This window comes from Sciurus carolinensis, chromosome 7 (genome assembly GCF_902686445.1).
Source record: "Sciurus carolinensis chromosome 7, mSciCar1.2, whole genome shotgun sequence".
Lineage (NCBI taxonomy): Eukaryota > Metazoa > Chordata > Mammalia > Rodentia > Sciuridae > Sciurus > Sciurus carolinensis.
The window spans coordinates 50327662-50471840 of record NC_062219.1 but is presented as its reverse complement, the minus strand read 5'-3'; the positions used below and the strand labels follow the sequence as shown (position 1 = coordinate 50471840).

General features: G+C 36.6%; 1 pseudogene; it reads left to right on the top strand.

The window, feature by feature from the left end:
* Positions 1-79761: 79761 nt before the first annotated feature.
* On the top strand, positions 79762-128454 carry LOC124989211 (proteasome subunit alpha type-7-like; annotated as a pseudogene).
* Positions 128455-144179: the final 15725 nt, after the last annotated feature.

The window sequence follows — 144179 nt, the reverse complement described above, 5'->3', positions numbered from 1 at the left end:
CATGACCTGGGGTGAGTCACCTTTCCTCTCTGTGCCTCAGTTTTATCAGTGGTAAAATTAATCTAACCTATAGTCTGATCATGAAGATTAGATAAGAGAATCTTTAGATAATACTATACAGAGAACAAGGCCCTCTGAGTGGTCAAATAATTGCATCTCCTACAGGTCAGGGCTATTGATCATCTTCCTCCTCCCTATCTTAATGCAAATTTTTAGCAATTTATATGATCAACTGTGGCAGGGGACATTTCAAGAGATGGTTACCTTTCTAGCACTCATGAACTCTGCCCAGTACTCAATGGAATATGAGAATGGGAGTTCAATATGGAGATAAAAAATTATTCCATACATATACATATATATATATATATGTGTATGTATATATATATATATACACACACACACACACACATATATAATATAAAACTTTCTGGAAAACTTGAAATATTTTAAGGACCATATTTCGTTTGTTCTCATACAATTTGTGTCAAGTAGGTAGTCCCAATAGGCACATTTAGCAAACTAAAATTGCCCCGTATGCTAATAGCAATACTTAGAAGAGAAAAACGTTACCAAGGCATTGTGATTAATAGTAGTCCGAGCCTCAGAGTTGGACAAATGTGTTTAAAGCTGTACAAATTGTTCAACTTCTTTGTTTTGCATCTGTAAAGCTTAGTTAATAAGAGTAACTACTTCATAAGTTTGTGAGTGGCAAATTGCAAAATACTTGTAGTTAATAGAGTGCCTGGTACACAGTGAGTGTTCACTATGTCTTAATTTTTATCATTATTACTACCAGGTAACATCATAAGTTATCAGCAGCCATCATCCTAAGACAACCTGGACTTTGAAATTTTAATTAGCCTTTTCTAGAGCCATGTAATTATAGCCTTAGTCATAGGAAAGTTAAAATTGAGTTCAAGCATGCACAAGCATGCACACACACATACACACACACACACACACACACAAAAGCTGTTTAGGAAATGGAATTTATTTATCCTAGCTATCACTATATATGCTTTTATGATCCATCATGTTTCATCAATGATAAATTGGTTAAAACTATAGCATGCTATCCTTCAGTGGGGGAATGGTATCATTCTAGCTTGGTAGACTAGCCAAATATGTATTTACACTGTAGTTTGGGCAATTGACAGGAGTTTGTTCTGTGACTTCAGCTTCCAGGATAAGATCTGATCTTTTCTGTGGTTGATGGGTGCTACATCTCTGCTTTTCTAGTGATTACCAAACTGCAGTGGCTTGTTCCCTTCTCAGGTATTTGTAGAAATGAAGCATTCTCTGTTATAGGCCTTCAAACCCAGAAGGCTTTCCCCTAAACTCCAGTGCAAAATGCAAGTTTCCCTCTCTGTGTGCATCTGCCCGTTAGGCTCTCAGCCAACAGTAATTCATTGGGGGCTTCAGTCTAGAGGGTTCTAAGTGGATTTTAACTTTAATCCTGGGACAATTATCACCATATAATGCTTCTTTAATTTCTGTGATTTGGCAGTATAATGAAAATGTGTCATTTATTAGCCCTCCCATTTTCAGCAGAGGTCAAGACTAGCTCCGTAACACTTGTGAAGTTGAGAAATCTATCTAAAATCCTCTCTCTTTTCCTCCATTCTAGCACATATTGCTGAAAGCCATGAGCAGGCCCTGCCTCTCAAATGTCTACTCCACCTGAGACATTTAGACTCAGAAACTATCTTCCCAAGCCAACACATCACCAGTTTCTCTCAAAATAACCTTCAATGTTTAACAATATTTCTATGTTTTATATGGTTTTAAGCTTTATATAAGTGAGTCTACACTGTACCTATTTTCTTCCACTTTGCTTTTTCTTCCAAAAAATATAAGATTTATCTATACTGATACTTGTAGATATCATTTATCTTCATGAATATAGCAAAATTTATTTATATACTGTTCAGTAAAGGGCTATTCAGCAAGTCTGGATTATACGCACACAGCACATTCCAAAGAAATTTTTACTCCTTACTTGGTTCCTGAGAGGTACCTTCTAGCCTTTGTAGCATCCTGCTTGATAAGAGCATCCTTATTTTGCTGGGGGCCTTAGATGATGCCTGGTAGTCTCTGCTAACAATGGGATTTATGATGAAGGTGGAGGACTTGGGCCATGCATTATCAACATGACCTCTGGAAAAACTAGAGACTAAGGTCAGCCTAAATCAGTCACTTGAGCAATCAGTCATGCTGAGGTGAACAACCTCCTGTACAAATCTTAGGCACTAAGGCTCAGGTAAGCTTCCCTACTTGACAGTACTTTTTTTTGTGTACATTTTCACACAGTATTGCTGGGAGAAGCAACTCACACTGAAAGAAGATGAGTGAAAGCTCACACATAGTATCTAGATTCTGACTTTTGTGCCCATCTCTGTTAATTATTTTAAACTGTATCCTTTTATTGTAACAAATCATAACCATGAGGATGATTTCCTGAGTTCTGTGAGTACTTCTAGTAAATCAGTGAACATGGGAGTGGCTTGAGAATTCCAAACACCAACATTCTCCTATTGTTTTACTATGCTTTTTCACCATCATGACCAAAAGAACAATTTCAGAAGAAAAGTTTATTAGGAGCTCATGCTTCCAAGGTCTCAGTCCATAGATGGCCAACTCCATTGCTCTGGGCCTGAGATAAGGCAGAACACCTTGCCTTAAGAGTATGGTGGAGGAAAGTGACTCAGGAAATGGAACCAGGAAGAGACAGACTTTGCTCACCATGGACAAAATATATAACCCAAAGGAAAGCCCACCCCATGACCAGCTTTCTCTAGCCACAACCTACCTGCTTATAGTTAGCACACAATCAATCCCTATCCATTATCCCTATGCTCATAACCCAATCATTTCACTTCTAAACTTTCTTGCATTGACTCACATAAGAGCTTTTGGGAGCATGTCATAGCTAAACCATAATACCTACTGATGGACATTGTTTCCAAAGGTTTGCTAAATCTCTGCTATTGTACACAATGTTTATTAAGAACACACTGAGCATTTTGTACATGTGCACATGAAATTCCTCAGTTATAGGAACAGTGTCCTAAAATTCTGAATTGGTCTTAAAGTAGTTGTACCTTTTTACTGTTCCACAGATCTTATCTCAGAGTTTCATCCTGTCTTCACTAACACTGGGTACTGCCAAACATTTTTTGGCAGAGGGAGTACTGGAGATTGAACTCAGTGATGCTTTACGTCTGAACCACATTCCCAGTATTTGTATTTTTTTGTTTTGTTTTGTTTTGAGACAGGGTCTCAGTGAGTTGCTGAAGCTGGGCTTGAACTTGAAATTCTTCTTCTTCTAGTCTCCTGGGCCTCTGGGATTACAGGCATATGCTACCATGGCCAGACTTCTTTTGAAAATTTTAATATTGTAAGAATATACTTCATTTTCCCAAAATTTTCATTCTTTTGGTAATCTGTGTGTCTGAGCACCTTCCTGTGATTTGGAAATTTTCTTTCCTGTGAAATACTTATTCACATTATTTGTATTTTTCTGTTGTGAATTTAAACATTATTGTTAGTAGCCATTTATGTATTTATAATTTTTAAAGACTTACAGTTATAGCAAATACATGCTTTTATGGCTGTCCTTTTACTCTCTTAACCTAAATTATAGTTTTAAAAAACTCAAGGATTCAAAGTTGTAAACAGTATCATTCTTCTTCCTTTATGATTAATGCTTTTGAATCTTGCCTGAGTGTTTTCTTCTCTATTTCGTTATAAAGATGGTCTCTTTATAATGTTTAAATTTTTTGCTTTTCACATTTAAATACTTTATCTCTCACAAATTTATTTTTGTGCATGAAAAATTTTTCTTTCCCACTGAGATAATCAATTTTCCCCAGAGTATGTTTTTATATAAGCAATCTATTGTTGTCCTTCTCCCATTTTTAATATTTTCTAAATTATAACATTTCCATAATCCATCTTCTCTATTTCTTGCTTGTCTGTTCTTATTCATTAATCTATATTATATTTCTCCAATGGCAAACCTCCTAATTACTAAAATCTTGGGTATCTAGAAATGTGTGTTCTAACCCTCTTATTCTTCCACAAAATAATTTTAAAGTCAATTTGTTTAATCCTCACAAAACACTGTGGAAATTTATTGAAATTGTATTGGTTTTACACAAATAATGACAGAATACATATTAACAATGCTTAATCTTCTTTATGATCTGATTCCCTATGTTTTATGACCTCATCTTTCATTTTTTCACCTTTACTATCTTTTAGTAAAACTTTATTCCTTTCTCTGTAAAGTTTTGCATATATTTTGTTCCTTTTATTTTAGGTACCATATATATTTTAGTTGCTATTGTAAATGGGATTTAAAATACTTTTAATTGCTGCTGGTGTGGGAAAATGCAACCAATTTCTAAATTTTTTAAAAATTTCTTTTGTAGTTGTACATGGACAGAATGCCTTTATTTCATTTATTTTCATGTGGTGCTAAGGATCGAACCCAGTGCCTCACACATGCTAAGCAAGTGCTCTGCCACTGAGCCCTCTCAATATTAATCATAAATCTTGCTAAGCATTCATTGTTTCTAATAATTTTCTTAGACATTTTAATGTTCGTTTTTAATTTTAGCTTTATACATAATTCCTTTATTTACTTTAAAAATATATCTTTGGGGAATTAAAAATTAAAACAATAAAGAGAGCACTACACATTTATTAAAATGACTAAAATCTTAAAACTGTCAACGTCAAATGTTGGCAGTGCAGTGGAGCTACAGGAACTCTCATTCACTTGCTGATAGGAGTATAAAATGATAACCCCATTTTGGAAAGCAGTTATATCTTTTCTTATAAACATACTTACCCTGGAATCTAACAATCACACTCCTAGATATTTTCACAAATAAAATAAACACACACATATATATATACACAAAAGCTGCATGAGTAGTTATTAAAGTTACTCATAATTTTCAAAAACTGGAAGTAACCATTATGTCTTTTGCAAGATGAATGAACAAAGCAAGGTGTAACTATAAAAGTTAAGTTGTTTGGTGATAAGAGTAAATGAGCCACAAAAATACATGGAGGAAACTTGAAAGCATATTGCTAAGTGAAACAAATGAATCTGAAAAGCCTACATTTCGAATGATTCCAACAACATGGCATTCTAGAAAAGGCAAAACATTACAGAGGTGGAGGAGGGGTCAAGGTGGTGGAGTAGAGAAGGTTATTTTCTGAATTACTCTATAGTGTGGGACCAGGAAACAGGACAGAGAGTTTCTCTTTGAGGTCAGTTAAATAAAAAAATAAAAAAGAAGTCCTACTTGGATTTAATACTAGACTCTTCAAATGGCCTTAGGGACACAAAAGTTTTGGTAGAATAAATTTTTAAAAATAAAAGAAAGAAAAACCCCACCTCTGGCTGCTGATGTGGATACATCATAGGCAGGTCAAAGAGAGACACTAAGAGAGCCTGCATTTCAGGTGGCACCAAGGCATGTCTTGAAGTGGAGAGGATGGAGACATAGGGGACATTGGAGACATTGTCAAGCTGATCCAGTGGGTGAGCTGCATTTTGTTTTTGTGTGAGAGGGATGCTGCACATCTCCCAGTGAAAAGATCAGCAGCCATCTTTTTCTACTGTGCTACAGTGGCTGGTGGGTGTGGATCCAAACACAAGTGTCCAGACCTAGGTAATTCTAACTGGGTCTAAAAACCTGACATGGAAGAGGTCTGCCACAAGACCCAGAGTGTGACTAGAAAACCAGGTGAAATTCTGGTGTGGAGAGTATTGTACCCAGGGGAATTCAAGACACTCAAACCGAAAGATCCTGGGTGACTCTCACACTTTGAGACTTACAGTTTGCAGGACCAGCTGGGGACAACCAGGAACTCGATCAGGTGGGAGGGGAGCAGTGAATGTGTACTTTTGGGAACCAAGCCCAGGTGACGAGATACAGGAGCCAGGAGATCACAGGGCAGGCAAAGGACTGACTCTTCTGCCACTTGAGCAGAACCCAGGAGAGATTCAAGCAGTGCAGATGCCCAGTAGCAGACCAAAAGCAGTTGGGCTCTAGAGGTGTGCTGATTTAAAAGCTTCATCAAACACTAGGAATCTAGCTAGACCCAAATCCTGCCTCTAGGAGCTCTGCCTCTGGAAACCCCTTTCACAGAACCCTTTTCACATAGGGTAGAAAACACCTTTCAACTTGCCCCAACTTGTACTGCTAAGAAGGGAAGCTGAGAACAAGCAACAATGAAGAACTCCAATAAAAGAAGGAACTGACAGCTCCCAACAACTACTCTTGTTCTCAATACATACATCAAGAGAAAATGGAAAGACAATCAAAACCTGAAAACCAACATATATTATAAACATTTTTTTGATAATCACAACAGAAACTATCCCTTAATCTCCCATCAAGAACCATTTGTGTTTGTTTGTATTAGTTTTGTGTGCTGAATGGTCCATGAGCATTTAAACATAAACATATTTGTCTCACTTTTCTTATTTCAAGAATTTCTTGAAGGTCATTATTTTCTTGGCTCTGTCTTTTGAGGACTAGGGATTTTGATTAGTATACCATGATTTTGTTTTATACTATTTTTTTCTTTGTTTTATATTGTTTTTATCCTATTTCCCTTGATTCTCTTCCTCTCATTTCTTTCACTAACAGCTAAATTCTGTTGTTATTTCACTCTTCCTTTAACCCTCTTTTACTACTCTTTCTCATCTTCCCTCTCAATTATTTCACCCTACATCTTCTCTGCATTCTCTTTCTTCACCTTTTTGAAATATAAAACCCTTCTGTTTTGAAATATAAAACCCTACTGTTGGCAATTTCCTACCATACCATTTCTATTTATAGTGCCAATTAACATTGTATATGCCAAAATAGGAACTAAGTACTAAGTTTAATGCTGAGCTTGATCCAAGATGGCGGACTAGAGGGAGGCTGCGTTCCTTATCACTCCATAATGCCGGTTTCAAGCAAAGGATATCTGTTTCTCAGTGAGGCAGTTTTTGCTGCTTATCGATCCCCTGGTGTTTACCCATTTGTCTGCTGTGATGACCTGCAGTCTGCCAGCATATCAACACCTTTTTTGAGAGCAGAATGCTCACTGTCAGGCGTCTATCATCCGCCATTTGCCTACCTCTCTCCTGTCCATCGCCTGCCTTACTCCTATCCATCACCCAACGCTCGAGGTTCACCTCCTGATCCTCCGACAACAGTCAGCAAACTGGTTGCCAACTGCCAGTGGAGCACCAGCTGCCTGCTGCTGCCTGGAAGTCCACTGTTACAGTACCTGCAGGTTTGATTACACGGGCTGCCGCCATTTTGATACAACAGCCAGGCCCCATAAGACCCCTGGCCAGACTGACTAAGACCCGTCTCCAGGAGCCCTCAGCCCGACCGATCACTCCCTGCCTCTGGGGCCCTCACATCAACTGACTGCTCCCTGCCGCCAGGACCCCCAGACCAACTGACTGCGCCCTATCACCGGGACCTCAGACTGACTGATCACACCCGGCCTCCAGGATCCCACAACAACACCAAACACACTGGACCTCCAGGACCCCTGCTGGACCAACCGCATCCCGTCTCCAGGACCTCCAGCTGACCATGTCCACCCCTGAACTGCAGCTCCCCATTTGCCAACACATTTCGAAGCCAGAGCGGCCATCTTGGATAATCCTGGAAGCCGTAGCTCCGATCTTTGGGTGGGGCAAATCCCATCCTGCGATGCTTTCTGGAGGCTTGAAGCTCATTGTCAGGTACCTCTCATGCATCAGGCTACTGAACACTGGGAGGTTTCATTAGCATATGACTGTTATACAGTAGATTTTCTTTTTTCTCATTTTTAAAAAAAATTAAGTTTTTATTTCTTTACTTTTCTTGCTCTCTTTTCCTTTTGTTTACCTGTTCCCTTAGAGTCTCTTTCTCCCTTTTTTGCATGCTAACATCCGATTTCTTTTGATTACACTCTCACCCTTTCTATTTTCTAGAACTTCTGTATATTCTTTTCTTATCCCATTAACAGCCACATTCTACATCCCTCTGCATCCTCTTTGTCCTCCATTAGAAACTGCAGACCTTATTGCAAACATGTTTGTTTTACCGAAGATAATATTTGAACTCATTTTGTTTACTATGACAATTTTGTTATTGTCCCCATAGGGGCTATTTGGTCTAGGATTGCACAGTGTCTGAATTGGACACTGCTAATATTGATCTCCCCTTAAAGAAAGGATTTTGGAAACCTATAGGACCACTATAAGCCTATAGAGGGAAATCTGCAATACCCCAGATCTGCACTGCTAGAGGGGAAGATACATGAACTACATGAAAAAACAAGGGAAGAAAATGATCCAAACAAATCTAGATTCTATAGTAATAGAATCCAATGACAGTATGTTAGAAGAAATATCAGAAAAGGACTTCAGATTATACATGATTCAGATGATTTGCGAAGCAAAGGATGAGATAAGAGAGCAAATGCAGGCAATGAATGATAATACCAATAAGCTGAAAGAGCACTTGCAGGAAGCAAAAGATCATTTCAACAAAGAGATAGAGATTCTCAAAAACAAAACAAAACAAAAAAAAAACAAACAAAAACAAATGGAAATCCTTGAAATGAAGGAGACAATAAACCAAATAAAAATTAACTCAATGGAAAGCATCACCAAAAGACTAGACCACTTGGAAGACAGAACCTCAGACAATGAAGACAAAATATTTAATCTTGAAAATAAAGTCACCCAAACAGAGAAGATGGTAAGAAATCATGAACAGAATCTCCAAGAACTATGAGACATCATGAAAAGACCAAATTTAAGAATTATTGGGATTGAGGAAGGTACAGAGATACAAACCAAAGGAATGAACAACCTATTCAATGAAATAATATCAGAAAATTTCCCAAACCTGAAGAATGAAATGGAAAATCAAATACAAGAGGCTTACAGAACACCAAATGCACAGAATCACAACAGATCCACACCAAGGCACATTATAATGAAAATGCCTAACATTCAAAATAAAGATAGGATTTTGAAGGCTGCGAGAGAAAAGCATCAGATTACATATAGGGGGACACCAATACGGATAGCAGCCGACTTCTCAACCCAGACTCTAAAAGCTAGAAGGGCCTGGGACAACACATTTCAAGCTCTGAAAGAACATGGTTGCCAACCAAGAATCCTATACCCAGCAAAACTAACCTTCAGATTTGAAGATGAAATAAAATCCTTCCATGATAAACAAAAGTGAAAAGTGTCGGGGTTCCCGGGACCCCCAGCCTTGGGCATGGTCATCATGGCGCCTGGCACTGAGCCAAAAGCGGCCAGCTATACAGTAAACAACCAGCGAATTCCAATGATTGGCTAGTTAACGATGTGATTAGAGCATGCCCCCCTCGTGTACCTATTCTATGCCTGCAGCTGTCCACGCGTTTACCTCGTGTGCTCTCCCCTGATTGGTCGAAGTGTATATAAGCTTGATGGGTGGGGGAGTAGAGAAGCTGAAGCTGGGAGTAAGGCGCGGAAGCTGGGAGTAAGAAGAAGCTGAGAGAAGAAGAAGCTGAGAGTAGGAGAAGAAGCGAGGAAGAAAAGTGCGAGCGAGGACGTGAGCCGAGCGGGAGAAGTGGAGCGGCCGAAGTAGGCGTGAGCTGAGCGGGAGAAGTGGAGCGGCCGAAGCAGGTGTGAGCCGAGCGGGAGGAGCGGAGCGACCGGAGCAGGCGAGAGTTAAGCAGAGGGAAAGAGAGCGAGAGAAAGAAAAGAGAGAAGGGGATAGAAAAGAGGGAAAGAAAGGAAGACTGTGCACAATAAACTTCCAAAGCTTCAGACGTTTGTCGTGTCTCTCTCTGCGGCCAGAGGGAATGCGATAAAAAGAATTTACAAATAGAAAGCCTGTGCTACAGAATGTTCTCAACAAAATATTCCATGAGGAGGAAATGAAAAACAACATGTAGGTCAGCAAAGGGAGGAACTACCTTAGAGAAAAACCACTCAAAGGAGAAACCAAGCCAACTTAAAAACCAAAAGTAAGCCAAATGACTGGGAATACAAATCATATCTCAATAAGTTTAATGCTGAATATTGATTGACTTGTTATTATTTGTCTCCTCCTAAAATATGAAGTACTAGAAATCTTCAGGAACACTATAAATTCATAGGGCAGAAGCTCTGCCACCTCAGATACTTACTGATATAGGGGGAGACATACAAACAACATGAAAAAGTCAGAGAACAAACCATTCCAAACAAATCAAAATACCTCATTAACAGAATCCAATGATATTACAGTGGAGGAAATGTCAAAGATGGAATTTAGAAAGCTTACAGTTAAACTGACCTGTGAGGTAAAAAGAGGATTTGAGGAGTTAAATCAGAGAGAAAATCCAATACATGAAAGATCACTTCAATAATAAGATAGAAATCTTGAAGAAGAAACAATCAGAAATTCTCAAAATAAAGGAATTGATAAAGCAAATTAAAAACTCAATGGAAAATATCACCAACAGACTAGACAACTTGGAAGACAGAGTGGCAACAAAAACAAAATATATAATCTAGAAAATAATGTTGACCATGGGGAAAAACATTTAAAAAACATGAATAGAAGCTTCAAGAAATAAGGGATAACATGAAAAGACCAAATTTAAGATTTATCTTGATAGATGAAGGTTTGGAGTTACAAACCAAAGTAATGAACAATATTTCCAAAGAATTAATATTTGAACATTTCTCAAAACCTTAAGAACAAGATGTAAAATCAAATATAGGAGCTTACAGGATGCCAAATATACAAAATTGCAACAGACATACACCAAGGTATATCATTATGAAAATGCCCAACTACAGAGTAAGTATAAATTTTAAAGAGTGATAGAGAAAAATGACAGGTCACATTTAGAGAGAAACCAATCCAGATCTCAGCTGATTTTTTTAACCTAGGTCCTAAAGCAAGGAACTCTTGGAATAATGTATAGCGAGTCCTGAAAGAAAATGAATGCCAATCAAGAATACTATATCTGGCAAAATTAAGCTTCAGATTCGGTGATGAAATAAAAACCTTCCATAATAAGCAAAAGTTAAAAGAATTCACAACTAGAAAGCTTACATTACAAAATATTTCATGAAAAAGAAATAAAAAGTAAAATTGAAAACCAACAAAAGGAAGAACTATACTAAAAGAATAGTTAACCAAAGGAGAACAAATTCAAATTAAAACCAGAAATAAATGACAGGGAATAAAAATTATTTCTCACTAATAACATTGTAAATGGCATAAACTTATCAAACAAAAGACACAAACTGGCAGATTGGATTAAAAAAACAAGACCCAACAATATGCTGTCTCCAAGAGATTCACCTTCTAGGCAAAGACATCCACTGACTAAAGGTAAAAGGATGGGAAAAAACATATTCACATGAATCTCATAAAGTAGCAGGGGTTTATATCATCATATCAGATAAAGTGGACTTCAAACCAAAGTTAATCTGAAGAGTCCAGAAGAATCCAAGAAGGTCATTTCATTCCACTTAAGGGAATGATACATGAACAAGCTATAACAATTGTAAATATTTATGCCCCAAACAATGGAACACCTATGTACATCAAACAAATCCTTCTCAATTTCAAGAACCAAACAGATTGGAACACAATAATACTGGGTTACTTTAACTGCCTCTTTCACAAATGGATAGATCATCCAAACAAAAACTTAACAAAGAAGTTATTAAACTAAGAAATATAATTAATAACTAAGACTTAACAGACATGTATGGCATATGTCATCCATCAATGACCAAATATACTTTCTTCTCAGCAGCACATGTATCATTTTCTAAAAGAGACCACATCTTAGGCCAAAAAGCATCCCTTAGCAAATACAAAAAATAGAAATAATACCTGACATTCTATCAGGTCTTAATAGTATGAAATTAGAAATCAATGATACAATAAAAAAATAGTAGCTACACTAACACCTGGAGAATAAATAATATAGTACTGAATCATCATTGGATATTAGAAAAAATCAGAGATGAACTAAAAAATTATTTAGAGGTGAATGAGAATAGTGACACAACATGTCAAATCTCTGGAACACTAGGAAGGCAGTTCTGAGAGGCAATTTTATAGCACTGAGTTCATTCATTAAAATAATAGAAAGTCACCAAATAAATAACCTATATTACATCTCAAGACCCAGGAAAAAGATGAACAAACCAACATGAAAAGTAGTAGAAGATAGGAAATAATTAAAATCAGAAATAAAATCAGTGAAATTGAAACAAAATTTCAAAAAATCAATAAAATAAAAAGTTGGTTCTTTGAAAAAATGAATAAAATTGATAAACCCTTAATCATGCTAACAAAGAAAAAAAATGAAAAACTCAAATTTCTAAAATTCATGACGCAAAAGGAAATATCACAATGTATACTGCTGAAATAGAGGCAATAATCAGGAACTATTGTAAAAACTTATACTCTAATAAAATAGAAAATCTTGAAGACATTGATAGATTTCTAGATATATATACCCTACCCAAATGAATCAGAAGCACATAGAATATTTAAACAGTTCAATTTCAAGCAATGAAATTAAAAATATCATCAAAAGCCTACCAACAAAGAAAAATCCAAGACCAGATGGATTATCAGCCAAGTTCTACCAGTATCTTTAAGGAGAACTAACAACAATTCTCCTCAAACTATTCCATGAGATAGAAAAGGAAGGAACTCTTCCAAACTCACCTATGAAGCTAGTGTCACCATGATTCTAAAACCATATATGCAAAAATACTTAATAAAATACTGACAAATTGCATATTAAAAAGATAATTCACCATGATCAAGTGGTAGGATACAAAGTTGGTTCAATATACACAAATCAATAAACATAATCCATTGTATCAATAGACTTAAAGATAAGAATCATATAATAATCTTAATAGATGGAGAAAAAGCATTTCACAAAACACAATGTGTGTTCATTTTTAAAACACTAGAAAAATTAATGATAGTAGGAACTTACCTCAACATTGTAAAAACAATATATGCTAGACCCAAGATCAACATCTTTCTAAATGGAGAAAAATTGAAAGCATTCCCTTTAAAAACTGGAACAAGACAAGGATGTCTTCTTTCATCACTTCTATTCAAAATAGTCTTTGATACTCTAGTGAGAGTAATTAAACAGCAGAAAGAAGTTAAAGGAATATAAATAGAAAAAGAACTCAAATTATCCCTATTTTCTGACGACATAATTCTATATTTAGAAGATGAAAAAAAAAAATGCCAGCCAAAAATTTTTAGAACTCACAAATGAATACAGCAAAGTAGCAGGATATAAAATTAACACCCATAAATCAAATGCATTCCTGATGAATCCACTGGAAGAGAAATTAGGAAAACTACCCCATTCACTATAGACTCAAAAAAAAAAAAATTGAGGAATCAATCTAACCTAAGAGGTGAAAGAACTCTACAATAAAAACTTCAGAACATAAAGAAAGAAATTGAATAGGATCTTGGAAGATGGGAAGACCTCTCATGTTCTTTGATAGGCAGAATTAATATTGTCAAAATGGCCATACTACCAAAAGTGTCATATAGATTCAATGCAATTAAAATTCTAAAGATATTCTTCATAGAAATAGAAAAGCAGTCATGAAATTCATTTGGAAAAATAAGAGACTGAGAATAACCAAAGCAATTCTTAGCTAGAAAAGTGAAGCAGGAGCTATCACAATAGCAGATCTTAAATTACACTATAGCGCTATAGTAACAAAAATGGCATGGTATTGGCACCAAAACAAACAAGAAGACCAACAGCATAGAATAGAAGACACAGAATACAGGTGCCATAATCACACAGTGAAGAAAAGGTAACCTCTTCAACAAATGGTGCAGGAAAACTGGAAATCCGTAGCAGCAGAATGAAACTTAAACCCTATCTCTCACCCTGCACAAAATTCAACTCAAAGTAGATCAAACACCTAGACATTAGACAAAAATCCTACATCAACTAGAAGAAAAGATAGGCCCAACACTCCATCGTGTCAGCTTAGGAACTGACTTCTTCAACAAGATTCCTGAAGCACAAGAGCTATAATCAAGAATCAATACATGGGATGGCATCAAACTGAAAAGCTTCTTCATTGCAAAGGAAACAATAAAGGTCACAAAGAGAGAGCCTATAGAATGAAAAGAAAATCTTTACCACTTGCACCTCAGGCAGAGCATTATTAATTTCCAGAATATACAATGAACTCAAAAAACTTATCACCAAAATAACCCCAAATACCCCAATTAATAACTGAGCAAAGGAACTGAACAGATACCTCACAGAAGAAGAAATATGAATGATCAAGAAATAACTGAAAAATAGTTCAACATCTCTGGCAATTAGAGAAATGCAAATTAAAACTACACTGAGATTTTATCTCACTCCAAAGAGAATGGCAAAAATCAAGAATACAAGTAATAATAAATGTTACCGAGGATGTAGGGAAAAGCATACACTCATATATTGCTGGTGGGATGGTTAATTAGTGAAACCACTCTAGAAAAGTAGGATAGAGATTCCTCAGAAAACTTGAAATGGAAACACCATTTGACCCAATTATCTCACTCCTCTGTCCAAAGACTTAAAATCAGCATATTATAGTGATTAAGTCACACTAATTTTTATAGCAGTTCAATTCTCAATAGCTAAGTTATGGAACCCTCCTAGGTGCCCCTTAATGCCTTCAACAGAGGATTAGATAAAGAAATTATGGCATATAGTCACAATGGAATATTACTCAATATAGTAATAAAAAGAATGACTTTATGACATTTGCCAGAAAATGAGTGAATCTGGAGACTATTATGCTGAGTGAAATAAGCCAATTCCCCCCAAAATCAAAGATCAAATATTCTCTCTGATATGTGGATGCTCACACACAACAATGTGGGGAGGGGAAGCATAGGTGTTTAGTAGATTAGACAATGGGGAATGAAGGGAAGGGAGGGGTGAAAGAATAGGAAAGACAGTAGACTTATTCTAACATAACTTTCCTGTGTATGTATATGAATATACCACAGTGAATCTCTATATCATGTATAATCACAAGACTGGGATCTTAATCTGAATAGGATGTACTCCATGTTTGTATAAAAAAATCAAATTATACTCTACTGTCATGTACAACTAAAAAGAATAAAAATTTAAAATTTAATTTAAAAACATTATAGACAATAAAAAATAATCAACGGTTGCCAAGGAATTAGAGAGGAGAGAAAGGATGAAGAGGTTAAAAATATATATATATATATAATATATAAATCATATATATATATATATGATTTTTAAAGCAGTAAAACTAATCTGTATGATACTGCCATAAATACACGAAAGCACATTTGGCAAAGTTTATAAAATAGAACAACAGGAAGAGTAAATCTTAATAAATAGCAAATGGTATTATTTCAGTATTGTCCCATTCTTTATAACAAATGTAATGAAAGATGTTAATAGCAGAAAAATTATGCATGGGATTGGTGGAAAAGATGTGTTTAGCAACTCTATTATCTGCTCCATCAGCAAACCTAAAACTATTCTAAAAAATGAGGTCTGTTAATTTTTAAAAGCACATATAATTAATAATAATAATAATGAACTGAGAATAGCTGCATCCAAATCAATGAATACTTCCAACTAATTATCTTATGCACATTCCGTTATTCTGCACAAAACACACACAAACACATACACACAGTACTCTATACATCACAAATGGCCTTGAGATAAAAGCTCCACGAAGACAAGATCTCTATGGTTGGATTTCTGTGACTGACAGAGCCCGGGTAACTTGTATTTCCCAAATGAAAGCCACAGGTAGAGTCTTCATAATCATAATAAATGAACAAACTAATAAATTAATATAAATATGGAATAGTAAAGGGGATTTGGATAGTGATTGGAAAGAACCCCTAGAAAATCTAGAAATTAATTTGCAGTAAATCAAAAGTATCAGCATAAAATAAAGAAACAAGTAAAAGAGAGAGAGAAGAAACCACACTGGGAAGATCCACCGGTAAGCCAGTTGCCTGTGATCTGTAATAACACTAGGGTAATTTGGCTTCCTGGAAAAAATCAAGAGGAGGTACTTTATCTGCTTAGTCAGGTTTGAGTGCCAGAACACCAGTTTGGCCTTTTTCACCATAGATAATTGCATTCCCAAGTGAATTTACTGTGCCAATGTTCAGGATGGGTTTGATCTTTAAATGTAAACTTGAAATATTCCTGTGATAAGTTTGTCCCATATTTTGCATGTGGGGAGTGCTAAAAGGGGCAGAGGGAGACTGGGAACAATTTAACCTGGAAAATTGCAGGGGATTTTTGTGACTTTACTGACATTGCTCTCCCTAAATATAATATTTTCCTTTAAGATGCTCAAACCCCAGCTCAGAATGGTTAAACATGAAGTGTTCCTGCTTCATGTAAACTAAAAGAAAATACATGAGAATTTTTCAATAAACAAAGTACAGGAGCCATAAAGTAAAAATAAATGACCTGTTCACCACAGAAAAACTTAAATGCTTTCTTGACTAAAGATGGCATAAAAACACAAAACAGAGTCAAAATTATTTTGAATTTAAATATCAGGCAGATAGTTACTACTTGATGATAAACAAGAGAAAAAAAGATAATTCTCAGCAGAAGAAAATAAGTCAAATATATACTCAAAATTTTCAATAACTTTAGTAATGAAACAATTCCAGTTACAGATGGGTAAGTTGAATTGAGTCATAAAAGACTGAAAAGAAAAAAGAACAAATTAACTATGATACTATATTTGAAGCAGAGAATAAATGATTCTGGTTGTAGTGGAAGCTAAGAAGTAAGGCTGAGCCCAGGAGACACCACAATACCAGATCTGAAAGTACACTACAGAGATATAGTAACAAAAACAGCTTGGTATTAGCATCAAAATAGACATGAAGACGCGCTTAGAGGTCAGATCCAGAGAGACTGGATGAGCAAAGAAAGCCTGCCAGCAGAGGGCAGCACCAGAAGACTTGGGCACCACAGTGTGCATCGACTATGTTCTAATTACACTGGAATTGACTGGATGACCATTATCCAGAAAGCTCACTGTTCAAGTCAGACTAACTAGCAGTTCTTTAACTTGGTTGTTTTGTACAACTGGTGCAAGATAGATATTTTTAGATCACTATTTTTAGGTCAGGAATATTTATATGGTTAAGTTACATATGGGTTATTGGGGATCCCCAACAAAGCCCAGAAATACCTTACAGTATAAATCCTAGGTGCAAGGAATATTGTTTGGAAAAAAAAAAATTGTTTCAACTTCTCTGTGGACCTCATCAATAGCCATCTGAATATTTCTTTGTGAAACCTGACTGTGTAAAATGTAGCAATGAATTTGACCTGCTTTTGCTAGGATAGTGCCATAAAGGTGGTGTTTTGAAATATATCACTTTCTCATGAAACATAATAGAAAATCCTGAACCTTTGCTCCAAAATTTAACCAAAATCACCCATGAAGTTGGATTTTAGTTATTATTTTGCTTTCAAGTTCTAGACCAAATGGTGAAAAAAAATACTAGATAGTAATTACCTTGTGTTTGTTTTTTTTATCTCAAATCAGGGCTCTACCACAAAGTATGTATAAAACTAGTCTCAAAGATATGTAATCAAACTGATCTTAATTACAAAATGCAAAGTAATTAGGCTTTTCTGTTCAGTTTTGTCACTAAATGTAGCTTCTAATTTGCTAACTGATTTTCAAAAAGGGCAATAAGGACAAAGGGAATACTATTAATACATGCCTAATAAATAAAGCCCAAGAGCTAAAACCAAAGTAATTCAAACTAAAACACTAGAATTTTACTTAGAGTCAAGTATTATTCCCAATGTAAAATGCATTACAAAGTAGAAAAATTAACTACCTGTTGTTGTCAAAAGCTAGTATCTATATTTTATTACTCAAAGTTTAAATCAGAAAGTTGATCCTCTGGGAAATAAGGGAGTTTTTAGAAAACTACATCACCTCCTTCTGAATCATGATTTGCTGTGTTACTTTACTCCAGCACTAACCTAACAGCAGTGACTAGTTCTTATGTCACAGATTCTCAGACTCAATTCAGGACAGTTGGTAAAGGGTGGTAATGATTGTTGAATAGGGACAGAAAATGCAGACCAGTGGATATGCAAGATGGACAAATAGCATTTACAGATGAACAACACAGTTCCCCGCTATTAATTCCAAGGACTGAATCACAGCCTGGTAAAGGACTTTGGCAACCGAGGGCCGAGTCATTTTTAACTGTCCTGTTGCCATGGGATTCTATTGTCCTGGAGACCCTTCTTTTGGAGCCTGCACACCAGCAATCAGCATCATTCACACTGGGGACTCTTCCAGGGTAGGAGTGAAGGTGGCCCTCTCTGTGAACTCTCTCAAATCAGAAAGTGTCACTTCCACATTGGTTAAATGAGTTTTCTCTTTGCCATGAGTAAGTTATTTAGTTCACTCATTTTTACTTTTGATGTAATGACGTTACTCTCCATATGTGTAGGAGTCAGTGTGTGTGTGTGTTTGTATGTGTGTACGTATAATCACAAAAAATGAATTACTGAATTGATCCACCTCTTCTCTAAACACAGAATATTAAGATTAAAAGACTTTGCTATTTTGTCCTTCTCAGAAAAACCTTTAAAAAAAAGTAATTACAATAAAAAATTTATCCCAAACACTAAAAAATTAAATATTCAGCATGAGAGTCACCAATTAATACTGAAAACACGTATTTTGAATGCCTGAAAAGTGTGTATTTTATGTTTAAGGTTGAGAGTGAATATATCTATGCAGAAAAAACCTTTAGGGAGATAGTGTTCAGTTGCTTATATTTTATGATTACTCAGAGCCAGGCTGAAATTTAGGTTTTAGTTTTTTAAAAAGAGGATTTTTCTTAGCCAATTAATCTCATAACACCAGGAGTTAATGTTTAAATTTCTTCAACATAGATAACTTTTCAAACTTGCTAGAACAATTTGGAAGAATTGATCTAGACAATATTTGTTTATATACATATAATTTTTATTCATGATAAAATTGTATTTATTGTTCACAAGGAAGATTTTTCTATAATAATCCTTTAGCTGAATTTGAAAAACTCTTGGTACCTCAACATTCAACAGCATTTCCGTTGAATTCATATTCTACACTAATTTACACATAAAATAGGCAAAATGGGATACAAAGATCAATAGTTGGCTTTTTTACATCTATGATAAAGGGGTAATTTTACGAAATTTTAAAAATTTTTATCCAGCTATTTATGGGATGTCTATTATGTGTAAAAGGACGTAAATTTTTGTTGGAAGATGGCCTATCCAATATTCAGTTTTTTCTTCTTCCTGAAAAGAATCCTGCTTTCAGTCGAAAGTGGGAATGGCTCTGTACCAAGGTGAAGAACTGCATCTCCTTTCTGATAAAGAAGGCCATGTGACTAAGGTCTGATTAGTTTGACATGGCAGGAGTCATGGGGTGAGTTCACTTGGCTGGATGTTAGTTAGTCTTTCCATCTTCTTTGGCTTGTTGCCTAGAACACAAAAGTAAGGACTGGAACTCTAGGTTAGAAGCCAACACTTTAAAGGCCAAAGCGGATCAATTGGTGGAACACTGATGATTGTACTAATCAGGGTTCTCCAGAGAAACAGGACCAATATCATGTATCAGCTAACTACCTATTTGTGTATATGTGTATATATATATAATCTGTGTATTTATATTATATATCATGAAAATACACATTATGGATAGATTATACTTGCTTCATATTTCTAAGATACATATATATGTGTATATATATATATATATATATATATATTTATATATATGTATAGAGAGAGTTGTGGCAGGGGAGGCAAAGGGAGAAAGAAAAATGACGTTAACTCGCTCATGAGATTATGGAGGTTAGAGTGAGCAAGCTGGAGACCCAGGAGAACCCATGGTGTATTTATAGTCTGAATCTTGACAGTCTAGGGAACAAAGATAGAAGTCTCAAGTCTCTGCCTGGAAGCAGTCAGGCAGCAGAAATTTCTCTCTTAGCCTTTTCATTCTCTTCAGACTTTCAACTGATTGGATGAGGTTCAGAAGCATTAAGGAGGGCAGTCTTACTTATTCAGTCTATCACTTTAAACGTTAATCTCACTCACAAACACCCTCATAGGCACGCCCAGAATAATGTTTGACCAAATATCTGGGCTTCCCCATGGTCCAGTCAAGTGGACATATAAAATTAGCCATCACTGTGACATTTGGCTATGCCATAGCAGATCAGCATGTTTCCAGACTTCTTTTATGTGAATGAAGAACAAACCTCTGCCTTGATTAAACCACTGTTTTACCAGGTGTCTTGCAGTTAAATGCAACTTCCAGCTGATATAGTAACTATCACATTTGAAAACACAGATTTCCTAAAAATATTTTACATTTTCAAACATCATTTTCACATGATAAATCTTGGCAAATTTACTCAATATTTACATCTAAGTAGAAAAGTTAACTACCCTGAGCTGATCACTACATTATCTTCTATTATTTTGATTACTGAGTTATCCCATGAGCTCTCAGAGGATTGGATTTATGTTTATTGAAGTTTATTTTCTTATAAGTATTTTAGACCTCATGTGAGGAGTGCTGAGTTCAACCTGCTTCTGAGTTCATTATCACCCTTGGTTCCTGCAAGACCATCTACCATCTAGTTTCACCAATTTATTTACTCATCAGTTAATCCTTTTAAATTCTATATAACACTTCACTTCCTCTCTGCTATCCGATAGGCAACTTTTGTAATGTGGTAAGGCACATACTCTAGTATATGTTCTTACAAGTTGTTTCCTGTTTTATATGTGTATATGTTTTAACAAGTTTTATAAGTGGTATTTTGTTATAGTCTGTATTTAAATTTAATTAAACTTTCCCTGTGTTCTGATTTGTCTACTAAACACTTTATTTCAAGATCCATTCATGGTGCTATGTGTATATTTAATAAATGATGTTTACCTGGTGCATAATGTTCTTTAGAATGCAACTATTTGTTCTCTCAAAGATATTTACTGGTTGCTTCCAAATTCTTACCACCACAATAATGAAGCAACAAGCATGTATTTTCAAGTTTTCTTTAGAGCTTGTGTGTATATATATTATATAGAGTATACATTTGTGTATAATATATGTTTGTATGCATACATAAATATGCCTGTGTGTGTGTGTACAAGCATAAATATTTTCTATGAGATGCATTGCTGGGTCACAGAAAATTCACATGTGTAATTTGTCTAAGTAGTGCTAAAATGTTCTTTACAAATTAGCTGAACCTGTGACTCTCCTGCCAACATCATATAGAAAATGTCAACACACCCAGGCTCTCTCCAAACTCGATATTATTTACTTCTCAATTTTCACTATGTATACCTCTGATAACTAATCATTTTATGTACTTCCTATCCTTTGGAGATTCTTCTTCTCTACATCACTACACTTATATGTTGAGACGACTATTTTTTTTAAGATTTTCAAGAGTTCTTTGTTGTGTATCCTGTCATTCTGACTTAGACACTTGAAATATATTCTCCCTTTTCACCACATGTCCTCTGTGTTGTCCATCAAATCTCTTACTAAACAGAAATGCTTAATTTTGATGTAACAGAATCAAAATATTACCTTATGGTCTATACTTTTTTAATTTGTTCTTTTTAGTTATATATAAGAGTACAGTATATTTTGACATATTTGTACAAACATGAATATGTCTTACTAATTAGGATCCTAGTCTTGTGGATGTACATGATGTGGAGATTCACCTGATGTGTTATATTCATTCATCCATGTACATAGGAAAGTTGTGTTGGGTCATTCTGTTGTCTTTCTTATTCCTATCCCCCTTCCTTCATTCCCCTTTGTCCAATCCACTGAACTTCTTTACTTTCCCTTCCCTCCCCCTTGTTTTATATTAGCATTCACATATTAGAGTGAACATTTGACGTTTGGGATTGGCTTATTTTAACTAGCATACAGGCTCCAGAACCATCCATCTACCAGCAAATGTCATAAAGTCATTCTTTTCATGACTGACTAATATTCTATTGTGTATATATACCATATTTTCTTTATCCATTCATCTGTTGAAGGTCACAGACATGGTCTATATTTTTTGAAGTTTTAAGAAGTCCCTCCCCACACCATCTTTTAATCACAAAGATAATCTCTTACATTTTCTTTTATTAACATTCCATGTTTACCTTTCATATGTATGTATTTAATGGATCTGGTTTCTACCATTATATGTGGCAGTAGGTAGGATACACTTTTCTTTTTTCTCTGCAAAATGAGTCAGTATTTTCAATATCATCTACTAAGAAAATAGTATTCCTCTATTGTTTATGGTACTCTAGTTATCATACATGCATACATGGGTCTGTCTCTGACCTTTTATTTTACTCTATTATACATATTTTTATCTGTTCTTAGCATATTGATCTCTATATCCTAGGGGATAAATAGAATTGTAGATGTTTTTTGTTCAACAAGTGAAGAAGATGTGTTTATATGAAAGTCTTTTATACCAATGTCCGTTTAATATATGTCAGATAAATCAGAGCCCTCTTTCCTCTTAAACATAGCCTGATGCTCCTCATCTCTGAACATTTATAGCTGAAATCCCTGTTTGTGCATGTATGCTAATAAGAATTAGGTATATTAAGCCTGGCGCAGTGAGCACACCTATAATCCCAGCTAGTTGAGAAGCTGAAGCAGGAGGATCACAAGTTTGAAGCTAGTCTTAGAAACTTAGTAATACCTTATCTCAAAAACAAAACCAAGAAAAAAATTAAAGCGGGCTGGGGAGTAACTCACTGGGAGAGCATTTGCTTAGCACACATAGGCCCTGGGTAAGATCCCCAGCACTGCAAATATGTAAATAAATAAGGCATTTTAGTTCCCAAACTGTTTATGCTTACTGTACTCATTATAACTATACAATTTAAATAGTACATAGATTATTGAAATGTGAGCACAAAGAGAGTTATTTCAGTAAAACCTGTTTTGAAGTATTATGACAAATAGAATCATTAACATCACTGAAAAATAGATGTGGGCCAGAGACAATGGAGTGAACAATCGAGATCAAAGGAGGGAAATAATAAAGATGCTCAAGAATGTTCCACTCTGATGGCTTTGAGTTTTTGTCATTTTAGTAGAAAACTCTGATGATGCCTTATGGAGATGATCTATACAAGGCAACTGAATTAGAATTCTAACAGGATACCTACACTCAAAAAAAGAAAAGAGAGAGAGAGAGCCCCTAAATTGTCACAAGAATGTACATGTATATAAAGTTATATTGAAATAAAATGTGTACACATATCATTTCTATGATTCACTGTTTTAACCAATATATTTTTATTTTTACAGACTGCATTTTGATTCATTTACACAAATGGGGTATAACTTTTCGTTTCTATGGTTGTGCACGATGTAGATTCATACCATTCGTGGAATTATACATGTACATAGGTAATGATGCCTGTCGCATTCCATTATCTTTCATATCCCCACCCTTCCCTCTCTCATTTTAACCAATATTTTCAATTTACTCACCAATCATGAGATCCAATAGGAGAATTCTCACAAGGCAACCATGTAAAGGGGGTTGCAGATTTCAAATAAACTGCAAGTTCAAAATTTTTTAACACATTTGGAAAAACTATTTCTCCAAAATTGATTTAAATCATTAAATGTTTTCCATTCAATTATTAAAAGTAGAGTTACTAAGGAAAAGATTACAGCTAGATGATGACTGAGTTCATAAATCCATCTTTCCCACTACTTAGATGTATTTCAGGAAACAAACCTACACCAGCAGTGACACACAGAAAGAATGCTATCAACTCCTGGGAAATTTTGAGGAATTTTTTCAAGATAGAAAGCAGATGAAGTCAGAATGTCAGAGAAACAAAACCAGAGAAAACAACAGCCCAAAACAAAGATAAGGAAATTACTGTTAGAAGCAATTTCACATAAAAATCAACGCTCAGGGTCAACCAACAAGAAGACCATAGGACATGACCAGTGTAGTTAACGTACCATATTCTGATTTATTACTTCCATTTGACCCCTCTTATGTCACTTATATAAGTGTCCAACAGCAGATATGGTTCCCTCAAATATCCTTTCTTTAACTCCCTCCAAAGAAAGTCTGGATCCATATTAAGTGAGTGACCTTGAAGAACAGGATCTTTACACTAGTGATAGAGAAAAACTAAAGAAACTTCATAGCAAACCAGGGAAAAACATAACAAGGAGAGCAACCTATTTCAGCTTGCCCATACTAAAACAGTAAATACACAACTTTTGGAAGTGTGTGTGTCTTTGTCATAGATTCCCAGAATATATGTAAATAAATTCCCCAAAGCATCAAGGTATCTCAACTAGTTTAAGAGCACAGAATTAAGAGGGACCACTAAAACTGTGAGGAAATCCTCACAATCTAGCAACCACATCCTATCCTCCCATGGAACTCCCAGGAGTCTACTTTAACCAGAACACACGTTTACAAACAATCAAGCACTGATTATCATACACAAATGTACATAATCAAGAAATGTCAAATTTTCCACATTTGATAAAAATGAAACACTTATAGATTCGAATCAGTTCAACAAACTCAAGGACAGGAAACTTGAAGAAAATCACAAGGAGGTCTAACACAATTTAATTGCTTGTAATCTAAATAAAACTCGAATCTTAAAAGCATCCAGGCCAAAAACAAAACAAACTTTTTTTTTGTTGCATACAAAGGAACAAAGATCAGGATCACTTTAGAGTTCTCATCGGAAACAATGCAAGCTTGGAAGATAGTGTGCTACATCTTCAAGCAATTGAAGGAACAAAAAATGATGAGAAAGAGAAATTAAAACCCAAAATAAATGCCCTGAAAATAATATGAGTATAATAATTCTCTGTTACATAAGTAAATAGGTAGATCTTTCTTTTTCCAATAGATGTCTGGTTTGAGAAGTATAACTAACTGTGTTTTTACAAATAAAAAGATAAAATAAAAGCTGGTAATAAATTATAAGTGTGAGTATGATCTATCATTATATACTTTAGCAATACTGCTTTGATATATAAGAGAGACCTTTAAAACACATTAAGTTGTAACCCAAGAGGGAAAAAGGAAAAAAAGTGATGGATTGAAGCAAGGAAAAATAACTTTCTTTTAAACCCTCCTCCAAAATAAGGGGTGGTTAATGTCAAGGGAAAATCCCCATGTACACTCTGGCATTTAGCTAAATCCAGTCATGCTCTACCTACAGCTGGGTGAATTTCCTTTCATTTCCTCCTTTCTTCATCCTCCTCACTGGGCCAATCCTCCCATAAAAGTCACCAGAAAGCAGATGAATGTCCTTGGAAGCCAATCTCCAGAGGGTTCCAAAGTCTCCAGAGTTGTTGTTAACCTCTCTCAGAGCACAGATGGCAGGGTGCAAAATCTCACAAGCAACCCAGAGGCCCAGCAGTAGAGTTCAAGCACTTATGAATAAATCATGCTTCTCCTCTCAGTATTCTGGCCCTGAGTACTGGGCAGCATTTGTCATTCACCTGGGCCCTGAGCATCTCATTACAGGGCCGAAGAAATTCTGATGATATATTCTTTACGAACAGCCTATATACAACACTTGGGACTTCTTGGGCATATGTACATCTGTGCAAAGAATTCTCAACTTGCTCTGGGTATAATGGCCTTGACAGTGACAGAGCCTCCCACCTGCCCCTCAATGAAAGGATGCATTTGGCTCAATAATAATTAGCATCAATTACGGGAGAGCTCTTTTCGAGGCCTGAGTAAGGCCCTCCCGGGGTGCAGGTGCAGAATTATCCCCGTGACCTTTTGCTCTAGGATCGGTCATGGAGGAGAGGAGTGGGAGCCGTCAGGAGGGAATCGCAGGCTGTTTATCTTCCCTAAGAATCATTGTCTGGCCTCTGCTATTCATGTCAGCGCTGGCATTTTCCTCTTGGGAAACCTACAAGAGAGGCTGGGATGCCTCATCTGCTTGCTTGCTGGAGCTTTGCAAATGGGCACCTGGCTTTATTTTCTGGGTATCTTTATGCTCATTCTTAAGGAAAGAAAAACCACTTTATTACAAGGAACAAAAACATAATGGAAAGAACACAGGTGGCTAGAGACTGACTGACAGGCAAGGACATAAGGAAAAAGACTCCAGACAAGGCTCCTGTGTTTCCCAACAGCAGTTTCTGGCTGCCAGTGTGCGTGTGGAGCCTGCCCTGTGTGAAGGAAGACTCACCAAAAGCAGCCAAGACACAGACCTCTCTTCAATCACAGACTACCAATAATGCAGGTGGACAAGATGCTCTGAGGACACTGGTCTTTTCCTCATTTGCTTTAGGTTCTCGCTTCATATCATAAGAACAGAAAGAAAAAGAAATCAAAAAGCAGCTGTGACCAGCTATTCCTCTGAAGAATTTTTTTTTTTTAAGAATCATGTAGATTGAACAATTTTCTGGCTCTTTGACCTTTAGGGTAATAAACAAATCTCGTGCTGAAGCACGTCTCAGATAGCATTGACCTCTCATGCGGCTTTAGTGATCATCTGGTACCTCAGATTACAATGACCTGTGCTCTATCTCCCCCAGTATAAGCTCCTCAATGGTGGAGTGAGCATTTGACCATGTTCACTGACCACAGACCTTCCTACTGTTCCTGGAGGTGGTTGGTGGCTACAGTAGATGAGGAAGGACCTCAGGGGATAGAAGGGCTGGTACCAGTCAATTGAAGTATGCTAAGCTTCAGAGTCCTACTGCAAAAATTGAGGTCAACATCTAAATTTCTGATAATCAAATCTCAGTGATTTTCACAAGCAGAAATTTCAACTCCCCTACAATTTCATATTACTACTTCATTTTTTATCCTTAGCGTTTATAACCGACTATAATGGAAGGGATTTCTGCCTGTTTTGTTTACTGCTTTCTTCACAGTGGCTAAGTAGTGTTTAGAATTTAGCATACCCTTAATAAAATCTGTTTAATCAATCAATTAAGCAACAGAGACATGTAAATGTTTTGTATCACTTTGGTGCTTAAAAATTTTTTACTTAAAGGTGATTGTGTTGGGTGAATAAGTCATATTCCAACCAAATGCCTTTGTTTTACTCAACCAAAATATCTTTATGAAAGTCTTTTTATAATTTGCATTTTTAACAATATCACAATTTGTCTGTTAGGGTTTTGCCTTTTTTTAAAAAAAAAAAGGTATTATTAACACATTCTTTCACTAGTTCAAAGATACTCAGAGTGTCATTTATATCTCTAATGATATTAATGGAAATTAAAATCAAGACAAAAATTACAAATTATAAATCTTACACATCGATTTGTTTGCAAACAGTGATAAAAGATGCACAGGTAAATACAAGAACTCACAAATTATTCCAATAGTTTATCTATAAGGTTACAACTTCCACTAATATTTAGATCTGATTATTTCAAGTGATCCACTCTGACCTGTTTTAATTGCATTTGCTATCATTAGACTAATACTCCATATTACCAAGTCTCAAACATATTGATGGAGTATGTTTTTCAAAGTCCCTTCATGATTTGAGAAATCTGTAATAGACAGAATACTGCTCTCTTTACCCACCCCAAAAACATCCTTGTCCTAATCTTCAAAACCTGTGAATATCACTTTACATGGAAAATAAAGTATAAAAATGGGATTTAGTTAAGGACTTTGCAGTGGGGAGATTATCCAGGTGGGTCCAATCTAATCTCATAAAAAGTAGAGGAAACCTTTCCTGTGCTGTCATGCTACCTATTCTGACCTCACTGTTCACCATGTCTCTCTATGCATTCTGTTCTAATAGCTATACTGTTCACTAAAAATGGAGCCCAGAATCAAGAACAGAAACTTCCATATGTCTATTCTTACTGTTCTCTCCATAGGGTTTCATGTTCCTACCTTTAAAACTATCAACCACCATTCAAAGTCCAGTTGGAATCATCCCCACCTCTCAAGCCAAATACAATCATTCTCTCACTTCTTTTTCATTGAGTACTACACAATCAAGTAGAAATGTTTTCACTTTGCCTTTGCATTACATTTTTTTGTCCCTACAATAGTCAGCTTCTTGCAGTTTTGGCAAAATATCTAAGAAAAATCAGATGAAAGAGTAGAGGTTTATTTTGGCTCCTGTACAGAGGTTTCAGTCCATAGTCGACTGGCTCCATTGCTGTGGGCCTGTGGTGGGGCAGAATATCATGGCAGAAGGGAATGGAAGAGGAAAGTTGTTTACTTCATAAAAACTAGGAGCAAGAGAGAGAGAGAGAGTGAAGAAGAGGCCCAGGGACAAGAGATACTCTTCCAGAGCTCATCCCCAGTGACCTACCACTCCAACTGGGACCTATCTTCTATAATTTCCACCTCCCAATAATGCCATTTGCTGTGAATTCCAGAATGGATTAATCTATTGATGAAGTCAGAGCACTTAAATCCAATCACTTCCCTTGCCTCTGAAAGTAGCTGCATCAGATACCAAGACTTCAAAACATGAGCCATTGGGGAACATGTCATATTCAAATCATAACAGTTCCCCTCTACCCATCATAGTTTCCAAAGTGCAGGACCCTGTGTTTTTCATTTTTGAATCTCTAGCTTGGAATCAGATGCATAATGCCCATTTTATATTTTTCCAGTGAGTAAAATATATTTCCCACATCTCTGGAAAGGTTTGCAGGGAATAGTTTTATTCAGTTGTCTTCTGAGTTTGGGAGAGAAACAGTCTTGGATACACATTAAAAGACAGATGATAAATATCTATTTCCAGGTGTCAGGAAGTAAATCCAATATGAGATCTCACAAGTGGATGGAAATGCTTATAGAAAACAGCCTAAATGATTCTAAATTTGCTATTAAAAAGAAAAATACATAATGTAATCAAAGACAAAAAAATGAATAAGTAATAACACAGGTGGCTGTGTAACACAAATCAAAGAGAAAGGGCTAGTTCCTGAGAGTAAAAACAAATGTACAAAATCAGGAGATGTTGTTACCAATGAGAATGATAAAGATACTAAAAAATAAATAGACCCAAGAGGAGGAAAAGATGAGAATACAGCTAAGTCACAAAATGGCAGGTGTCTTAATTGCTCACCAGGCTCAGAAAACTCACTAGGAAAATAGAGTATTTAACTTATTCTTTCACTCAGCAGGTATTATTTGTGTACTTGATATTTGCAATATATTTTGTGATCATTTCTGGGGATATAAAATTAAAAGAACACACTCCTTGCTCTAAAGTTGACCACAGAATAGTAAAGGTAGAAGGTGTCATACACAGAGTAGTTAGGATGATGAAAAACCAAATAGTCATTATTCATTGGAATAATTGTTAGAATATCTATCAGTTATTGGTTCTTATGGGTATCAGGATTATTTTGATTATGAGCAATGGCAAACCTAACTTAAAATAGGCTGAGGAAACAAACATTATTGACATTTACGATTGAAAATTCTCATGGGTGGAGTTAGTTTCACGCATAGCTGGGTTTGGGGCTCAAATGATATCAAAAGATATCTTGGTCTTTTCATCTCTGGTTCCACTCTCTTCTAGTAGGTAGCTTTGTTATGAGACTCCACATAATGGAAAAATGGATCCATTTTCTATTAGTTTTATTTCCAATGTAACAAAGTGTATTCTTCAAGAACTTCCAGTAAAACGTTATTGCATTGCATTGGTTGTGTTTGGATCATTTGCTCATCTTTAAACAAACTGTCATGTCCAGGAGAAGGTGATGCTCTGACCAAACAGTAGACAATTTTCCATTTTGATTCCGGGAAGCAAGAGTACAAGAATTGAGAGAAAAAGAAAATGAGGTACACAGATGAAATTCAGTGCGCCATTACCAGCAGAAGGGAGAATAAAGATTGAGCAGCATAGTTAAAAAAAAATGGATGTCCACTAAGTGGTGGAAACAAAGAGGAAGAATAACTACGGAAATTCAAAGGAAATACTAGGACATACAATGTCAAGAAAAATTCAGTTGTCAAATAATTATGAAGATGAATTTTGAATAATAAGTGGTAATAGGTTAGATGAATTGTTCCCTTCTTCACCACAGTGCTGACAATAGGTGAAAACTACTAGGTAAGGTCACCAAGATTAACATGTTACAGTTCTGTTTCTAGGTGAGTTTTGCTCTTAGAGTAGATCAAGGATTTCACCCAGAAGTATCATGGATGTTACTTACTTTAAAATACAACTATTAGGCATCATTTTACGCCACCTGAACTTTGAATTGTGGGTGCTGGAGCCTAGAATCTGTACTTTAACAAAACTAAATTAGTCCAAAGTCTCCTTATGTACATAGAAGTTAAAGAACCACAGTTGTCTATTCAAACAATTTATAAAATTTCATAGGAGAGTACAGGTACAATATGCATTCATTCAAGGAACAGATATTTATTGAGCATCTAATAGATGCCAAGAATCTTTTAGGCATGGTGAATATGGCAGGGAAAAATAGTTCCTGCCAACAGGACACTTTTTATAAGTGCCAGACAAAAATGTTGAGCCCTCTTGTTTAGAAATTTAAAATTGTAAGACAGAGCACATGCCCACGAAGTTCACCTTGCCTGCTTCTATAATAGCTCTAATCTAGTTGAGGTAGAAAATGTATGCCCTTAAAAAAGAATTATTTCTCATGCTGGCCCAGGAATATCCAGTGTAAAAGAAACTGACCACCATAAGCAGAAATTTCTGTGAGACCAAAGAAAGAGGCAGACAGATCCAGGATTGCAGGGTATAATTTATTGGAAACTTACTGACAAAAGCATGGTTAAGGGTAACAGCAAGACCAGTGGGTCCCTGTGATTTGAATTAGATGAAGTGGGCTTATTTAACCATCAGGAAAAATGTGACTCTCATTCAAGGTGGAATGGACTTCATTTGTCTCAAAATTCCTAGCACTAGGGTTCAGGTGTTAACATTCCACCTAGTACTCTAATGGTTTCACTTATTTATTGTATTCTGGGAAACTATGTGGGAAAAACAGAATAGGGTTACTGAAGGGCAACCACAGTGGTTGACTATGGTTGACAGTCAAGGCAAACTGGATCCCTCACATGCTTAGAGGTAATCTCTCTCTCTCTCTCTCTCTCTCTCACACACACACACACACACACAAAAAAAAAAAAAAAAAAAAAAAAAAAAAAAAAAAAAAACCCATGATCTTTTTGGTTCAGTTCCTTTTATAAAACTAGATATTTTGAAAAAAATTAACTCAGGCTCTATTTCTTCAAGCCATTGATGTTTTACAGGACAGGAATTAGCTTTGAATTTGATATAAAGTGATAGGAAGAGTTTTTCCACTTTATTGCTCCAATGGTTCTCTAAATCCATTGCTTATTTAATAAAAAGACTAATGAGACAAAAATAGAAAGTCCTAAAATTGACCCAAATACAAATGATAAATACAAAGTATAATAAAAAGGTAAAACAATTCAGCAAATGATGTTGGGATTGATTTATCCTTATGGTTGCATATTGATTTAATTCTTAATAAACCAGAGTTTGAATTTGGAAAACATTAAGGCACAAGCCTACTAGAAGAAAACATAGGGAAATGCCTTCATAACCCTATAGAGGTAAATATCCTTAGGATTTACTTTAAATAATACATAAATTACAAAATGAATCTTTATACATTTTATTTATAAGTATGATACTGCACAGTATAAACTTATTCTATGGCAAAAAAGCATTCAAAAGACAGCACATGCTAGGCAGCAATACATATAAATAAAAAATGAAATAAAGGTCTATCAACATCTAAAAAAATTTACAAAAAAAGACAAGTAACAAACAAAAACCTGCTTGCTATTCTATCATAGACTATGTGCTAATCTCACAAATTTGTGAAGAACTATTAGAAAAGAAAAACACCAATAACATAGTAGAAAATGGTCAGAGCAGAGTTCACAGAGAAGAAAATACAATGACTTAAACATATGAAAAGGTGCTCAGCTTTGGTTGCAATATGAGAAATGCATTTTAACCTATCAAAATGGAGAACATTTGGAATTTTGATTAGCACTTTGGGAGATGCTATCAGCAAATAAACATCCTCATACACTATTGGAGGATGTGTCCTGCAGAGAACAAGTAGGACTTAATTATTCACATTACAAATGCATGTACTCTTAGATACATCAATATCATTTTCAAGAGAGATATTTGCATATGTGCAGATGATAGGCATAGAAAGTGATTCATTACAGCATTGTCTGAACTAACCTAAGTTCAGTTACCACCCAAATGACCATCCTTCACACACAGATTACATAAATTAGGTTGCTTCTAATCACTTGCAGCTATAAAATAGAAATCATTACACTCCTATCATGTGATGGATTTTAAATGAAAATTGAAAGCCATAGAACAATGGATATTATGTGCAACCTATCATGTAAAATATGAAGCATATGATCATTTTAAAATGGAAAGCATTATATTTTGCTTAATTTACCTTTTTTGCTTATATAGTTTATATATGAACGCATTTTAGAAATGTTATTTCTTAAAACAGTACCTGCAATGTTTTTTAAACATCTTTTTACTCCAAACCATTAAATAATTGTGTGCTTATTAAGAGCACACACTAGGGAAAAAAAAATAACAGAATGAATCAAACAACATTGCCCTATGTAAATTTACGATTACACAAATGGTATGCCTTGACTCCAAGTACAAATAGAAAAACAACATGTATCCCATTTGTTTACAATAAAAAAAAAAGAGCATGCACTGGCAATAACTAGTTGTAAAGTGACCTATTGTGTACATTTTCCAATTTACATCATAGAGTACCTAGTTGAAGACTACATATCAAAGATAATATCAATAATATGAATACCAATTAAACTGATAGTTAAAAGTTATCAAGTGCCTGCTATTCTTAACATTATACATTTTTTAAAATGTAAACTTTAATTAATTCTCAAAACAATCTTGTAAATTAGATCACAAAGGGTGGGGAAGTAACAAAGACATTGAAGTGAAGGAACTGTGTGGAATGGTTAGCCACCCCAATGCATGTTTCCCCCCATCCCCTTTCTGCACACCTTTTCAAAGCACTCAATTAATATTTATTGATTAAGTAACAATAGATAAGAATTGGCATTGCAAGGGGAAAATTTAAAATGGTGTCAATTAACAGTGCCCCCAGTCCTAGGGAACCATAAAAATATAAACCATTGAAATGCAACCTTTCCTGAGATTACTGTGGTTTAGATCTTGAGTGTCCTCCCAAGGTCCATATGTTAAAAGTCTGATCCCAGCTTGCTACTACTGGGAGGTGGTGGAAACTTTGAGAGGTGGGGCCTAATGAGAGGTATTTAGGTCTTTGGGGTGTTCTCTCAAAGAAAATTGTGACCCCAGTCTCTTTCTCACTCTCATATTCTCATCATGAGATGAAGAGTTTTGCTCTGCTATGGATTCACTGCCATTGAAACCCAGCTTCCCAGTGAAAGACCTAAAAGCAATGGGCCCATATGATCATGAACTGGGACTACTAAAACTATGTGCCCAAACGAAACTTTTCCTTTAATAAGTTGATTATCTCAGCTATTCGTTATAGTGATTTAAAGTCAACTAACAGAGCATATCAGTTGGAAGTCCTATATTTGAGAGTAATGTGATTTAAGAACTGAAGGGAAATATGGATTCATATGATTCAAAAAGTCCAAGAAGGTATGTTAGACATGACTAGGTCCAAGGTCACAAATGAAGTTATCATGGCTAGATTCACCTGGCTACCACAAGTTGTCATCATTTTTCATTCTATTTCCATGTCTCAACTCTGCTTTCCTCTAGGTTGATTATCTATCTAATTTGACTGTACCTAAGAGAACAGAAGCTACTCTATAATATCTAACATATCTTTACTTTTTTCACAATTTGGAACTGAATCAGACTTTCTTGTGATTTTATATTGCATTTTATCTTTATATCTTAGTACCACATGTTTGCAGAAGGAGGATAATACTGAATATCTACAGCATGGAGCCAGGGAAAAATGATAAAACAACAACAAAAGCTTAAACTCCATTTAAGGAACAGAATACTTTAAAGTAATACAAATTTTCACTCAAACAGTGAGGGAAGAAGAGGTCATTTTAAAAACAAAATCCATTTCTTTCAAGCAAATTTGCCAAAGTCTTAAGTTTTAAATGCCATGCCAACAGTTTCACCTTTTTATCTGTTCAGGACACAAGCAAAGTAAATTGAAATATGCCAGCTACCATTGCAGGCAAAGTGGAGAAGTTGGGTGGTATGAGCTTTGGTTGCCAGTTGAAAAGTTCCTTGTTCTTTCTCTGTTATTTGTTTTCCTTGTCATGCCAAGAAGGGAAAAAAGAAGATTAGTAGTTTGAAAACCAAATTGGAATAAGTGCTGGGGGATAATTTCCTACATTATCTTAATTTAAAATCAAGTGAGAAACTGTTTATGTATAAAGACCTGATTGTGAAGAGTGGATAGTTCCTCTGCTGGGACTATTTATGGTGAATCTTCTCTCCCAAGATGAAACTTCCATTCCCCTGAACATATTTATCAGGAATCCATTTGGATAAAATATATGTGCTTTCTTTCTCTTGTGTATACCTAAGATACTACCTCATTGTAATTCTTTTCCCTAAAGAGATCAGGTAAACATGCAGTCAGTTAGAAGGAACCAAATCTGTCTTGCAAGGACAAACACTCACAAGGCGATCATCTTTATGCCTGGAATGTTCCCATTTTTTTTTGCTTTGAAATTGTAGGCATGGTGTCACAAAAACCTTCTTAGTTCCTAGCGAATCATTCTCTGTTAATTGTGTTTGGTGTGAGATTCAGGACAAAGATAAGAAATGGGTCACATAACTCTGTATTAATACTTAATGATTATTTAGCTAGACTGGAGGAGTTTCTGCTGCAGTTTGCACATTAATTTATAAGGCCAAATTTTACATTAGGACTTGAGAGTTTCGAAGAGACAATTTCCAAAAAAGAGCCCAACATGAGTAAATGTTAAATACTCCAATAAAGTACTTTTTAATGTTGCCAATTAAGGAGCAAAAATGTACATAAAAATACACAAAGAAGGAAGGTACACTATAGAAATTGAGTGGTTATTGGCTAAAATATTAAAATACAGTGATAGGTTTCTCAATATTCTGCTAGAGTTCCCTGATTTAAAATGCCAGGGAGCAAACATAATGAGAAAGAAATCTGACAGCATTTTTTTAGAAAATGCTCTACAAGTGAAGCAACTCAACTACACTGACTATTCTCTGTCAACTCAACTTCAAATTGTATTGTCTAAATCTTGCCATTAGGAGAAAGAATAGATATATTCTTAATGAGTCACGCTTCATTTCTTCTGGTGTGTTTGGCAGACAGAAATCTACTTTGATTAGAGAGCAGAGTAAGAATGGGTGGAATAAAAGAAAGCTTTTGTTGGCTACAGGGAACATGGAGGAGGCTGTCCCTGGCACCGACCATCCATGTGGGGCTCCCCTACATTTCCCAGTCTCCCTGCAGTTAGGTTGTGGCTAGGTGGATGAAGTCTCACTAAGGAAAGTATGAATGGAAGTCTGATCTTAGGTAGCTATGAATAGATGTGCAGTCTCCACTAACTCCTTGGATGGAAAGAACTCTGATGCAGAGTCATTATAAAATGGAAGCAGCTGAATTCCAGAAATGTCACTGGAGGATCACTAAGCCACTAACACCTGACTTGCATCGATATCCTGTGAGCAAGAAGAGAAGCTTGTCCACTCAGTTGTGTTGGATTAAGTCACCAAGATTCTGGGGTCTGTATCACTGACCTGTAAAATTACTTGTTGAAAAATAATGAAAACCTGAGGGTCACCATCTAAGTTCCTCTACAATTTCCTCTTAGAAAGATCTTGACTCTATGTTATGAAGTATCAGATAAGTAACCCATAGTATAATCAACTCAAGAAAGAGTACAGTCAGCTCTTTTTATCTTTAGTAAGATTCTTAATTGGAAAACTGTGCTCACATGGTGTGACTGTATCACCCAGTATCAAGAACCAGCACATTACAAGGGCTGGGATTGTGGCTCAGTAGTAGAGTGCTTGCTTACCACGCATGAGGCATGTGATTCAATTCTCAGCAGTACATATAAATAAATAAATAAATAAATAAATAAATAAATAAATAAATGTCCATCAATAACTGAAAATATTAAGAAAATAAAAAGAATGAGGTAGCCAGTCTGGATTGGCGGTTGTTTTGTCCCCAACTCCTCTTGACTTCTATTCTAGCCTTTATTTTTCTATTCAACATTATAGCCCATCATGCTACCTGTATGGATGTGTTGGTTATTCATTCAAATGGATGTAGCAGTGATAAAATGGACAAACAGCAGGGCTTCAGTGGAGCATTTTCCCTTGACCTAAGCCTTTCCCTGGGCGATCCCTCAGTGACGCTGCAGCTGTGCTGTTGAGAGGCACAGAACCCCACAGGGTAGCCATGTTTGTGCTCTGTGACTTTCTAGCTATGCAATCTTAGGAAAGTTAGTTAATTACTTTAAATTTTAGATTTTTTTTTCAATCTGTAGAAGGGGAATAATGATATCTAACAGTTGCTTAAGCAATTTAAACAATTATAATGCTTATAGAAGTGGGTGTAGCATTACCTAGCACAAAAAGGATGGTAAGTAAATCTGTGCTGAATATTTGTGAATTCCCATAAAAGAAGTGAAATCTGCACATTGTTTTTAAGAATCATACACAGTGATGTACTGGTAAATATCAACAAACGTGAAGTCATTGCAAGTGGAGCTGTGAAGTCGTGTGCAGTAGAACACCATCATATGCTTTTTTGCTATGGAGACACACAGACATGAATACTTGAGTTCACAGGTCATGGTAAAGTGCAAAAAAACAACTAAGAAATCACCAGTTTTGATTTTTATTATCTTTGTATCATATAATTTATTACATTTTAAGTTTACAGAATTTAATATTTTAAATGTCTCTTTGTAACAACAGGCACTTCAGAATTTAACTAGCAACTCCCATGAGCTGGTGTAAGCTGACTCCATCAGATCATGTGATTGTCCTCTTAAATTCTCTTGGATTAAGTGTTAGTGAACTGCACATGCTTTATTCTACTATGTGACTCCCAGGAAGGGTTGCATGCTACAGTAGGAAAAATGAGCTGAATCCTAGCTCTGAGATGCATGAGCTCTGGGAACCTCAGGCAAATGACTTAACCTTCCCAAATCTCATTTTCTTCACCTTGACAATTGAGGATTAAGTACTAAAATTAATAACTCAAAAAACTTTCATAGATTGAGATAGTTCATGTAAAAGAACCTGATAACATATCATTGAAATGCTCTCTCTCACAAAGCATGATATTTGTTTAGAAAGAAAAAAAAGAAATTCTTTCCTTAGATTGCTTTCTTTAAAACTATTTTCTGTGGTAGTCATTAATAAATATATCGAAATAATGGATTCCCATAAAAAAAAAAAAACCTGATAAAATGCTTAACACAACATAAGAATTCAGCGTTGTTATTACCATCCTTTTCTCCCAGTTCTTTCTGGTCTTCAAAATGTCTAGAAGAAAAACAAACTAACCAAAGAATCAAACAATATCCCTTGGCGCCTGATAAAGAAAAGTCCTTGAACCAAATAACCTCACCCAGATTGTGTCTTTGTGTGTTTTTATGTTTCTTTGTTATCCTGCCAAAAGCAAATAATCAGAATTGATGCCATACAGGAGCAATTACTATTTACAAGAAGCAGCCCTTCTATCAGGGTGCAGATAAAAAACAACCTTCCCTGAATCTTTTGAAAGGATGAGGTTTTAAATCTGGGTCAAATAGGATGTTATGTCTGTGTTGTAGGTGTGTACAAGAAAAAAAAATCTTGAAAATGCTAACATGAAAAGAGAATCCAGAACCTGCCCTGAAGATACCATTCACAATTCCAGTCTTGATTTTTGCTAATTTCAAGGATGAGATAAATAGTTGACATATAAAAATTCCTATGTGTAAATTTATACATAAAATCATGATTAATTAATTATTAGACTTGATTTTCACTTAAAACTTGTTTTTAGTCCTTAAAAATAATATAAAGTTATGAGGTTCAGACAGTGGCATCTACCACACCAGTTGCTCAAATATTATTAAGAATTTCTATTTAAAGAAACCTCAAATGGGTCAATTTTAGCCTTAGCCACAGAAATGTGTTTAAAGAATGAAAATGTTCTTTACAGATGACAATTTTATCTTTGTGTTTCGTGTAGCCAACTGAATGTCATCAACATGTCCCATCACGGAGCTCCCAGGAAGCAAGTTGCAACCCATTTAATCCTATTTCTCCTTGAGAACATGTGACCCAATGCTGCCAGCTCCCAAGCCCAAAACCTAAAAACAGATTTAACTTTACATAAAAAAATAATTGCCACTGTAATACAGAAATGGTGACTAAAGTTTAATAACAACTCAGGATTTTAAGAATATTTATGGTATTTTTTCAATGGCCCTCATTTCCTGTTTTCCTATTTGACAATGGATTATTTTGCTGTTCATTGGTCAGCACCAGAATTTGAACTTAGGAAATTAGGAAAAAATAAAACCCAAAAAAGTAAATATTTTGACCATCAATATTACTGTTCAAAAGATTTGTTTTTAAACGTGGTGCATAATATTATCTGAGTGTTGGACTACTTAGTTTCTTTCTAGCCAGAGTTACGCAGGGTTGATTGAAGTAGATGTACTTTATAACAAGTGGCCTCTCTCTGTGCCTGTGCACATGGCAGAGTGTGTCCATGACCTGTCCTTGTACGTGTCCTCCTGTAGGGTATGGAGAACACAGGGTGAGTCTGCACCATCCACTCTGAGGGTGGGGTATGTCCTGCAGACTCAAGGGGCAAGAGACAACGATCAACCGGGACTCACCTTGGGTGTCACAGGGAAAGAAACAGTGGTTTCAATGAAAACGAAACATTTGTGGAATTCCTATTATCAGCCAGTCCTGCATCTGGGTTCTGAATCCTGTGTTATGACAATGAATAAAGCACAAAATCTGTATTTTGGGGGTCTATAACCTACCAAAGAAACAAACACATAAATATGTAATATATTTCTAACATGATCTACTATTCCATCTAGTAAGAGAAATAAATGAGCATGCTTCTGTGTGCTGGCATGTACTGAAGAAATTTTGGAGCCCTGTTGTTTGTAGGGGACACCTGTCTACTAAATAAGTTAACAATTCCATCTCAACTAATTGATTTAAGAACAAAAATAACTTGTACTGTTAATATGGCAGAGCAAAGGAGCACAGAAAACTCAGGAAATGCATTTCCCTGTGCATTAGTAGTTGAATTCCAGTGCCGTTCAAACACACACACACACACACACACACACACACACACACACTGCTCACCCCAGACACGAGCAGATGGAAGGGACAAAGAACAGAGGAAGAACTACCCCAAAGGGCTTCCCAAAGGAGTTTCCAGTTGTCTTGTGTTGTCAAAGTGTGGTAAGATGTCAACAAGTAAAAACAAGGTAAAGATGGTGAAGTGCGTACATGAGAGAGGTACATGGGCCCCGGTAAAAGTAATGGAAGTGCAGAGTCTTCAGAGAACAGTGACCAGCAGCACTTACAGCAATGCATGGAGGCCACAAGGGAAGGGAAGGCTGGGAGAATAAGGTTTGGGAAATGGTACAGCCTGATCTGCACTCAGGTTCCACAAGACCACAGTGTAGAGGATGCAACAAGGCAAGAAACTGCAGATAAGGACGGGAGGTGGGGAGTCCTTTGGAACCCAAAGTGAGGCAATAACTGTGGGATTATACAAAAGGGACAGATTTGAGAAATTCCATGTCAAAACTGACAGGTGTTGGAGGCCTATCGGCTGCGGATATGTGAAGAAAGCCCAAGTTAGCGATGGAACCAAAATTTTGCAAAGGCCTCTGACTCAGAAGGGTACTGTTGACATTAGTGCAGATGAGGAGCTGGCAGAAGCAGGTGCATGGAGAAAAGACCTTAGTTTTCAGGATAAGTAGTTTAAACACAACAGCACCCACAAGTTGGAGAAATACACTTAAGACCACAGTGTACAATGTGGCAGCAATAACACACTAAGCATTCATAGGGGCCACCTCTGGTGTCGAGGTATGTGTAAGTGTGAAATACACACCAGATTTCAATGATGTGATACAGACCAAAGAATGTAAAATAACTCCATGTTTTTGTTGTTGATGTTGTTTTTACTAATAACACAACACTATCTATAGGGTAAAGTTTAAAGTAGTTTATTTTGGCTCACAGTTCCAGAGGTCTGAAGTTGAGGTCCACATCTTGTGATGACTTCTTGACAGAGTCCCAAGTGCTACAGGGCTCCCATGGTAGGAGATAGGAGTGCGTGTGGGTGCATATGTCTGTCTTCTAGTTTCTCTCTTCTTATAAAGACAAGGGTATAACATTGGGGTACAATCTTGATGACATCATCTAATCTTCATCCACGGTCCAAAGGCTCCACTCTATTTGGATCATTTTACATAGACATTAAACACCAACATGATTTTCAAAAGGGACAGGCCATATTCCAACCATAGAAATTTCATTAATTTTTTTATGATATTATATAGATATTATGAGTTAAGTAAAATATATTACTAAAATTAAGCTCACCTGTTTCTTTTTACTTTTTAAAAATGTGTACCAGAAATTATCAAATGTACATGACTCATTTTCTATTGGACCGTACTGATGCAAGAAATTTTTCTTAAATAATATATTGAGCTAAACAAAATCCTCCTGTATTAACATAAGATCACTATTATAGTACTAGGTCATGATATATCTATGAAGTTGAGTATTTCCTTATGTTTTGTCTTTGAAAGTAAGTCTGTACTTCACATTCATGTTAAATAACATAATGTTTCTGTGTGGAAGGACTCTAATAGCTAAAATGACAACATTTTCAAGGAAGGACTAATATCAAATGGAACAAGAGACATCTAGAAAACAGGTGGGGGGAACCACAGTATATTCAGAGGTAGACCTCTGGGGTTCTACCACCTGTCCTCAGAGTAATCCCTGTAACATTGGTAAGCAATACCCTGCTCCGGTCTCATTATCTTTAGTGACAAAATATGAGCCAGACTGGCCCCATCCAATCCCTATAACTTAATGGCAGAATGTTGAGGTGCAAAGAACTTTATCAAGTTAATGAGTAGAAAAAACAGACGAAATTCCATATGGGAGGAGAGGAATGTTTACTGTAAGGAAAAATTATATCAAGCATCAGGAAGGAGATGTTTGGAAGAAAAGTTTGGAAAAGTTTGAGGATTTCCAATGCCAGACTAAGGAAACAACTTACCCTCTGTTTATCTACCCTCCCCACTTCCACTCCTCACCCCAGAAAGCATTTGGCAGTTTCTGGAGACATAGTTTTGGTTCTCATGATTAGGCAAGAATTGTCTGCTACTGGCAGTTAGGGGGCAGGGGGCAGAGATGCTGCTAAATAAACATCATACATTACCAGATCCAAAGCAAAGAATTTTCTGACTCAAAGTATGAATAATGGCATAGCTGGGAAACTGGCTCTAAGTGATAAAGAGCTAGTCCAGGTTGATGACTCAGTCAGTGGATTGTCCTTCTTTCCATTCTCAACTATGTGAGATATCTATGCACCTTAATCACAACAACTGAACAATTAACACTCTGTCCCTCCTCAATCTTGCATTGTTCATGATTACAAATCTGCCTCTTTTTAAAAAAATAACTATTCAGTGCTAATAAATGTGCACAACTGATTTTTTTAGGTGGATACTCTGCAGAATTTTATTAAGCCTTGGAAAGAATACAATTACTGGGATAGACCAACCTGTTCTGATAAATAGAATAATTATAAGTGACCTGAGAGTGAACTCTTATGAAAGTCAGGAATGTGTTTGCACTAATTTGAGATTTTATTTTCAGTTTCTTTCTGATCTAAGAGATGTTGAAATAGTCAGCCAGAAACTGTCCTCATTGAATTTCCATCTGGAAGAAAAAAAAACGATAGAAATATTGGAGTACCTCCATCTGGATTTTGCAAACTCAGGAACAGAGCTGTGGAATGAACCACTGTTTTCAAAATCCCTGAAACACAGTAGATTATAAATAAATGTAATTTCTCCTCCTCTTTTGTTTACCCATTCTGAGAATATCTTAACCTCCAGAAACAGATCCACATCTGGCAGAATTTTTGATTTTCAAAATTAGGTACAATATGTGATGTTTAAGTTCTCAAATTCTCCCTTTTCCACTTATTTCAAGCTAAAAGTAGGATCAAGGTAATGACTCAAATAACCATCAAGAAATACGCAAGGATCCTATTGTACCCCATAACATAAAGTTCTATTTGTCCAGCAAATACAAAAGACAGTTGGACACTCACTGACAAGATAAACTGAAGCAATAAAGCTGTAGAATGTCTCTTGGTGGTTTTGTGCTGTCTCATGTCATTGAAACTCACCTGTATGCTGATTTTTATCTCTAGCCCAGAGCTGCTTCTTGAATTCCAGGCTTCTATACTCACCTGCCTCCTCAACCCATCTATTTTGATGGCTATAAGACATCTCAAATTTCCAAACCAAACTATACAAACCGAAACTGCTGTTATGTGCAAACCAAACTACTCATTTCCATCACCAAACCTGCTTGTCTAGCAACCATTTCATTTTACATGGTAGAAATCCCATCTCTCCAGTTGTTCACACAAAAGTTCTTCATTATTTGTTTTAAAAATGTATCCAGAAACCAACCTTGTTCTTACCTCCTCACCACTCTAGGATGATCCTCCCTTCTCCACATCACAGCAGTCCCTGTGAACTGGTCCCTCTGTTTTTGTTCTTGCCCTTGATCTATCTTCATCCTGGTCACCAGAATAATCCCTTAAAAACATAAATAAAGTTACTCTGCAAAACTTCCATTGGCATCCCATGCTACCCAAGGTAACAGTCAATGTCCTTGAGCTGGCCTTCGATGGCAAACATCTGGAGACTCAAATTCTTTTAAAAAAAGAACCAAAGAGTAAATGTTTTTGGTGTTTCAGGCTAGATACTCTGTGTCTCAGCTATTTAACTCAAAGTAACTTATGAGAAAATGTAAATCAATGATCATGGCTGTGTTCCCATAAAACTTTACTCACAAAACCAGGCTGTGGGCCAGATTTGGTCAGCAGGCCATAGTGTTTGGATCCCCTGTCCAATATACCTCTTTCCTGCTTTACTTTTCTCCATAACACTTAACATAATCTCACACACTGCTAATTTGCTTGTTAGTTTGTCTCCCACAATTAGGATATAAGATACATGAAGGGAGACACGTTATTTCTTTTCTTTAGGCAGTACTTCCAAGATGTAGAACAATGCCTAGTATATAGAAGGCACTTAACATTTGTTGAATGAATTAATGGTGACTGAATGAATGAAGATGAAGATGCAACTATGCAGGAGATCATTGGTCTGCTTGGCTGATGTATTACTACAGATGGATATGGAGCACTAAAATATACTGTCTCCTGTATCTACTGCCATGCATCCACTCCGCTACATCAGGAAACATTCCCCAACACACCACGTAGCTTTCCTGTCATGAGGATACATATGGATAACTATAAATTAGCATAATGGAAAAGAATTTCTTATGCTTCTACAGCATTCTTTTTTCTTTCTTTTTAATCTTAAATTTTATTATTTTTCCTCTCTTTTTTATTGGTGCATTACAATTCTACCTACTATGGAATTTGTTTTTACATACTCATACCTACACACTCTCAATAACTATTATTCCAATTTGTCCTGATAACATATCTAGAAGGAGTCAGATAGTATTTTATTCATATTTACTAACTATAAAAGACAAGACAAAAAGGTTAAGTCACTTCACAAGGGTCACAGAGTTATCAAGTGTTTCCCAGAATGAGCACTGGAGCTTAGGTGTAAGGACACCTCCACTGAGCAGTCACTTTCCCATGAGGGATTTTTCTCTATGGTACCTTCAATTCCCAGTAGTTAAGTTTTTGTTTCACAATAAAAGGGGAATATATCCAGAGGAAAAAAATGAGAAGAACTTGGCAAAGTTGCAGGAGAGAGCACAGTAGTTAAATTTACCCATTCTGAAAATAATAACTCTCTAGGCTTTAATAAGAGAATTACTGGGTGCTAAATGACAATTTGCTAGTAAGAATGAAGAATTAGGGCGTTGTTTACTGGGGAGGTAGAAAAACTTTTAAAATAATCAAACTTTTAAACTTCTGTGGCCTCTGTTTCTCTAGAGACTCTTTCCCTGGGTTTTGGCAAGGTTCACTCACAGTCTTGAAAATTCTTCTGCAAGTTCTTCCAGTTTCCTTTTTAATCATGGGTTCGGGGTATGGGTATCTGTTTTCTTAGTGGCAAGGAGACAGGCGGGGAGCTTTCTGAGTTTCTGTATCTGAGGTCAACTGTATCCTAAGGGAGACATGGAAATGTGAAACGATGCTTTTTCAACATGACATTCTGATTTATGACATCTGGTATGTCATGGCTTTGTTTCTTTTGGAGATAGAATCAATGAAAACTCAATACAAATTTTCTTTAAAATCTTTCAAACTAACAGCTGAAACATGTAGTCTCTTAATACCTGAAATGTAATTTATATGTAAAAGTAAATTTCAACAGGTTCTGGCATCCACCTTAGGCACACTCCCTTCAATTCATTATGTACAACTACACAACCAGAAAAATCTTTATAACCAACAATCCACCAGCAAAATCTTTTAACAGAATCCTAGAGAATGAACTCCCAATTGCAAATGGCTCATTTAGCAATGAACTGGGAAGGAATGCAAAGTTTCCTCTGGGCTCAGCAGAAACAAGAGAGGTGACAGGGTTGAAGAATCGGAAGAGACACAATGCCATAGGTTTGTCATTTGGAGGGCTCTGTCCTATATTCCTATATTCTCAACCTTCTCTCTCACCATTCTCTTTCAGCTGGGGTTCCCCCATGTGTCCAAATCATTTTCTAGAAGTTTGCTCATTTTACTCTTCTCCTAAGTTGCTATCCCTCCAGTGCTCCTGGGTCTTCCCTGAGTTCACCCCTCTTCCTGATCACTCCAGTCTCTCCTGCCTTCAAACTTCATTGCACACATTGGTCTTCACCATTCAACTTAGTACCTCCACTCACTTTCTAATAATTATTTCACATAGGATTATCTCATTTCTCAACTCCAGGTCACATTTTAGGATTTGTATTTACTGAATCCTTCAGTAGCAGATTTCACATAGTGAAGGATTGAAAATACTTGTTGCACAAAACAAATGATTAACTTTAACATCCTCATGTCTTCATATCCTCTGAGTTCTTTGCAGCTGCCCTTGAAATAAAATCCAAACTTCGCATCACGACGGGCAAAATCCTTTCTGGTCTGGAGCCAGCCTACTCCTACAGCCTCATTCTGTACTGTTCTCAATGCTGCTTCCTCCCCTACTCAGGTTCTCATCTCACAAGCACACACATGCATGCATCCTCAGGTCAGAACCATGCTGAACCCCTAGACATTCCTCATTTGCCTTGTTCTGCTTTATATGTTTTGGACATCTACTAATGTTTTTCATTGGTATGCATTTCTACTTCCTCCCTAACCTATGTGAACCATTCCTTCCCTTGTCCTTGGAAATTCAACTCAATGACTGCAATGAAGTCTATTTGATCTGCACCCCATCCCCACCCAATAGGGGAGCTACCACTGTGTCTTATACATTTTTCCATAGCAATGCTTATAACACTGCATAATAAATGGTAATTGTCTATATGTCTTTCTTGCCTACTGGGTGATGAGATGCTTGATGTCCATGTTGTTTATTCACCATTGTCAATCAGAATCATTCAATAAAACTGGAGTACTAGATAAAATCCTGAAAGGAATTTTTAACAAAACAAAAAATGCAGAAGTACGGGCTCGGCACTCCAAGAATGTAAACGTTAGGTGAGTTAGGCATGCGTACACTAAAAAGACTTAAACGTAACTATATCAGTCAAGATCCTGTCAGAAGACAAAAATCATATTAGCACTTTGAACAGGAAAAAATGTAATACAAAGAATTGTTAATTAGTAAAAGACGGTTAATAACTACAAGGGCCAAAAGAGAACTCTAAGCAGTCCAGAATTTGCAGGTGCAAAAATGCAATTGCTACCATTAGGCTGAAGGAAAGAGGGTAATAAAGGTACCAGAGACTTAAAAGAGGACCTTTCCAAGATTGGTATTCAGATCTCTTTAGAAAGGAGGGGCCTGAAGGTAGAATCAAGGTTATTACCATAGACTTGGCACACTCCAGCTAATCAGAACCTACCTCTGGTTAGGGCCAACATGACCTGAGGATGTTGGCCTCTTTCTAAAGCCAAGCTGCCTCTAGTAGCTGGAGTCCTGCCTCTAGTAGTCCTCCCACATGAAACTGAAAGGTAGGAAGCCAGAATCAATACCTTCCTGTTATTATCACATTCCAGTGTCCCACTAGTCCCTTTATTGACAAAAGCTAACCCCAGGGCAGCCGGCAAAGAAGAAACGTTTACAGGTTTGGCGACAGTTTCACAAAACAGGGCAAGGAAGGGTGTATTTGTAACTGAAAGATAATAAATTGAAAACTGGTTCAAAGTCAAAGCAAAATTAAATAAGGAGATAAACTAATATGTTGTATATGTAAGACATTAAAATGAATAAGCAGGAATTTCTATGGGCAAAGTTAATCCATTATATTTTATTATTGAAATAAAATTATAAATGTCTTCTATTTTCTATAGGCCAACAAAAATTTTAATATAAAATAATGCAAACATAATTTTTCTTGGGTTATGCTGATTGCATATTTAGAAATACAGAGGAAAACACATTCTTTTTTCTAAGTTCTAGTATCAAACAAAAAGTTAGGTTTATGTAAGAAAAAATGATGAGTTTGGGGTAATTGAAATATTATCAAAATGCTGTAAACTATCTTAACCAGAATCCACAATGGAAAATATTTTTTCATAGAATAATTTATTCTTTTCTCTGCATTAGAATAGTAAGAAAACATGGAAGACTAAAGAATAACAAAGGGAAGAAGAAAAACATCAACCTGCTAATTTTGTCCAGCTAAGCAATGATATGCCATTTAATAGAATGAAGGTATAAAATAATTTTTAAGAGACCAATCAAACTTACCTATTAGACACTGGGTACAGGATAGAGAGTACTAGGACCACAGAGTCACAAGTTGGGTTCATTACCCTGAAACCTGCTCAGTATAAAATGTATCTATCCAATTTCTGTGACTTCTCCCTTAATTCTCCATTACAAATATGGATTTAGATATTGTGAGTACAGTTCTGCATATTGTGTATATCCTTTTCAAGATGTATAATCTAGAATCATGACATCAATGATGAGAACAAGCATTGCATTCTCAAGTTCAGAAGATGTGAAGATTACAGAGACATCTGTGAAAAGTGGAATTGACTGAAAAAGTTTTCTAAATACAACACATATTGTGTATTACAATTTCCTAAATGCAGGCTGAAAATACTCTCAGACTGGTTTGTGCTTCCAGCTGACATGAAAAAGTTTAAAACTGAACAGGCTGCAGATATTAGAATATTAGCATAAAGGATAAAAAATTCAACTAGTATTTTTCTGTACCTGCTTTTATAGCAAGAGCCACAACTGATTGTGACATTGCTCAGCCTGATTAGGTTTCCCTTCAGTTTTAAATCAACACCATACATCCTCAGTATGCTCTTTCTTCCTTATCTCTTCAACATCAGAAGACAGAAGACTTTTTTTTTTCTTTCTTTTTTTTTTTTTTTTTTTTAATTTGCCTTGGATGACCTCCCGACACAGGCCACTGGTTTTCACTAAGGAATAGAACAGAGCCCATTAGAAATGCTTATTTTTTCTAGCAAAACAGCACCCACAATGCATTGCCTTTTCTCAGAGAGCTAAATAATCTTAGCACATATGTCTTAGGAGTCATTTTGAAAGGGACAAGTCACTGAAAGAAAGTTGTTCTTTTTCTTTGGGGAGCATCTGGGAGTAATATTCCCACGTGTCAAATCTGTTAGCTCCTGTCTCACCCACACCAAGACACCTGGTTGCCAGATACACACTCTGGCTTGTCTACTTACCAGCAGCACGGAGGGTTCTTGGATTAGGGTGGCCCTAAGATGGAGTGCTCACCAGAGAAAACATAACATTCTATACTTTTTTCACTAAACAATATTATCGGAGGGAGTTGATCAGTCAATCCTCATTATTTTTCTTAGCGTCTGGTAAATGCTTATCTGACCCCTTACTCACTTTGTTGAGCATTAATGGAAAACTGAACTCAGATCATATTTCTGAAGTACTCATCAGACATTCATTGGCACCCATATGTGTTTTTCTCAAGGTAAACCTAGACAACCTCTATTGAGCCTTGCATATCTTGCTGTTTTTTATAAGATTCATTACATGTCCTAGGAAGAATTGTTTATATGCTCAGATTTTTTAATGAGGCTCAGGTATTTCAGTTGTTTCCCAAGAAAGCACTGTGGATTAAATTCAAACCAGACAGAATTCATCAACACATGTTCTCTGATGAATTATTATTTGTGTGAACTGACAAAGCAATGTGATTTTTCCATCAGTCATTTAGTCTACCCTTTCACAATTGGCAATAAATGTTTATTCTCTTCAATAAAAATGATATAAATACACTTGCAAACTACTGTTTGTTATGATTTGGAAGGTGAGAGCAACTCCTTTAGAAAAAAATCCCATTCAAACATTATGTAGATCTTCATTGGGTTCAAAACTAGGAAAGTCACCTTTCTGAAAATTTACTTCTATGATAAATACTCGCCAGGTACTTAATAATGTTCGAAGACTTTATCTCAACAGCTACTCAAGGCTCAAATGCCCTAAAGGAAATTAAAGAAGATAAGCAAATAGAATATCTCTGCCAATGATGGAAACAAGATGTAATATATCACCTCTCAATAAACTTGATTATATGGTGTACCTGTGGAGTAATCAGTCAGATATGTCAAACAATTGCTTCAAGTAATAAGAAATTGCTATTTTCTGAAACAGTAGAAATTTAAAGTCTATGTCTTTTTTCTCTTTCATGTCCCAATGACCTATCATTGCATATATCTTAAATTAATAGCTTTGTATTTTGTTGCATTTTGGAGCTATTGAAAACTATAAAGATCACAGATTATTTAAAATTTGTCTTCTAAAGTGAATAAATATAGAATAGAGTTTCTCAGGCTCAGCATTATTGACATTTGGGCCAGATAATTCTTTGTTGTGTAAGACAGACTTCTTCACTGGAGGGCGCTTGGCATCATCCCTGGTAGTGACACCCACCAAATGCAGGTAGAGCTCCTGACCCCAAGTTGTAACCAACAAAAATATCTCCAGGAATTGCCATATATTCCCTGGGGACAAAAAAAAAAAAAATCACTCTACAATCCCCGATCTAGAATAAGTTCCCCATTCTATATCAAATGGAAAAAAATTTATGTATAAAACATTCAGAGAAAGGCATTTCACCCCCCCGGGAAGCCAACCCTGACACAGATGGGAAAATGGAAATGCAAATGGTTTCTTTGCGAGAGGATCTCAGGAGGTGTCCATAAGGAAATAGAGGTGAAACAGTGACCAGAGGGTGTTGGGACTAATGACACGTTAACTAACTCAGGTTGACTCCTTACTCCCTGGTGAGTGAACAAGATCAAGGCCTCAAAGGCGGTTTCAATAGTTAATGACGATAAACCGGACCACCGTCAGGGATTGGTTAACAACAGTTCCGCGAACGTGACCAGCTCGTGCTTGCCATATAGTCCAATGGGACTCTCGCCTCTGTGAACCCCCGTGCCTTGCTGACCTTTAAGCTGACTGGTTCCCTCCTAGCCCCCACCCTACATAAAAGTTGTGTAATTTCCTCAATAAACGAGTTCCTGCTGTGACTGGTCTCCCTGACGCGTCTGATTGTACTCCGCCCATAGGGCTGGGAGCGGGCGGTCAGTCAGCCCTACCTATCCCGGTCTGACCTTGTTGGGGAGTGTCCCCTTCCCTTGCCGCTGGTCGAGAAGAGCAAGGGGGCTTAAGGCCCTGACAAGTGGGAAACCAGGGAAGGTTGTCAAGGTAAGTACCTCTAGACTGACCGGGCTCAGTTTTGCTTGGAATACAGTACTGAACACTCAGGGTTCACAAACTCTCATTGTTCCTCTGTTAAAGTTGCTTCTCTACTAACTTAAAGGAATAAACCCACTGGCCTAACATCCAAAGCTCTCTTCTCTCACCACAACCTATTTTAATAGCCTTCTTTTTCAGTCATACCTTATAACTGTCTGATTTTAAAAAATTAACCTCATCATTTCTCAACCAGATTCCCAATTTCCTGTCTCTATGACTGTTTACATTGTGCCCTCCATCTGAGAGCACCACTTACCTTATATTCCCTCTTTCACGCCTCTCTCCAAATTTCATAATCTTTCAAGGCCCAGTTCAAATGCCACTTACTTCTTCCAGATTCCCATGCCTTTGCTCTAAGAGGCTCCGCTGCCACACCTTTGAACTTCTTACCAACTGCTAGTGCCTAACCCACATTCTAGCTGTACATGAAGTTACTTGCATTCCTGGAGAAAAAGGGTTGCGTCTTATCCAACACCATGCCCCCAAAATGGTCTACCAAATGAAAGAAGAAACATTTTCATCTTTCATCTTCTTTTTTCCTTAAAGAAAATATATTGTAATTTTTTTATAGTTTGATCCTTGGGTCAACATGGGGATAAGTTTGAGTCCTTCCCTGACCTTTTGCTTCTTCAGAAGTGGTAACAACCACAAGCTCTCAGCCCGATAAGACTGTACGGATCCCACTCTAGGCATCATCCCAAAAAGGTCCTTTTTAATCAATACTAATTACCCATTATATTATTATTATATTACGTGAAGTAATATACAGATGATCCTGTCTCTCCTTAAAGTTACAAAGGATTGTCCCCACCCTTTTGGTTATCCAAGTGTTTTCTATTTTTTCCAGTGTCAGTGTAGTTTGTGTTAAGTCCCAGAAGACCAATATCTTAGCACATACAAATTGGCTTCTGAATGCATGGATGCTGGTGATGAGTTCTTGAGTTCCATTGGGTGGAGATATTTCCCAGTAGAGTTTTGTTGGATGAGTATATCAGGGAAACTTCAGCACCAAATGAACAGTGTATCCTGCATTCTGAATCAGTGCTGGTTAAGTTGGTCAATGATTCAGAATAAATAGTTCTTTATCCTGTCTAAAGAGTCCAAAACTTAGGTGAGTGAATAACATATTTAAAAAGATGTAAAAAATTACACAGGTTGTAGATGGCAAAGCTCGAATATGAACATATGCTCTGTTTTAGAGATGGACAACAGTTCATGCTTCCCACTTGTAACATCCTACTTACATCTTCACCATCCTACCACTAGTTTACTCAAAAAAACATCCATTGTAGGTCACGTGTAGAAATATATATTCTGTCAGCAGGGAAAATACAAAGAATGCAGATGGGCCCCAAGTTTCTAAGGATAGTCATCAGCCCTGAGAATTCTCTCAATGACTATGATGACTTCTCCTCACCATAAGAAACAAAATAAATGTAATGTTCTTCATTGATACTGCTGTGTTAATCCAAGTTGTCAAACAATGGAAAGAGATTTTCAGTAAAGTGGATTGAGTATCATCCTTTGTTTCTGGACCTGTGTTCATTGGTCCTCAGTGGTCTGAATACCTTAAAAAATAGAACACAAACATGGAGATCTTCAGTCATAATGTTTTGTTCTTATTTTTAATTATATTCATTTTCAAATGACTGAATGCAACTACAATTATTTCCAAAGTTCTTTGCATCCTCAATGTAACTTATCTCAGTTGCAATTATTTATTGCATCCATGAAACTATTTCCAAAATTAATCTTATTAAAATATAAAAGTAACATGATGCAAATTTGCTTATCTACTCCATTTGTTGTGCATTTTTATGTCTTGACTGATGTCTTCCAGGAAAAAGAGGAAGAATTGAGGAAGTTGGTAAGTCCCAAAGAAACTGCCTTTGTTCTTCATTGTTGGAAAAAAATTCCTTCCCCAATTTCCTGTGATGGGGGAACAAAAGTATCAAACCTGTGATTTTTTGTTTTTGTTAACAATAGTAGGTCATCAGCCCTTCCCCGTTTCACAGATTCATTCTTGGGAAAGGATATGAGGAATTACCTATTCTGAATACCTTTTTTAGGAAATTCCTAGAAATAACCAGAAACTTGAGACTCTGGGAACTGGAAGCAGCAAGAGGAAGTGAACATTTATGTGTATGGGTCATAATAAATCTATCCCATTTCATGTCTAATTGGCAACAAAACAAGGAGGGTAAGTATTTATAACTAGGTAGATACAGTTTTATTTACTTACTTTGGGCAGAACATATCATAATCATCTGGCTAAATATTTTGAATCTTTGGTTATCTAGAATTGAAACCAGAATGTAGACATTCAGAGGATTAGTTCCCTCCCAGCTCTTACCAGTAATAACTGATTACCTGGAAAGACTGCAAAAATCCATGTAGAACTCAACATATAATCTTCTTTTACTATGTAAGTACACATAGGTACATACATTTGATACATTTGATATATACACACACATACACATGTTATATATTTTATATATATGTATTATATATAACATGTGATATATAACATGTATAATCCATACCCAATGGGAAAGATAATTCTCAGTTAAATATTTAAACTACTCCATTTACTGACCACTCTAAAGAACAGAATTTGACTTCTAATAATTTTCTTCAAACTTAAAATATGTTTTACTATGAAATTTGTGGTATCTCTTATTTCATGAGTAGAAAAATTGTGTAAGTGGGGAATTTTGATTTTACTCAATAGAACATGGAATACTCCCACATACAGAACAGAAGTGCTGGGAAAAAAAATGGCTGTTTGCTTGTCTATTCACTTGTTGGGTTCTTTGCCTCACTCTGTTCCCAGAGGATTTGAGAGGACTTAGCAACAGCAATAATAAAGGTTAAAGCACAAATGAGGTCATAGTTCTAGAAACATCATTAAGAATAGACAGTTAAGATCAAATTGGAATTGTCACAAATAAGAGGGCTCTAAGGCCCTATGCAGTCCTATGGTCAAACCTTAATTCCTTGTAGTTTTTTATTTTATGTTTGTTTTTGACAGTACAATCAACAAGAGTTAAGTTCCATAATCCTTTTCATCATAAGGAAGAAAATACAGATATATACTTTCCCAATCCCCCAATTTTGAAAGAAACTTGGTCTTTGAATGTCAAATTAATAATAACCATATTAGTCAGTGTGATCTGTCAGCTATGAGAGAGAAGAACTTTGGAATCTGAGGCAGGTGAAGTATAAACTCAGACCAGCCTTGGCAACTTAATGAGATCCTTACCAACTTAGCAAAACCCTATCTGAAATTTTAAATTTTTAAAAAAGCATTGGGGATATATCTCAGTGATAAAGCAACCCTGGGCTCAATCCCCAATCAATCTAAAAAAATTAAACACACACACACACACACACACACACACACACACACATACACACTTCAGTTAAGGTGGACTGAATTTTATTATAATGAGGCAATCTACGATGTCATTGGGACATTAATATGAATATGTATTAGTTTACTTTCTGTTATTACAATGAAATACTTAAGGTTAGGTACTTACATTAAAAAACAAATATTTTTGGAGGCTGAAAGCCCAAACAGTATAGTCTTGACTTTGTTGAGAGCCTCACCCCTGCTGTGTGAGCCATGGTATGAAGTCAAATGAAAGGAGTGTGTATGAGAAGAGAGCACATGGTTAACCCTCAAGATCTAATGAGAACCAACCAGTTCCTTCTTAGAACATGCCCCAATGACCTATTGACCACCCACTAGGACAGACCTCTTCAAGATCCCACCACCTCTTAACATAACCACACTGAGGACCAAGCTTCCAAAACTTGAAACTTTGTAGGTCATGTTTACACCATATTCAATCCATTGCAAATTCTAAAAGCAATTATATTCATCCTGGGAACTACTATATTATCGGAAAGGAAATGGTCTTCCATTGTCCCACATCAAGCTAAGGAAAGGATAAAGCCACAGAAGCCAGCACAATTTTTTCTGGTACCATCTTGGAAAAAGAGAAATTACATTTTGGGTAAAAAGAAATGCATATTTTCTGCCTTGAATTATTCACTGGATCCTATGCTAATAAGGCATTTCTTTTAAAATTATCCATATCTCTTAAATACACTCATTTTATGTTTCATAAACAAAATTCAAGATAGCAGGAAAACAGATCCCAGATGGAGGAGATTGACATTCCAGGCTATGAATCAGAATTTTCTAAATGTGATAAGAATGAGCCAACCTCCTTGTGTCTGGTCAACTCTGGAACAATGGTAACCCTGTGAAAAAAATTAATGGAAAGACTTTTTACATATCTATATGGTTCACCAACCTCATCCTAACACCACACACATATTTTTATCATCAGGGAAAAAGAAACAATTTTTTTTTCATAGTGCTAATTCTAGAAGAAATTTCTCAGGGAAGATTTTGCATTGTATACTCTGTTCCAAGTAGTAGATGACACCTGTAAACAGCTTGTTATGGTTTGGATGTGAGTTGTTCCCTAAAAGCTCACATGTGAGACAATATAGGAAGGTTCAGAGGAGAAATGATTGGGTTGTAAGAGTCTTAACCCAATCAGTGAATCAATCCCAGATGGGATTAATTGAAGTAGTAGGGTATGGCTGAAGGAGGTGGGAATTGGGGCGTGGCTATGGAGTATATATTTTGTCTCTAGAGTGTGGAGTCTCTCTCTCTCTCTCTCTCTGCCTCCTGATGTTGCAAGCTGCTTCCCTCTGCCATGCTCTTCTGTCATGATGTTCTGCCTCATCTCTAACCCCGAGGAATGGAGCTGACCTTCTATGGACTAAGATCTCTTTAACCATGAGCCCTCCAATAAACCGTTCCTCCTTTATAATTGTGCTGGTCAGATCATTTAGTCACAGCAGTAAAATAGCTAACTAAGACACAGTCATAAGTAGTTTTTATAGTGTTCCTTGATAAAAACTGAGGTGTGCTGGGGGGAGAAGCAATTCTGAATGGGTCAAAGATAAAATGATCCAAATGGTAGCAATTTTTGATTCCTGACCTGATACACAAATGAACCTTTGAGTATTCAGAGGATTCAAATGGTTATTTCATCAATAGGGATTTGGGAAAATGAGCTAGAAGCAAGTCAAAATTGTGTTATCTGTTTGAGTCCAGAGTCTGTAGGAAGAAGTTAAAATTGAAAAAGAAAATCTGACATCCTTCTTCTGAGTTGTTGGTTGAGGGAGCATTCTATACTTGGGATATTGGGGAAGTGAGTAATTATAGAGTTTCACATCCCTTGGAAATAATCCTAATCAAAAAAATGGTCTCAAAGAATTGACAGATTTCTACAGTGTGACTAAAAAGATAATTGATAGAAAAATAAGAATATTTTTCTCAAGAAGCTGTCTTTAGTCTCTTCTAGCAGATAAAGCAATTGGTTAATGTAGTCCCTGAAAATTACAAGATGAGTTTTGCCTGGAAGATTGTGTTAGGTCGCTTCCTCTCACTATCACAAAATACCTGAGAAAATCAACTTAGAAGGAAGAAATCTTTATCTTGGGTCATGGATTCAAAGGTTTCAGTCCATAGTCATGTGGTCCTGCTGCCTTTGAACTATGGAAAGGCAGTACATTAAGGCAAGAGTGCATAGTGGAAGAAGTCACTCACCTCATGGCATCCAAGAAGCAAAAAGGGGAGAAGGGGCTACATCCCCATATCCTATTTCAGAACATTCCCCCAATAAGTAGACTTCCTCCCACCGGGCTCCACCTCCTAAATGTTCCTCCTACTGCTACAGACTGGCAACCAAGGCCTTAACACAGGGGCCTTTAGGACACACTTATCCAAACTATATCAAAGATTTTCAAGGCAAAATTTACCTCAGTTCACTGTGCCTATGGAGACACAGCCAGGAAATGTGGCTATGGGGTATCAGTGTATACTTTAGATGAATGAAAGCTATTTAGCTGAATTAATATTCTGAATCACTTTGCATGGAAATTACTCTTGGTTAGGATTGTATTTTATTCACTGACTTTATCAAGCTATCTCACCAGTTATTATGAATAAGTCATTTTTTATTATTAGGAAAGTGGACATTGTAAATTGATATCAATTTCTTTCAAGTCACTTGCTCATGGCCTTTATTTGGTGCCCTTCATTCAGTAGCAATGTGGTTGTTCCTGGATTCAGCAATTTGATAATGGATTTCTTAGAAGTGTGAAAATAATTTTAAATTATTATTCATTTTATCTGATTAAGGCATGCTTATTATAAATATGTATAAAATGCAGGTAAGAATAAAATTTCAAATCACCCATGATTATGACATCCAAATATTTTAGTGTATAATGTTATCCAGATTATGAAAAATAACATGTATAAATATATTTATATAATGTGTATATCATATATATGAATACATTTATATAATGTGTATATATATATATATATATATATATACACACACATTAAGATTACATAATAAAATATGATATTTTGGTCATAGCAACAAAAACCTGACTAACATAAATATAAAAAAATATCTAAAACATATCAAGAAAGAAAAAGCTTGTAGGTTTAGAATAGGGTTTAAAAGCAGCCTGCCAAGCTGATTGTAATACTTGCTAGCTAAATGACTTCTCTATCTCACATGAAAACAGATGTGCATCATCTGATAGGGATGATATTCCAAAACACCACTTCACCAAGGTGCATATTAAGTAAATGATAAAATGCATAAGATGATTATCTTTCTGCACTCCCTGTTTTCTTCTTATTTATCCTACTTACATTATTTTTTACTACCTTTCATTCCTCCTTCTCTCCTGTATTTTAAAAAATATAAATCATTCTACTTTCTTGACAATAATCAGTCTTAAATCTTTTCATTGGGGCTGGAGTTATAAAGCACTTGCCTAATACATGTGAGGCACTGGGCTTGATCTTTAGCACCACATAAAAATAGATAAAATAAAGGGCCAGGCATGGTGGCACACACCAGTAATCCCAGTGGCTTGGGAGACTGAGGCAGGAGGATCACGAGTTCAAAGCCAACCTCAGCAAAAGCAAGGTGCTATGCAACTCAGTGAGACCCTGTCTCTAAAAAAATACAAAATAGTGCCGGGATGTGGCTCAGTAGTCAAGTACCCCTGAGTTCAATCCCCAGTACCAAAAATAAATAAATATATAAAATAAAATAAAGGTGTTGCCCAAACCCTTTGAGAATATTACATAAACTTTCCTTTCAAGAAAAAAAAATTGTACAAGGAATCATATAAATAGATATTTGATTAGCATTCAGAACCCTTACTAAATTTCCCAAAGGAGCTGGAATCCCTATTCTACTCTGGCTTTTCTTTCTTCCTCTGCTCTCTGCAATTTGATGACTTTTTTTTTTTTTTTTTTTTTTTTTGACCTGGCATTATTCCCAATAACATGCTGGAAACTTTTCTCTAGCCATTTCTAGCAAATGCTTTCCATTTTCTTCTGCAACTCAGGGTTAGTCGTTATGGAATAGCCAGCCACAGCAGGGAGAGGCTGTGGTTGTGAAAGGGAAGAAGAATTTCACATCAGCAACAGCTTCCTCCAACCTACTGGACTCATGGATGATTAGGTTACATACAGTCTTCAATTGACAGAAATACTTGTGAATCCCAAGCATGCGAGGACAGAAACAGAATGAATAGTATAAAGCAAGGAAAGAAGAGCCTCAAAACCAGCAGAAGTTTCCACGTGACATGGGGAAGTCTTTTGTGGAGTTCTGCCAACCAGATGCTTACTGTTCAGAGATCTAGTTACTACAATTTGCAGAAAGCTGGATGTACCAGGAAGTACACTAATAGCATTTGCAGTCCATTCTAAACCAGGAAGATTCCCAGAGTGCTGTGTGTGAGTTTAGTCTTCTGCTTTGTTCATGCAGCAACCTGATCACTCACATGAGGGGGAAAACAGATTATTTTTTAACCTTACCTTAAAATCATGGAATTCCTGTCACAAAAATAAGAAATAGTATATGAAGCCTGGAGTCAAATCACAAACTTGTTTCAGGAGTTCTCAATAGAGTTATTATGCTTTGAAGCAACAAGGTAGAGGGAGATTCTGGTTTCATACTAGTATTTGAATTTCCTGATACTTGTTTGCTTGAGAAAGACCCTTATCATCAAGATGTTTAAAGAATTATAAGAACTGTTTTCTTATGCAAACCCAAATTTTTGAAACAGAAAACTCTAGGATGGATTGCAATAGTCACAGATCTTAAAAGAATATTTTATAATTATTTTTTAAAAATCTGGTAATAAATACCCATCCAAGGGTTCAATTTGTATAAGTCCTCTTTTCATACTCCAGTAACATACTTAAATACTGAAAAACCTTCACTTTGACAGGAGGAGAAAAAAGAGATAAAAGATCCTCTACCATGTGGTATCCCATGATATTTTCCTAAGTTGTTAGTCACATTGTACTTTTGGCCATCCCCCAGAAACCACAACCCTCAATTACATTTGCTTTCAGACATGTGGAAGAAACACATGCTAAAACAATTAGCAAAATTATGACATTTACATTTTTCCCCTGACTGTCAGTCCCTGTGATTCTTCAGCATATGATTCTACAGGAATCAAAACAATTATCATAAATCAAGCTGACCACATTTATCCTTACCTAGTGCTTTGAAAATGTCAAAAAGTAAAATAAAAGAAAACAGCTTTTTCCAAAAACTAAGCACACTCCACTCCCTGTTTGGCAGCCACAACACCACGTGACAATGACAGGAAGGCAAAACATTATATCTTATCCCAAGGCCACTGATCCCGACAAGCAGCCAACTGTAGTGTGATTGCTAGTAGCTCTGAGCTGTTTCATTTGACCTGCATTTGGTGTTTGTCCTTCTCTTCTGACAGATTTTAGGGTTTACTGAGTGGAATGTGCAGTACAACCTGAAATTGATGACCTTTAAGCAGAAAATGAAAGTGGAACATCAAATTTTCATAGTATTGGTATCAGGAGATTTGCTGAAGCAATGGTAAGTGAAACTTCTAACTTTATGAGCCCATTGGTAATACAACATCCTAGATAGTGATAGAGTATTGTGCATTTGTTTATGTTCCTTTCACACAAAATACTTATAGGACTTTGATAATTTTTCACCATTTTCTTCTTATATTTATAATTCCACAGCATTTATTAATCTCCTACTATGGGACCAAGCACCCATAGGTACTGTGGGTACAAAGATAAATTCAATATGGCCCTTGCTCTCAAGTAACCCATAAAAATAGGAGTATGAAGGTATGGATATTAGGTATTCCCTGAAAACTCATGTGTGAGACAATGCAGGAATATTCAGAGGTAAAATTGTTAGATATTGAGAGTTGTAACCTAATCAGTGGATTAATCCACTTGATGGATTGAAAACTTGAATGGGCCTTGACTCCAGGTACAAATAGAGAAACAACATGTATCCCATTTGTTTACAATAAAAAAATAAATAAATAAATAAAAACTTGAATGGGTTAACTGTAAGCAGGTAGGGCATGGTTAGAGAAAGAAGGTCACTGGGGACTTGCCCTTGGGGATTATATTATTTTGGCTCCTTGCACTCAAGCTTTCTCTGCTTCCTGGCAGTCATGAACTAAGCAGCTTTCCTCTGCTACACCTTTATGTGTATGTTCTCCCTTACCTCAGGACCAGAGTGTTGACCCACTATGGAGGGACCAACCATGGACTGAACCTTTGAAACAGTGAGCCAAAATAAACTTTTCTTTCTCTAAGTTCTCCTTAGGTATTTTGGTCACAGCAACACAAACCCATTAATACATACAGGAAAAACACACATGCACATTCATGGTAACATGTAATAGGAGAGAGTTATGATTAGGCCAGCTAAAACACAGTATGGAGCATGAGTGAGGAAGAAACAGAGTTCATCTGTGAACTGCAGCAGAGCCCATGACCCTGACCACTGCCAAGAAATGTGCCTTTGGTAATTGTGCTGTGCATCTCTGATTTGCCTTACGGATCTCTCTACCATTCTTCAGCTCTCATCTATCTCAGAGGACTAGTCTTGCAGGCTCTTTTGTCCTTTTGGCTAGAGACAAGAAAGATGGAGAGGAGTTCAGCCTATTTATGGCACTTTACTTCTCTACCAAGTTTCCATGTATTGGTGGCCTCTTCTTACCAAAGGCTACAGTTCCTGTCTGGGGCCCTTTCCACATACTCCCCCATCCAGGTTCCAGTCCCCTCTCCCCTTCTCCTTTTCAGCCTAGAAAGAGATTACACTATCCCTTGTATTTTTTCAAACTCTGCCTACATCTTTGTAAACTTAAAAAAAAAAAAATCCTTTATTGAACTCTACAATTATCCTATAAACATTGTTCTTGCCAGGACTCTGCCTGCTACAGGAACCCTCTTATATTAGCAAGTTGGCTTTTTATAAACCAACTTGGAAGCACAGCATGAGGTTTTACTAGGTACTAAACAAATCTTCCATGACTGCCCTGGATTAGATACCCCTCCTAGTAATTCCACTCCTCACCCAGGAGGACCATATGACTCTGGAACAGGTCCCATTTCAACAATTCTGCCAAAGACAAGTCAAACTAACGACAGGGTTAGTACATGCTACCTCAAAATATAGCACCCTGGAATTTGCAGAAATAGCAAAAGTAGGCAGTAGAAAACTAGACAGAAACTGGGTGTGGTGGTGCATGTTTGCTATCCCAAAGCCTTGAGAGGCTGAGGCAGGAGGATTGCAAGTTTAAAGCCAACCTCAGCAACTTAGCAAAACCATGCCTCGAAATAAAAAATAAAAAGGACTGGGGATATGGCTCAGTGCTAAAGCACCCAAGGGTTTAATTCCTGGTACCAAAAATAAGTACCCCATTCCCATAAAATTGATATTGAACAATATATAAATAATATGTTGAATAATAAATATATATGCTTTGCTCTTATTGATCTGTGTTTTATTATAGGAGTCTCAGCCATGATCCTTGTGATGGATGAGGAAAAGATAATCTTTGTTCTCCCATGCTCTAGCACCCATCACTCTGTGGTGGGGCCAGGTGGTAGGCAGAATTCCCAAAGATTTCCACAGTTCCCAGCCTCTGGTATATTCATAATTCAAGTAATGAAATGCTAATCTAGTTACCACTGTGAAGGGACTTTGCAGATGTAATTGAGGTTCCAAATTGTTCCTGTAGCAGAGATATTATCTAGTTGGCCCAAACTAGTCACATCAGCACTCTAAAAGCAGAGAGTTTTCTCCTGCTGGTGGAAGAATGGGAAGTCAGAGGGACATGTTCTGACTGACCTACAGAAAAGCCACCATCCCTGTTGTGAGCTTCGTGTGGAGGTCATGAGGCACGAAACTGAAGGTGGTCTCTAGGAGCTGAAAAAAGCAAGAAAACAGGGCCTCAGTCCCACAACCACAGGGAAACAGATTCTCCCTACAGTCACTGAGTTTGGAAGAGAACCTCGAGAATTGGACAAGAACCACAGCCCAAGGGAACACCTTGATTAAGCTTGATGAGACTCTGAGTAGAGAATCCTCTTATGCCACTCCAAGACTCTGACCAATGCAAACTATGAAACAGTAAACCTGTAGGGGTTTTCAAATCACTAAGCCTGTGGCAATTTTTAATGCAGCAAGTAGAGAACTAATACAGGTCATATTGTCTGGGAAAAGAGTTGACTCTTAAAAGTGCTTTAAAGAAATAAAATGCATGCCTTTAAGTACAAGCACTTGATGGATGTATCTTACCCATTTATCTGCTATATTAAATAGTATTTTTGCACTGCCTGATATTTAAGGAAGCTGATAAGTTTGTTGAATGAAGTGTGTATGGAATCATTCAACTCTTCCTCATTACACAGATTCCTTCATTAATCATCAACTATTTCCTGGGCTCTGCCATAGATTGTGTTACTAGTTACCCATATCTGCTGTCCTTTGCTCAGAGAGAATTATGTCCCCCTGCTCCTTTACTGTGAGGCAAGGAATGTGATTTACAATGGCCAATGACATGCAGAAACAATATGATCACTTATGGGAATGCAGAAGCCCAAAGAAACTTTTGTGCTTGCCCCTCCCCCATTTTCCCTTCACTTTAGTCACTAACGTGTTTCCAGGTGGGGGGTGAGGACCATGGTGATGCAAAGTGGAACTCCCAGTCAATCCACAGTTGGCACACAGTATGACCAAAAAATACACTGGTGCTGCTCCACAGCACCTAGGTATTAGGATACTTTGGTACTATGGCACAGTCCACCCATTCTTAACTGATAGAGACACCAATGATGCCTCTAAGAGTTCGTTAAACATGTAAGATCTCACTTTCATGTGGAATCTAAAAGAGTTAAATACATAGAAGCAGAGAATGGTTACCAGGGTGAGGAAGTAAAGAAAATGAAGAGAGTGGTCAAAGGGTACAGAGTTGTAGTTATGTAGGAAGAATAAGTCTAGAGATCTGCATAGAGCATGACTATAGTGACTAATGCTGTGTTACAAACTGGAAACTTGCTCTTTATACACACATGCACACTTACACACATGAGGTAGTGATGGAGATGGATATATTAATTTGCTTGTCTATAGTAATTATTTCACTATGTGTATGTGTATTAAAACATCATGTTGTACACCTTAAATATACACAATTTTACAGAAAAAAAGAAATGGACATTCATTTTCTCTTACTACTATCTCTTGGATGGGTATAATTTCTGATTCCTTCCTGTGCTGTCATCTCTAAATGTATCCTTTTAAAATATAGCCTTCTGTAACTGCTGTCTTATTTCATAGATAGTTCCAAGCTTCAAATCCTGAAAAACTCTCTACCCAAAACAAAAACATGCATAGGGTTTGTGAGAATTCTTTCCCGCTTACAGATCAATTTCATTTGCTTTCAGAACCCTGGTCATATTTCAGGGCTTAAATGGAAGGTATCATTCGTGCGGGTGAATAATTAACTATAACAACACATGACCTGTTATAAAAGTTTTTAAATTTTTTTTTTAAATGTACAAAGGGTTCAGCAAATTTTGGTTCTAAATGGTTTAACCAGTGGAATTGGTCACAAATGATTATTTCTTCTTGGAAAGCTGTGAAGGCCTGTGGATGGTCTCTGCTCTACTGTCTAATTTCAAGTGCTTAGACTTTTACTTTCATGGCTTCTTTGCTATATTACAGAACCACCAATTTTGGCTGGCATGGGTGTCCAGTACGCTACCCCTGCTCTGCTGATTGGGAGAGCCTCATGCTGTAGGGATTCAAAGAAAATGTCCTGACCCTTTGGAAGCTTAAATTTTCAGCTAGAAAACTTGTAGAGTATAATAAATGGCAAAACAAAACAAAAAGATAAACAGCCATTGAAAACTCATTTGTGATCACTGTTCTCTGCTCCAATGTCCACTGTCACACAGTTTTCCGTGAATAGTTTTGGGGCTTTGTCTTCTTTATACTCCCCCAGAAGCTGGTCCTCAGTCAGTTCCACCTTTCCTTTCTGCCTTCTAGAGGATGAGGCTTTTTTATGACAAAATATTTTCTACATGATTCACTCGACCATCTTCCTCAAGTTTCACTTTGCAATCATTCTTGCCTTCTCAGAAAAGGACCACCAGTCTCCTCTCTAATCAGATAACAACTGGACAGCAGCAGTTATAAGGTTCTTTGTCAAATAACCAGTGTCCTCCTGAACAAGCAAAAGACTTGGTCTGATTCATGATACTGCAGGACCACTCAGTGGTCATGTGGCACCAAGTAGTCCTTGTTCTGTAGAACCAGATCAAGAGCTGCTCTTATTTTATCAAATAAGGACCAATTGATGTCTACTCACCTTGACATTAAAGACCCTATGATCTTGTCTTTCTTAGCTCATCTTACCTTGAGACATTTCAATCCAGACAGCCTAGTCTCTTTCTGTTTCCTTTAAGATTCCCACCTGACCTTGTTTACTTATTTATTTTCTCCCATCTGGAATCCCTGTTTTTCCACTCTTTCAAAGCCTTTCTTATCCTACTTCATACCCCATAGAGCCTTCTAAATCTGTATCCCTCTGGACTTTCCCTGCTCTGAATATTCTAATTTGGCTTACAACTCCACGCATCACAAAATAAAGTCATTTGCATGTATCATGAACTGGGTATTGTGCCGTATGTTGGGGCTTAAAAGAGCTCGAAACTTCCCATGCTATTGAAGATGAAAATGACACTTAAAAAGACAAATGTCAATGTATTCCATGATCTCATGCCACATTGTCTCTCATCCATAAAGCATTGTGGTATGTGAGGGAGATCTGTGACATTCATTTGAATCAGTATTAAATACAAACATGATTTCTGACATTGGATTTTTAACACAGTAATATAAAAGAATGTCTCCTCAGTAATCTAAAAGTTTTGCGAGTCAGGATTCCTATCACATTGTTTTGTGGATCTACTAGTTCCAAGATCAATATAGTGCACATCACACTGCATCATGACAGATGCAGATTCTGAGGACAGAAGTCCCCAGTCTGCGTACAACTGAGTCACTTAAGGTTGTGTCCTCCTGAGCATATTTCTCTGTGCCTCAGTTTCCTTATCTGTAAAATGGGGACAATATACACACTTTATCTCAGAGAGGTTTTGAGATAATTGAACAAGATAATGCATATACAGCACTTCCTCTAGTGCCTGGCACATAGTAGGAAGCCAACAAATGTCAGATATTCTTATATTCTCTCAATATCTCCACAGTACAAGTGATCAGCAGTTTCACAGCTCTGGTTTCCCCAAGACTCCTGAAGGTCAGACTTGTTTTCCTGCAGTTTTTATTAATAGTACCACCTTTTCTTTCTTGAACATGTCCTGGTCTGGACAATAAATACTTGGTCATCCTAGTCATCAAGGCTGCTTTTCTGTTTCTCCTCCCAAGAGCAGAGTGCAAGGGGGAAGCATGGACCAGGTTAAATTCGGCCTCACTGCTCATGAGTCCTCTGTTCTTGGGTAATCACTGAACTGGTTGTCCTTTTCTGAGAAGGAAAGAATTATTGCTAAGTTAAACTACCAGTTTCTAGTTTAGCTCATTTGTGCTGCTTTACCTGAAGCCCACAGACTAGGGTGATTTATAAACAATTTGTTCTGATGATTCTAGAGGCTGGAAAGCCCAAGCTCAGAATGCCTCACATTCTGGTGGGGACCTGCTTTCTGGTTCATAAATGGTGCCTTCAAGCTATGTCCTCACATGGTGGAAGGGGTGAGAGTTCTCCCTGGGGCCTCTTTTATAAGGACGCTCATCACATTTATGAGGTCTACACCCTCACGCCCTAATCATTTCCCAAAGATTCCTGCCTCCAAATACCCTCATATGGGGGATTAGGTTTCAACATATTAATTTATGGGAACACAAACATTTAGATCATGGCAGTAAACTTTGACCACTGGTAAAATGGACACAATGATACATGATACCTACCCACTTACTATATATTTCTAATTAAAATAATTACATGAATAAACAGAACCTGCGCACAGTTGCACAAAGATGTGAATTCCTTTTCTCTTCCTTTCTACACTACACATGTGAACAGAAAACAATTCCAATATTGTTCCCCCCCACACACACACAGCTTTTCGAGACTCCTCTGTATTTGCAGGGAAGGGCCCTTTCTTTGCTTGTAGGTTTCACCAGGCAGCAAGATGGGAAAGGGCCACCTGGGGCTGTGTCTCAGAGCACTCAGGAGAAGGAAAGGGACCCTATGGCTCCTGATTACAGTCCTTTGCTGTAATCATTCAATTACACCCTTTTATGTTCTATTTTATTGCATCTGAAAGGGGCAGGAATATCTGGCTATCTAATAGCTACATTTACTGGGAGGTAAGCTACTAAAAATAGTCCCACAATCTGTGGGCGGGTTTCCAGGAAATGCTTGTTAGAGCCGAACTACAGTGTCTGTTAATCAACCCTTCATCTGAATCCCTTGCCCATGCTGCTTTTAGAGGGTTGAAGTCTTGCTTTTACCAAGAGAACTCAAAGAGAAGAGTAGAATCTTAAAGAAATATAGCCAATAAAAAGCAAGATGAAGGCTAATGCTGAAATATTTGTGGGGATGGTACAAGGTCTTTCAGCCGATTTAAAATTGAAAATTAATATTTAAAAATCACACCACTACCACCAGCATGACCAAATGTAATTTATATTTTGTTTCCCTCTGAATGAGATCATCTCTAGAAGTCCCACCTCTTAGACATGATAAATGTCACCTCAAGCTGGACAGATAGAGGACCCTATACCTTTCTTCAAAAATAAAACATGAAATTGTTGAAAAGTCTTTTGACTTCACAGATGAGTGCTATTAATTATATTTTAGAGTACAACAGAGACATATCTGTGGATTTTTGCAACTCTTACAAAGGACAGAAACAAAGGCTGATTAGGAAGAATTTTTATCGTCAGAATTTTTGAGTCTGGCATTTTCCTCAAATTTAAATGTTATATTAATAAATACTGTTTAAATGTTATACTAATGAATACCATTTAATGCCACCATTTTTTCTAATTTGAATCAAAATCAGTTATTAAAAGGTCATATATTACAAATACTTCTTAGGCAAGAATGCTATGGAAATGAAATTTAATGCACACATAGTAAGCATTTTTAAAATAAAAACTTTGGTACTTAGCATTAAAGATTAAATGATAAAACAATCCTAACTTGAATTACTAATTTCTTTTGAATCTTATTATATAATAAATGAAAACACAACTCTGCCTGATATTAAGATAGGGCATAATTATTCATCTGCAAGAAACACAAAATTCAGATTTCTTAAAAATCTAATTTAGCTATTAAATAATTCAGGATGTTCTAAAGACATTTTGTAAAGAACTTTTCCTGCTTTCCTTTTGATAAAACAAATGGTGGATTAAATTAAGGGGATCCTTACGGAAGTAGAACTATAACAAATGTTTTGTCATGAGTAAATAAATACCTTTACATGTAGCAGACAGCACTCTTTCCAAGTAGGAATTGATTCCACCTTATACTTCAGTTTTGTTTCAAATTGTTTATTTCTCTAAAGGAGGGGGAGGAGTTCCTGACAAAAATCTTTCAATCAGCCCTTAATGAATCACTTGTGGTCAGTTTCACAGACAAAAGCCTTTTTATTGACTGAGCAGGGTCGGATTTCCAGACTTTCCCTACCCTCTCCCATTCCATGGAGACAAAACAAAGCAGAGGAGGAGTTATAGGCACACATCATCACCAGTGATTTAAATAAGGTCAGCAATCAAGAAAGTTGCTTCTAGGATGGATCTATTTCCAAGTTTGCCATGAACCCTGTGACATTCTAGCTCAATCTTTATTTAAGACACAGCATTCTTGTCTGACAGCAATATCATAGTTGCGTGCATATGTAAGTGAGCAGTGCTCGGCTCCCAGACAGTTTTATTTATATTTTGGTTCTGCCTTCAGTAGCCAGGTGACATGCCAGGTCCTCCAGTCCTCATTTTTGTCAAATGATTGGTGAACAGGCCTCTCCTCAGATCCTTTCCTATTAATTATTAATTCAACTTTCCTACCATATGTGTGTGTGTGTGTGTGTTCAAGTCAGATAATTATTTGTATATTAGTAAAAATTAAGAATGATATTATTTGTGATAATTATTTTAATATTCAAAACAAACTTTTAGTTGATTGATCATCTTGTGATAGTTTCATAAATCACATCTAACCCTTTTCTCGAGACTCCAGTCTTAATTATAATTATAAAGGATGTGAGAATTTGTAGAACCAAACATCAGAAAATAATAAAATGGTTATAAAAAGGAAGAAATGGGGAAAAACAAGAGGCAACCAGGGTCAAGGAGGTCAGCAATTTCTTCTTAAGCAGCACCATAATGTTTGGTAAATTAGGAAGTGGGTTGAAATGCACCGTGTATACATGTGCATATTTGTGTGTGTGTGTGTACGCATGCATGTATGCACACATGTATATATTTTGTGCAGAAAAGGTAGTGTGTTACTAGAGTCCAAGAAATGATCAAAAGTCAGATGTCAACCATTTGACTGTGGCTTTTATGTACCTTTTAAATTCATCGCTCCCCCATAAAACTAAAATGTGACTAGTTAAATTAGTGTTGCTAAAACAGGATATTGAACTTGTAATACTATAAAAGCATTGCAACAAAGCCTTGGAGAAATTCAAGTGATTTCACGTATTCATTTCTTAAATAAGATTTTTTTTCCCCTTGATCTTTTAAAGAAAGAATTCACACAGAAATGATTAGGACTAACCTAAGTTTTCATAAAATTGCTAAAAGAAATGTTTGAAATATAAAACTGCTCTCAAATCCTTTTGGTATGCAAAAGCATTGCATTGGCAGAGAAATATGCAGCTGGACATACCATGATTTTAATTTTATGTTTTAAATCATTGTAATAAAATCCCAGATACTGATATTCACACATTTTAAGAATCAACACAAATCTTTGCTTGCATCTGTAATTACTGTAATGCTGGGAAAGGTGCTATGGTAGGCCTGCTGCAAGAGCCCAGAGACTGGCTTTTGGTCCTACTCTGTCACTTACTATGCTGCTGCATAGGGACTCCAGCTCAGTCACCCTGGTTTCCAATTACCATGTCTGTAAGGAGGGATAAACAAACCTCACTGAAACCAGGACCTAGTCAAAAGTCACTTGGTACACCCATACATTGCTGGTGGAACTGAAAATTGGTGAAATCACTATGGAAAGCAGTGTGGAAATTCCTCAGAAAACTTGGAATGGAACCACCATTTGACACAGCTATCCCACTCCTTGGTTATACCAAAAAAACTTAAAATCAGCATACTTCAGTGACACAGCCACATCAATGTTTATAGCAGCTCAATTCAATAAACTATGGAACCAAATTAGATGCCCTTCAAGATAACTGGATAAAGAAAATGTGGGATACATACACAATGGAATATTACTTAGCCATAAAGAGAAATGAAATTACAGCAGTTGGTAAATGGATGGAAATGGAGACTATTATGTTAAGTGAAATAAGCCAAATCCCAAAACCAAAGGCTGTATGTTTTCTCTGATAAGCTGATGTCGATCCATAATGGGGGTGGGGGATAGGGAAGAATGGAGGAACTTTGGATTGTACAGAAGAGAGTGAGGGGACGGGAGGGAAGGAAAGACAGTGGAATGAGAAGGATATTATTACCCTATATACATGTATGACTACACCACCAGTGTGACTCTGTACCATGTACAGCTGGAGCAATGAGAAGCTGTGCTCCATTTGTGTACCATATGTCAAATACATCCTACTATCATGTGTAACTAATCAGAACAAATTAAAAAATACAAAATAAAATTAAAAAAATTTAAGTCACTTGATCTCACTTCTAGCCCTAAGATTCAGTGAATATGCCAATTTGTGACTCAGCTGCACTAAGATTGTAATTTCTTAGGCACGGAAACACACACACACACACACACACACACACACACACACACGGAACTCCGCCTATGGCACTCTCAGGAAGTCATCAGTTTCCTCTCTCTCACTTTCAACCATAGTCTCCCCTTATCCCCTCCTCCCTCAGGGGTCCAGGAGCTCCACTGGCTGCCCCTGCCTCCCCCTCCTGCACAAGCACCCACTTCTGAAAGCAGCTGAGGCCATCATGCCACTTTGTCTCAAATCTTATGTCACAGAGTTCAGATTTGGTCTGGCATGCAAGGCCTCTGGAATCCAGCCCAGTCTCATTTTTTCCTTGGCAGTTCGGTAACTCTCCATTTCTTGACCCAGAGAAAATCTTGGCTCCCCCAAACTGAATTATTCACTAGCCTGAGAGTGACAGGTCTTGTGCCCTGTGCCTGCAATTTCTTCCCGGCCATTCTCACTCTCACTCACAAGCAATGATCTGGAGACGTCTTCTCCTACCAATGCAAACTTACCATCATTTAATGCCAGGTCAACTCCTACCCCTACTCTGAAGTCCTCATTCCCTGTCCTCAACTCTGTTAAGGAACTATGCCCTTCTTATTCATCTGACTTTTTACAGTTACTCTCTTTGTTGATAATTTTACACCCCCTGGACTCATGTTTCTTCCAGCTTGGCCATAAAGTCCTTGAAGGATTGACCCTAGACTTCATATTTCTTTACCTCCAACACACTTTTCAAAGTTTAATTTAGGGTTTTATGCATCATTTACAAACAATTATAAAAATGTGTTCATGCTCTTGATGTTACGTTTTTACTCATCAAATTGTCTACCGATGTATTTCTTATTTCTTTTCTAGAATCATCATCACATGAAGCATATTCACTTGGCCAAGTGTGAAATATAAGGAAATTCAAAATACATGAAGATGTCAACATCCTTTCAAATCCTTATTTATAAATATCAATGAAAAATAAAAGCAAAAGTATTAAATTATTATCATTATCTCTTTTAAATATATTAAACAAAATCCTAGTCTTCACAGCATTTATTATAATTATCTTCAATACTAAAAATTTCAAGATTTTTCTTTTGTTCTCCCTTTAGCCAGTGTTGAAAAAACTGTAAAATGAAGAATATATTATAGCCAAAATATTCTTCCTCAAAGCTAATTCAAAGTTAAAATGTATTTGTGATTTTTTTCAGCACTAACTTCTAGAAAAAATAAGACAAAGCCTTAGTAATTTTAAGAATGATTATTCTGATCTGATTTTTGCAAATGGTGATAAATTGAGCTAGTTGAGAACTGCTTATAAAGACTAAATTTTGTGTTACCTTAATTTTTCACATAATAAAGCAAAAGTTCTATTTTAAGGAAGTCTTAAATTATAGGAACTAATTACCTACCTGGATCATGCTCTGCTACATTCCATCTTACTTTTTCATTATATTTTATGATGTTCAAGGGGGAAAAAAATAGAAAACTAAAAATCTGGAGAGGTTGAAGACATAGGTGATTCTCCTTTCTTTTCCTCTGGTGACTTCTAGTTGGGCACCTATCTAAGTAAATCTATCTGATGGAAGCATATTGTCTTTCTCTGAGGCTCCTGCTGAAGGCCCCAAAGAAAAGACTGCCAGCCTCTAGGATGCCTCAGGCTTAATTATCTCACTTTTTTCAAGCTTGGGCTGTGCTTCTCTATTTTCTCTATTCTCAAAGATGCAGGAAGAAGATGTCTGTGTACTACTCCCTCCTCTAGTATTCTAAAGAGCCCCTTTGCCTGATTTTCTGAAGGTTTCTTAACTATCATTTATTTTACATTAAAATTTCTTAAGTAATGGACATATATATATGTATAGGTATATACATATATATGTGTGTGTATATATATATGTATGTGTGTGTGTGTGTGTATGTGTATATATATATATATATATATATATATATATATATATATGGTTGTTTTTATGTTGTGCTGAGGATGGAACCCAGGGCCCCACACATGCTAGGCGAGCACACTACCACTGAGCCACGATCCCAGCCCCAAATATCCACTTCATCTATCTCATGACACTCTAAAGTTCTGTTCTTTTGGTGCCTAAAGCTATGCTGAAATTTCTCAGCAGGTGTATCTTAAGTTTAACCTGGAAGATACCACCTGTGGAAGTTTCTCCTGGTCAGGCATCAATCAGAACATAAAAATTCCAACCTCAGCCCCCAATTTAGAGGCACCAATATGCAAATGTTAGGGACTTTAGAGCTAAGGACTAACTTCTACAGATACAGAAAATTCCTAAATCCTCCACTTAACATTATGTTAATTCCTCTCTTCAGATGTCTCTATCTGGAAATATTCTCAATGGTCCCTAAATCGTTTAAGGAGAAGAGACTAAGTTCTTCAAGTCAGTTGTGTAAGTTTTAGTCTAACAGTTTGATTTTGTAGGGAGTTGTTATAAACACATAGCCAGCATCTCATATTGCAGAGACATTTATTTATTCTAGATAAGTTTTTGGAAACCATTTAACTTAGACCTAACTGTCTTCTAGACTTAGCCAGGAAGAATCTTGGTGCTTATTTGGCCAGTGATTTCAGTGGGAAAAAGTATCTCCTGAGCTAGTTGTCTTGATCCTATAATCTGCCTGCATGAGTCACGTTTAATCAGTGGCTCTCCAATGAACTGGCCCACATTTTTCAAAGTGGTTTCACTTACCCTAAAAATGACCCCATAAAAAAGGAGAGTGTATATGAGCTATATCTGCCCACTGAAGAATTTACAAAACCTATCAGCTTAGTAAATTCTTTAGAATTCCAGCAGTGCCAGAGTGTAACTGGCTTTGTGCAACAGCACTTCCCAAACTTATTTGACCAGGAAACTCCAATTCCAGTTTTCATTCAGCAGTACTGATATTTCTCAGAATGGACTTTGGTAAATGTTGGAGTCAGCATTTGGCTTTGCAAAACAAAAACAAAAACAAAAAAAATAATAACAACAACAAAAAAATATCAAGCAACAGAGACTTAAATTCTTTTTTCAATATGAAGTATAACTGAAATCAACAACCCTTTCATTATTACTTCACAATCATTTGGCAGTATCTAACCCACATGTCTGAAGTTCTGTTGGGAACTCTGAATGTACAAATGTACACCATTCTTTTTAGTCCAGTTGAGAGGAATGTATGTTAATGTGACTGGGGATTCCATATGCCCCCAGGAACCCGGAAGGGAGACACCTGACTTGAATGCTTACACTCTTTTCCATTGTAACTTTTATGGTATATTGATAGGAGGTCAACAGAACATAGGCCAGACAAGCTTCTCAAGCAACCAATGGAATTTCTAATGAGATGACTGAAGTTCCACTCCATTAAATATTTAAGGTCTCAAACAAATGATTAGAAAATAGACTCTTCTGCACAGAGCTGCCAAGATGGAATTTTAGATTTTTCTTTTTTTAAAGCAATCAAAAGTAAGAACTACAGCCTTAGCACTGCTTTCTTCGTTAATGTATTCTGGAACAATAATAACCCCTACTTACATAAGGTGCAAGACAGACATCAGACAAGAGGAATGGTCTGGTTTCTTAAAAACACAAAATAAGAGGTGGAAATTCTCCTCTGAAGGGAACACAGAACAGAAGAGGCGAGAGCTGAGCAGGACTTTGGAAAGCAGAACTAGAAGGCTGTGGTCTTGCTCTGTCACCCACATCAACCAGAAAACGATGAGTCCTTCCTCTGCAGTATAAAGACAATCCAGGAGCTCAAGGTTTACTTGGAATTCTTAATCACTTTCTAATCTTCTAGCCAGTAAGTTTTTTCAACAACCACGTTTGCTTTCAGAGGGTTAAGGAGGCCCACAGAATGGATGGAGATATATATATATATATATTTGGTCAGAATTTATATGCTACATTAACCCAAACTTTAATTATGCATTCAGTTGTTTATTTTTCCCATAGGAAACTGGACAGAAGCCTTTGGATTACCATAATCAAGCCCTATTTCTTTGACCTAAAAGGAGAAATAGTGGTGGAGACTGACTTGTGAGCTTCATTCCTTTCTTTGCTCCTCATGGTTGGTGATTCTTTAATTTCAGATGAGCATTCCTGACACCCACCTTGTTTTCTAGGACAGCACTACCCAACCATTAGCCTAATTGCTATGTGAGGATACTATCTGTAGACTCCACAGAAAACAGCAGCAGAAAGATGTGCAAAGCAAGAGGGAGCAGGACCCAAACACAGACAGAGGGCACGTGTGGCATCTTGGATGAGATGGCTAGGAATTGTTGGTTTGCTTTAGGTCAAGTCCCTTGTATGTAAAAATGATGTGTTTCAAACAATATGAACATGACTCACAATTTTAAAGAAGAGAAAGGCCACAAAACAGACAGACTTATCTTTGGGCCATTCTTTGTGTAATTCAAGAAGTAGAAGGGATGGAGTCTTATGGAAAGTGCTCCCACATAACTGGGTAGAATTTTGCAATCATAAAATATTATTTCACAGTTAAGACGCCTACAGTTCAGGGACATTAAATTTATTTATTTGGTCCCAAATAACACATCCCAAAATCCAACCAGAGTCTGTCTGTATAATTGTAGAACCATTTTCCATCCCTTGTACCATACTTTTCTTATGGAAACCCTGTGCCTCCTCTCTGGTTACAGCAAGAGTTCCCAATATAAGCCTTACACTCAAGAAGCACTCACAAAAAGTGTATTGAGTTACTTAAAATGAAGTAAACTTCCAAATGGTTTCCCAGGCCCCACTTGAGTCAGCTATAAGAAATAGGAAATGAGAGTGTTTCATGGTCTGAAACTATGGGCCTGAAATTGAGTTGAGCAGGTACTTGGAATATAGCCTGGTGAGAAGAGTTTCCGTTAATTATGACCCGGATATCCCTCTGACTCACTGTATCATGGTAGACTGTGAGTGAAAGTAATAGCCCAAATCTAACCTCCCCACAGGCAAAACAATGAAGGCCCTGCAAAGTCTTCCCTGAATATTCCTGGGAGTCTGAGGAGCTGTCTTAAGTGTTGCCTTCCAGTGGTTTGTGGACTTGGGGCATTCCTTCTTCCTGTTTTTACATCTTTGACCAACACGATACTCAACTCCCAATGCTCACAGTGCCTTCTGGGATTCCTGAAACAGGCCCCAGTGTATCTAACACTGCCAACCATGGTGCACTAAAGCATGCAATAACCCCCACAAAAGTGAGGTCGTCAAACTAACTCACTGCAAACCTCATTATCCATCTCCCTTATGTTCACATAGAGACCTTTCAACATCTTCATTCTTACTCAAGCACCTTTGTCCATGCATCTGGACAACAAGGATGTTAAAGGAAAATGCTACCACATAAAGACCACAAAAAGGTAATTTTAATACCTCCAGTCTCCTCTTAAGCCAAATAAATCCATATGGAAATCAAATTGGACCCACAATTCCTCAACCTCATCAGACAAACCCAAATAAGTCTCAATTCCTTTAGATCTAGCCTAGACTTCCCTGACTCTATATATAGTTAAAAATTCAATGACTAATGCTAAGTTTCCCCCAAGTTCCTTGAACCACAGCTTGCTAAATTGGGCATCCATTCTCTTGTTGTTCCCCTTGAAGTCTGACCCTGATGTTTATCTTAAGCACATCTCTTCACAAAATTTGGAGTACTATGTTCTTTGTCCCAGGTAGGAACTTCCTTCAGAGATGAACCTGCCCTTAATCATCAGGCTCTACACAAATCCAGGCACCACTTCTAAGGTGGAGAACTTGGAAGAGCTGGAGTGCATTCAGAGCAATGTTAAATATTTAAAGCACAGAGACTAACGGAGCAAAGCAAAAGACTTGGGTTGTGCTGGTGTATCCACTAGTGAAAGAACATGGGTTTTACAGTCAGGGAGATCTACACATAATTCTCAGTTCTGTCATTTATTTATTTATTTATTTATTTTTTTTGGGGGGGGGGCCAGAGATTGAATCCAGAAGCACTTAACCATTGAGCCACATCATCCCTAGAATGCTCCTTTTTTAATTCTTTTTTTTTTTTTTTTTTTTTTTTTTTTTTTTTTGAGAAAGGTTCTCTCTAAGTTCCTTAGGGCCTTGCTAAGTTGCTGAGACTGTCTTTGAACTTGCCATCCTCTTGCCTAAGCCTCCTAAACCCAGCTCCATATTAATAGATTGTGACCATGATCATTTATTTTGCTTTCTGAGTTCTAGTTTCCTCACCTACAACCTAAGAATTATATGTACCTTACAGATGGATCATGTTATCTAATATCTAGTCAAAGATATTAGAAACAATGAGAATGAAAACATGTATGTAATAGAAATCAATTTAGTCTCATACACAATTAAAGAAATGTTAGCCCTCAGAGTTTGAAAACTTTGAGTACTAAAACTTTTGCATTATGGACATAACAGACACAATGTCCTGTCCTCTACTCAAGGATAAATCTCACTATGTAGGAATCCTGAACCAAAAGCATTTTGAAATACAGAAATGTTGTCATATCAATTGTTCTATATCAAAGAGTCCTTTCCCTCTACTGTCTAGTGCTTTTATGACTAGAATCTATATGGAAATTTAAATAAACCTGCATTTTAGGTTACTGTATGACAATTTAAGGTAGCAAGTAATGTTTTAAATTAACAAGCATTTATTCTTATGTTCTGAAATGAAGTCAGTCTTGTTTTACCACTATAGAAAAGAGAAAGCAGAAACATGGGTGTTTATGTATATACACACACATTTATATATATATATATATATATATATGTGTGTGTGTGTGTGTGTGTGTGTGTGTGTGTGTGTATGTTGATAGCCCCAGTTCATATTAAAACAAAGAAAATCCTATTACAATTACAATTTTTCTTGAATTTCCCTCTAAATGCTTTGTTGTACAAAACTTGTTTTCTATTTACAAGGCACGCTTTATATGAAAGACCATATAAAAGAAAAGAAATTCCCATAAAGATGAAATAGTGTTCTTGCTACATAACTAACATTTTTACTTAAGATATTTCTAGAAAGTGGAATAAATACAAATATTTTTAGATTATGCATAAGTGAATACAATTCATTATAGTGTAGGAAATGAATAACATTGGAAACTAGCAAAGTGTCCTAAGTTGTGGCAAGTTGATAAGATGCATTTTAATTATCTTCCTGTCATAGTACTTGTTGTCAAAATAGGTGTGCTTTGTGTTCAGCAGGAGCCTCTAATATGGCTCCTCTTACTCTGGAGAATCAACTGCAGCAATGTGTCAGATCCTGTGGCATAGACACTGAATGCACTCCTGTCCTTTCTCAGTACACTTATGACTTTACAACTGGAGGATCATAAAAGAAATATTTAAACTAGTATGGATATGCCAGGTGAAATAAATATGAGTTAGGATATAAATGGTCTTGATTCAGTTGTAAACCCCTTGATTTTATGAATTTCTCTCCATACATAAAAGGAAGTTTCATGAGGCTAATCAGTTTCAGACATAAATTTTAAGGAAGTGGATTTTTTTTCTCAAGATCCTCAAAACTTTTATAGTTCTGATATAAATTTTAAATTGAAAATTGAAAGAGTTCATAATTGACAAAATGCCCATGGCATTTCCAGAACACTTTTAAATTGCTACAGTATAAGTCAAATATACATTTATCTATTTCTCAGTGGAGGAATCTCTCTTGTTAACTAGAGTGAGAAATGGCAATAATATTCTAAGCTGCCTAGAGAAGTCTTTCTGATCAAGGATCCAACCATAAGAGCTACTCAACCAGCAAATGTCATATGTAGGGACATCCCTAGAAACTCTGATTCCACTAATCACTACTAAAAATTTCTCTACTGAAGACCTGCAAATGAATGAAAACTGAAATATCTCAGATTTGTCTAAACAATCGAGGAGCAGATTTTCAGTGTCTCTTTCATTGGAAATTTTACATTAACTGACTTTCTTGTATTTACTTTGTATTTTCTCAAGTCAAAAGATTTTTCTTTTGGAAATTTTATGAGTTGAGAGCAATCGAGTCCTGAGACTGTCATGTGAAGGTGCTAACAAAGCCAGCAGTATTCCCTGGTGATTTGAAAGTGTCCATGTGGTTGGGAGAAGAGCTCTCATCTTACCAAAGAACTGTGGAGAAAGGCCTGAGGGTACCTTCTTTACCTCAATGGTCACTTTAGTTCAAGTCAGCGAAATCTTACCTGATAAACCATGTTGTTAGGACCCAACTCCCCATTATGGTCATCTCGGGGTGACTCCCAAGAGCATAGATGATGGAAATCACCGAATAACCTCAAGATCTCACTTATATATACCACTGGTTTTAAATTTTAAAGATTTTCATTAAAGTTGCTAAACTTAAAAGATAAAATAACTTAAAAACTCCTCTCTGAGTTGCTTGAAAGAAAAAAAAAAGGCAGTGTATACACAGAAGAAACGAGAGGAACTAGAGAATCTGTATCTGGAAATCTGCACATAAAATTGGAAATAATTATTTTCTTAATAAAATTTTAATATTCAAAGATGGAAGAACGTTGCATAATTTAGCCCATTGTTTTAAAATTTAAAGGATATGTTAGTTATGCTAATTGATGCTTAATTAAACATGGATTGATTTTGTCTCAGCCTCAGCACAATCTCTCTGGTTCTACATATCTTGATAAAATGTGGGTGAAGACTTCTCTAATCACTTTTACTCAGTCATCTCTTTCTGCTTTTGAAGTCATTCATGTCTTTGTTCCTTTCTTGACATTTTGAACACATTTTTTCTTCTTAACATTCCTTAAATCTTTTTCTTAACAATTCATTTCATTTTCCTTGAGAATATGTCATGCCTTTCCAGTTATATTTCAAGCTCTTCAAGATCACAGAGTTTCAGTGTATCCCAAAGCACCTAGACCTAAGTATCCATTGCAGGCTGGATCAGTGTAAATGGTGAACCTAGTAGAACCAAATATTGGACTCTGGATTTGGTAAACTTGCTCTCCTATTTTCTATTTCTAACATGTCTCTACTAATAGTACTTATTAGGCCATTATGCCTAGGAAATTCAAATGAGAAAATAGTGCTCAAATTTCCCTGCATAGTCACGCTGGCCACTTCCCACATCCACAGGTGTCTGGTAGTGGGTGGATTAGACAAATAAGAGCATATGTTAAGCCTTTCTTGTCTGGTCTTACCAGGGTCATCAATTTCCATATCAACAGGGTCATCATAAGCTTCTCATTAAAGTCAGAGTTCAGGAATAGAACCAGGAATGTGAGGGTGGGTTCATTGATTCATTCATTAGTTACTGTGCTTTGTCCCTGGCACTATTCTAGACACTGGTACTACAATGAAGGACACAATAGAAAGGTTTCCTGCTTCCATCAATCTTCTATTCTAGCAGGCAGTGGGTGAAATAGCAGGAAACACAGTAAAGGAGCACAGTCAAAATGAATAAGCAATAATGTTTAATAATGATAAGTTTTCCAAATAAAATAAAACAGAAAGATATATTAGAGATAATGGGTATTAGATGGGTGTTAATTTAGGGAGAGTGGTCAGATAAGACCTTGCTTGGAAGGAGACATGTGGATTGACACCATAGTGATTTGCATAAGTCAGCCCCTGAGGTTCGTGGAGCAGAGAATTTGCTGCTGAAGAAAGGGCAAGCATCTTACAGAACCTTGAGCCCAGAGAACAGAGAGAAGGCTGATGTGGTTAGAGAGCAGGAGCAGTGGGCAGAGTGGTACAAGATGAGATCAAAGAAGAAAGACAAGCAGAGTCTATGGGAGCTTGTAACCTTGGGAATGACCTGGGATTTAATTCTAAGTACACTCAAAATCAAGTAGAGGGTGTGACACAGATTTGGCATATGTGGATTTAACTATTCAAAAAGTGGCTCTGGTTGCTATGGCGTGCATAGTTTGGGTTGGAACAGGGACAAGTGTGGAAACCAGGACGTGTCATTGCAGTAGTCCAGCTGACTTGAACTAAAGTGACCATTGAGGTAAAGAGAAGAATGGGTGATTCCAGGGTAAAGTTTGAAGGTGTTGCTGATGAATTGGAAGTCCAAGCAAATGGCAAAGAGAAGCAAGGGCAGCTTACGTGTTTTGGACTGAAAACCTGGTGGACAATTATGCCAACTATTGGAATGAGAAGAGGCATCTTGGGACAGGTGGAGGTAGAAAGCAAGAGTTCTGTCCTGCAATGTCAGCTGTGAGATGACCTTCACACTCAGAACTTCAAGCAGTCAGTCAAGAAAGGACAGAGGCTGAGGGATCAAATATTTCAGTGATCAGCATTTTAACATTCAGAACAGCAGGTATGCAGGGGACAGAAATAAACAGCAATGTTCCCTTCCCTAAGGAGTCAACAGAGCATTAGAGAGAGACAGGTGTGTCCACAGATGATTGCATTATAGGTAAGACTTTTGGCGATTGCTGTAACAGGCCCCAAGGAAAGCACTTTAGGGACATTAAGAGAAAGTGACTAATTCTGACTCCTGTCACCTTTGATATCCCACTGCTAAGTTATTTTGATCTTCTGTAAAATGTCTCCACCTTCGTACTTAGCTTCCTTTGGGTCACTGTTCATATCTCTTCAGGCCCATCATTTTTTAAAGACTATTAGCGGAAATTGTAATTACTTTCCCATGGCTAATTGTTTAATGTCATCAACATTTAATGGAGTCAAAGATTCTCTGTGACAGTGTTGTTGGGCTGAGCTTCTTCCATGAGCTTCCAGGTTTCACATTTTAAGGGCCTTCACAACCTTTGACAGGTCAAAATTCTTAAATAAACTGTAGCAACTTTTGACATGACATACACACTCTCTGTTGGAACTCTGAGTGTCAAGGACCATATGATCTTTGATGCTTAAGTTCTCAAAGCACCCTGAAATTCCTGAGGTTATATTTAAAAAATAATAATTTTTAATAGAATTCATGGTTTATAAGTATTAGGGAAAGTGAGGGATGGTAAAACCCATGAGTTTATCTTCAGGCAAAATGATTTTCAATTCCTTGTACTTTTCTTTTTGGTATGGGGAAGTTATCAGGGATTGAACTCAGGGGCGTTCACCCACTGAGTCACATCCCCAGTCCTATTTTGTATTTTATTTAGAGACAGGGTCTCACTGGGTTGCTTAGCACCTCTCTTTTGCTGAGGCTGGCTTTGAACTTGTGATCCTCCTGCCTCAGTCTCCTTTATTGTACCTTAATGTGTATTAGCTGCAGGCATGACAGCCCTGGCCTAGAAGTCAAGAATCTGTGAACTAACTAGCAAGAATTTCCATCATGAATGGGGGTAGGCTTTAGAAGATTCACACACACTCACACACAAACACACACACCCATACACACACACACACAATTTAAACATGTGCCAAACTGTGGATAGTATTTATTTGAAATTAATAAGTCCAAAGGAAAAATGCCTGACAGACAAATAAGCATAAATTCCAATTAAAATATATTTTTTAGAAAATGTGCTTTTTATCAATAGCAAAGGGAGTACCACTTCCAAGTTCCCTGCCACCTCTAGTGTCGTGTGCTATGTCTCCTGTGATGGGCTACTCCCCCGTCAGAGTACCAGAGAATGTCAGATCTGGAAAGAACCAAGATCATTCCAATTGGGCCGTCATGTCCACCCATATGCAGGCATTTATTTTACAGACTCCCTCTCATGGGGAGAGCCTTACTGTGGCTCACTTCACTGGGTGAGCTTGGCTCTGAGGCTATGTTTTCTCAGGGGACTGCCCCAAATAAGTCCAGGGGAAATCCAGTCTGAAGGAAGCCATCCTCCACCCTGGCTTCATTCTGTGGAAGAATGTGGGTTCTGCTGCTGGGGAGCTGAGGGACAAGGTAAAGTTCCAAAAGGCACATATGGCCTGCTGTTATCTTGGCCTCTACCAAAACAGGCCTCCATTCTTCATTTATTTCTCAAATCCTGGTAGTCAGCTCATGGAATAAAGGCATCTGCTCTCATTTAAAAATAAGTTAGAGAGTATTAGATTCAGTTTTGGGTTTTTTTTGTTTTTTTTTTTTTTTTTAAAGAACTTTAAGTTTGGAGAAAAGCCTTTGTTTAATCACATCAAGTCTGTGTCACAAGCTGAAAAATGCCAGGAAATTCCAAGCTAAAGGCAGACACTTCATCCATAACTCATGCCATGGGGCTTATTTTTATTCTTTCATATGCCTGCAAATAGTGGATGAAGCATCAGAAAAACTATCTTTTTTGGTCTTGTCAGTTCATGTCATAACCTTGGCACTACTCTCTCTCCCTTTTAATCTAATAAGAATATGTGATTATACTGATCCTGTTCTCCTATTTCTTGTTAGTGCTGAACAAGCACTTTTGGCACTCACAAATCAAATTACTGCCATGTCGCTCTGTGCCTTAGTATGTTTGGCTATGAAGCAAAGTGTCTTGACCTATCATCTATCTTTAAGGCCTGAGAAAGAAATTATTTTAGCATTCTTGCTCTTAGCTCATATATATATTTATACACACACACACACACACACATTAATCTGTGATCAATGACATGTCTGAAGTTAACTCAAAACTATGAAGAACAAAAAAAAAAAAAAAAATAGAAATAAAAAAAGCAAAGGGGATGGGAGGGAATGGGGAAGAAAAAAATAACAAAGACCCACAAGCCGAAGAGTATTAAATGTCCTGCTTTGTGGCTAACCGTGGGTTCTGGCTTTTATAAAAGGGATAAAGAATGTATGTAACTCCAAAAACATGTACTTCCCTTTTAAATGTGGAAAGTGTTCATTTTTCAAGCTGAGTACCCTGAATTTCTGCATTGTTTCGAGTCGAGAGGTACACTGTCCCAGACATAGCACCGTTCACCTCTTGTGCATGTGAAAACATGAGCACCTCAGTCACCTGAGAATAAAAGAGAAAAACCGAAACTAGCCGCAGACATGGCCTTTCCCCATTTGGATTGTCCATCATCATAACAAAAGAGCAAAACCTAGAGAGAACTGTGACAAGAATCTGGCTCTAGTGACATGGAGGATATTCAGCAACAGATTGAACTTGATGATCAGCTTCTTATTAATTGAGTGCTTATTGAAGACCAACCACCACATGCTCTGCTTACAGTAAAGGTCAACTACAGGACTTGCTCTCCATGAGCTTCCAGTCTAGTTGTAATATGGCGTAGGGCGTAGAGTATACATAGCACCTAGGTAGCCACCAGGACTTGTAAATCCATGGATAGGAATTGGTCGTGGGGAAACAGCAACCACTCCTGTGGTGGATAGGCCCATGATTTTGGAGTCACACAGAGTTGGTTTGGGGTCTGTCTTTAACTTGTTTCTTTCCCAGTATTCCCACTCTGTCAGTTTCATGATGCAGGAGGGGAGTGAAAGAGACACAGTCACCTTCCTCACAGAGCTTACAGGAGAGTCTGAGACACACTGTACTGAGGGAAAAGAAGGAGATTATAACTGGATATGGTTCAAGTGCGTCCCTCAAAGTTTCATGTTTTGGAAGTTTGGTCCCCACTTTGCTGGTATACAGATGTTGTAGAACTTGAAAAACATGGAATTTGGTGGGAGGCTCCTTGATCAATTGGGATGTGCCCTTGAACAAGAGTATGGGATACCTGTCACTCTTTGGTTTCTTGTTTTGAGATGTGATTTCCTTTTCCATCATGTAATTCTGCATGGGGCCCTTGCCAGAACCAGCACTACACTGTTTGAACTTTCAGTCTCCCAAACTGTAGGCTAAATAAACTTCTTTTCTTTATAAAGTTATCCTGCCTCAGGTATTTTGTTATAGTAATAAAAAAATAAACCTACACAAAGGAGATGTGAGTATAACAAGGAATAGAGTTAGAGTAGGGCATCAGGTGAGACACTTATAATGCCAAAGTCGGGAGGATGTCATCAGGCCTGCTTGATGACATGGGACAAAGACTATGAATTATATTCCCCCAAGACCTGGGATTGAAAGGATCTTGATAAAGTATCAACCTTCCTGAAGTTCAATCTTCTCATTAGTGAATTTGAATATATTAATAACCACCACAAATTTACATTAGAAAATAAAGCATATCTAGCATCTTTACTGAGACAGAAGAATATCCTGGAAAACCATCTGAAACCACAGTAAAGTTCAGTCAGTGCCTTCTAAGGAGCACAACAGCCCTAATAGGGGAAAATATATAAAATATTTACAGTGCCATGAGGAGGAAACAACAAAGGGGAAGACACACTGTCTGCAGTGGGAGATAATTAATAGCAGGGCCCTCAGGGGTCAGCTCTGGTTTTTACGTTCAACAAAGTATTCGATTTATGAGACAGTGCATTCGAAAGTTCATATAACTAAATACACAAACTGGCTTGTTTGTTTTGGATCATTCAGTGTCTGAGAGTGAATTATTCACTCAAGCATTAATAAATTAGAATTTTTCTATTTGGCAGTTGAGAAAACTTACTTAAGGAAATATAAGAGAGATCTACCAAGTCTGGACTGGGCAATGCATTTTTTTAAAGCTGCCTCAAATCTCAATTCTCCAGGAGTAAGGGAGAGTTCAAGTTATTTATTAATGTGTGTCTTCTACTCTACTGATTTATAGTACATTAAAAAACAAACGCATGAAAACAACAACTCGCCTGCATATTCTAACCCAGTGATGACATTGCCTATGGGAGGAGAAAGAATCTGCTCGAAGAATCAAATCCAGCAGAATTTTCCTCCAGCATGAAATAAACTTTTAATGACACCCCATTCCCTTTTTAAAATGCCACTTTCGTATCCTTTTACCCCTTGCTTAAGCCTACTTTTACATTCTCTACTGAAATACGTTTCTGGTGACTTTTAACTTCTGAAAACAATTATGGTTTTAGCCTAGTCTTATCGAGAGTCAATAGGAAAATGTCCTATCCATAACTTGACAAATGAAAATATCCCCTAAAATATGGTATATCATCAAAGAACCCTTAGAATTCAATTTTTTTTAGAAAAAAAAAAAAAGATGATTAACTTGACATTCCCTCCAAATCATAGTTATTAACTTCACTTTTATTCTGTTTTCCCACCTCTCCCCGACATGTATCTTCTAATTCATTTGATCCAAAGTCTTTGATAAGTTTAGAAGGTAAAAGAACACAGTGTGATTTTTTTTCTGTTTACTTATGAATTGCAGTTTGTGCACATGCTTTGCAATTTTTACAGCTGGATCGTAGACAATATTTCCTGGAATCAATCACTATCTATCCTTTCCAGCTCTCTCAGGCTTTCTTTTATTGAGTATCAACAAATACGTTCATACTCCATGACAGCTCCTAATGCCAAGGGAGGGAAATACATAACTCTGGAATTCCAGAATAACCCCATCTTTCTTAACCCAAGTATTAGACTTTCTTAATCCAAGTATCATCTTTAGGGTTGTTTTCCCCCTTGCTCTTTCTATAACTTAGCAGAAAACCACATTCTTTCTTTAAATTGAAGAATTTATATAAAGCATCTTACCAGACCCTGGTACATAATTGACAGAGGAAATAATAATTCCCTTATCCTTTTTTTCGTATCGTGCTGCATATTTGATGCACTACTGCTAGACAACTGATTTAAATTGTAGTTGAATGAAATTACACGTGATTCCCTAGCTAAAAATCTAATAAACACATTTCTTTGAGTTTAACATATAGATTTGAATTATTCCTTCATTTCATTTTTCTCTTATTCATAACATCAAAGTCTATTTTTCTCAATTTTTCTTTTGCTCATCTCCTATGCTTCTATTTGCCCCAACATTTCTTTGCTCCTTTAGCTACTACCAAAAGTTGATTGCTGGGTAAGAGTTCATAACCAATAACATATTCTTATCAATCAATGAATATCTGTTCATCAGTATAGAAAGCCTACTTTATGTCAAGCACCTGCTAGATTCTGTGGGGTAAAAAGAATATAATAGACATGAACTTTATTCTCAGAATCTGAAGTTTTCTTGGACACAGAGCCATGGATAAACAATTTAGTCCTAAAGTTATACTAAGTAATGTAAAGTGAATTCAAAGAAAAAAATGAGATGATTGTACTGCAAAGTAGACAGAAACCACGTACTTCATTTTAGAAATAAGACGATTGAGCTTCAGTAAAGGAAACTTGCCTGGTGCATTCTGATATTATATGTATAACGATCATGAAAAAAAGGCTTCATGATCCTGAGATCAGAGCCTTCTTACTATAGCAAATGCAATAGAAAATGTTCCAGGCTGCTAGACTCACACAGTAATGATTTTCTATGAATGGATTGCACAGAAGTAAGACTTTGACAAAATAGATATTATTTACATCTACCTGTAAAAATGCTACTTATTGGTTGTACAGCAGGGGAAAATGAGCTAAACACTAAGTCTTAGGTAACTCTATTGGTTGGCATAGTAGTTGTTTAAAATTACTTAAATATCTAAGAATAATTTTAAATAAAAAAATCTTAATTTAAAATATCTAGCTTATATTATAAGTTGTGAAGATGAACAGAAATTTTCCTTGTCTACCAAAACCAAAGTCCTAGTGTGGCTACTTCTGAACAGTAGGTTTTAAGATGCAATTCTACTTGAGGATATTTGGAATTCTTAACCTACTCTTTCATTTCCCCAGAACCTGTATGGGAAGTATCATTACCCATATTTTATATATGAAGAAAAATTCTTTGGTGGTAATTAAATATAGAAAGATCACTTACTTTGTCATTCCACCATTAAGATAGTTTTACAGAAAGGACTGTGAACATGACTGCTCTTCTTGTTACCCTTTCCTGTTACTCTGTTAAAAATCATATTAAGTGTCCCTTTTCCCCCACATCCTTACTAACACTCATACTTTGCTGGTAGTTGTGCAAATTGGTGCAACCACTATGTAAAGCGGTATAGAGATTCCTCAGAAGACTTGGGATGGACCCACCATTTGACCCAGTTATCCCACTCCTTAGTTTATACCCAAAGGACTTAAAATCAGCATACTACAGTGATGCAGCCACATCAATGATTATCGCAGCTCAATTCACACTAACTAAGCCATGGAACCACTCTATGTGCCCTTCAACAAATGAATGGATAAAGAAAATGTGGTATATATACACTGTGGACTATTACTCAGCCTTAAAGAATGAAATTATGGCACTTTCCTGTAAATGGATGGAGCTAGAGAATCTCATGCCAAGCAAAATAAGCCAGTCCCAAAAAACCAAAGGTCAAATGTTTTCTCTAACATGCAGATGCTAATTCACTATAAAGGCAGGTGGTGCCTAGGGAAGAATAGAGGTACTTTGGATTAGACAGAGGAGATTGAGAGAGGAGAGAGGGTATGTGGTAGGAATGGTAGTAGATGGAATCAGACATTATTATCCTATGTACATATATTATTAGACGACCTGTGTAACTCTACACCACATACAACTAGAACAATGAGAAGCTAAATTCCATTTATGTAGTATGTGTCAAAATGCATTCTACAGTCATATAAAACTAATTAGAACAAATTTTAAAAAAATTTAAATCATCTTAAGTTAGCTTTTGTCTCCCTGCTAACGCAGGATTGTGGTTCAATATCCAAGTGGATGCAGTTTTGTTTTCTTTGATGCTCATCCCACCAATGCCCCATTGATTACACGTACCTGGGACTCTTGAGGCTGTGGCAGCACCATGAAAGTGCCAGCTGGGTGGTTGACATTTTGCTAGAAATAGCCTATATAGATGAGCCCGAGTTGTCTTCACTCCCTTATCTGTATCCTTAACTTGGTAAATGCTGCGAATTCTTGATAGCAGACAAAGTCATGGGTGCAGCACATCTGCTCCTGTTGCTACACTCTCCTCCAGCCCCTCAGTCTGAGACCTCCACTCCCTAAGGCTATAGCGTGGAACCAAAAAAACTCATCCAGGTCAGCCCATTGGAGTTGGATTTAATTGTTACCGCTCTACAAATCTAATAAGTTCAATTGCTGCAGCAAATATGTTGTGCGTTTAATAACTCATTTATTTAGCAGAGATTTATTGATTATCTGCTGTTGATAAACGAAGGGGTATCTTGTTATCATTGGTGATACAAATATGTTCTCTTTCCCAAGACTATTTGAAATTTAGTAAGGGAACCACCTTAATTCAAAGTAATGAGTATTAAAGCATTAACAAACTAGCTAGAGGGTACACACTTGGACAGAAGCCCTCACTAGATGACCTCAATCCTACCTGGAAGCATTTACTCCGTCTATCAGCAATTCAAGGCCTCGTCATCCACCTCAGCACTCACTGATGTCTTCTTGAATACAAAGCCCTGCTTGGAACCATCTTCTCAGACCATCAGAATATGGATGGTATAACGGGTCTGACACTTGACTATGTTAAGATTTTTGATGACAAGACATTCTCAGAGACAAATTCCAGGAGCATGTTTTTTCCCTAGTACTTTATTTATACCTCATATGTGAATAGTTCCAGGAATAAGGGGAGGGAGGTGGAGAACAGGTGAAAATGTACCACGGTTCCTTTCTTCAAGGATCATGGTGTTAGAGGAGGGGCAGACATTGACACATACATGCCCACAAGGTGTAAATAATGGCAGAAGTGGGGAGTGGTGCTGAGTACAAATTGGGACGGGAATGGCCTGCCTCAAAGGTTCAAATGGAAACATTGGTGTCACATTTGAAGTTATTGCTCTCCAATATAGTTTTACAGAGTCGTGGCAATTGAGAAGCCTTAATGTGCTTGCTTTCTTGCATTTATATCCTTTTACTGGTCAACCTTCAGTGCTGTCCTCTATCTGGAGGAACATGTGAAGTCCTGCAGGGTTTTTGAAAGTAAAGTCCATGGGTCACATGTTTGAGAATCACCTTTGTTGTCTCTTGAAAACATGACTTTCTGCCACCATACTACAAATACAGGAATCCCTGGGACCCTAAATCAGCATCTTAATATACCCTCTAATGAGAAGTCTAAGTTTACAGATTTCACTAAGAGGAGCACTGGACTGGAAATCACAAAACCCTCATTGACCTCACATAAGATTCTAAAATTAAGATTGGATAATCACACACATTCTATGATTCTGAATATTTCTAATGGCCCATGTCTTTCTTTTGTACACTTCTTACTATTCCTCTTGATGTATTTTCTCCAATGTCTAATTCTGTGAGACTTATATTCCTCTTCATTTAGGGTGTCTCTTACCTTTTGAATATAAAAAAAGGATGCATTTTACTTTGTGCAATTGGACAACCATAGATGAAACTGATTTAAGGAATATGGGAGCTCTGGACTCTGATGGAAACATTGCTCTTGAGAAATTCATTTAGCTTAAAACAAAAATCATACATTTTTAAATGTGGAAGAGAGGACAGTCTATGCTCTATTTATTATTAACCTAACCCTCTAGGACTTGCACTTTATTTGCCCTTTATCTAAAATGTAGATGTCAAGCCTATAATTAATAAATAAAACTGTCCTTAAAACAGGTTTTTTAAATTGTCTACTAGAAATTCGCTCTGATCTTGTAAAGTCTACATATTCCACTAGACAAGATACTCAATTTAAACACTTAAAAGTTTTCTCAGTGAGGACACAGTGCAGAGCTATTGGCAGGTGGCCACACGTTAAAGCAACAAGACGTATTTGGCAGATTTATTTATATTGTCCAGTGCCAGAGTTTTGCCATTTGGTTTGTAAGCATACTTCTTTTTTTTTCTTCTTTTTTTTTGTCTTTCTCAGGAGAATTATGATTCACATTTATAATTGTTAATTATCAATAAGTACACTAAAGCATAACTTTATAAAATATTTTTATAACATATGTAGTTTTTTCAGAATTTTCTCCAAATCACACAGCTGTCTCTAATGGAAGGTAATTGATAATTGATTGGACAATTATTAATTGTCAGTGTCTGTATTCTCTGTGCATATCCCATCTATCAGCAAAGTATGAAATCATACCTTGCAGGAATGAAAGTTATAAAATATAATATGATTAAAATTGTTAACATTGACAAAGATGAATACTGAAACTCAGATTAAGGTAGTCTTATGTACTAGAATAGTATGGTATGTGCTATTAAAATTAAAATATTAGACCATGGAGAAACATTACAATCCATAGTCATGACTGAACCAATGTATTCCCTTAGTATATATTTTATGGACAAGGATTTATAAATGACAGACAAGAATTTATCCTTAGGTGGCGTAAATATTATTGAAGATTGTGAAATTAGCAGAGAGTTAAAGACCATTTTCAGAGAATGTATAGTTAAACACCTATCCTGGGAGAAGGGAGGATAAGGAGGATAGTAAGAAGTAGAAAGAAAACCAAGAAAAAAAATAAACACCTAAGTTAACCTGAGTTCCACTACTAGAAATCTTGATACATCAAGAGTACATTTATTGGTAAATAAAGGTTTTGTTGAAATATTCCCACTATTTAGGAGACATTTATTTCTCTATGCTATTTTTTACTTAATTATGTACAATGTTTTTTTTTTTCCTTTATTCATCTAGGCAATTATAACATCCAGGCCATGAAATTAGTAGAAAAGGGGATTTTAAGGTCAGATTGGTAAAAGTTTCAAAAGATAACATCACTACATAATGACATTCTTACAGAGATATCCCATCATTTTCCAAAATAAATAAGTAGGTGTCCGTGCAATGACTTACAAATAAATTCAACAGTGGATCCCAACATAGAAACTTATACAGTCACAACAACCTGAATTAAATGAGAGCAATTCCTTTTAGAAAACAAGGATAATCCCTGACAAAATTAGAAATTTCTAAAAACTATATTTTAATTCTGAATTATGAAAAGATGACCTGGAACAGTGAATGGCACATGCCTGAAATCCTAGCTACTTGGGAGACTGAGTCAGGAGAAAAACAATTCCAAGGCCAACCTTGGCAATGTAGCAAGACCCCATCTCAAAATTTAAAACTTAAAAAAAAAAATCTTTTTTAAGCCTGGATATGTAACTCAGTGATAGAGTGCTTGCCTAGCATGTATGAGGCCCTGAGTTCAATACCACACACACACACACACACACACACACACACACACACAAATCATGAAAATACCTCCTTCAGGCTACCTAAAAAAAAGGGATATGATATAAATCCACTACGTGAAAAAACACATGTGCACATATTCATAAAGGAGCAGTATGATTGGTGATATAAATACAAGCCACTATGATTAGACTATGGAGTCTAAGATATTATTCTCTTCTTCAGATATTGTAACATTCTAGATCAAAGTCAATTGTAATACTGCTGGATTTTACCTTAATGGGTATATTACTTCAGGTCATTATAAAAGTAAATGTTTTAAAAGATATTCTCTTCATGTGTTCATAATTCCAACTTCTGGCCTCTACTATTTCAAAACAACTTATAAAGATATCTGACATGAGTAAAAGATTGGTTGTTTTATTTTCTATTTTTCTAACTCTACCTATTCCCTAGTTCTCAGGATGAACCTGTGACAGCTGGTTGCCAGAAAGCAATCCCTCACTTTTATCAATAATTAAATATTACTTATTTACTGTTGGAAAGAATAGGCAATCATGTAGACTAAAGAGATTTCATTTTGAACATTTTGGAATAAAATAAAAAACTCTAAGTGACATTTGAGGAGAAAAATAATACTATGCTTCCATCTTAAATGTTTTAATGTGTCATACTGTCAACTAGAAATTGTTTGATGTATTTATAGTTACCAAATAAAAGTACTACAAGCTCTTTATCATTGCTATCATCAACATCATAATAGTTTTAAATATTTCTCAAGGGACAGTACATAATTTCTACAAGTCAAGGAAAGTTTTTCAAAACTTATGCATACTATTATGAGTAATTAAGTCATAATTCATTCCTATATTTGCTTTGATAGTTGGTAATTGTTGTACCACAGTTTATTAATATGACCATCAAAGTTTAGTTTTATGATGTAACAAATGTAAAGAAAGTTCTTTGGAAAAGATAAGCAAAGAGAAGCCATTTAACTTCACAATATCAACATTTTTTTCTTCAAATATTCTAAATGATACTCAAAGTAAAAGCTGAGGTTTTATTTGGAGTTTGTCATTTCAGTTTTCTTTCTATAATTAAAGCTATTGCAAATCAGAATAAAAGCAGAATGACAATGATACACCTTACAGAACAAAATAACATACAGAATTTGACGTAATAAAACTAAGAAATTATGAGTCTTTGAAAGAATAAGAATGATGCTATGTTAGGATAAGTTGTGTATTTGCATTTATTTCTTTATTCATATTCAAAGCCATTATCTGTACACATTGTGCTTATTATAAGTTGTATACCATGTCTGCAATCAATAAACACTGCTCTTTAGACTATGAATTCGCAGACTTTGTAAACTTCTGTTTTCATTTCTTTTCATTTCTGAGTCTGTTGGCTGTGTTTCCATATTTAATTTAACATTTAATATGGACATTGCATACCCTATAAACTGACTAGAACTTACATATATTTATATTATTTCAACATCATGGTCTCACACAAACTCACTAGATGTAGATAATAAACTGCTTATGAAGTAATCAAACTGAACTCAGTGTATGAGAGATCATAATGTTAAATAAAAGTGGCATAATCTCTTTTAGGTTTTATTTCTTTGGAATCACTATCATCATCACTTCATTTATTTCTATATGTATTTTTTGAGAGATGCATTTTTTGACCAAACTAATCAATCTAATGAAGCTTATTTTACCATGTCAGTGTAATTTCTAATGTTGCAGTTGTCTAATGTGAAACTACTGTATGTTCTAATTTGACTATCATGCAGCTTCTGCCATGTATGATTCACCATGCAAGTTCAACAGTGGTCAAACTGGTCCATGCTCTATTTAATGAGTCGTAAGTCCAAACACCATGACAATTTCAAATTGCAATAAAAGTTTCTAAATGCCTACTCTTCTTTCTGAATTCATTGCAAAACTTCAAACACATGGTTTGCAGTCTGGTACCAATCTGTGGACACACTTTGACCAGAATGGATATAGTCTGACTTTCAATTTTCTTGGGTTTGTATCACCAGATAAACACTGGCTACCGTGCCATGCTAGGGGAAGGAGGTGATGAAAGCTCATACCCATAATGGAGATGCTAATAAGATGCTAGTAAGTGTACTTAAGGAGACAAATACATGGAAGGTATTTTTATGTTGTAATTACACAAGGTTTTAGTGATGGTATGCCGAGATGCAACTAACTGCAAATAGGAATCAGGGAAGTTTTCCTGGATAGATAATGCTTGCATTGCATATATTAAAAGATGAATCAGTGGTAATGAGATATGGAAATTTTTTCAGGGACAGAGAATTTCTTGATAAACAGTATAGCATCAAATGTCTGTTGGAGGAAGGGTGGAATAAGGAAACCACACACTCTTCAATGCTTCTGAAAGGTGCAGTGCATGACAGATACTGACAGAAGACGAGACTGGGGAAGAAGAAAGTCTGCTTTATGGGAGCTGGAACTTGACCTGTGATATCCCGTAATGGGGAAAGCAATTTGTTTCCTTAGTGTGCATTCCTTGACTTTGAGCATGTGACAAATTTCACCCTTTCATTGACATCTCATCTACTATGGTACATTCAGCTGTTGAACATCAGCCTTTTCTTATGGTCCTTACATGTTTCTGTTCTTTCTGTCACTCCAAATTCTCTTTGGTAGCTCAGTACAGTCATTGCTTGACTTTTTAAGAACTGATCATCTAGCTGACATTTTAGATCATTGTTTCTATCCCTTAAACTAGATCTCTTCTCACTGATATATTGTTATATTCATCAAACTGAGATGATAAAAATAACAGGTTACTTTTATTTTAGACAATTTTATAACCTATGGGCAAATAGAATTTATTTTAAAATACGGTAGAAATATATAAATTAAGAGAAACTAGGAAAAGAAGCACTGGATTTTCCCTATATTTTTAATTTTGCATATAGTATTCTTTACTCTCTCCCTTATTATTATAAATTATAAAAATTACTATATTATTAAGCTAAATTTCCATTCTGATTTCCCTCATAAGCCTACTGACTATAAATACCTATTTCCTGTGTTCTGACTCTACTTTTATTTATTTCACATTATAATTGATTTTTTATTCCAAAAACACTATTTTCAAACATTTATGAAATTAAGCTCACCAACAATAATTTTTTTATAAGTGATAACAAATATGTTTATTATTTTGCTTAATATCACATTTGTGAGTTTCATCTATAATATTATTTTTGGCTCTAAACTTTTCATTCTCATTGCTGTATAGCATTTTTTTTTTTGACTCTACTTTTAGAACTCAACTTTGTTCATGAGTCCATCCACTTACTGTAAAAATAATCTGGTCATTCTGAAGTGATATTGATTTGTTTTTACCTTGTGTCATTTTTCATTTCATCAGAGTAGAAAGCTAAATATTATTCTTTCCAATTAGTTACCATATTTATCTGTGAAGTTTCTTTGCTTAAAGGCAAAAATAGATCTTTCACCTATCTTGTTTTGCGGAAGTTGGGTCACAAGATAGATTATTTTAAAAATGGATCTATCTTTTTTTAGAAATAAAATTAGAAAATACTGGGTTTTAGTTCTTTATATTTATTTAATTATCTGTTTTTACTAGACATAGCTACCCATAATAAAAGAAATTTAAAATAACTTTGTCTTCCACTTTGTGGCCTGGTTTTGGGTAAACAAAATTTTAAGAACAAATTTTGGAATTATTTAACTTCATAAGACAATGTCCTTCACAGAATAAAATCGGTGTACCTATCCACCATCGAAAAGAAATTTAGTGCACAAAATATAATTTTATTAACTCATACAATAAGCTAACTGTAATTTATGTTACCTGAACATTCAGGAATAATCCTTCTATCTTCTGATTGAGAATTTGGAATGGCATTTGAACTTGATTTAAGTCCATTGTGTAGAAACGTTTGAACTACAATCTTCTTTCTCCTTTCACAAATATCTTTATCAATAAAAGAGATTTTCAAAATTATTGCATAGATCTGAGAATGTTTTCCAATCCTAAAATGCATAGTTAGTAGCTGTTATTGTTGATCTAGTTGATATTTTTAAAAGGAAAATCAAGCTATTAAAATGCAGACAAATCCAACATTTTTCTTCATTTTTTTCTACACTCCAGCTAATGGAAAACTGAAGGCAAAATGTTTCCCTAACGTTTCCTGATACCTACTCAGTGACCATCAGAAAACAGGAAATGCCATTATTCTTTTCATTGTTCATTGCTGTAGGGCTTCTGAGCCATTCTGAAAGTTAGTTGATACTAATTACTGTCCTTAACCCTTCATTAGAAGAAGAAAAACTACAAGCAAGTGTTCAATAGTCACAATGTCTTTTTGAACAGAAATCTTTGGATTACACCCAAAGAATTGTGAAGACTCAATTAAATAGTAATTCACGAATATTCATTTTGGATTAGGTATACCAAATAGCAAGTAAAAGCTATCATGATTTGTGATGTCATCCTTGAACAGTCATAAGAAATAGGGGATGTCATCCAATTCCCAGCTGTCAGAAGTGACTAAATATCACAAGTTCCAAATTCACTACCTGTGACATCAACTCTTTGCTCAAAGAACTGTTTTAGACTCTCCAGCATAAAAACAGAGTAAATCATAGTAGCTTACCATTACCTGTGTTGTTCCCAAATTGTTTCAATTCTAATGCACTAACTATTCTTAGCTCAGAAGATTGTTATTTAATTATGAAACCATTCAAATTTTTGCAAAGGATATCAATGGTTATATCAGTGGTTGTAATGTATGATTTGACTCTGTATCCTCTGAATTCTTGCTTTTTTCTTACATATGGTTATTTGAAATTTAGATATCTCTACTGAAGCTTGTGTTTCTTATGTAGAGATCCTGGTAAGTTGTACTACTACCTGTGCCCTCTGCATGGACCACTGCCTACATAAATAAGATGCTTAAAAATGTGTATGAAATTGCTTTCTTTTAATACCCATTCCATTCCACAGATGCAATTCTTTCTGTTCCACAGCTGCCCTCTCCCTCCTGTATTTTATTTTTCAGTTTTATTTCCTCCTCCACCCAGAAGGTTGCATTGATGAAAGTTTAAAATAACAAAAACCTACATATTTTGTGTTTGCAAATATCCTCACAGATGGAGTTCACATCTTTGATCTATTTCTTTTCTTTGTGCACATCTGTTGTCCATTTTAATAGAAAGTATCTTTCAGGGCTTGGACTGAAACTCTGATTCACTGCCATGCTTTTGTCTAAGGATCCCAGTATGGAACAATGGGCACCAGAGGTTTTCCTGGGATGAGAAAGTAAAGGGAGAATTAATTTCAGGTGACCTTCCAAAAAACAGATAGTGTGTTTGACCACATTTTCTCTGGAGTAGGAGAATATTCTTGGGGCAAGAATATGGTCTTTGGAACTGAGGTTTGAAACACTACATTGGGATTCATTCTTTCCCAAGGATGCTTAAACCAGATATATAATCCCTGTATTAAAAAGTAATCACTAGATTAAGAACTTATTCATGATCAGATTACAAAATGATTGCCAAAATTAGTTATTTACCCTCAAGTGTGACATCAACACCATCTCAAGTTATGTGTGTGGCATGTATTTGTGTTGTGTGTGTATATAAATTATAAAAAGGACAGGATTAGTCAACTAGATATCCAAGCAAACAATTCATCTGTGGTTTTATGAAGAAAATAAAGAAATAGCCACCTAACCAACTAAAATGTTTATTCCAAATAATTGTTAAAATATTGTATAAATATATCTTAAGAAGAGAGTCTGTGAGTTTTCTAAAGCTATTTAGACTTGGCCTTCCTGGCCCCTAAGATAATTGTTCACTCAGAAAATTCTCTGTTAGTTGGATCTCTACCAGATCCCTAGTGGTTTAATAGAATATATGCTTACATAATTCTCCCTAATAATGTATCCTCATTCATTTATTTCCCAAACAAGAGGAAATGGCCCCAGTAGTCTTCATTAATCTCTGAGCTTTTCTTTTCCATTCATCAAGAACTATTAACTCATTTGAATAACATATCAATTTCTTCCTTCAGTAACAAGACACTGAGTATTGTAGTATTTGTAAGAATTGGGTAGGGGAAGGAAGAAGAGATTTGTAAGTGAATGAAAGGGGCAGTTTCACAAAAGATTATGTTTCTTCAGAAGTTTTGGGTTGAGGGTTCATATCTAGAAAGCCCTGGGATACTAGGACCATTAGTTGCTATGGTCTTACCTCATTGCCCACTATCTTCTAAAGGTAACATAAACATATCCTGTGTTAGATTACCTAATGACCTTACGCTGCTAACCTGAAGCGATGTGGGAAGGGATCAAGTTGCATTTCAGTGTAAAGGGGCAGAGAAATACAGACTTCTAAAATGTACTTCACTACCTGCTTTGACTTTGTCTTTGTGGATAAGCACAAATTGATCATTATTCAGAGCACTCCTTGTTGGCTCTAATAGTTACTATTTGAAAGCAGAAAATTCTGCATGAAATTTTTCTGAATCTTCAGCTCAAAAGAGGATTGAGAAAATCGAAGTAAATATCAGTATTTCAATTTAGATTTATTCATATGTTTGGATAACAAGGTCTAGTGTGAACTCATAGGTTAATTAACATATGGACATGTTGTTTTTGCATAAATAAAAACGTTCTTTCCAGCTGTTTTACAAATGTGTGCTATGGTTCATGGAACCATTATGCACAGGTATTGAGGAAAACCCATTCCAGGACCATGACCACTATCAGAAAACTAACTCAAAACCCACATACTTTTAAAGAAACTATAGGCAAGTCATATTCTCTTGGAAAATCAGGAATAAAAAGATGTCATCTTTTTAAAATTTCTATCAAACTTACAAATTGCATAAAAACATTCATTTTCATCCTGAAAATTGTGAACATTAATATAATCAATTTAATAATAATATCATAGAGTGCACATGGTTAGGTTTAAGGATAGCATGGTATGTTCCTTCCAGCTGGTATGTATGAATACTTCAAAGAATTTGACTCTTGACTGATGAAGATTCCATGTCTTATTGATTTGGTTTCTAGAAAACTAGGAAATTTGTTATTTCTATGAACTGGTGGCATTTGAGAACCACATGTGTAAAAGTCCTAACAAAATTTATATCCACATGCACGTGAAGGCACGTTTATTGATTTCATATGAAGCAGGATCTCCAGGTTGGTTTGTTCTGTGGAATAAGTCATATTATAACTCTTTCATTCACTGCTTATAACACAGTAAAGAACTAAAGTTATGTGTGTTTGCTTTTAAAACCAGATGGAAGGTGTGCTGGTTAGATAATGCAATGTCTTCTACAGGCAAGGAAAATGTACAAGCAAGATCCTTTTTACCATTTTTCTTAAATATTTTTACAACAAAATTATCTTTAAAGGTTTAGAATTATTGTGGGGTTTTTTCTTTCTTTCCACAAACTAAATAAACAAAGGTTGTCTAAGACTGAAGGCAGTACTGTGTGGTGCTAAACATTGCCTGTTAAAGGTGTACAGTGAGATCCAAGCAAAGTTCAAGACAGAAAAAAAAAAAATTTTTTTTAATGTAAGGCGAGTATAATTTCTTCCACCACTTCAGTGTTCCATGTATTAATCTAAGAGCTGGAGTTCTTTTCTACATTTTTGGTTTCTGTTTTTATAAAAATAAAAACCCTCAACATAATGGCAGGAATAATTTCTAAAGCCACTAATGTGTTCCTCAGAGTCAGCAGAAATTAGTCTGACATTGTTTCCTTCATTGTGTGTTTCTACACTCCTACCCTAAATCCTAAGACTTTAATTTTTTTTTAATGTTTTGACATACCACAGTAGTAGTTTCATTGTCAAACAACTTCTTACTTCCAGAAGGTAAGATTTTTCAAAAAAAGATAAATTCGTCGACCATCCAAGAAGGTGAGGGTTGTCTTGCTTGGAATCAGGTTGTTGACATTATTAACTAACAATGTGTTTGAACATCTTTAATTTTGCAGTCTTTATTATGACATAGTAGACACATGCTTGCTAGATGTACCTAGTCAGGTGTTCATAGGAACTGATGAGTACCCATTGAATCTCTTACTGCAAATCATTTATGTGTTTATAGCAGTGACAACAATAAAAGCCAGCATTCATTGGGACACTACTAGGTACCAAATGCTTTTCTGTGCTTCATATGAATTTATATTTCTACTTTCTGAGTTAGATAATCTCACCATACCATTTTTATGGATGAGGAAGCTGAGGCCCAAATGCCTTAGTTAAGTACCTTATGTAAGGTCACTGAATAGGAGTTCAAAGCCAGATTCAGACCCAATGTCATAAGATTTAACTGAGACCTTACAGATGTAGATAGATACACTGATTTCTTGGGACTCCTTTTGGATTCTTTCAGTCTTGTGACATGGGCCCATTGAAGCTGTCTTACCTTAATAATTGGTGTACACTTGCTCTATGTAATGCACAAATGATTGGGTAGCATTGCTTCATTGCTTCTCCCTTTGGACAAATACAGAGATCTAGGGAACAAGTAGTAGAAGTTCAATGGCACTTTTCGCATGTGGAAAAGTGGTTCTTAAAAAAAATTTGACTAATAATCCCGAAATAATAGGCTCTGATATATAGGCTCTGTTGTTCAATATGGTAACTAATAGCTGCAGGAGGCTACTTAAATTCATTTTAAATAAAACTAAAAATTCAACTCTGCAGACATGCCAACCACATTCCAAATGTTCAATAAGCCACATGTGACTAGTGGCTACTGTATTAGATAGCAAAGTTAAGATTTCATCACTAGAAATTTCTACTGAACAATACCAGTGTAGGGTCAGAGGTAGGGGGCAAGTGGAGTCTGGCAGTGACCCTGACAGTGTGCAGAAGTGGCTGTCCAGGAGCAGCTTTCTAACACATCCACTGCTGCTGCTGGGTCTGAGTTGCTCCCTACACTGCTGGACCTGAGTTGCTCCCTACAGTGAAACCTCTATAGGTCACTGTTTTCTGAGCCTGATTCTGGGAACCGCCTAATTTCCTTGAAACAAATTTCTTTCCTGTTTAAGTTAGCCCTAGTTGTTTTTTTTTTTTTTTTTGGTTAGTTGCAAAAGAAACCTTTCCTAAGAGGATGACCTTTACTTAACATTATCTAAAACCAAACAAACCACACTAGGAATTACTGATATTTCACTATTACATATTAACATGACTGTTCTTGGATCTCATAGGATAATTACCTAGAAAAAGTTGGGGGATAAAATGATGCCACCCTGGGCTGAGGACGTAGCTCCATGGTAGCGCACCCTGCCTAGTGCATGTGCGGCCTTGAGTTCCATCCCCAGTACCAGCCTCCCAACCAAAAAAAAATACTATGTCTGTCTGAGATTGGTGTGATAGGCAAATATTTTTTTCCTCCCTTGGCTAGCAATTTTGGGACCCAAGGATACTCTTTTTGGTGGAGATCAATTGACCCTACCACAAGGAAGAAAGCCATGGGCTAGGAAGCAGGTGCTTCATGGAGCCCCACAGCCTGCAGGCTCTAAGGGAAACCATACCTTATAACAAATAACTCCAAGCCTTTGATAAATCTTGATAAAAGTTGTAGCCTGTGTTATAGAAAATTTGATGAAGATTCTTTTCTATACTTATAGTAAATGGCCAAAGCAAAGCAGTAGCTCCAGAGGAACAGCCATCGGTAGCAGCCAGCTATGCCTGGCAGAACAGCCATCTCACCAGGACCACTGGCATTTAAGGCAGTGACATGGCAGTTTCACAAGAGGGCCACTGTGAAGAAATGTGTTGGACCTGTATAAAAACACATGTGTACCAGGGCCCTAGGGCAGATGGAAAGTACTAAAGTTCTAAAAAGAGACACTTTCTTAAAGGGCCCATAGGGACTGAAATTCATCATAATTCAGGTTTTAATGGAAACACAACCTCTCAAGTATTCACGGGCTAAAAAGGCACATGATGTTTGAGTTACATAAGGAAGAACATTTTGCATCAGATGTATTCAGCAGTGGGATGGTTGGCTTGTGGAGTGATGAGTTACTTTTCACTGAGGGGCTTGGCTAGAGACTGGAGAGTAACTGGCAGCCTAGCTGTGGAAACAATTTCTGTGTGGGTGGGATTTCAAAAGCTGCCTCTCACCTAAAGTCTTTGAGAACCTCTGACTCTAAATGTACTAGACTCTACAAACTAACCTGATTTTAGATTGCAAAGGTAGCATTTTTTTTTTTTTTCTTAAAACCCAGGGAAAACCAAGAATATCCATTAAAATACTTGGAATTTTGTGGTTGGCTTTCCTGTTTAACTCCTTTATTGCCTGGCTCTTTCCATTTTCTTTCTGTTTCCTTTGCATGTAAAATAACTGTGGTTTTAAGTAAGGTGGAAGCTATTAAAATACTTTAGAGAAAAGGTAAATGATTCTTAATACTATTAGAATTTTAATCAGCATCTGGTGAATAATTCTTGGGGAATACTAATCATATATGCCACAAAGATTAAAACATTTCTTGGTATAAAAACAATCATATAAATTTTTCTGATCTCTACAGTGTTCTGCATATTTATGTTTCCAAGAACATTTCAGTCAGAGGCTGAGCAACTTGGGGAAATAGAATTATGGCTGGATTTTCCAGGATATTCACATGTGCGACCCACTCTGTGGCTATGCTTGGAATCTCTTCCTGGCTCAGGATCAGATACATACATAAACTCATAACACATTTCCATCCTATCTGCTTCCAAGAGTAATTCTTCACAAATGCTAGAAGTCTGCTTTATGTTTTACTCATCTATTAATGACCCACATAATCTGTAATTTTTCATACCTTGGAAGACTTTAGGTCTAACTTAATCTTTGCCTGTTCTGTTTTTCTCATTTGGTTTTTCTTTTGTCTCCTCTTTTATCATGTATTATAATTTATAAAATAAATGCTTTTAAACTTTTCTCACAAATTCATTAAGGAAACATTTATTTTAAAATTTATTAGATGATAGAATTTGCTAAACAATAAGTTATCACCATCTGATTCTGCTTGTATTGTATGTTCTTATTTTTATTTGTATCCATTACTATTTCTTGTGAATTTTATCTTTTGCCTCCATTACTAAGCTATAAAACTCTGAGGGAAAAAAAAGAGGCCTCTCTTATCTAAGTACAGTATGTTCAGTTCCTGTAACCATTCATGCATTCACTCAATTCATCATTTATTCATTCAGCAAGAAACTGTTTAGAATATAATATGTACACAGTTCACTGCAAGTGGTGATTATTCTATGTAAAATATTCTCAGAAACGAACAGAGCATCCCAGACATAACTGACCACTGTGGTTATTAGCCTATCTTGCTCCAAACCCAAAGGAAAGTTTATACTGAATTATACTTGACATTATACCCCCATTCTAGATGGAGGGAATATCATGAGAAATTCTTCTCTAAAATCTGTCCCCAAAGTTACTTTAAGAATACTTCCACAGAAGCCTTTCTGAAGGTGACTAGGAGAAACCTCTCTCTGGTTGCACACCACAAAGAGCTGTGCTGCTTGTAGGTGTCTGGTTTGCTTTTCTAACTGGGTACACTGTGAACATTGTACAGGATTCATTTCTAGTGTCTGCCAGTTATTCCTCTCTGTTTTTTATCTAACTACATCCACTTTGCAACCCAAGCAGGTGTACAGAATTCCATGCCAGGCATGTTCTGTGCTTATTGTTTTGAGTTGGTTTTCTCTTTACTTCTTCTTATTTAACACATTTCATCTTCTGATAACATTCACTTATTCATGACTACTAAATCTTATTCATGATTACAAATCCTATTACAGGCAAGATTTGGAGAGTTTTTAACTTGATATTTAGAAAGCTAGATGATAAATCAGATAGATAAATAGATGATGGGTGAATAGATAGTTGATAGAAAGGTGGGAAGTGTTCCCTTAAAATTCCTTGAGCTTGTTACTATGCATCTCTTGCAGTTGACAAAAATTTCATCCATTTACCTATTTTATTCAATATTACTCTCCTCTACTTAGGGTGGTCACCAGTACAAAGTCGCTATACAGCTAAAATGAATAAAGTCCCTTTGACTCTCCCCTTTGCATGAATGTAATGAATTCTACTCTCTCTCTGTCTCCATTGTCAGTGTATTTGTCTATAACCCATGGCGTGGCAAGGTGATGAGTCTTCCAAATATCTCTGTAGTAAATCCTGTATTAGGGTTCTGCATCATTTACCATGATTCCAACAGGACCTATCTTCTTTCTTCCTTCAAGAAAAGTGATCCTCTTGGAAATGCATTCTGAATAGTAGCTGTCAATTTCTTGCTTGTCCTTTCTTCATGACCAAATCTCTTTGGCTAGAGGTACTATAACACTTAGAAATACATTTGGTTATAAGTAACCAGCAGGAATCTAATGGTAGCTTAAGAAAAAAAAAAAAAAGAGGACTTGTTTTTTCACATAACAAAATTCTGTAGATAGAATGTCACTCCCATTGGATATAGTGGCTCAAAAAAAATAGGGTCTATGTCTTTATTTTTACTTATTTTATCTTTCAGTACTGGGAATCAAATCTAGAGGCACTTTACCACTGAGATATATCCTCAAACATTTTTATATTTTATTATTTTGAGACAGGATCTTCCGAAGTTGTTGAGGCTAGCCTTGAACATGCAATCTTCCAATTTCAGTTTCCCAAGTTGCTGGAATTATAGGCATATGGCACCATGTCCAGCCAGGACCTACGTCTTTATAATTGTGTTGGAATCTCACACAAATGTATTAACTCATGGTTAGTATTTGACTACTGCAGATCAAAATATTGTATCCATTCTAAGAGAAGAACAAAAGTGGAAAAAGGAAAGAGAGCCCCAACCAAGTCCAACCCTCCTTTATCAAAACAGAACATGGCTTGATAGAAACTCCTGCTGGCACACTTTCTTTGAAATCTCATTGGAATTGTGTTTCAAAGATACCTTCAGGAGAAAAAAATGGAAAAATATAGAACTAGATTGTAATGTTTCTGTCAGTCGACTTTTTGTTACTGTGACCAAAACACTACATAAGAACAACTCGGGGGAAAAAAAAAGAATAAAATCACATGATTATGATCAAAAATTATTTTATGCACACGTTGCATGCACAAACACACATACACATAGAAACGAACAACTTAGAGGAGGAAAAGTTTATTTTGGTTCACCTTTCAGAGGTTTAGTCTGTGGTAGGCCAATTCCATTGTTCTGGGTCCAAAGTGAGGAGCACCTTGTAGCAGAAGGGCATGGTGAAGGACCTGGGCTCCATTCTTGGTGGCCAGGAAGTAGAATGGTAAAGGGGAAGGGGCTGCAAGGAAGATGAGCCCTGCCAGAGTAGATCACAGTGACCCACCTTCTCCTACCAGGCCCCACCTGCCTACACTTACCACCCAGTTAGTTCATTCAAAGTAGGATGAACTGATGAGGTGACAGCCCTCATAAGCACATCATTTTACCTCTCAATATTCCTGCATTAACACAGGAGCTTCTGAGGGATGCCTCATGTCCAACCCATAATGTGATCATTTGCATGGTGCTGGGCTCAGGCCATCTTTGAAGAAACTGAGGGTTAGTACACTCTTATTAATCATGGAGGTAGAAATGGGTATTGAAAAGGCAGGTCAGCTTGAAGCATCAAAACATTTCATCCCTTGACTTTAAAGATTTGTCTTTGGATTGTCTCTGTTTGACTCTAGGCTGATAGATAGAGATTTCATCTCACTCCAATCAGAATGGCAATTATCAAAAATATATGCAATAAGTGTTGGCAAGGATGTGGGGAAAAGGTACACTTACACATTGCTGGTGGGACTGCAAATTGGTGCAACCACTATGGAAAGCAGTATGGAAATTCCTCAGACAATTTGGAATGGAACCACCATTTGATCCAGTTATTCCACTGCTTAATATATACCCAAAGGACTTAAAATCAGCATACTTCAGTGACACAGCCACATCAATGTTTATAGTGACTCAATTCACAATAGCTACACTATGGAACCAACCTAGGTGTTCTTCAACTGATGAATGGATAAAGAAAATATAGCATATATGCACTATGGAATATTACTCAGTCTTAAAGAAGAATGAAACTATGGACTTTGCAGGTAAATGGATGGAGTTGGGGAATACCATGCTGAGCAAAATAAGTCAAACCCAAAAATCCAAAGGCCAAATGTTTTCTCTGATAAGTGAATGCTTATTCATAATTGGGGGTCAGGGGTAGAAAAGAAGGAAGGAACTGTGGATGAGGCAGAGGGGATTGAGGGGAGTGGAGAGGGTATGAGGTGGGAAGGATGTGGTGGAATGAGATGAATATTATTATCCTGTATACATGTATGATTACACTACCAGTGTGACTCTCTGCACCATGTACAGCCAGAGGAATGAGAAGTTGTGCTCCATTTTTGTACAGTGTGTCAAAATGCATTCTACTAAAAAATAAAAAATATATTTTAAAAAATTTTTTAAACTTTTCTTAACCTCGTTTAGATACCACAAAACTGCACTTTAATAATACACAATTTTCAATACTCCTAAAACATGCTCTGTACTTCCAAGTTGACTCTATCTATAACATCCTTCCTCATCTTACTCAGTTAGATAAGTCCAATTAGTTCTTCAGGACCCAACTTTGCAAATCCTTGCCTCTTTAACTTTCACTGATCCATGCAGGTATACACACACACACACACACACCTGAAAAACATGTTATTGATTGTGCTTCTTTTCTCGGCCTCAGGAGTCCTTCTTGTATATACATACATTTATGGCAGCACAGATCACACTGAAGTGCAGTTACTCCTGGCTTGGTATGTGTCCCTTAAGTGCAGAAACTGGGAACATTCAATAAATGCTTGTTTAAATGAAAAAAAAAAAAAAAAAAAAAACAAAAAAGAAAGAAACATGAAACATTTACCTAAATGGAGAAAGAAAGGAACTCTTAAAGTCGTCTGAATTTTTCTCCTACTTGGCTTCTATTCAGTTAAATTCTTCAGAGCTTTTTCCTTTGAACTGCTATTATGGTCCACTCCCCATCCTATAATAGTGTTGCTGAGGATTTATAATTGAAAGGTAGAACTTTATGGCTATGTGTCATAAAACTAGCATTGTGTTTCAGCCTAGCTTAAGAGTTACAAAATAATTAGTGATTTGATTCTATAATGGAAAGCTCCCCTCTCATATTTATATATAACTTTAATAATCATTACTTCTCCATCTCTTCAAAATAGATTGATAATACAGTGAACAGGACAAAATTTAGAGTTTTATAGGAAGGCTTCCATAAAGTTGACGATGACCAATAGTCTTTGATCCTAGGTCTTTTTCTTTCTTTGAGTTTATCTAAATGGTGTTTCAACCAGTCTTCAGTTCATTGCATTGCTCTTGAGCTTTCAGTAATTTTGGAACGAGGTTGAAAATACTTAAATAAATCTGCCTATTTTACACTCAAAGAAAGTTCATTTCAGGAATTCTACATGACATGTAAAAGCTTACACTTCAAAGTGGGAGTGTTCTGATTCTACATCCAGGGATCCGATCATTACACAACAACACATCCCTTAACTGAGACTCTATCAAATGTCCTACTAAAATGAAGTGTTATAGCTGCAGCATTTTTTTATCTATCACTACACAAAGTTCATATAAATATTTCATATAAATATGTTACATTTCCTTGGTATGATTTGTTCTCAGGGAATCTGTGCAATTTCTGAACAATCACTGCTTCTTTTTCTACATGCTTATGAACCATCTGATATTTGTGTATTATGTTCCTAAGTGTCTCTTCTGGTTATCCAAGATACTTCTAGTCAGAGTGTTTGTCTGGTTTCTTATAATTCCAGATGCTAGAAGTCTTCTATATATTTTTCACTTTCATAAAGTTTTTCGTTCATGAGCTGTATAATGCAAGCAATCTCAATGTGACTACAGAAATATAAGTGAACAAACTTAATATCACTCATAATTCATTTTTAATAGTATATTCTCCTAAACTATTGGCAGTGGCGATTTTAGAGTTTTCATACAAGAATGACCCACAGGCAAAAGCCTATTTGGAAGAAGAGAACTATATAGTTGTCTTAAATTGGCAGCCATAGCAAGCCCCCTCTTTGTTTGGCACAGACTTTCTGTATATTTGGTATGTTTGGAGGACTTATGGAGATTGGGGTAGGAGACTGAAGCCCTGCCCCAGTCTCTCTTGGTGTTGCCACTGGGTCCTGGCTAGTCGCTTCCTATACCTGAATTTTCACCTCATCCAGGTAACATGCTTGTTCCGAAGTCACAGTACTCAAGGGCAAGGACTGAGCAGAAACCTGCTAATTGACCAGACCACTCATGTCTGGCTGCCAATTGGCAGTTCCTTCTGGAACAGTAGCAAGCTAGATCAACCTGAGACACTTCCATCCCCCGAGGGGAGCACAGCAGAGGACTCAAGACTTTGCCAACCACCAGTCTGAAGACTTAATTTCTCCAGGGAGGAGCAGCCTGCTCCACAAACCAATAAAATCACATACCAAGAAATACAGACTACGAAATATCTTTGCAAAATTCACAGTGTCATACAGGTAGAAGAATTAGATCTATGTTTATATCACCTCATTCTGATTATAGATAAACCAAAAAGAAAAAAAAAAAAAAAAAAAAAAGGAGGAGGAAGAGGAGAAGGAGAAGAAAAAGAAATTTTATAAGATAGAATAATAAAGTTAACCGGGCTAGTGTTGTGGCTCAGTGGTAGAGAACTTGCCTAGAATGTGTGAGGCACCAGGTTTAAGCCTAAGCACCACATAAAAATAAATGAGTAAAATAAAGGTCCATCGACAACCAAAGGAAAAAAAAAAGTTAACAATCAGTTTTCAATTGAGAAGTTCCTTGGAGGACAAACAAATGATAAATCTAGCCCTGGAGTATATTTTCATCTCTCGTCTGAGTTTACCTACATGCCATATCATTGATTATAGATTTTATAGACACATATGTGCATGATCAAATTGATTTTACATTTATAGATACATAAGCACTTTGATGTTGTGAGGTAAACAATATAACTATAGGAACCTCGTTGTTAACCTGTTAGGCAAATGGGTTCAAAAAAGATTATGGCTTAGTCTAAATCAATTTCCTTCCAAGTTTCTTAACTTCATGTTCTTTTCTTCGTTTGACAGCACTGAGGCAAAGCCCAAGGCAAGTATTGCTATGTGTGCCCACTAATAATGGTAATGTTAATATCATTTCTTGAATTTTAGAATTCCTTTCTCTTGGAAAGGAATATAATCCAAAAGATGCCCCAAAGATGAGGGAAAAAATGAAAAATTAAGGAAGAGAGAGATTCGATTTCATTATTTTCTTTGGCTTTGATGACAGACAATCAAATGAAGTAGGGAGACTATGACTGCATCTTCTACATGTAGACCTGAGTGTTTTTAGTGCCTCTTGGTGAATCTACTTTTTGCTTTTTAAGTAAAAACTTGGACACCAATGAAGAAGTGCCGCTAAAATGGTAATTCCATAAGCTAGGGAGGTGATTTAAAATTCGGTTAAACAATCACATATTTCCATACTTTTCCAGAACTTAGAAATAATGACATTTGATTGGTTTGATTGATCACCAAAAGAAAGAGCATAGCAAAGTTTATTTCCAATAAAATTTATAATTATTTCTATAATCTCTTCCTTTTACTTATTTAAAAAAAATTATTTCCACTTTCTCATTTTTCTTCAAGTTCTGAGATTGTTAATAGAGTGAACATGATTGAAATAAAGTATCCATAGAGATATTGTCAAGTTAGTCTCACTCTACTTCCTGGATAGCTGCCCACAAGAATGTCATTTGCCTGTACTGAAGTGAAACTGTATCCTGAAAGCTAAGTCATGGCTATTCTTAGAGGCAGGGGGCTTTCCTTAACATGGAAACTAAAGAATTAGACTTTCAACTCTCATGACATCCTTTTATTGTCTGCCCTATAGGTTTGTCCACAGACTTAAATACTTGGGAAAATATTTTGCAAAGAAAAATGTGACATGTTTGTTCGTGGGAAATCTTTACTCCACCCAGGAAACGATAAATGGTACTTAAGACCTACTCTTTAGGAGCGAGCTGTTTATTGAAATAAGGGAGGCTAATTGTCAAAAATGATGAGAAACAAATGTGAAAAGCCCTATGTTTGGAGCTCTGGCCACATGGAACATTTAAACAAGCATATGCTGCATTTCAAAAGAAGAGGCATAGTTTTGGAAGTTGCCATTTTTTGGAAAAAAGTATTCAGTGTAAGAGAAAAAAAAAATAAAAACATGGCCACTAGCAGCAGTTACAGTAGAGGGAAAAACAAACATGGAACATGACTGCCAAAGTTGATTTCTCTGAAAAGTTAGGGCTTCACTTTGTTATCCATTGAGGGTTTTTATGTTGTTTGTTTCAATGACCTTGACTATATGGCAGATTTATTCTGTTGAAGGCCCATGTTGAAGGGTGAGCAAGAAGAACTGCTGGAGACAGGACGGAATTCTCTGTGGAGATGAGAGGTGTAGTTGTGCATGGCTGAGTACTCAATCTTTCTAAGGTTTTGTCATTAATACCCAGAACATTTGAGTAGAGTTTCTCAAACTTACCACTATTGACATTCTGGGCAGATAATTCTTTGCTGAGAGGAGCCTGTCCTGTATGTTGTAGAACATTTAGCAGCAGCTCTGCCCTTAACTTATGAGATGCCATAGCAGCTCCCACTCAGCTGTATTAACCCAAACTGTTTCTAGGCATGGTCAGATGGCCCCAGGGAAGTACAAAGAGGGAGATGGTGGAGAGAATTTCTCCCAGTGTATCCACTGCTTACAGAATAAAACTTTGATTTAAGATTTTCTGACAAAATGTATATTGTATGTTAACAAATGTTTTCCTCAAAGGTCCACACTGCACAGTGCCAGGACCAAGTAACCTGGGTCTTAGAAGATCATACTAGAGCAAATTGATGATCTTTCTCTTCCTCTCAGCAACAGCACTGCTTCTAGTACTTCTACAGATTGTCTGCAGTCTAGAATAGTAGCAAAGCACATGAACTTGGGAGTCAAACTGATGTGGATTTTGGACCAAGTTCCATTAATGACTATTGGTGTGACCTCAGGCTTGTTTGACTTCTCTGAGTCTCAGTTTTTCTCACCATAAAATGGGGCAATACTGATTTTAGAGGATTATTGCAAGGATTAGTTAAAATAATATATCTTAGTACTCACACCTGGTAATCCCCTAATAAATCATCAATTTGTTATTGTGTGCTGTTGCAATAACTGCATCACATTTAGGGCCAATGAAATAAGTCGTCATCCCTTTGTTTAACCACATGACTGGTTAAACACATTAACTGGAACACATTTAAATAATCACACAGTAGGATCTACAAATAATTAGCGCTCTTTCCAGCTTTTATTTTGACTGGCCTTTAGTTACCCTCACGTTGGATGCATTTAGTTGCTTGTTTCCCTGCCATCAGCCCACAGTTTTTGTTTTCAGCAGGAGTGCCTGGTGAAATAGTCAGCATCCACTTAACTGCAGCCCGACAAACCGCAGAGTTGTTTCAATAAACACAACACACTGAGATGTGTGCATTTAGGAATGGGCAAATGTTGACCAAGAATGTCCTGCTTGTCCCACCAGGTCCCTATAGCCCCGTCAAAGCATTTCCCTGCAATCACAAGAAGATTCGGATGGCTCAAAGCCTCACCTTAAACAGAAATGCACCAACCACAGGAGAGGGGTTGGGAAAGACTCTTTCAGCCATCAAGAGCAGACGATGATTCAAGTGACAAGAAGAAACAGGCCCATCTAGGGTGTCTCCTGCTGATTTTCCCTGAAATATTTCCAAAGACCATGCTTCTTAGAATTGTGGAAGGAGACCAATGACTACTATGAGAAACCAAATATTCTTCTTTGCAAAAGCCTCCCAGAGGGATTGGTATGTTTACAACACTTGGGGAATGGCCAAACTGGTGTGTCTTCCAGCACAGCATAAAGAAGTGATCGAGACCAGTTTACAGTGCATGTTTTTTCTATAGGGAAACATGTTAAATATCTCTCCAAAGCAGCGGCACCTGGAGAGTTCTTTGAAGGATTCTACCAGGGGAAGATGATAGCTCATCTGCAATTCTTTCCACTTGGAGAGTCATCTGCTTCATCCAGTTGTGCAACCTCACAAAGACCTCATCTGGGGGCCTGAGGAAAACATCTGTGTCCTTCAGTTTTGTCTAAAAAAGTAAACCAAAGGATAACTACTATTACCTCTCTCTTCCGGCCCATCTCCAATTCAGCGTACCTAGCCATTTGTATTTGCAGCTCCTTCGTGGGAGTAAGAAAACAAACTACAGCTCATGCCAGCTTATGTGGAAGACACATATTGATCCACTTAATGAAGGGCAGAGTTGGTTCAGGAAGGGAGGACCTCCTCCACCACCACCCATCAAATGAAAGAGAAAATTCAAACTCCAACATCAGAGTGCCTGTGGAGCAAGTATCTCTCAGCAGGGGACTGCTGCTCTAGGTACACACAAGGAAAAGGTGTCACTTCTCCTTTCAGTCATTTCCTACAGAGAATCTTGATATACAGCAGTATTGATGCTTTAAATCAGGCCCACCACCTGCTTTCATAAACAAAGTATTATTGGATACAACCAGGCCTGTTCATTTACGTATAATCTATGGCAGGTTGTGTGTTACAATGACAGAGCTAAACAGTTCCTGCAGAGATTACATGGTCTCCAAAATCTGTATCTACTATCTGTCTCTTCACAGAGAGAAGCGAAAAGTGCTAATTCCTGCTTTAAATCATTCTTTCTAAATTTAAAATCTGCCTTAAGTAAATTCAAAGTGGTTACAAGGTGGTCAAACCTCTCCGGTCTGTTTTCTTTAAAAGAAAATTGGTTATGTATTTATTGCTACACTTTGCCCTGAGACATTTCATTGTTTATATCTCCAATTTTTAAAGGCCAAAACATATGTGTCAATATATTTATGTTTTCAATCTTCTTTTGCATCATATAAACTTGACAATTTATGGACAAATAACTAGTTTCTGCATTCACTCCAAAATGTTCTAGAACCACATGTATGACAACTTTTCTCTATTTCAACTATTTTTACTTTTTTAATTAACCAACTAATTTTAAATCATCAAATAACAAAGATCCTTTTATATAGTTTAACATCTTACAAAGTCTACAAATTCTGTACCATATTTGGCAAAAGTAAATATCTGCATTCTAATTATCACTAATTAATCATATTTTTTCCAGATTTCAATGAGATGTCCCAGGAATTTTCTTATAACTCAAGATCTCAAAATGCCTCGTGCTAACAGACTAAGGGATTTATTCTTTATAGTCTTCCATTTTCTATAACTTCTCTGTAATTACTAAAATTGTCTGGATTATTGGTTCATAAGAAGCCTTTTATGAGTTACCTAATGATCTAGAGGATCCATACCCTATTTCCTCTGATTTTTCCTCTGATTTTTTAACTTAGTAAGAAAACAGAAGGAAGTAAAAATGAAACAAAATAAAAACAATATATAAGAGAGGTCATGGAAATACCTTCTACCCTTTTACTTCTAATCATTTTTTATGTTATAGTTTTAGGAAAAAAAGTGTATTTTATTTCAAAAACAACACCAACCAAAACAAAAATGAATGTTGAGGACCTGCCTGGCTGTATTATCCCTGTCCACTTCATCTTTCATAAGTAGAAGTACCAGGAGATAGTGTGGTTTTTTATTTGTTGTTGTTGTTCTATTTTGTTTTTTGTCCTTGAAATAGCTCTTTTTCTACATCACATACCCTATACTTTAAAATGTGAATTAGATATTCTTTTCATGAATATTAAGTATCTTTATTTTTTTAAATCAAAACAAAATAATTCAGGGTCATGTTATTGTGAGCTTTAGTTTGTAGTTTTTGATCTTTTCATTTTTTTAAACCTGTGTTATTTGGACTCGTGCATTCATTTTTTAACGTAGATTTAAAAGAATTTTCAAGAAAATCTCTTTTAGAAAAGCCAAGTAGTGTTTTGGTCAGCAGCGATTTTAAGAACATCTATGACAAGGTCATCCCTCAGGAAACTCCCAATCCTAGAGGGATGGTAAACAGATATACCACAAATCATAATGAAAATGAGATTTTGAAAATAACTGTTCTGATGGAAGAGAAGCAAAGCGCTGTGGAAACATTCCTGAGAGCAACTAATTGCAAATGAGGAAGTAAGTCAGGGTACAGAAAGTATTTTATAAGTAGTACACATTTGAATTCAGTCGTGAAGTTTCTGATCAATGTAAGAGGGTGAGGATGAATGTGCTAGTTCACCCCTAGTTCAAGAAAAGAGAGTATCAGAAACAAAAGCAAAGACATTTGTGTCTCTCTTAACCACTTACCGTGTTGCCTTGAAATGATTTGTTCGAGGTCTGTTTTCCCACTGACTCTTGAATTCCCAAGAAGAGGTCATATCTTTATTGCATAACTGAAGTTTCACACATGAATGTCCCTTTAATTAAAAAATGGTTCTAGCATGTGATGAAATCGATACCTTATTTAACTTGTTTTCAATTATGGTTCATGTTTTCCAAAATTTAAATTTTTAAAAAACTATAAATAATTTTAATTCCAGCCTAAATCTTAGCAGTTTGCGGATTCTTTTACAGATTCTTACTCTATGAGCTGGGGGCAGAGGGAACATGGTAGGGAGTGATGATACTTCGTAGAGATCAAGATAAAATGAGACAAGTGTCTAACCCATATTAGATACATAGGAGATATATAACTTGACCTCTTTTATTTTAAAATAAAGAACACCAATTAAGGTTTTCATTGGCTCAATACTATCTTAGAATTTTCTAAAACTGTATGTTGACGTGAAAAGCTTAGTGAAGTCATTCAATAGACAAGTCTATTTATTAGCTTTATCAAATCTGAGATTTTTCAAACTTATTTGAATATAGACATTGTTTTATCCCATGACCCTGGCATCTGTCAAGACACACTTTATGGACTTAGATTTAAAGAGGACATTGCGGGCTCATCCCTGTCATTCTGCCATGGGTCCCACAAACATTCTTACCCCTATCCACTTCTTATTTCATAAGTAGAAGGAGCAGAAAGATAGTTTTTTTGTTCTATTTTGTTTTCTGTCCCTGAAGTAGCTGTTTTCCAACATTGAACATATTATACTTTAAAATATGAATTTAAATAATCCTCTTTCCATGAATATTGAGCATCTTTATTTTTTAAAATTAAAGTAAAATAATTCAGGGCAATGTTATTTTAAACTTTAATTTGTAGTTTTTATACTTTTTATTTTATTTTAAAACCTGTGTTATACGGGCTCAAGTATTTATTTTAAATGTAAAGCTAAAAGAATTTTCAGGCAAATCTCCTTAATGACTCACACCACCCATGACTGTCTGGTCCTTAAATGCTTTCACCTAAACTCAAGGGTCCCACCCTCTGCTGCAAGGGCTGAAACCTACCCAATATCGTTACCATTTGTCGTTCAACATTCAATCACGTGTCTGTGCTGGGTCCAGTCCTCTTTCAACACAATTTCACTTTTTACTTATTTTACTTAATTTATTTTATGTTCATTATTATCCATTAGTCTGCGACTGAGGATATTTTCATTTTGCAAATGTATCATAAGTAATAATGATGCCTCTTCTTTCACACTGTGGAACAAGTAAAATAGAAACATCTCTCTGATAAGCTCAGAACTCAATAAGAAATGTCAGGAAGACTTTTTCTTTTTTTTTTTTTAAAGTAATACCATAAAACACTAGTAATATAACATAAAGCATAGAAATAATTATTTAAAATTTTATATGGAAAATATTTTTACCTCCTGTTTCTTGTGTGTTGGTGTCCCACATCAGATTCCCAGTTCCTTGATAGCTGAAATAAAGTTCAGTTAGTTCATTTACATTTTTGTTCCATTGCTTTAATATAATATCTCATATGTTATGTATGCTCAAATATTATTTATTGAAATGTATTTAGCTTTCTTAAGAATTGAGTTTTTAGTAGAGTTAATTCCAGGAACACCTGGATCCTTCAAGAGTAATGAACTCTAACTGCACACAAACTTGAACTCTAACTGCACACAAACTTACTGTGTCTTCACATGAGTAGAATCTGAATACATCAATGGGAAAAATGTGACCCAAACATCTTGAAACTCAATGTATTCTTTTGTTGTTGTTATTGGTACTAGAGATTGAACTCAGGGGCACTCAACAGTTGAGCCACATCCCAGCCCTTTCTTATATTTTATTTAGAGACAGGGTCTCACTGAGCTGTGCCTCAGTAAGTTGCTGAGGCTGGCTTTGAACTCATGATCCTCCTGTCTCAGTCTTCCTAGTTACTAGGATTAAAGGCATGCATCACTGTGCCTGGCTTCAATATATTCTTTTCTTTTTGACATAATAGGGTTTATTAAGCAAACAGAGTATCTCCCTGCAGGGTAAGAGAGAAAATGAGAGGAAAAGAGAAAGGGCGCGCGCAAGACAGTGTGAAAAGTGAGGAGGAGAGAGAAAGAAAGTGAGTAGGAGAGAGAAAGCGTGAGAAAAGATCTCAATATATTCTTAATACTTCAAATTAGAACATCCAAGAGAAAGTAAAATGTCCCTTGCATTAATTAGAAATTCTCCTACTGTGATAAATAATGTATTGATTATCCAAATTTTAAAACTAGGTGTTATCTTGCTACTTTCAACTCTTAGGAGAAAGCAGGGTAGGAGAGAAAAAGAGAGAAGGTAGAGGGGTTGAAAATGGCTGGTCATGTTTCTTTTTGTTTTTCTTTCTTTCTTTTTCTTTTTTCAAATGTACTCTATTGATGTTGTTATTTAGTTATCCATGACAGTAGAATCCATTTTGTCATAACTATAAAAGCATGGAATACATCTTATTCTAATTCAGACTCAGTACCTCTCCTTCCCCTTCTTTCTTCTATCCCCCTGCTGCCTTCCCTCTATGGCTCTTTCTGCCATTTACCCCATAGTTATTTTTTTTTATTAATTTCTTCTGGATGTACACAATGTTGAGATTCACTTTGGTGTATTCATATATGTACATAGTAAAGTTATATCAGATTCATTTCACTGTCTTTCCTTTTCCCATTCTCCTTCCTTTCCTTCATTCCCTTTTGTCTAATCCACTGAACTTCTGTTCTTCCTTGCCCCCAACTTATTGTGGATTAGCTTTCATCAGAGAAAACATTCGACCTTTGGTTTTGAGGAATTGACTTATTTCACTTAGTATGATAGTATCCAGATCCCTCCATTTACTGGCAAATGTCATAAAGTCATCTTTTTTGTGGCTCATATTCCATTATGTATATATACTACAATTTCTTTATCCATGCATCTGTTGAAGAGTACCTATGTTGGCTCCATAGCTTAGCTATTGTGAGTTGTGCTGCAATAAACATTGATGTGGCTGCATCACTGTAGTATACTGATTTTAAGTCCTTTGGGTATAAACCCAGGAGTGGGATAATGGGGTTAAATGGTGGTTCAATTCCAAGTTTTCTGAGGAATAGCCATACTGCTTTCCAGAGTGGTTGCACCAATTTGCAGTCCCACCAGCAATGTATGAATCCTTTTCCCCACATTCTCACCAACGTTGATTCTTACTTGTATTCTTGATAATTGCCATTCTGACTGGAGTGAGATGAAATCTCAGTGTGGTTTTAATTTGCATTTATCTAATTGCTAGAGATATTGAATATTTTTTCATATATTTGTTAATCATTTCTTCTTTTGAAAAGTGTCTGTTTAGCTTCTTTGCCCATTTATTGAATGGGTTATTTGTTTTTTTGGTGTTAAGTGTTTTGAGTTCTTCGTATATCCTGGATATTAACACCCTCTGTGAGGTATGGTGACAAGAATTTTCTCCCATTCTGCAGGCTCTCTCTTCACACTGTTGATTGCTTTCCACAGTGACACGCTATTGCTTCACCTAACTTAATTTAAAAAAATTAGTTTGTAATTAATGGAATTTCTTTTTCTTCCTTTCCTTTTTATTTATTTATTTAACTGACAGAGAAAATGTCCCTTTAGAGGACACGTTCTCAGTCCATATTGCTGACCATTCCTTTTTCTTTTTCCAAGTTGGATTTTTCCCTAGGAGGTATAATCATTCTTTCAGAGAAACTATCATTTTATCTGAACATGTCATCATTCAAAATGTCTAAGTCCAACAAAAGATAGGAAATAGAGCAAAATGTAACATGCAATTAAAAGAAAAAAACAACTGTGATTATTTGACTCTGTTTTCTCTTTGCCGAAAAAACAAGTTTGCTCTTCAGAACACCAGTTAGATAAGCATCAAATCACATTAGGTAACCATGTAAACCTATTCCAAAGAACCAATTTCAAAGTCACTGGGTTTCCTGACTTTGGACAAGATAATGTCATTTCTTGTGGCACAGTTTGCTGAAATTCAAATTTAATGTAGTTTGAACTCATGGCCATTACCCATAAATACAGTTATCTTGCATTATGTATATTTCTGTTTTACTCTGATATGATGAAACTTCCCTTCTGGGATGTTAATTTATATGAAAGGATATATTTAGAAATAAATATGAAAGTATCTTTAAGGCATGGAAAACTTACTTCTCTTAAGAAGTGTTTTGTTGGGTAAGTCTTGTTTGGTTTTCTTTTTGTTCACAGAGTTAAAACAAATCAGCAGTTTGTAATCGTCCCTAATTGCAACCAAGACTGAAGAGTTAATACCAAAAAAAGTAACCTCAAGAAATCTTTAGTGTACCAGGCTAGCTCTTAATGGTTGTAATAGTAAGGGAGATATTTTTTGTGTAGTGCCTTTTATTTGAGCATCTCAGAAGACTTCACTAATAGATATTTTGATTTTACCCAAATAAACCTGTTATTTCAGCTACATGTATTGCAGTAAATTTTCTTCAAATATCAGCATTAATCATACACACAGAATCACTCAATTTTAGTATCTCTATCACTTTTGCACTCAGTTAATTAAAGAATACCTCTTTTCAGTGTTCTAATACATCTTCCTTCCCTTCCCAGGAACAGATTACAGTATTATTAAAGTGAAGAATGTTGTTGTAAGATAGACATATGCATCCCTATTCCGGGTCAATAATAGAAATTCTAATAACCAAGAAAATTAAATTGAGGGAATATTTGTTTCACCTAAGTAAAATTTTGGGTTTTTTATTGTTTTTTCAACTTAAATATTTAAATACCAAAATGCTTTGTACTTTTAAAATTCACACTTATATAGGGTTCAATAGAGGTCTGACATATTTCAAGGCACCCCTTAATGGATGTGAGGACCTGGACCCCTGGGAGGAATTTTCTCCTCTCTGCTGTGTGGACTTCTCCAGAGGTGTGCTGTTCTGCTGGCACCTTCACTAAGAGACGATGTTTACTCTGTGCTAATGACATCAAGTGGTCAATGATCTTCTCTTAGAATTGCTCTGTCTCCCAAGGTTCATTCATGAGCAATTCAACATGGTAATTCAGCCAAAGTTACATAAGCACAGCAGCAAGGGCCTTACCCGGTAGGACTGCCAAGAAGACTAGAGGGTTAAGGTTTGAAAGTGTCCCCAGCACACTGCCAGATCCTCCATGACTGGTTATGACACAAAAGAACAATTCCACTAAAAAATAAATTAAAATGAAACAAAATAGAAAACAGACTATATGAACAGAAAATTCGATTGCTACTTTATGAGCCTCTTACCTTGGGTCCATGGATCGTTCTCACTCTAGAGACTTCAGGTAGTCTGTAAGTCCTCTGAGTGGTGAGCAAGATGGGGGTGAAGATGTACCTGGGAATTTTTCTGGAGTCCATTCTTGTCATTAGACTCCAAAAAGTCTTGATCCAAGAGAGGTTAGGAACCTCTGCCAAATAGTGATCATATTGTTGATAATAACACTGATGATATGACATGGAATTTCCCTCCTCCCACACCCACCACACTCCCACAAACCTACCAAAAAAAAAATCCAAATTACAATATTTGCTGTCTGGTACTGAGAATTTCCCAGTGATTTTACATATAAAGTGTACAGCCCACACACTGCACCACCGATTCACCATTACCTGGACACACAAGCTTTTTCCTTCTCTTCCTCCTCTACCTCTTTTACCCATTAATTCCCTTCCATTAATTTCTGGATAGAATAAAAAGATAAAATGTTGATATGTAGCATGTTGGGCAAGATGAAGATGCACAGGATCTGTGATTCTTGGTAACTCAGATTTGTAAAACAGCTCAAAATTTAACTGTATTTACTGGGAGTTAAGATTTAATTCATTTCCATTTATTGGATCAAAAAGCAGTGGTTAAATAACTGCGCCAATTTTATCCAGCCTGTCTGAGGCTGAGTTAAAATTCAAGTCTATGTGTTTTTACTCAAAATCTTATGTTCCACCAACACTGATGTCCTTTCCAAAGAAATAAAGTTTGGCCCTCCTCCTCCGTAATGCTCCATTAAAAGAAGATTCCAGAAATACAGACAAGTCAATTAATGTGGTTCCATGTTGGAAAATTTTAAAGGGTCTGAAAACAAACTAATAAAACAAGTTTTTAACTTTCTAATTCCAGACATGACCAGAAGACCCTCCATAGAACAAAAGCATGGAAATGATCTCCTGTGTCCAGGTGTGTCTTTGAATAGAGCCTCCTCAGGATGCAGAGTTGAGATGGGGAATGCGTTTTATTCTGTTTTCTCTAATGACCTTCTCAAAACACACATTTTGAAGGAAGGCAAAACCTAAAGGAAAACACTCGCCTTCTCCCCTCTTCCTGCGGTAACCGGCTCAGAGTTTTAATCAGCACTACTCCTTATCCAAGGCCCTTCTCTACTTTTATTCCTTTCCACTTAACACTGTTACTGGTCTCCCTGACTACTACTTTTCTTTTCTGTTACAGTAAGGTCTTTGATATCTTTGTCAGATCAATCTTTCTAAACCACAGGGCAAATGTCATTAGTTGCCAGCTCACAAACACTGCACGGATGGTGACCTACTACAGAATACTGTTAAGGCCTCTACATCTGGATTTGACCCATCTCTTCTCTTTTGTCTCTTTCTGTTTCCCTACACCAAAGATGTCAAATATGTGGCACGTTTATCATTGTTTCCCTCCTAAGATCATGGATCTGTTCAATAAATAGCAGTTAAATAACTACCACGTGTCACATATTCTGCTAAGTGCTAGTAACATCACAGGCTTATGGCCCCTGACCTCAGAGAGCTCATAATTAAGCAGAGACGACTACAATTAGGAGACTAAACTGCAAATATTATCAAGGGAAGAAAGTAGTTGCCAAGACATAGAAAATGAGGGTGGAGCTTGTGGAGGACGGAAAAAGATCAGATGTATAGGCTGATGGGGAAGGCGTGGGGGTAACGTGGCATTTAAGTAAAAAGAAGTCATCTGGACAAAAAAAAAACACCACAGACTGGGGATCTGCATATGGGAAGAGCCTGAGTGGCAGGATCTGCAAAAACAGAAGGAGGCCTATTGGCCTATCCGGTAGAGAACAGAGAATCAGGACAGTGTCCTCCAAGGAAACCAAGTCCAAACCATGCAGGTCCTTAGAGGCCATGGAGAGAATTTGCTTTTACCCAGCGTCATGGAAAGTCAATAAATTTTTTTATGCAGGGAAGTGCCTTAATTTGATTAAAAATTTTTAAAGATCAAGAGGACACTGAGAACCATGTTCAGCCTGTATCTTCACTGGGAGTTAATACTACTAATAATAAAATATTGGTAAAAGTACAAATATTAAGGCATAAGAAAAAAGACCAAACACATGATATAAATTTGTTTATTTCTAATTTCATGCTAATAGAACACATGTCTGGAAATTTTAAAGGGTTCCTTTTAGGACTAGAGCCACATCAAGTCAATCTATTCAGGTCTGGTATACAGGACATGGTGACAGAGTGAGAAGCAGATATTTAGGCTCTTCAATGCTTTTGGCTTATCTACTGGCAGAGTCTAGAGGGGGCAAATGGATGCTAATTTCAGTAAACAGTATAAGTCAGGTTCAGAAGCATGACAATACATGATATTCCAGGTAGATTCCATACATAAAACTAGTTAACGTCTATGAAAATATAGTGACCATTTTAAAAAATGTTTATACCAGGTACAAGATTCAGGGGAGCACGAGGTATTATCTCATGTTTGTTTCAAACACATTCACATATTTCTGATTCGGTATTGCCCTTATTTTTATGAAAGAAGAAACTCTCCCCACTCATCTCATCCCCTACTAGTCCTTCCTAATGAATTCCTGGAGACTACTTCTAATTTGATTCTAATAGAGAGCATTAATTTAAGATTTTTTTAATGCTAGTCACCACTCTAAGCACATCATTAGTGTTTTTAGACTTGCAGGTGAGGTTGGGTAACTGTAGACAGTCATAGAGATACCAAAGGTTAACTAATGCCAGGGTTCAAACCCAGTTCAATTCCAAACCTGTGTTCCTACTGTGCTAGGAGGAGATGGGAAACTGATCCATAGAATTATTCATGGGGAAGAAACCATTTTAGTGACTAACTTGAGACTTCAGTTTCATACAGTAAGAAATATTCACAAGCCACCAAATGGTGTTTAGTAGTAGCACTTGGCAGGTTCCTACTACTATGAATAATTATAATGCACCAATAAAAAAAAATCTCACACACACACACACATACGCACACATATAAAGAATAGAAGACAAGAGTATAAATCTCAAGGTATCTTTTAGAAACATAACAGAAGACCTTATCACACAGACAGGAGTTTTCCAAGTGAAATAATATACTTCACACATAGAGGATGATTTTACAAGATTCTCAGCTACAAGAATATGTTTTCTGTTGTGATGGTTTCACCTTAGCATAATATGTATTTGTAAAAATACAACTTGTGTGAGTATATGTGTGCAAACGTATATAGTCTTAGGTGACACAACAATGAGGATGCATTCTGAGAAATGCATTGTTAGGTGATTTTGTCCTTATTCAAACTTCATAGAGTGTACCTTCACAAACCTAAGCAACACAGTCTACCACACAGGTAGGTGTTATAGCATGACTTCCTGCTTCTAGGTTTCAAACTTGCAGAGCATGCTACTACAGTAAACATTGTAGACAATATAAAACAAAGGTGAATATCAATGTATCTGAACATAAATAGGTGTTTCCATGAGCATCACCATAAACACAGCAGTATTATGTTACTTTATGACATTTTTACAACTTCAGCATTTCTAGGAGACAGGACATTTACAGTTGCATTATCTTCTTTAAAGGGCCACTATCATATATTTGGCCTGTTATTGAATGAAATGTTTTATAGTGCATGACTTTGTACAAATGCACATACAAGTTGAGCATCCCTAATCTAAAAATCTGAAATCTGAAATGATTGAAAATCTGAAATTGTTTGAACACTGGCATAATGCCACATAAAAAATTCTACACCTAACCTAATATAACCAATTTCAGTTAAAACACAGGTACACTAGAAATATTGTATAAAATAGCCTTCAAGTTATGTATAATGAAACATAAGTTATTATCATGTTTAGACTTGGGACCACTCTCCTTGATCATTATGTATATGCAAATATTTCAAAATCTGAAAAAAATCCAAATTCCAAGCATTTCAGATAATGGATACTCAGCCCACACACATGCACACACACACACCACACACACACACACACACGCACACACGCACACATCACATCACATTAGACCTGAGCTTGGAACAGTGACTGCTGCTTAGGGTCAGGTTAATTAAAAATTCAATTTTTAATAAAAATTGTCCTTTAAAATAGTATAAAAAGCAGTAGGGTAGTTTGCTGATAGAGTAAATTGTGAAGAAAATCAGCATATTACAGTGATGCAGCCACATCAATGTTTATAGCAGCTCAATTCACAATAGCTAAACTATGAAACCAACCTAAGTGACCTTCAGCAAATGAATGGATAAAGAAAATGTGGTATATGTGCACAATGGAATATTACTCAGTCTTAAAGAAGAATGAAATTATGACATTTGCCCATAAATGGATGGAGCTGGAGAATATCATGCTAAACAAAATAAGCCAAACCCAAAGAACCAAAGGCCAAATATTTTCTCTGATAAGCAGATACTAATTTATAATGGAGAGTTGGCTAGGGAAGAATAGAGGTACTTTGGATTAAACAGAGGGGAGTTAAGGGAGGGGAGGGGTGTGGGGCTAGGAAAGATAATAGAACGAATTGGTCATTATGACCCTACATACATATATGATTACATGACAGGTATAATTCTGCATCATGTATAACCAGAAGAATGAGAAGTTACACTCCATTTATGTATGATGTGTCAAAATGCATTCGACCACCATGTATAACTATTTAGAACAAATTAAAAAATGATGCTCAAATAATTGATATCAGTGGAATACATCTTAAATTTCTTTCACTATGATACTTATTCCAAAATTAGTGAAAATGTTATTTGAAAAATACTTAAGGCACTGTTAATTTCATTAAAATGTGATTTTGTCAAGCAAGTCAGCACAGCCCATGAAATGGTAGAAAGAGCAAGCCCACGAATTCCCATGCATTCTGAGTAAGATCTGAGCGAACTGGTTCCTTGGTATGTTTACAGTCTGACATGAAATATCTTTTTTTTAAGTCTGATATAGCATATCATTTTTTGACAAAAATATGGAGTAGACTCTAAATGAAAAGTGTGACGAATAGATTTCAAGCAAACATATTTTAGAAGCAAACTGAAAGCCCTCCAGAAGCAACAGGGTCATGTTTAAAATCCGGGCTGTGTTTTCAGGGCTGGGAGGCCCCCTGAGCAGGCAGCTGACTTTCTTTCAATTGGGCCTGATTTGTTCTCTTACTGAAGACACAGCATGAGTGAGCCGACCCAGCCCTGGGGCACTTCATGTGCAGGATGTTGACATCACTGGCCTTGAGGCGTGGATTCCACAGTTTTTACTGCTTACCTTCTAGTTTTCGTGGCTCTGAATCAATAACTTCTTTTCTCTTACCAAATCTTCTCTTGAAAACATAAGGACAAGTTTAAAAAGAGAGAGCATACTTTTTCAGTCTCAAAACACCATTGTTCTTCTATAGGATTGATCCAGGATGATGACAGAGTATGATAGGATGTGAAGAAAATGAAAAGATCATCTTCTAACAACACCTGACAGGAGCTACAAAGCACAGCACTGAAAGTTTATCATTTGTTGACTCCATCATGACTAGTTCCAACTTCACCTTGTGTCCTTGCAGCCGAGGCCCCAGCGACTACCCCCGGGGAGGTGGATACAATGTGGCGATTAAGCCCTGTTTGGGTTACCGTCTTCATGATGCTAACAGAGAATGTCACCCTGACTTAATGTCCTTAACCTTTCTTTTGATCAAATTCCCATGTAGCTATAGCAATTCCAAACCACAACCAATTGAGTTTGAAGATATTACAAATAAGCTTCTGCAAGCTGTTGCACTATTGAAAGCAACGGTTTCCTACCAGGCACCGTGGGCTATTGTGAACAGCCCAATAAGTCTTTGATGAACAGTCTGGAAACCCAGGTTGGTGCCGTTCAGCTCTTACTGAAAAGTTTCACCTGCTCGATGAAATTTGCTTAGAATTTAGCACAACTACCTGAGGTAGAAGTCGTTAAAGTAGCACCTTTAAAATTCTGATCTTACATTTCTATGCTGTGGTGCAGAAGTTCCTCTAGCTTTTAAATAGCTATATTCCTTTCCATTTAATCATCTTTTTTCTGATCCGCCAATTGGCTCAGGGTCAGCCAGGAAGCCTGAAGCAGCAGCTGCCATCCCTGATTGTTAGTAGCAATCCATCAGAAGAGACATGTCCTTCCCATGTGCTGCTCACAGAAATAAATACCAAGAAACAACACCAGAGGTTTATCTTCCTGATAAAACTTCATGAAGATGGACGGCCCTGTTTCCTCAGTGGAGGAAAAAAAAAAAAAAAAAAGCCAAAACTATGGAAATGCTATGTCATTAAGAACCTAGTGGGATTAGAAAAAAAGGTACTTTAAGTAATCAAAAACTGAATTCAAAATATGTCCTCTGTTGAATTATTCATACAAATCTTATTTCTCTTGTAATAATTACTTTGCAAGATAGAAGACTTTATATTTGCGAAATTCTTTATCTGGAGCCAGACTTATTTAGACCGAATCCTGCCTTGGACACATACTAGTTTTTAAACTTTGGCAATTAAATTCACTTTTGAGATTCTTCTGTAGAACTGATGGGGATATTAAATAAATTACTATGGGCAAAAGACTAGAACAGCCTCCGACCTGCCATAGAGTGAGCCATGGCAACAGGTGTTGTAATAGAAGCAGATCGATAGTACTAGATGCTACTTCTATTCATATTACTGTGTTTCTCATTGTCATTATGTTCTCATCATCATTATCACTTACATCATCTTATGTAATTTTATTGAATTTCCACATCAACATTGTTAAGAACCACAGTCAATGTGTCCTGTTATATAGGTAAAAGGAAACTAAGGTCCTTATGGTCAAAAGACTTAAGACAGTCTAGTTAGAGCAGAGCCATGGCTGGAATTCTGCCCTCCCCCCTAACAGTGCCCATATGAACTTACTGCACAGGAATGACTCCCGTACCGTTTGGTGCTTCTTCGGCTTACTACCCTTGTTCTACCTTCCCCATCACTGATTGCAATATTCCATGTCCCTCCCAAGGTCCATTTTCTCCTCCCCTCATCCTGAAGTCATGTGTCCTAGGAAAAAGTTGCAACGTGTAATTTCTCCCACCGGCTAGATGCCATTCGCCAGTCTTTTCACTCACCTCCTTAGGATTACGGCACAGTTTATACACAGATGTCCTCCATATTCATTGTCCAGTTCTGTCTAATCCTTTCCTGCCCCAGGTGGATGGCATGGCCCTTCTTTTCACAGTGACCAACCCTTCCCTGTCTTCTGCAGAGCTCACCTGAGGACTGTCTCTCCCTCTTCCCTGACTCACTCTTTTCTTCTTTTCCTACATTTCTGCTCCTTCTCTTCTTGTTCTCCTTTCTAAAGCATCTTCAAATTATCTTCCTTTCTTTCCACTTCGGACAAGAAAAGATCTGTTCTTTCCTGCCCATCTGTACTTTTCATGGTGAATTTCCATGAATTGACAAGGTTTCCGGACATCACTGGTTCAGTTTCCCTCACTCACCCTTATATCCTATAGTCTTGCATTTGTGTTTGCCAAGCTTAAGGAATTTCCTGATTGAAAGGCACCAAAAAAGCCACTTTTTATTGCATTTGGTGCCCTTTTCAGCACCTCCCTCCCTTAATCTCCCAAGTGGTGACTCTGTGAACTCTCATTCTTGCTGGGTACTCTGCTCTTGGATTTTATTATGCCTCTCTTATCTTGATTTTCCTCCCAGCCCTTCTTCATATGCCATACTCTCTCTTTTAATATATGCCTCTGATTTCTTCCCCCATATTTCTTCATTTAAAAAAAGGAATTGTATTGTTCTAAAAGCACCTGTCCTTAAGCCCAATACACCATCTCTCTTTTGTTTCCCATTTGTGTTAGGTAGCTGCAATTGGCACCCTGTCTTCTCCCTAAAACCTGCCACCTCTTCCCAGTTTCCATGCTTCTTATCCTGATTATGTGTAACCTTCAAGAGGCAACATAGGATAAAGGAGAATTTTGAATTAAAAAATAATTTGTATGGAATGTTGATTTTCTCACTTACTACATCACTTATCAGAAGTCCTTTAATTTCTCTGAATTTAGCTTGCCATCCATAAAGTGGGGACTGCATTAAAAATTACATGTAAATACAGTGCCATCCCTAGAGGGATCAGAGAAGATATCTCCCCCATCTATTCCCTATTCTGACTAACCACACATATCACAGCCTATCCAATCCAGAGTTCCATCTTTGAAATCATACCATTAGATCTGATTTCTTTCCCAGCCCCATCTCCCATAACCAGTTCATCAGCAAGCCTACCTTCCTAGTATCTTCTTCAGGCTTCCCTCTTCATGTGCTTCCTTTATCACCTCCAGGATATAAATATTCATTATTCATTACTAGATTGTCAAAACAGTCTTCTGTTTTCCCTGACTTCAATTTCTCCCGCCTTTCAATCCATCCTGGACAATGACACTAGATCAATAGTCTAACATAGCACTTTAAGTGATTACTTTCTCAAGGTACTTAGCTTAGCAAGTGGCACACAGAGATCAAGCCCAGACAATGTGCCCTTGCATCTGTACTCAGAACTATATGTCCGTAGTACCTTGGAATCAAAGTGTGGGCCTGGAATTCATTACCTTTATTATCCGCCCCAGAGAACCTTTCTAAGCTTTCTTTCCACCAGACCTTAACCATAAGGGTTGACTTACATGCTATTCCAAAAATGAGCTTATTTTATTCTGTAGGATGCTTGCAACTGTGAGGGGGGGAAAAAACCCCACCTCAAATAGTTTCACTAAGGGGATTTATTACCTCATATAATAAGACTTACAGGTAGGAGAGTTCCAGAAGCATTTAGCATCATACTTAACATCAAGCCTAGGACCAAGATTCCTTTCAGTTTTCCTCTCTACTATGTTCAACATGATCTCAGGTAAGATGCTTTTATGGTTGCAAGATGGTGCTACAGTTCCAGGAAGCATGTACAGACAATATCCAGTAAGGAAAATGGAGACTGTAGCTCCACTATGCATCATACTTTACAGTGAAGAATCTTCTTCCTTACACTACCCCTATTTCTACCTTCCCCACCAGACTTCCTTTGATGTCTCATTGGTCAGAGCTATATCATCAACACTAGGTTACTTACAAACAAAACAACATAAAACCAGAAAAATTGGCTTTTGAGTGGAGGCGAGAACTCAGTGCCCTGGGCTACAACCGTGCCATCACCGTCTTCTCAACTGACAGCCACCTCTTCCAAGTGGAGTATGCACAGGAGGCTGTCAAGAAGGGTTCGACTGTGGCTGATGTTGGAGGAAGGAACATTGTTGTTCTTGGTGTGGAAAATAAATCAGTGGCCAAACTACAAGATGAAAGAACAGTGCGCAAGATCTGTGCTTTGGATGACAATGTCTACATGGCCTTTGCAGGCCTCACTGCAGATGCAAGGATAGTCATCAATAGGGCCTGGTAGAGTGACTATGGAGGACCCTGTCACCGTGGAGTATATCACCCACTACATCGCCAATCTGAAGCAGCGTTACATAGAGTAATGGGCGTGGGCCGTTTGGCATCTCTGTCCTCATTGTGGGTTTTGACTTTGATGGCACTCCCAGACTCTATCAGGTTGACCCCCCGACACATTCCATGCCTGGAAGGCCGATGCCATTGCCCAGGATGCCAAGTCAGTGTGTGAGTTTCTACAGAACTAAACCGAAGAAGCCTTGAGACAGACGACCTGACCATCAAGCTGGTGATCAAGGCCCTTCTGGAAGTGGTCTAGTCAGGTGGCAAAAACATTGAACTTGCTGTCATGAGGCGAGATTGGCTCCTCAAGATTCTAAATCCTGAAGAAATTGAGAAATATGTTGCTGAAATTGAAAAAGAAAAAGAAGAAACAAAATAAAGCATCGTGATGAAGGAAACTTCCTTGCTTAGAATAGCTTTTAAACTTGATCACAGATGAGTCTGTGTTGTGGGGAGCTTCCAACCATCCACCTGTCCGGGATGTCAGAGTATTCAATAAACTTCCGTATTAAAAAAAATAAAATTAAAACAGAAAAATTCAGATTCCAAAATTTTTGAGATATGACCACAATGAAAAATATACTGTGTAGTTTAATTCAGTACACATGTAAATATATTTGATATTCATACATAAAACAAAAATGAAATATACATAAAATAAAATTCATCTTTACTATATAATCATCTAGCTATTTTCTATTCTTTTTTATTTCTTTATACTATTCTATTAATCAAAAAATAAATCTTGATTGCAACCTTTAAACTGATTTTAGAAATCACTAGCAGACACCCCCTGCATTAAAAAAATAAAAAGGCTTACACTAGTTAGAATTAATCCAAGTCTCCAAGTCATGTTAGAAAACTCAGGAATATTATCAGGATCTGTATGGCAAAGGAGAAATTCCTGTTTTGAAGACAATCAATATTATGTCATTTCTGTGGGTCTTTGGTTATACATATATCCTTTAATGTCTATGACATCTTTAATACACTATTCATTTGCTAAAACTGGGATGTTTCAAACTCAGGATGTTTCATCTTAATGATGAAAAAGTTGGAGCTTGTATTTATAATTTCAAAAAAAAAATAAACTGACATTCTTTATGGTTTGTAAGTCACAGAAAATAAATCCAACATTTTTTAGAAATTCAAGATCTGGTTTCTTTTGATGATATTAGTAGGGTAAAGGGTCATGGGAGTTCAATTAATTTACTTTAAAATGGTCCTTTTAAATGATGCCCAAAGAATAAATCATCAGAGATTAATCAGTGAAGACTGAGTCTCTCCCCCTTGTTTAGAATGTCTAAGGATCTGGGCGCAGCTGGCCCCATCTCTGGTCTCTCTTTCCCTGATTCATCTTGTGGATGACCCTGGGAGAGGTCACCCTATGGTTCTAAATCACAGGAGCCTGCACATGAGTCTGCCATTTTCTCTCTGCAATCACTCTGTTCTTCAGAACCGTGCTGGGCTAAGGCAAAGACTTTAAAAAGCGTCTGGTCTTTGTACCCCTCAGGCATTTCACCCTGCTGAGATCAGCTATTCCCAGACCAATATAGGGTCATTTGTATTTTTACAGTAATACCCTGATGCATCCAATATGCCTGAGCATCTGCTAGGTAGAAAGGGCTGTATGAGATTGCAGGGAACCCCATGTGAATAAGCCATAGTGCCTATTCTTAAGCAGCTTCGATTCTAACAAAAGATAAGCCTACAAACAGCCACAAAAGATGTCTTTTAATAGTGGAGGCTTCCTGGAAGGAATGATGACTAGCATTTGGGGAGTAGCCACTGAACACCAGGTACTGTGCTACAACATTTATGTAAAGTACCTCATTAAAAAGCCTAATCGTTTCCATGGTTGTACACAATGTAGATTCATACCATTCAAGTAATCATACATGTACATAGGGTAATGACATCTATCTCATTCCACCATTTTTCATACCCCCCTCCCTCTCATTTCCTTTTACATATTCTAAAGTTCCCCCATTCTTCTCTCATTCCAGTCGCCCCCACTCCCATTATATATCATTCTTCACTTATCAGGGAAAACATTCGTGTTGCAGTATTATTATCTCCATTTTACCCGCGTGGAAATGGAAACTCAGAGAGTTCCAGAGTTCTTCCATTGGTACATTTTTAATGAGCAGCAGAGTACAAGTGTAAAATGAGATCCTTTAGAATCCAAAGTTTCTTGTTTCTCATGTCATTTCCTCTGCGTCCCCAGTCATAATTTTATCCAATGGATAGGAAGACATATTTGAAATGGGTCTTTGCAATAAAAGGAATGTGTTTCTTTTGGTGATGGGGACAGAGCAGGGACGCCAGGTGTAGAGGGCGGCCCTTCCATAAATCATTCAGGCAGGGAAGGGCAGGTTGGTTTTAGGGGATGATAAATAGAAGTTTGGTTGCATATGAGCATCACTTAGGGAAATGCAAGAAAGGAAATCTAGATAAGGAGACGAGGTTTGAAGGTACTGAATTTTAGTTTCCTCAGCTTTCATAATTCTTCACAGCAGAAGCTTCTAGGAGAAGAAAACCCCTTCTGCAACTTGTCCTCAGGACTGAGTCAGGAGGGAAGGAAATAGAGGAACACAGTGATTTTCTCAAAATAATATTTGAATGTTCTATTCCTCTGTGACTCTCACTGTGAAGCTCAGGGCTTTACAACTGAGAAGTCTGCAGTTTGTATCTAATAATAAATAAAAGACCAAGAAAGGGTTTTTTATTTTGTTCTCTTTTGCCAAGTGTCTGAAGGAATGGGCCAGGATAAGATGTTGTACAGCGGGCAAAAGGAGCAGGGACTGGCAGAACAAAACTCAGACTCTTCTGCTATCTAAGACTCCAAGACTCCAGATAAATAATCGAAACAGCATGATCTTCAGTGCGATCAGACGTGGCCCTGCTTCTGTTGTGCAGACCTGGCATGTTAGAGGGCAGAAAGTTTTTGATATCCCCCCAAAATATCTAATATGAGAGGCCATGTACCCCAATAAGATCAATAAACCAGTTATCCATTTCCATTCTCTTTTTTTCATATAATCTCAAAAATTGTTTCTGTCTTCAAGCTGGGACCTATGCTAAACTCCATTGAACACAATTCAACAGCAAGTGTTCTCTACCACCCTCTCTCTCTTAGCTCTTGATCTGACTTCCTAATTCTACATATGTATAAATGAATTCCCAGACACAGCAAAATTACACACAACGAGTTGATTTTTGGAAAAGCCAGATTCTAAGATTTAAGAATTTGGTTTACTTCCAAAGTATATTCATATAAAAGTGTGGGAGTTTTTGTTGTTGTTTTATTTTGTTTTGCTTTTGTATAGGGAGCATTCATGGATATCAAATACTGATGAATCTCATTACTCTTCTATTATGAATCTAATAATGTTTAGATGGAGAATCTTGGGGAAACTGTCTCATGAATGTCATTAACCTGATTTGCTAAATCTTTAGCATTTGTCCTACAAGAAATGGAGTGAAGACACCCTGAAGTTATAAAATAGTGATTTTTTTTTTTTTTTTTTTTTTTTTTTTTTTTTGCTATTGGTAGTAATGAAATGAGATGAAACTTTTGCCTTATAAGCTGAGTTCCCTTCACACCCAGCTGTAATGCCTGATGTGAACTGTGGTATGTGGGCGATGACTTAGTAAAAGGACAATACAGGTAGAAATGGAAGGCTCCACCTGAAGTCTTTCTAGGGACTTTAGGTTTGGAAAGAAATCTATTATGAATGAATGGGTTGACCTGCCTGGCTTTGCACATGAGGACTCTTTCAGTCCCAAATATTTAAGAAACTTCGTAGAGTAGCCTCATTAATAGTGAATCGGAGTTAAGAATCCGACTCCATTTCTTCACAAATCAGAGTTCTGTCACTTACACAGAAAAATAAACTAAAATTTCTCATTGCAAATTAGTGGAAGTTTTTCTCCTGAAAAGGATAAAGAATTTTGTAATGGAGCATATAAACTTTAGTCGTCAGGTTCAGCTCAGGCCTCATGCTCCTGGGGAGTCTCTGTGATGTGAGTGACCCAACCCTACACCTGCTTCAGCTGCCCATGCTCTTCTTCTCCCCTGTCATTGTGTTTCTTTTTGTACCCACACATGGTATTAGAAACATGTCTGTAAGCCTATTTTCTCCACTAGAGGTTAATTTATGAGAACATAATGGTTTAAAATGAATCTTGTTAAACCAATAGTGAATAAAGAAAATGTAATCATGTCATCTTTTTCTATTTCAAAACAACAAGGATAATAACACTAGCCTTATAAGACTGCTGGGAAGTCTAAATAACTTTTAATATGTGTTAAGTGCTTCACATAGGGCACTTAACTATGTCAAGCTGCCTATTAGTAACTTAATAATATTTATCTATTGGATTCTTACTCACTCTTCTGATACTGTCCAAAAGTGTTAAAATACTTTCACGTGTGAATGATTGCATTTTAGAACCCATTGGTTAAGTAAAGACAAACAGATGAATGAGGTTTCAGATACCTGACTTTGCAACTCTATGAGTTGTCAAGAGTCCCAGCATACTGATTGGAATCTCATGAACTGTGTAGGTTTTAGGTTTCTAAACTGAAAATATGATATATTTTCAGAGTCTTTACAATGGAGCAAAATATAGCATGACAAAGCACAAAAGTCTGAGAGCAACGGAGGAAGAGATAGCAGAGGAAGGACAACATGACTTCATTGCTTCCTGCTTTAAAAAAAAAAAAAAAACTCACAAATTCCTAGGTTATTGCCAGTATGTGAGCTATTTTACTCCTTCAGTCTCCTACCTCACAAAAATACCTACAGTTCCCAGGTTGCATTAGAGAACACACACACCAGAGAAGCTAAAGAAGATTATAGAAAAGAAGAGAAAACGGAATACCTCTGGTTATAATTCTTATGCGCCTAAAGAATTGCAACTAGACTATTTGCATTCATTCCTTTCCCTTGTTTTATTTTATAAGTGAATACTGTTCTAGTTTCACACAACAGAAGTTCAACCCAAATAGTTTAACAAAAACAAAGAAAGTAGAAATAGGTGTAAAAAATTTATTGACTCACTGAAAAGTACAACAATAGTGTAGATTCAGGCAGGATTGATCCAGGACTCAGAAAATAAATAAATAAATTTACCAAAACCCAGTTTCTCCTTGGCTGTGATTTCCTCCAAAGGAAGTGATAGTTTCAATCAGCCTCTTCCCTCATGATATAAAGAAGATTAATGAAAACTCTAGACAATAACCACTGCCAAAGTAAGGTTATTTACCCCAGTGGCCCCACAAAATCCCATGACTGGCAGACAGGTTTAGATAGTCCATGTTTAAACCAACTATAGTGACTGGACAAAATATAGCGGAAGATGAAATGGAAATGTAGCGACTGGATAGGTGAGTATTACATGGGGGGAAAATTGGCCTGGTTTTCTCAGGACTGAACTGGATTTAGCATGGCAAAATCCCACGTTGCAGCCGATCTCTCAGTCCTAGGTTGGTCACCCCAATTTACATGTGTACCACCGGGGACAGGGTTATTTCCAAACTGTAGCAACAGAGATTGGGCATAAGAGCAAGGATTGAATGCTAAGCAGGGAGAATGTCCCCCACATGTATGCATGAGTCAGAGACCTCCTGTGGGCCAGGACCAGTACTAAGTCCTAGGGCTTTGTGAAATTTAAAATAAATAATAAACAAATAAACAAATAAATAATTTATCCTCCGAAACCCACAGACCAAAGAAGGAGGAGGTTATAAAAATTAATGCTAACACAAAATGAGAATAGATGTTCCAGCATACATGGTCAGTTTTGATTTAAATTAATTACATTAGTAAAGTAATGTTTTGTTTTTTCAGTCCATACTCTACATTTTCTCTTTCCATTCCATGTCAAATTCCTTGAGAATAGGGATAGTGCATTAATAGTTTCTATGTGGCCAGTGCCATTTGTTTTTTATTTAAAGGTTAAGTGTTTCTTCACTTCATATTCTCTCACTGGGGTGGTCAAGTCCGGGGAAGCCAGGACTGAGGTTGGAACACAGGTGATTCCTACTTTACCATGGTTTGACTTGTGGTTTTCATCTTTATGATGGTACTGAAATGAGACACATGCAGTAGAAGCCATATTTCAAATTTCGAGTTTGGATCTTCTCGAGAGCTGTGATCTGGGACACTGGGCAGCAGCAGCAGTGAGCTCAGTTCCCAGTAAGCCATGGCATCAGGAGGGGAAGTGGTTGGTACTCTACAGAACAGTGAGCTGCTAAGCTATTCATTCCTGTAGGTCAAGGGTATACAGTGCATTTCCAACTGGATGTTTTCAATTTACTCTGGGCTTATTGAAAGGTAAACAGAAGATCATCTGTATGACCAGATCCCTCACTTATCTATCACAAGTTTTTAGCCCCTCTGTGTCTTATTTTCCACTGAATAGGTTGAGAGAAACAAAATCTCAAGTGACTTTTTAAATATGCACAGGATACAAATACAAATTTTTGCTTGTAATCTTGCTTATTATTTTTATCATCTGAAAATACCAAACACCAACCTTCCCTCTTCTTGTAGTGGTTTCTCCCTCAGGATAACTATTTTCAAGCACTGGAAGTGTTCTGCATGCAGCAACTGGGTCTCTCCTAAACATTCTTGAGAATGTTTATTTGAAAAGATTACCTTGTTTTCCTCCAGGATTAAGGCACGGTCACTGCAAAGAGTGACAATTTGGAAAGTTGGCAAGCAGTTTTGGGTAGTTCCTCAAAGACTGCCCTTGCTAAATGACTATACCTAGAGAAAAACAAATGCATTCTAACCCACACACATTACAGATATTTTTCAAACACCTAGATGAGAGTAGATAGGTATTACAAATAGCATATTTGTTGGAGAGAGTGAAGAAATCACAAACTCGCTTGGATAAACACTATTAAATGCATACTTAACAAGCCAGTTGCGACAGTTGCCCTCTGGCACTCACTGACAAACTTGACTCCAGCTGTAAATTAGGTTGCAAAACTTCCTTGTCAAAGAACTCACCCTGTTAGGAGGACTCAACCCTGGCTATGAATCCACAAGGACAGAAAAATCAATGTGACAGAAAAGCAGTTGCTTGTGTCAAGTCTAAGCAAGGAGAGAAAGGGGTTTAAATTAATCATGATTTAAGGATGTGGCAAAACATTGCAAAGGCACATTCCCGGTGTCTCTGAGAAAAGGGAAAAAGGAGCCTGGAGCACTTTGCATATGCGAACCACAGATACTGCCCTTCTGTTATAAGCAGGACTGTGCGAATAGGAAAGCACTATTGATCTTGTGCAAGTCGAATGCATCAAATCTACATGATTTTGGTAAAGCAATGATCACAGTGGGGAGTGGGGATAAATGAAAATTTTATATTCTCTCCTAGAATTTGAGACTGAATTCAATAACCTGGGAGCATTTCAGGCCATGCATTAAATTTTAATTTCCTCCACAAAAAATTATAAGACTAGCATGAGCTTCTTACCTGGAGAGAGGTAAACCAACACCTTCTAAAGATGCCTGTTTCCATTCTCACTCTCTAAGGAAACTGGGGGATATGGAAGAGGGCAAGTGATTTTTTTGCCTTGCTTATGCTTTGTAGCAGAGACTTTAAAATAGTCAACAAGACATACTAAGGTTACTGTTAAACTGCCATTATTGGATGACACCAGTGAGTCATGAGCTCCTATAGCTACGTAGGAGGCGAGCTCCACCTCAACTGTCAATCTTTATTGGCCAACCAAGGTCACTGTAATTAGATGTCTGCCTCTGACCAATTTAGGTGGGTGAGTCTGCATTAGAGAGCATGACATCTCAGTCACCTGCCTTCAGAATGACTTTCTTCCTGTACAAGGAACTACATCTTTCTAGTTCTGGAGCTCAAAGTCAAGTCAATGAGCCAGATTCCTTTACATCCTTCCACAAATCGTCTCTGATCAACAGGACTTTTGAAAATCACCACCTTGACTATTTGTTATTTGTCATAATGTTACAATAGTTACGGTCTATTTTTTTTTTTTTTTTTTTTTGTACTCTGTAAATAGAAAAATATCCAGTAAAGGCCCAATAGAATCAAACCCTATTTTCAAAAGGTCCCTTTGGTTTCATTTCCTAGTATCATCTCTATCATCATAAAACATCATAAAGCACAAGCTGTTCTACCAAGTGCTACACAAGGGAATTATGTAGATGTTGTTCCTACCCAGCAGGGCTCATGACAGAAACCACAGAGCACTTAATCTATACAAATGCGATAGGTACTTACAAACAGCAGAATACAAATGGTAACTCAGTAGAAAGTAGAAAATATACCCACTAAAGAAAACTGAGTTGGAAGGATAAATAATACAAGTAACTATGATTATTGTAATTTTATTTCAATAGCATATTTTGAAATCAAGGATAAGGAAAATGTTATATCATTACATATTCAGTGCTCCTGAAGTTGTACTAAAAACATAACCAACTAACATAAAGTCATTTGTAATAGACTTTTTAAGGCAGCTTTGGATATTAAGCAACTTTCAAAAACAAAACCATTCCATTTTCTTACAAAGAAGAATGTGCAGCCGTCAGTGCAGGCTTCTTTGAAACTGAACAGGCTTCATATGTTCCAAGAGAAATGATCAGGAAAGTTTGTGGACACTCCCTCCCTGGAGATCTTTATAAATAGGGTAACTTTTCACCTCTCTGTGTGGCTTTCTCTGAAAGCAAATAATAGGCAAAGACATCCTTTCAAAATTCTCTTTACTGCTCTCATAGGGGTTATTCTGCAGTCATTTCATCTGTTTATCTTTTTCCCATCTTACAGTCTCTGCCCTTGAGGAGGGACAATCAGAGAAGTGGAATTACTAATAAATCTTTTATCCTTTCTATATTCCAAATATACATTATATTCTACCTGATTTTTTCAAAAAGAAGGTAAAAAAAAAAAAAAAAAGTTGCTGTCTTTCTGCCTAGACCAAATCCATAGGCAACAAAGAACTTTCCATGTGCCAAGTACCATACTGAGTAATTTACATAATCTTATTCAGTCTCACTAATCTTTGAAACAGACATTTTATTATTCCCATTTTATAGAAAGGAAAATGAAGTCTTAAAATGATCTCTTCCATACAAAGTATCAGAATTAGTCCAGGTTAAAGCTAAGATTGGTGTCATTAGTATGGCAGATTTACTAAAGTATAACAAATTCAGTGTCTTAAAAAACACAGTTTTTTACCTTTTACATACAACTCAGGAGTCGGAGATCTGACATCAGTCACAGTAGGTAAGTTCAAGGGGTTGGTAGGGTTGCTACTTTCCGGAGGCTGTGGGAGAGAATGTTTCCTTACCTCTGCCAGAATGGATGCTGTCCTCATTCCTTGGCTCCCACCTGGCATCACATCACATTCCCTCTCCCTTTTGTATCATCACATCTCTTTTTCTTCTTTATCAAATCTCCCTCTGCCTCCCTCTTGTAAAGACACTTGTGATTACACTTAGGACCTACCTGGATAATTCAGGGTAATCTCTCATCTCAAGATCCTTAACTAAATTACATTTGCAACATCCCTTTTGTCATATTAGGTAACATTCACAGGTTCCAAGGATTAGAACCTGGATATCTTTGGGGGCCATCATTCTGAATAGCCTATGAGAATCAGTACTCAAACCGTCTCCCACTCTCCTAAACAATATGCTATCTTCTTTCTAGATGAGTAATTCTTACTAAGTCAAATGACTGATCTTCTGCAAGTGGGTGAGTATTTCATATAAATTAAAGAGGTAAAATTGTGTCACTTTTGTGAATAGTAGCACAATACAATGGCAAGAGTATTGGACTAGTGGTCAGGAAATGAAGCTCTTATCAATAAACAGGCATGCAAGCTTGGACCAGGCCCAGTATCTCTTGGGATCAAGAATAGTGAAGAGGTCTCAAGGTTGGTGCCAACTCTGATGAACAGAAGTAGAGAAAGACTCCACAAATCTCCTCATGTTTCATGGGAAATGCAGAACCCAATTATCAGTGCCTGTTTATTCAACTCCAGAGTCCCTTTTAACTCTGATTTTGTATCATTGAAAGCTATGTTCATTGTTACTTGTTGCATAACAAATTCTCCCCAAAACTTAGTGGCTTAAAAACACAAACACTGTAGGTATAAAATTTGAAAGTGACTTAACTGGGTAACTCTGGGTCAGAGTCCCTTGTAAAGTTGCCATCAAGAACCCAGGTGGGCCTGAAGTTATCTGAAGGTTTGACTGGGGCTGGAGAATGCACTACTGAGATGTCCTCCTCATATGGCTCTCGGTAAGAGGCTCAGTTCTTTGCAACATGGGTCAATGCATAGGCTACTTGAGTTTCCTTACAGCATAGTGACTGGCTTCCCATAGAGCAAATAATCCCAGATAGAGTGAGTTAGGCAGAAGTCACAATGTATTTTGTGATCCAGTCTCACAAATGATATGCCATCATCTCTTCTGTATTCCACTGGGCACACAGACTTATCTTTGCATAGCTGGGGCGGAAACTGCAACAGAGCACGAAAACCAAGAACTGGAGCTAAGGCCATTTTGGAGGCAGATTACCACAATAAACTATGTGAACTGGCACTTCCATACGGGACTTCCATGTCAGTCTTTGCAGAGTCCTCACCAGCATATGGAAACTGCAGGAAAGAGAAAGAATTATCTTTTCCTCACCCATAGTGAGGATCATGGCTGCAATTCCATAACAAAAGACAGATTAACAAGAGAAGAGCATTTAAGTGTATTTAATGTAAGTTTCACAGGACACCGAAACCTTTAGAAATGAAGACCCAAAGAAACAAGCATCTTCATAATTCTACAGACACTCATGCAAAAGTGTGTTTGGAGGAAAAAAGGGTAAGACTTAACCGGTGATGAACTGGGGTGAATTTAGCAAAATGTGTTCATTCAAATTTTTTCTGTCTCTGTGTCTTCATTTCTTTTCTCTGAGTATTGGGAGGACCCTTCTGGAGCAAGAGCTTTTCCACCTATTGTAGAGGAAGGTCAAAGAATTCTGTTATGGTCTGCTTCAGAAGAGAACAGCAGGAGAAGGTTATAAAGAACCTCCTGCTTCTGCTGTTTCTTCAAATGCAGAGGACACAGAGTCTTGGGGTAGTACCTTTTTATTATATTGTGTGATAGTTATGGATACATTGAGACTTTGAAGAAAGGGATCAATATTATAAAATTTATATTTTTAAGAAGTAGCTCTAACAAGACAAGGATGCCCACTTTCACCACTTTTATTAACATTGAACCGAAAAGTCTTAGCTGGAGTCAATAGGCAAGAGAAAGAAAAATAGGTCATCTAAATTGGAAACAGGAAGCCAAACTGTCACTGCAGATGATATGATATTATATATGCAAACCTCAAAAACTCCAGCAAAAAGCTATTATAACTAATAATCAAAATCAACAAAGTAACAGGGTATAAAACCAACATACAAAAATCAGTAACACTGATATGCACCAATAGTGAATCATCTGAAATAGAAATCAAAAAGTAACCCCATTTTCAATGGTTATGAGAAATATGAAATATGTAGGAATAAATTTAACCACAGAGGTGAAAGTTCTCTACAATGAAAATGATAAATCATTGATGAAAGAAACTGAAAAGTGCATAAGAAACGGAAGGGCATCCTATGTTCAATGATTCAAAAAAATCAATGTTGTTGGGGGCTGAAGACACAGCTCAGCTGGTAGAGTGCTTGCCTCACAAGCACAAGGCCCTGGGTTCAATCCCCAGCACCACTCACACACAAAAGTAATGTTGTTAAAATGTCCAAAGAAATATATGGATTTAATGTAATCCCTGACAAAAAAAAAAAAAAAAAAAATGGCACTCTTTACAGAACTAGGAAAAACATTATAAAAATGTGCATGAAAAATAATAATAATAATAATAGCCAAGTCATCTTGAGTAAAAAGAAAAAAGTAAGAGGGCATTACAATACCTGACTTGAAAATACACTACAAAACTGTGGCCATCGATGCAGTATGGAATTGGCATAAAAACATACACATAGAAATAGACAGATGGAAAAGAATAGAGAGCCTATAATCCAACAGACATAACTGTAGTCAACTGATTTTCAACAAAGTGGTAATAACAAGCTTTAGATAAAAAGACATTCTTTCCAATAAATGGTCCTGGGAAAACTAGATAATCACACGCAAAAGAATAAAACCATACCCCTACTTCTCAACGTTACAAAACTCAATTCAGAATGTATTAAAGACTCAAAAGTAAGAGCTAATATTATGAAACTACAAGAAGAAAACATAGGGGAAATGCTTCAGAACATTGGAAAGGGCAAGGATTTTTTTTTTTTTAATAGGACTCCTAAAGGGCAGGAAACAGAAGCAAAAATAGGTAAATGGGATTACATTAAATAAAAAAGTTTCTGCTCATCAAAGGAAATAATCTCAGAGTGAAGAGACAACATACAGAATGGGAAGAATACTTGCAAACTATGTATCTGACAATGGGATAATATCCATAATATACAAAGAACTCCAAAAATCAATAGCAAAAAATAAAATAATTCAAACAAAAATGGGCTATAGACCTAAATAGGCATTTTGCAAAAGAACGTATACAAATAGCCAACAGGTATGTGAAAAAATTTCATGTGAACAAAGTATGTTGTGTGCATGTAGGAATATGTCACACTAAAACCCCATTATTCTGTATAATTAAAATGCACTAATAAAAAGTGCTCAACATCACTAATTATCAGAGAAATGCAAATCAAAACCACAAAGAGATATTGCCTCACCCCAGATTAAGGATGTTTATTATCAAAATACTAAAGATAACAAGTTCTGGCAAGGATGTGGAGAAAAGGAAACCCTCACACACTGTTCGTGGGAATCTAAACTATTATAGCCATTATGGAAAACAACACAGAAGTTCTTCGAAAAATTAAAAATAGAACTACCATATGATTCAACAATCCCACCCTTAGTATGCATTCAAAGGAAATGAAGTCAGTATAATAGAGACATCTGTACCCCCATGTTCATTGCAATAACCAAGAAGTGGAAATAATTGAAATGTCCATTAATTGATGAATTTGATAAGGAAAATGTGGTGCATATACACAAAGCAATATTACTCAACCATTAAAAAAGAATGAAATCCTGCAATCTGTGGCAACATGTATAGAACTGCAGATCATTATGGCAAATAAAATTATCCAGGACCAGAAAGACAAGTACAGTAAGATCTCAGTCACAAGTATAAAAAATTAAAAAAATAAAAATAAAAAAAAAAGAATTTTTTTAAAAACGTGTTCTTACAGAAATTGAATATGTCATCATAGTTACAAGAGACTAGGGAGAGTAGGGAGAAGTGTACTAAGCTACAGTTACCAAGGAGCAAGAAGTTCTAGTGTGCTACTGCACAGAAGGTAGCTGTAAATAATAATTATATACTGTAAATAAAAAAGCTAGAAAAGAGCTTTCAAAAGCACTCACAAAAAAGAAATGATGAATATTTGAGGAGCTAGACATGTTTAACCTGATTTAAACATTACCATGTGCACGTGTACCAGAATATCACATTGTGGACCCCATTATTATGTACAATTTTATATTTTCTATATTAAGATAAATTTAATTTAAATTTTAAAAAAGGAGAAAAGTGCTCTTACAGCAGAGCTGATATGGACTCCTACTGCCTCTCTACTGACCTGGTTATAATACAGATTTTAGCCTGGCCTTCAAGGCTTACAGGTGTCACCGGCCTCTTCTGTCCATATGTTCTGTTTCTAGCTCCTGTGAGATACCAGGACACTTGCATCCTGGACTGACCTGACTCTCTTTAGAGTATATCTTTTGCTGTTCAAATGCTGCATGTTCGATGAATCTTTCCCCAAGTCCTAAAACAGAGCAAGTAATTCCTTCTAGTGTGTCCGCAGCATTTTGTTCATCTCTCTTTCACAGTAATTATCATGCTTTTATTTCAATAATTTGTTTATATTTCTTTCTCCAAATATTCCATGCATCTGTGTCAGCAAAGACTGTGAACTCCTATTATGTCCAAAATATCGGAGCAGTTAACAGATGTTTTTTGAGTTAATGAGTTGACTTTTTCAACAAGTCATCTTTCCCATACACTTAGAGAACACCAGCTGTTATGGATTGGATCTTAACCGTCCTCCAAACCCATGTGCTAAAGTCTTGGTTCCCAGCTGATGGCCTTATTGGGAGGTGGCAAAAAATTTAGGAGGTGGAGTACAGTTGGAGGAAATAGGTTGGAGTGGGGAAGGTTTTGAAGGGCTTATTTTGTCCCTAGCCCCTTCCCCACCTCTCTTTGGTACTTTCTCATTCCCAGCTGCCATGAGGTAGCTTTGCTTCACATTGTCCTTCTACCACCATGCCTCACTACAGGCCCAGAACAATGGAGCAAGCTAATAGGACTGAAACTCTGAAACCATGAGCTAAAATAAATCTTTCCTCCTTTAGGTCCTTTTTCTCAGGTATTTTGTCCCAGTAACTAAAAGTTGACACCAGCTCAGTAAGGGACACGCTGATCAGCCTTAAATTATACACTAGTGACCCGTATGGGCAGGTCTCTGCCCTCTGGATGCATGAAGAAGATCCTTAGATAGTGTTTTGCCAATGATTATATCCTTGATCTTGCTCTTCTCCATTGCCTTTTCTATTTTCTTACCACCCTCTGCCCCTTCTCAATTTTTCTTCCTGCTTTGACACTTCCCTACATACACTATTGTGCACATGAACATCACTAAGTCTTTCTGATAAATATTATGGCTAAGCAATCTTTTACCACAGGTCCAGTTTCAGGAGATGATCCGTATGTTCCCTGTAAAGACACACATCTGTGAAAATCTGTTCCCATTTCCCAGACAACACTCAGAAAAAATGGAAGGAAAAATAAAATAAATATTCCTATATCTATGAGGCTTACAAATTTTTCCGTCCCTGCCTTCACTGCTTCAAGTGAGGCAAATGCTCAAAAATGTTTTATTGTTTTAAGATTTTGATTTAAATAGCATGTGTTCTATTAGTGTAGATGATAGAACTAGCTGGAATAAAAGCTCCATGATATCAGGACAGACTACATTTTGATTCATTGTACACAAATGGGGAACAACTTTTCATGTCTATGGTTGTGCACAATGTAGATTCTCACCATTCATGTAACCATACATATACATAGGGTAATACTGTCTGTTTCATTCTACTATCTTTCCTTTCCCCACCCCTTCCCGCCCTATTTTCCTCTGCACCATCCAAAGTTCCTTCATTCTTCTCTTCCCTCACCCCTGACACTTCTCCTCGTCATGTATCATCATCATTATCAGAGAAAGCATTCAGGATTTGGTTTTTTTGGATTTGGTCAATTTCACTTAGCATATTTTCCAACTTCATCCATTTACCAGTAAAGACCATAATTTTATTCTTCTTTATGATTGAGTAATATTCCATTATGTATATATACCACAGTTTCCTTATCCATTCATCAATTGAAGGGCATCTAGGTTGATTCACAAGCTATTGTGAATTGAGCTGCTATGACCTTGATGTGGCTGCATTACTGTAGTGCCAATTTTAAGTCCTTTAGGTATAAACCAAGGAGTGGGATAGCTGGGTCAAATGGTGGGTCCATTCCAAGATTTCTGAGGAATCTCCATACTGCTTTCCAGAGTGGCTGAGCCAATTTGCATCTCCACCAGCAATGTAAAAGTGTGCCTTTTTCCCCACATCCATGCCAACACTTATTATTGCTTGTGTTCTTGATAATAGTCATTCTAATAGATGTTAGATGAAATCTTAGGGTGGTTTTAATTTGCATTTCCCTAATTACTAGAGATGATGAGCACTTTTTCATAATTTTGTTGATCACCTGTATATCTTCTGTGAAGTGTCTGCCCAGTTCCTTAGCCCATTTATTGATTGGGTTCTTTGTATTTTTGGTGTAAAGTTTTTTAAGTTCTTTATAAACTTTGGAGATGAGTGCTTTGTCTGAAGTGTATGTGGAAAAGATTTTCTCCCACTTCGTAGGCTCTCTTCACTTTATTGATTGTTTGCTTTGCTGATAAAAAACTTTTTAGTTTGA